The following is a 144,179-nucleotide window of genomic DNA, read 5'->3' on the forward strand; positions in this document are numbered from 1 at the left end:
AATTATTAATACAATTAAACATCTTGATTTGTAATTAGAGTAGTAATTAATGTAACCTTTTTTGTTAATATTTTAGAGCATGTAGTCAGTGGTGACCAAGTGGAACATGATCCGGGTACACAACATCAGGAACGTGATGTTCCCCAATCAGGTAAAAAGGACCACTATTATTCCTTTAAACAAATATAATTACAATTAGTGTTCACCATTAATGTAACCTTTAGTATTTCAACTCCAAATGATCTAGAGGGTGTTCACAATGTTGAGGTTGAGGCTAGACAAAATGATGTGGCCACATCAGGTAAAGAGCGCAACAATTATGTTCTCTAAATTAATGAAATACTTGTAACAATAATTGAAAATATTTTGAATTTAACCCATTTCTTTGTTATTGCAGAGGACACCCCTTCGCTTCAGTGTCCTCATCCTCAGTATAGGAGTAGGCATACATCAAGATCACGAGCAGAGGGTAGAAAAATTGAAGAGGGGGGAAATGATGAAGAAAACGATGTTCCACTTAGTCTTTTCATAGCTTCAAAAAAAAAAAAGAAGAAATGATTGTACTCTACCTTATTTGATAATGACTAATTTTTATGTATTAATGAATGCAATTATGTGCTAATGAATGGTTATGAATGATACGTGTTAATTAATATTGATGAATATTACATGTTAATCAATGTTATGTGTTAATGAACGTTATGTGATATTAATGAATGAATGTTATATTTTATTAATTGTAGAAAGAATGAATGAATTAATGTTAGATGTTAATGAGGAATTTAGAGTGATGTTGGGGGAGGGGGAGGAGGAGGGGCCAAATGAGCTTCCACCTTCATGTGGTTGGCCCTGTTAAGTAGAGAATATTAAACTATTCTCGAAACCAAGCGAAGCTCAATAAAATAACACACTATTCAATATTTCATTATGTTTCACAGTTAATATTATTGAATCTTAATTGTAGGATCCAACAGAGCCAACACGAACAACAACACCACAAGTTGTTGGTTATAATGAACTCCCATATTGTCTTGTATGTACACTAATAATATGAATTGCTTCTAGTGTTGATATCCATGGCAGGACTGCAAAAGTTATGAATATGCCTCATCCTTGTAAGTTTTTTTATTACTTCTTTAGCATTTTGTTACTTCATGAATGAGATGTTTTCAGATGTCTATTCCATGAATACCTCTCTCTTATATGCTTCATGATCGCTGTGTCTTCAACATGTCCACTCCATGAGAACCTTTCTCATATATGCTTGTACCTTATGTGTATTTATGTATTACTTCATGGTTTACATTTATGATTCATGCCTTGCATGTATTCATATATATGGTTTGTGCTTTACATAGCTCCTCCATGCCTTATGAGCACTAGTTCATGCCTTGCAGTCTTCTCAAAATATTGCAAAATCATTCAACAAGAAAAAGAGTAGTAGAGGCTACATACCAAAATAAATTAGATCTCCCTCTTTATTTCCTCGATTTCTTCCCTATTTTCTTCCTCCCTTCTCTATCACTTCCCTTTTTCTAGAGCCTGGAAGGGACTTGGAACCCAAAACCTATAGGTTTTGGTTCTAGGTCCACTTCCACTCCCAACTCCCCAACCTATAGTTACTTCCCAAGCCTTGGGCCTCACTTGGAATCAAAAGCATATTTTTGAAATTGAGTTTGGGCACCAAAATAAACATATAGTTTTTCTCCCAACTATCGCCATGCATGTAGAAGGTCTCCCAACTAGCTGAATTCAATGCTCAACCCGTTATTTGATCTAAGATGCCCTTTTTGGTTGAGATTATCCCTTGCCCTTAGATTTGGCACTACTACAGTACCATGGGTTAGGTTCCATGCTCAACATTGACTAAGTAATGTTTTGGAATCCATTTTGGAAGAGGTTAGTTTAGCTATGGTCTCTAAACACCAAAGAAATCACAAGGCAGCCATAGACTCCACATGCAATTTCTTGAAAGATTACAAACCTGTGGAATCAAAGAAGAGTAGTATTGTAGAATATCTCCATGGAATTAGGTGTATATTCAAGAAGATTTATTGGCCATAACCAAGCATTTTCCCATGTCACATTTGTTGGCATGAGTGTAAGATTGGGTCAAATGAATGTAACAACATTCTAAGAACAATGCAAGTATTGTAATGATCCTCTCATTTTATATATTAACATATGCAATTAAATGGATTACTAGGTATGTTTTGCTACAAAATTTCATGATCTTAGTTGTGTGCAAAATTGCAAATATATAGCTCCACCTTTTATTCCAATTTGTTTGTTTCACAATGCATTGTGACTCTGTTGCCTAATGAATAAGCAATGATCTAAGACCATACACCAATCTCACATTATTCAAAACATAAATAAATAGTTTGGTAATAAGTTGGTCCTTCTTGTGCATCCATGACTATTGATATGACCAAGTAATTGTTCTTAAGTGAGGATTTAGTAGATATATTTTATGTGTGTTATGCTCACCCAACTATATCAGTTATATAGGGGTTTTATGCAGCCAGTCTTCCTTCAACTAGGGACAATATTTGGGGTCAAGAGTGCAGTTAGGTTTGGGTATAACCCACTCTTATAGAGTTGACCTTTAACCCTCCATGTTTTGTTGATGAGCCAGTTTCACTTGCATGATGACAACCCTAGCCTTGTGAGTGGAATTTCACTCTAGGATGTGGAGCAACAGTTTTGGGACCAAAGTCCCTTCTTTATCACCCGAGCTCTAGAAAAGAAAAGTCCCTTCTTTATCACATACCAAAATAAATTATATAATCTTGTTGATAGTTTGGTGGCTCTGAACAATGGCTCCTTTGAAGAAGCCCGCTCCTTGTAATTTTGGCCTTCCATGATGTGAAAAGAGGTTACGTTATGAATAATGGTCCAAATGATTTAGTTATTTCTTATTATGTTGAGTATGAGTAAATTTGGGCTTCCTTGGCCATGGTCACTATTTTCTACTAACTATTGTGATTTAGTGTGACTTGAGAATGGACTTCAAGTAATCAAGAGGGTGGAAACAATCTTCAAGTGTTAGGGGGTACGCGGTCTTGATCAAGGGATGAAAGTATCAGAAAAGTACAAGTGATTCATGTGTAGATCAATGTATCATTCACCTATTAATTCCTAGCAACATTCTCAAATAAACAAGCAAAGAGGTATGTTGAGTGCATATATACATTTTATGTTGCCATGATATAAGTAAGATATCAAACATGTAACTTAGATTGATTTGCAATTTCATTCATAAATATTAGATCTTCCTTTTGGATTTTTGAATGCATAATGTCTCGTTGATTTTAATATCTTTATTGCAAGTACTCTTTTCAACATGAAACTCCACTCATTGAGGTCTCTTACTAAATGCAAGTCAGTTATCCTATCAATGATGATACATTTTGCATGCATTTTATGGGGAAATCTTATTAATAGCTATGGTTGGGTTGTTCATTGTTTTGTGAAAATATATACAACTAGATTGGGACATTAGAGTTATAAACATTGTAAATTGTGTTTGAGATCATTGTCCTAATTGTAACAGTCAATCACCATTGGCCCAAGGCCACACCAACACTATTGTGACACCAAGGTTTGTGCATACTGGTGTAAGGGCTACTCTTAGGACATTTCATTACCATTACATATCCACACCTGGGGTTTCCAAACACAACGTGTTTGAGTAGGCAGTATCACTGGTAAAATTGTGATTGTAACAATTGGTACCCTTAGGACAATCATTAATATTTGGTCTATGACACTTTTTAATGGCTTCTAAATGCTTCTATGGGGTGTGTAGGGGTCCCACACATCTCTTCCAACATTCCATCCAAGGCACTTCACTCTCACCTATCTTATATTCCACTTTCTCTATGATGCTATCCCAGAGGTCCGGTACATGATGAATATCAGACCAATCAATCAAATTTAGCATGTGTCTCAGAGGTTTTGGAGACGTGAAAGAAAGAGAAATGAAAATATATATTTACAAGAGAATTTCCAACCAGTGGTGTGAGTTTTTAATGGTGAAAAGGCCAAAAATACATTTTTTCCCCACTCATTGGAAACCCTAGTGAGGGTATTGATAGTTTTTGGAAAAATAGTGATATCTTCTTCAAATTTCAATGGATCTCAATGCTACAAAAGATGAAATGAAGGTAATTCACTTCTCTACCATATCCAATCGACTTCTAATGAAAATATGATGAATTTCACAATTAGAAATAATGAGAATATACCCTTGTAAATATCCATATACCCTTGTCAATATCTTCCCACTAATTATAGTGATAATGGGGCAAAGATCTAGACAATGGAGTGTAGGCCATGGTTCAATAGTCGGGCAAAATTTGTCACTTTTGTCTACCCATTGATAGAAACCCCTTACAAGGGTTCCTTAGGTACAAATTCATTCTGCATAGATTGATTATATGTAGAAACCCTAGAATTGGCAAGCGATCGTGTTTGTCACATGATCCTTGTACTCATGTTAGCATGCTCACTGATATATAAAAATTGAGATAAACTAATAGAGCTAACAAATAGAAATTGAAGATAGTTGAGAGACATGATAGACAAAGAAAATAACTTTCAAGATATTATTGTAAGTTTATAAGTATGATAGTAGTTCTTTATAAATTTAATGTTCTTCCACTATTTTGTTAATTGTTATTTAATTTTAATCTACCTGTAGTATTGTTGGTGTGTAGATATGTCTCACTCTAATACTTGATCAAGCACAATCATCTTGTGATTATGAGAACTAAGTATAAGATCTTCAATAGGTTCTTTGCATTCACTTTTCTAGGGAGAAGCAAAATAAACAAATATGCTTAAGAAGATATAGAAATGAACTTAATATAAGGAAATGGCCAAAAGGTCATTCATTGGATAACAATAATCAACAAATGCATAACATAAGAATTCACAAATAAAAAATTCACAAGTGTTTCAATTCACAATGACAATGGTTTCATATCCCATCCTTTATGGGTACCCTTGGACACACCTATTGGCCACTAGACTTTCATCACCCTTTCAAGGCTTGATCCAACATTACAAGGCAATATAAACATCATGGTAAACTAGTCTTGGGCTTGTGACATCATAACAAGTGCAAATTAGTGGATCTCAACAATGCCACACATACTATCATTGATGGTTACTAGTCCTTTGCAATTAGGACTATCAACATTGATGGCCAAAGGTCAAATAAACATATCCATGCCTTTAAAAAGAACCCCTTGAAACTAACTTGTAGAACCTACACAAGAACTAGGACCAGTCTCTTGGACTTCCAACCTCCCAAACCCTCCAACAAGACTTTGTTTTGCAACAATGACACTAGTAATTTAAATTTGTCCCAGTTTGTCCTTCTAGGATAGTCAATAGTGCTTGTGTTCTTCCTTTACAACATGATGTCCAACCTTGTTGATTGGATGCATAGAGCCCCCACACATCTCTCTATCACCAAACACAAGGTGAATTAATCTCTATTCATTTAACATGGTGTAAGTATACCTTAAAGAAGTAACCTCTTACATTTCTAGAAAATATCATATATGAAAAAACTTATTGTAAAGTGTTTTGTGAAGGTGTTGACATCTATTTGGAATTTAGGAGGTGTTGGATATGAACAATTGGTCTATGAATAAGCTCTCGATTCTAGTGAATGTGAACCTCTATGTGACTGGTGCTATCAAATTTTTACGGTACTAGATTTTTTATAGAATATGAAAAATGATCATTCGAGCTAGATACCAAACTTGGGGAGAATATGTTGAAGGCAAATGGATTTTTCTACTAAGATAGAGTTGTACCATTCCCATTAGGTTGATAACCTAAAATGAAAACCCGATGGGGGGCAATGTTGAAAACATGCAAAGGAGTCAAAGGCTACAATCTTAAGAAAAACATCCAAAGTAGGTTTCAAGTAGATAAAGTCATTGCAAACCAAATGTGACTCATACAACTAACTTATGAAAAGAACAAAGAAGAACAAGAACAACTAACTTAGATAAAATAGATAAAGTCATTTCATCTCCCTAATTGGGTTGCTCTTCTTCCATTGGTTTTGTCCCTTCCTTTTCAATGATGGTGCACCTCATAGTAGCTTGAAACCACTACCCCTCATATTAGCTTGAAACCTATGCCCCCTATTGGTAGTTGATGGGGATAGAATACCATTCATTGTACATATCAATGAGGTGTGCTTCATGTCTAGATAAGGAGAACCAGTCACAATATGGAATAATCAATTTTATTTTTTTAACAAAATAAATTAACGTCGGATTTCCGACGGGAACTAAACTTTGCACCGATGACCAAACCATCAGACCAACAACATTCTTGTCGGTGCAAAGTTTTTGCTATCCGTCAGATGTTTGACGCCAACTAAAGAAACATCCGACGAGGATGTTGTATGTATGGAGACACTTCCTTGTCGGACGGTCGTTGATGCATAGTAGTGGGGGTGCATCGGCATTCTGACATCCATTCGATGACATTTTTGGTTAGAGGAGCGATCATGGCCGCCGTCGGAAGAGTTCAAGGTGTAATCGGAATGCTAACCTTCAATAGCATCATTGGGGAGTCCGATGACAAGTTTTCGATGACTTTATTTGTCGGTAGTCCGATGAAAAGTGGTTGGAATTTTGACAATAGGTCATCAGAAATTTGCACCGAATGTACTAGTGTTTGTATCTAGCTTTCAAACCCATAGGTTAGCTCAAGGTTCCTCATACACTTCTCCCTCCTTTGATGCATTCACAAAGATGTTGATACTTAAGCAATCTAAGTTGACCAGGATGGGGATCCTCAAATCTTCAAAGTCACAAGCTTTGGTTTCTAATAAAGGGAATCAAAGCAATCAAGGGAAAGGCAAGAACCAAAAGCAACCTACATCTAAACCACAACAAGATGGAGCACAATGCTCCTTTCCACAATAAGGTGATACTACATCCTCACCTAAGAGGAAATCTAAGGACAATCATTTTTGTGCATATTGTAAGAAGTCGGGACATGATGAGCAACATTGTTACAAGAAGGATATTGATGAATTGAAACATCTTCTTGAGAAGAACAAAATCAACCCACCTTCTAGAATGTCTACAATGACTTCTTCTTCTAAGGAAAAGGATAAAGGAAAGGATCACTCTTTTGGGATAGATAAAGGAAAGGGACAAGCTCTTTGTGCTACTACAAGTCATGATTTAGGGAGATGGCTTCTAGATTCAGGGGCTTCTCATCATATGACATCTTCGCGGTCTATGTTCTCTACATTTGAGCATTTCACCATGCCACAGATTTTGATGGGCAATTATACATACATGGATGTGATTGGGAAAGGATCTATTGTCATTGGGGATAACTCCTTCAATGATGTGTTGTGTGTACCCTATTTGACAAACAATCTTCTTTCCATCTATCAAATCATGCATGGGGCAACTAAGAAAATTATGGAGTTCACACCTAATTCAGTTATCATTAGAGACTTGGAGACTAGAGCTATCATTGCAACTAGGGTGGTTGATCATGCATCTTGGTTGTACTCCTTTTCACACTTTGGTCCTATTGATGAGGTTGATTCTTCACATCATGATTCTAATTTTGAGGAGAACTTTGGATACTTTAACTTGGGGATTATCACATGTGACCTCATTCTTGAGCCTTGCATTTCATCTCCTCCCATTGATATCACATCACCTATTGCACCTAATGATACAGCTAGTGCGACAATTTTGCCTTCTTGTAATTCAGTGCAACAAGATATTTCTTGTCTTCTAGCTTTAGTTCATTGGGATGACTACTTGACAGACATTGCAGGTTTGTTTGTGGAGTCCTACATTGCAGATTTGGGAGAGATCATTGATGGCATTCATCTTCTCTTTGATGAAGATGATCCTTCTTTGATTGTTGTGAGGGAACACTCTGACCCTCTTGTGCATTCTCTACATGATCATTCTTTTGAGGTTGACATGATTGTGGATACTTTTCTACAACAGTTGGAGGAGGTCACTTTATCTTTAGAGGAGATATATGAGTCTTTGGATATTGTTCTACATTCATCTCCACTAGATCTCAGAGTGCCTTTTTCAATATTGTGGATCAGTTCACCACCTTTGGAGGGGGTAACTTTCAACATCAACATGGGGACACTTGAGCAGTTTTCAGAGATTCCATTCATCATGAGTTTTTTTCCTACATCTTCCCTTCATGATTGGGGAGACTTCATGGATACACCTTTGGTTTTGTTTCTTCCTAAGGGGAGGAATGTTGTTCGACGTTCACGGAGTAGTTTCTTCATTCATCTTTGAGCTTCTACCATTGGTGCAGATTCTACATTGAGGGGGGGCTACCTAGTCTCTCTTCTTCTCTCTAATGGGGGGGGACATTTTCCTCACATGGGGTTTTGTCCTTCTCATGCTTCTTTGAGAATTCCTTTGTATATAGTTTTTATCTCTCTTTTGGGGGAGGTTTTTTTCTCATTGGGTTTTTCTCTCTTTCCCTGCTTTATGAGAGATTGCATTGGTTTGAGTGCATTTGCATTTATACATGGGTACCTACACGGCCTTGTAGTCGGGACCCATCTTGCATTGCTTAGTTGCATTGTAGACTTAAGTGCATTCCCCCAAGTTGCACTTAACGGGGGGTGTTGGTGTATTATTTATTCATGCTGGATATTATTACACCTTACTTAAGTTTACTTAGGTACATGCATATCATAGTAGTTTGCATATGAGACACTTAGGGAGATGTTCTACATTGGGAGTGTGTATGTAGGAGAGTTTCCAGCTTTTATGGTGTGATCTTGTTGTTACATTATCATAATCCCATCTTCGGTGGGTGATCCACCTCATGTAGAATATTTTACTATTTCTCCTACTACCCCTACCTACCCTTGCATCTCATTGAGCCACATGTCATCATTGTGTGCTCTCTTGTCTCTTAGCCTTGCCTTTATAAGTAGGGTCATCTACATTGTATGTAACTTTTGATGATCCAGTTGATCAGTATTTTCTCTTGATAGAATAGAGTTTATTCCTATCAATATTTTTTCTCTCTATTTGGTACTTTTCATTGAGCTCTCGATCTTGGCAAAATATCACAATCTTGTATGTGTCATATTCTAGCCTTGTGTTCATAGAATCGAACGTGCTTTGAATGATACCAATTATTTAATTACATATGATATAGTTATTAGAGGTAACCAAGATGTAGAAGTAGTGGTAGATAATTTCTATCTTCATATTATGCTTCTATAAAATAGCATATAGATGTTTGATGAATTTTCATTTGGTGATATACCTAAATGTGGATAGAGTAAGATAACTAGTTTAATTTACATTATGATTAATATACATGTCCTTCCAATGTGTATCACATACCTTCATATATTAATTTACTATTGCCTTCCATGGTTTATTAATGATTATTTTTAGTGGATACCATTAAATTTTCCATACATTTTTATTTAATACACCATATTTTTTATGGAGAGCCTCCTTTGGATTAGTTCATGATTTCATGGCCAATATCTTTGAGTTCTTGGGGAATAAATTCTCATACATCCTATTTGCACATAATTTATAAATGGACAAGGTTGAAGAAGAACATGACGTACATATTTCACATCCTCCACCATTGTTAAATATGACATGTGAATGCATGCATGTATGAGCATGAGACATGCTAATCATGATATTTCACATTATTCAACAATCATCTCATCAATAGTATTTGATGTTATGGAACCATATTCTAATTCTAAACACATAAAGATTTCAAGCACAATATGACAGTACCAAAATATTCCCAATCCTTTGGCATGCAAATTTTTGACTTATTCTTCACCAAATACATTTGTAGCTCACTTTTTTTATAGTGTGATGGTAGAGGTGATCTATTATGACTTTCAAAACCTCCTTGAGTAATTTTATTCTCTCAATTTTATGAGTATTAATTTCTCACTTTAGGTGATCTCATCAAGCTTGAATGGTCATACACTCAAATGGTTTTATTCTTTCAATGGACATAGATTCTTTTTACAATATCAATCCTAATTTACATCTATTAAACTCAAAGTTATTTCATGCAAACAAAAGTAACACGTAGGACAATTAATGATTATAAATTTTATGATTACAATATTTGGCTACTAATATGAGGTATCTATTATGGGATATTAAGGTTAAATGCATATAAATATGGATGATTTGTTTCCATCTTTGAGAGTTGTATATTGTTGCAAGGTGTGCACCCTTGGTCTCCTTGTGTTTTGCAACGTGGTGCTTGGTTTGTGACATGGCTCAATCGCCTCCTTTGGATTCATTAAATCTTTCAATTGTATCAAGCATTAATAGGTTGATCTTTTGGTGCAACAATAACCATGTTTCTAACAAGTGGCATAGGAGCCTAGGTAATGGGTTCAAACCCCTCGCTTGCACTAGGGGGGATTGTTGCAAGGTGTGTGTCCTTGGTCTCCTTGTGTTGTGCAACACAGTGCTCAGGTTTGTGACATGGTTAACCTCCTCCCATGGATTCATTAAATCTCGTGATTGTATCGAGCATTAACATGTCGATCTTTTGGTGCAACAACAACCATGTTTCTAACATACATCACATCTTGTGATTACTCATGATTTTGATATTATTAATCATTATATATAAGCATGACCATGCCTTGTTTGAATATACATACAAGTCTAATAGTTTTTTAATGTAAATTAGTGAATATTATTAAATTTATAACGAGTCTAGATTAGTGAATACCTCATTGTACCTTACCCTTAAACATGAACATTATATTACAAGTCTACTTGGTTCAATTAAATTTTACATTAAAATTAAATTATGATGGTTCTACATATACCTTTTTATGCACGCATGTATGAAATCATAAATCTACTTTCTATTTACATGTGAACACTTAGATATAGATTAGGAATTAATATCTTGTTGATTCCACGTGATTAAATTCCAAGCTTATATTAAATAGTACATCCAAATTTATAAATTTGCAATTATTTGACTTGAATCTTAAATTAATATATTGACACTAACATGAAATTTACCTGACATAGGTGTTCGACATAAAACATGAATAACTATAGAATATATGAGCTCGATCTGTACAAAATATAAACATAAATGTATGTATAACACTTTGCATGCCACATGAAAATGATCTCTCTCAAATATAAAGCAGATATACAATCTTTGTTTCACTAAAACATAAACATAGACATAATAAAAACCCATGTGACATGATGTATCAAGATCAAACATATATTATAGTTGCATGTCAATCCAAACTTGTGTAAAACATAAGTTAAGAATAAATATACATAAATGTATGCAGATGTCCACATGCATGATGAAATATAAATGAAAGATAAATGTATACATAAACATGCAAATGTCCACAACCAAGGCCTAAAAGCTAGAGGTTCTCTATTTGTATAATGGTAATAAGCTTTATCACACACCCTACCACGCCCCTACCTGAAATAAGGTGGTAAATCACAATAGTTCATATCGAGGCCTAAATAAACCTCATCATATAATTATTGTGTAAAATATAATAAAATTTGGTCATTATTTGGATAACAACCATGTGCAACAACAAATCAGGGGTATATCAATGGGGCCATCCTACAACATACACATCTAGTGACCCAATATGCCCTCACCTAATATCTATCACCATATTGTGGAAGATATTATGTTTTGATAATTTCTCTTAAAACACAATACTAACTGTACTAAGAAAAACATCACTAGTGATCTCTTACTTCATCTATACAAGAATTGCAACTAAAGGCTCACCATAATAGGCATGGACACCCCCTAGTGTACGTCTGATGTGATCTAAACTACTTGAAATACTCTCACTTAACCCTATGCATCTCTATGGTCAAAGGGTAAGATAAAATCAATCTCAATCTCTAAATCTATGCATATTTACATTGTCAAAGACTAGATGCCATATTGACCTAAGTTGTGCACAAAAATAAATTGTCTTAATTTTAAAATACTGGACATTCTTAGTGTGAACATATAATGTTAGATTTAATACGTAAATCAATGTGCATACATGAAATTTTTAAAAAATTTATATTAAAAGAAAAATAAGAGCACAAGGGTGAACATTGTCCTACATCCTAAGTTTGTTTGCAAAATCATATCAAAATATTTCTTTTGATATAATAATAATATACATATACAAATTCCTTTTTAATATCACTTAGAAAATTCAAATGAATAAAGATTAGTTCATTACTATTGCAAATTAAAATAAATGAACTCAATTTGTTCAAATAAATTTATCAATTTACACATGTGAACATGTATGATTTGAAAGGATCCAACACAAGAGCAATACTTCGATATATAAATTTAACACATACATGGAATAGTGAATACATTCAATACACACATGCACATCAGGTATAAGTTTCGGAATGAAAATTCAAGGTTTGTGATCTAAAGAGAATTTGTAGTTAATTAATAATCTCTATTAAGATAAATTTGAATGAAAATGATATTTATGAAGGTTTCGATTGTTTTTTTGATGATAAATATCAATTTTCTACTTAGTAGATCTAATAATGATACATGGGTGATACTTGTTAGGCCAATACTACAAATGAGTTTTACAAAAGGTTAATTGCTGGAACATATAAGCTAAATTTGGAAAGGAATAAAAACAATCTTCTCCTTGAATTTTTGAATACCTCATCACCATTCATGATACATCATTCTTAGAAAGGAATTTTGACCCTCCTCTTGAACATTTGAGATTATTATAAATGTAATAAAGTCACACATAGAAATGGGATGTCATTACAACTTTGATTAAGATGTGATCCACTTCTAACAATGAATTATTTAAGTGGATTTGTGGTATGGTTTTGAAATATAATTTCAAATATTTCCATGATTATTAGAGTATTATTGAGGATCATCCATTGTAGTCACCTATTATAGATGGGGGGATACTCCTTAAAATCATACTCTTAACACCATTTTAATAGAACTTTGACATCCTAATTCTAGTAGGCTCTTGCTCATTATTGCATTAGATTATTTGTATGTAGTTGATGTTAGCTATATCCATACATGTGTATGCATTGACTAGAGATTGTGTATCCCTACTTCATGCTTTGCTTGGAAAATATATATGTATAGCATGTGACTAATATATATGTGAGTGCTTGGTTTTTTTATCATACATGAGTGTTGTTTGCTTGTTATGTTAATAAAATCCTAGTTCATATGGGTGGGCCTGAGGGTATCACATGTTTCAATGTTTTTATCATCATTGGTGGAGCTAGAAAAGCCCTTGGGGATACTCATTAGAGGTTGATATTGTTGGATTTCTATGAAATCTTTGATAGTTTTAACTTTTTATTTTTGGTTTCTTTGAAATGTTGTAATATGGGATCTTGTGATCCTAGAATTAAGTGTCTAATATAAACGTTATTGAACTTTACTATCTGGACATTTGACCATACATTTTTTAGATCAAGGCCCTTATATTGTACTAGGCATGTAATGTGGTTATTTAAATTGATTTCGCACCTCATATTTCTAGGAATCTATCTAAATTTCCTTTAGCTTACTTATGTATACATATACATTTCTAATTTTGATTTGTTCTCATGTTTATGGCTTTTGATCCTTCAGTGGAATCAATGCTCTCATATCTAAATCCTAGGAAATTTGGCTTAAGAAGCATGAAATTTAAAATTTAAAATAGGACTATACTTTGGGCACAATCCTATCTAAAGGCACATGATAGTGGATCCATGCCCTAATCTAGGGAGGGGGAATGTTACAAAAATAGAAGGTTCATGTTTTTAGTTGATGAATAAGACAAATTTAAGGATAGGCTAAGAGTTAGGGTTAACTATTTCACCAAAGTTTATTTAAATGCGAAGATCATGAATTTATGACATCCACACAAAGTAGTGTAAACAACGTAGAGAAAAAATACACCCCATATAAATTAAATATGATTAATTTATGTAAATAAGTAAATATTTAATTATGATAAATGTATAAGATAAATTTACTAATATAAAAATAGACATGGTAAAAATAAAAATGAGATAGATTAGGGAAGCATTTTTTGATTAGAAGGTAAAATTTGACCAATGTCACACAACAATTAAAGAATTATAATTAAAATCTAAAACTATATTCTATATCATAGAGCAAAGATGACTAAAATCCAAAAAAATGATTTTTTAGATGCAATCATGTAGCAATGATATTTTTAAGAGATGTGATTCCATCTTGAGAAAAATTGGACCTTTGATATGCGTGCAAAAACTATTTAAAAAATATATACCTAAAGTATTGATAACTTAGATTTGATATTGAATTTATATTATAAGGCTATGTTGGCTACATTCTAAGAATTTTAATGTTTGGGATAGAATCATATTAGTGATTATGTCTTCTTAGTGGCATGATCTCATCCAACTTGTGTGGTACCACCCTTTATAGAAATAGTTTTTCGGTACTTGCAAGATCTATTTACTTATCATTATTTAAGGTAGGAAAATTGTGGTGGTCTTAAGGAGTGCTATGAGAATTGAATGCAAGGGTTGAAGTTTAGGACTTATTTTTGTCATAGTCAACCATCAAGACTAAATTAATATTAAAAGTACAAAGATAATGGGCTAGCAAAGAATTTTGATGTGTGTATGGCAATGAATGTTGTTGAGTCAATCCCTAACTATAGATTATTTATATGAGTCAATTAATGCTTGTATTATTAGTAAGTTCACTTTGGATATGCATTGATAATGAATTTTAATTGTTGCTAGTGTTGATGCTTAACATATTCTTTAACTAATTTCCCTACAAAAAGAGTAGATATATTTTAATAAAGTTCTTGTTGTCTCATTTTACATTTTATGTTAGAAATTTTCATACATTGAAGCAATTGTATAAGGGTTTTATATTACTCATATGAAGCAATTGTATGACTAATCAAAAGATCAAATTTAGCATGTTATAAACTAGGAAAAGAGAATTATGAAGTAGTTGTATGGATAATCAAAAGAGCATTAAGCATATTACAAAGAGAACAATAAGACAAACTGGGAAATGAACTAGGGTTTGAGAAAAATAGACCGACTAGGTGTTGCATAGGTTTGCTTGAAGACACGTGGTAGGCATAGAAATTTCACATGAAGACACATGGCATGGCAATTTAGTTGTCCCTAGTGTGCAATACCAATTTCCTCTACTCTCTACTCACTTTTGTAGGCCAAAAATGACAATATAAATATCATTTTAGCCTTTTTTTAATAATAAAATAATACCTTCGAGTGAAGGTAACCTTTATTTGAAGGTAATATTTTATTTAAAAAAATTCGAGCCTTCATTTGAAGGTAACGTGTGAATCATCTTTGAATCAAGGTGATTGCAAGACCTTCATTCAAAGGTAAAGCTTCAAACAAAGTTGTTTGCAAAAATTCTCCACTTCCACGCCCCCTCCCCCCTCCCCACTTGATTGAAATATTTTGTGGCCTAGGTTTGTAACCCATTATTGTGGGAACATCCTTAGGACACCTATCAACTCTAACTTAATGTCTGCATAACACAAAAGTGATTTACATGTAGATGTACACAAATTAGGATAATGTTGTCCTTAATTAGACCCCTAGTCAACCATGTTTATGATTCTAACTGAATGGTAGAAGACAACAAGAAAGAATGTTGATAAAGAGGATATGAGTAACTAGACCATGCTACAAATATCATTTGTTGCTTGACAATCCTTACAATAGGATCATCATCACATTTTTACCACCCACATGTAAAACCAAAATTCCTAACTCACCTTTAATATTTAATATTACTTTAAAATTTACATTCTACATTAAAAATTATATTATATATTTCACAATTAACTACATATTCTACATTTTAAATTAAATTTTATTTTCTATATACTTTATTTATTATAAAATTTATACACTTTTGAGTTATGTTTTTTTTTTTTTTGAGATCGGTAAAAGTTTTTCTATTTTAATAAGAGTAGTTTTTTTGCTTGGCTCAAACCAAGTGGGGCTACAACCATGGAGCCCCCCCCCCCCCCCCCCCAAGTTACAAGGCACCAAAGTGCATAGACCCATCAATAGGTCATCAAATCAATTCTTTTGCAAAAACTCCACTCTTGTCATGTGAGCAAGGCAACATATTGAACAAACTTTCCTTCATTGCTCGCTTGAACCTCTTCCCCTGCACCTCTATCAACCCTCCCCCTTGCTCAGAATCACTCTGAGTCTCCTTAGTAAAATCACTAGATGAAACCCCTTTCCCCCCCACCTTACTATGTGAACCAACATGGCTACCATCTTTATCCACCACAATATTGCATCCAACCTATACATCATCCTTGCACATTGACACCAACCACTTAGTCACTTTTGAAATTGAAGAGTGTAAGCATTGCATGTCCTTCGTTGTTTCCTTGCTTGCAACATCCAAACCCCGCTTTGCCTTCTCAATTTTATCAACTTTCTTGTCATTCCCCTCTTTCTACATGAAAGCATCTTCCTTCTCCACTGTGAGGGGATACCTCCCTCCACCAGGTAGCCTATTCTTTTGGATCTTTCTTAACACATTTAGCAACCATATGCCTTGTTTGATAGCATCTTTTGCATCTAAAGGGGATGCTTCTGTATTCGACTAGTTGCACCCAGATCCCCTTCCCTAAATTCAAAGATAAATTGACAGGAGGAGCTTTTGACATGTCCATCTCAACAAAGATGCATGCATAAGTAGTATGCAAATAACCTAAGGATCCCTCATTGATCCCCAAAAATTTCCCTAAAGTATATCCTATAGCTTTGAAGCTAGATTCAAACCAGAACTGTAACAATCAGCTTGATAGTCTCACCCATATTGAGATTTTTTCAAAAGACTCAATGATTGGGTTGAAAGTTGGATACCATGGTTCCAATAAAAGCATGTTCTTCTCCTCCCAGCTCCAGAGATACTCATAAAGGATTCTCTTCTTGTCCTACACATTATCAAACACCACCACAAAAAAACCACTATCACCAAGGTAGATTTGCACATCCCCCTCTAAAATGGGGCTCCAATACTCAATGATCCACTTGTGTAGATTTGCTAGACTCGACCAAAAACCTTGAAACCTCTCAATAAAATCCATCTCAACAAAATATAATTCATTCTCCTTCACTTCATCAACAATCTCAACATCAAAACACATTGTTGGCCTATCATTCCCAGGTTCACCCCCAAAAAGGGCAAAGTTGCACCTTCAAAGCCCCCACTCCACAGACCCCCACACCTAGGTTACCCATTTTAGCCTCTTCCCCTTATATCTTTTGTACACCTTGTCGATCCACTTTCCTTTAAACAAAGTTGTTGCCGTTGTGGACGGAAGAGGCGCCATAGTTGATGCTGCCTCCTTGAAAAGACCCACCACCGATAGGATTAGAACTAGCTGCAAAGTGAGAACATGAACCATGCCCATAACTATGTGAGGAGTCATGGGCATGAGCCAAAAATCTAGAAGGATGTCACCATTTTTTAGAGGCATCTCTACAATTGCAAACACCTATGGAAACCCTAGGGGTCAAAAGGAAACATAGCGATGACATCACAAAGACCAACATTATGAATTATGTCATATTTTATTCATATTAAATTATTTATTTTATGTGAATTTTTTATATTTTTAATTATACTCTATATTTTACATTAAATATATTGAAAAAAAAAGTTTAGCACACACATAAACTATACATTACATATTTTTTTAATACGAGTATATGTAAACTAGTATACCTTTTTTTTTGAGAAATATAGGTAAAGTACATTGAAATTTATCATATTTGTTCATTATTCCACTTGAATTGTAATTATATGATTAAATTTAATAATATTGTATCTAATATTAAAATATTATTATATTATGATACTATAATCAATATTAAATTATTATTAAGATATTACTATTTTTTTACTTTTTTATATTTTTATATTTTTATTTTTTTACTTTTTTATATTTTTATATTTTTAATTATACTCTATATTTTACATTAAATATATTGAAAAAATAAGTTTAGCACACACATAAACTATACATTACATATTTTTTAATACAAGTATATGTAAACTAATATAAGTAAAGTACACTGAAATTTATCATATTTGTTCATTGTTCCACTTAAATTGTAATTATATAATTAAATTTAATATTAAAATATTATTATATTATGATATTATAATCAATATTAAATTATTATTAAGATATTACTATTTTTTTACTTTTTAATATTTTAATATTTATATTTTTTTTACTTTTTAATATTTTAATATTTTTAAATATACTCTATATTTTACATTAAATATATTGAAAAATAAGTTTAGCACACACATAAACTATACATTACATATTTTTTAATAAGAGCATATGTAAACTAATATACCTTTTTTTTGAGAAATATAGGTAAAGTACACTGAAATTTAAAGCAAAACAATCTATTAAGACTAATTATTATTATTTTATTGCATCTTTTATATTTTTATTGAACTCTTCACCAAAGCAAAACAATGTATTAAGACTAATTATTAGTACCTGTTGTTAGGCAATAGTATTGTAATGAAAATTCATTTGTTGTGCTTATATGGTTATTAAAAAAAATTATTTAGACCAATGAAAAGTAATTATTTTTCTTTCTTTAAATTTTTTTAATTTATTTTATAGTATAGATGCACATTTGTTAACATTATAATTTACAAAAATTATTTTTGTTGCAAATGATTGGCTAATATCGTTTTGCCTCTTACAAGCAGGTTTCTCGGAACAATGCATAATCTCAGGTTTTTCAGAATCACCACACATTTTAAAATTATTTACATGTAATATAAGTTATAAAAAATTTAATGACATTTTTTGATTTATTAATTAAAAAAATTAAATCAGTTTATTTTTTAATTTTTTTTCAAACAAATCAATTATTCAAAAGTTTATTTTTACAACTTAAAAAATAAAATAAAAACATTATATTATTTTAATAATATAAATTATTAATAATAATCAAAATCTTATATATTAACCAAAAGGAAAAAGTCATATTGTAATGAAAATTTATTTGTCTTGTTTAAATGGTTATTAAATAAAATTATTTAGACCAATGACAACAAAATATTTTCTTTTGTTTTATATTTTTCAACTTTTTTCTATTATATAGATGCATGTTTTTTAACTTTATAATTTACAAAAATTGTTTAACTTGTAAATGATTGGCTAATATTAGTTACAATAAATAAATATTTCTAATAATTATAACAAATATTATTATTAAACTAAAAATTATTAAGGCAAGTACTCGCCACTATGTGGCACTTGTTATTATTTTATCGTATCTTTATATTATTAAATATTAGATTGACATAATTACGAAGTTAATGTTGATATGATGGAGATAAACAAAATTCCGAGCCAAATTTAATGATTCTAGTTTTTGTTAATGTCAATGTTTTATATTTTAAGTTTAAGATTTTATATTGGACTTTTCATTTTTATTTTATATTAAATCTATGTTTTATAATTTATGTGTTTTAAATTTTATGCCATTTTTCTTTAAAATAATCATTAATTATAATTTTTTTTCATCATTATGAAAATTTAATTTTTTAAAACTAAAATACTCTTTTTTGTATTTGACATAAATCTTAAATTTTACATTTTACATTATATATCATATTTTATGTTTTTGCATTTTAAAATAATATTTTAAATGAACTTGAATGTTTAATATTTATATTAAATTTTATATTTTATTTCATATATATATATATATATTTGCTCGGTAATAATCGTTATTTTATTACTAAAAAAAAGAGGTACAATATTCATATCTTTCAACACCTCCCCCCCAATACATCAAAATTGCTTACATAATAGACTACCCATTCACCCTTACCTCCAAAAAAGAACATTTGCAGATATAACTGGTTTACTAAAAAAACTTAACACATCGATAATAAAATAAAGCGGATTTTACTGCGATGATTAATAGGCACAATGTCCATCATAAAAAAACACATACTACATCTTTAAAAAAGGGAATTCAAAAGGACGTTGCCAATCGAATCAACCTCTGCGAGATGAACTCGCCTTGCCACCCGGGCCAGAACCAGTCTTTGCCCTTCGCAGACGAAGTGTTCGCCTTCTTGCTTCCGCCTCCTCTGCCTTCGCTTGTTCAATAACCGCTTCCAACTCCTTAATCTGGATTAGCAGCTTCAGGGCCTCCCACCCCCGCCGGGCCTCCAACCTATGGTGGGACTTGCATTGTCCTGGAGCCCATCTTAGAAATGGTATTATGGCCTTCTTAATCCCATCACCTTCATGATTAACACCTTCACCAACATAAAAACCCACATTTGGGATTGTCCATTCAAGCAATGAATCCAATTCCCCTAGGTAGTCGTTGGGGACTAGAGCCTCCATCGCACTTCTCACCATTTCCATGTCTTCGCCACTTTCCAATCCCCAAGCCATCACAAGCGAGTACACATCCATTTTGGTCTTGTAGCGATGTTTAATTCCTTCGAAAGCTCTACCGACAATCAAGTAGATGCAGGTTACCAAATACTCATCCCAAAACCTGAAAAAACTCTTCACCCTTCAAACATTTAATTCCCCATGAAATGAACACAATTGTTTCTGTGTCTTGAGAGTAAAGTTTGCCTCCATCTCTGCCCTTGCTCAAAACCAACCACCACCCCTGCTTTGCAAAAACACCTTAGTGCTTAACAAGCTTAATAAAACCCATTATAGCCGATATCCGCTCTATTTTTGCTTTGATTAAAAAACAAAGGATAATAATAAATCTTATACCTTCATAATGACTTTGAGCTTCATTAATGCAATGCTGCCAACCTTACAATCCATCAACCTTATAAGTACTCATCCATTACTCCACATCCTCAAGACCATAGTCAACTTACATCATCCCCTTACCAAGAAATTAATCATCAAAACTTAAATATCTCATGTCTTCAAATCTAAATTCTCCCATTTCATTGAAAGTTAAAGCCCATTTTGATAAAACATCAACTTCCTTGTTGCCCGTCCACTTAACATGAACAATTTTATAGTCATTAAACTTATTCAACTCTTCTACAATATTTATTATTGCATGATCACCATCAAATCCCTTTCTAAGTGAAGCTTACTCACCCCTGCTTGCCTACAAAATCTAATTGCCATTAAAGGCGTAGATACTTCCGCAATATTCTTGGGTTACCCTGTGAAGCACCATCAAAATTTACTTTCATCCAACCCTCCGAAGGCTTTTCCCAAACTACCTCTTGTTGCAAAGAGGAACTCAATTGAACCCAACCAAGCCCATTACCGAACTTTTATATTTCATATTTTAAATGAATAAACAATATGCAAGATAATTTAAAATAAGCATATTAAATTATTTTAAAAACTATTATACCTATTTTTAGAGAAATATTGGTAAAGTACACCAAAAGTTGTTTATTGTTCCACTTTAAAATAATTATATTATTATATTATAATTAATATTATTTTATTATTATATTATGATATTGTAATCAATATCATATTATTATTAAAATATTACTATAAATATTACTATATTTTAATATTTTAATATTTCTATTAAACTCTTCATATTGTTTTGACGAAGTTAACTATTAGTATGATGGAGATAGATAAACTCAGAGTGAGTGGTAGTTGAAAGAAAAAAAAGAATAAAATATTTTTTTGAGTTTTTCATGCATTTATTTTAATTTAGGTTATTTAAAGTTATTTAAATTATTTTTATTTAAATAATATTAAAACTAAATGTAACTATGACGGGTGTCAATTTTAATCATAGAAATTTTTTAATCACGCATATCTATCTATCAATCCATTATATGAATATTAATACTTGGATATAATTAATATTAAATCAAATTTTACATTAGACATATTAATTTATACAAATCATAAAATATACATCATTTCTCATATAATCACAATCCTATTAAATAAAAAAATTAAAACATTAATACGAAATGTTTAATTCCACTGCAATTTTTTATTTTATAAAACGTTCTATAACGTTGATTGCACATAATTTTTTTTTTTTTTTTTTTCAAAAACCCGGTTGTTGTATTCCCCCGTCAATTTCTCCACTACCGGAAATTTGATATCAGAGATTTTGCGGAAGTAGGTATCCAACAGGGCGATAATCAACGGAAGTTAAAATGGTAATAGTCGAATCGCAAATGTTAAGGCAAACTGCATTATTCATGGTGGGGTATGATCTATGGATAGGTGCTGGACAGCCGATTCCCTTTTGCTGTACAAGAAGTAAACGGGAAAGTTGGTCTTTTTCCTTTTTCTTTTTATTCGAAATTAAAAAAATACTCATTTTATACGCGACAAAACACATGATTGCCAGCTCAATTTAAATCCAAATAGTAATAGAAATTTAGATCTGCAAATTTTAAAAATATTTCACGCGGTTTTCCTAGAGCGATTGAAAACACTCTCGTCCCTCCTTTCCGAATTTTGTCAACCAAATCGGTTGCAATTTTAGAAGGTAGAGCTTCTGATCTGCACTTAAGTCTGCATTTTTACATAATAATTCATATCAGATCCGCAAAGGAAGAGATCCATTTTAGTAGGTACTTTTGCTTCTTCATTATCTGTTTTAGATTAGTGAAATTATCTTAACAATTTATATTGGCAATGTTTAAATCGAAAATGTGCTGGCGAAACTGTGAATTTTGCACCGGTTGCAGTGTTATTTTTTTTTGGAAACAAAGGAATTAAAAATTATTCAATCGAAGCCAAAACATCAATATAGAAAAACAACCAAACTCCAGCCCCTCCAGGGCCCAGAACAACAATCCAACCAGACACCAGAAACAGAGAGAGAAACACCTCCAATAAGCCAAACTACCGCAACCACTAGTCATGCATATCCTCTCTAAGCAACTCCTTCAACTTTTGGGAACATTTCAGAGGAAGTCTATCTAGGATTTGCCTACCAGCCACAAAGCCTCCCCGTTCTTCTGAAATAACTCTATTCAGCCAAGGGTGAAGTCTTTATGCAGTAAGCTTAGAGATGACCTTATAGGCCACATTACAAAGAGCAATTGGCCTAAAGAGATCCAACAAGTTAGCTCCCTCTCTTGTAGGGATAAGAGCTAGAAAAGTCAAATTCATTGCTTTTAACATTTGTGTGATTCTTGAACAACCTCCAATAAATCAAATTTGATGATCTCCCAAAATTCTTGAATTTTTCTTTACCATGAATCCATCAGGTCCAGGGACTTTCCCTTTCTTCATTTGAAAAACAATCTCTTCCAATTCTCCTAAAGAGATGGGGCCAATAAGCATGTCATTCATATTACTAGAGATTAAGGAAGGAATACATTCTAGAATGAGACTTTCTTCATCCCTCACAGGAGTAGAATCCTCCTTGGATAAAGAAGAGTAAAATTTGATAGCCTCCTTTGAAATATCATGAAAAGAAGTTAATTGGTCACCATGGTAAGAAACAATAAACGAGATTAAATTCCCATGTCTTCTAGCCTTGACAGAATTGAAAAACATGGCAATATTTTATACCCCTCCCGAAGCCAATCAATCTTGGACTTTTGTTTCCAAATAATATCTTCACACAATTCCCATCCAGAAAATTCCTTCCAATCCTCTGATTCCTCTCTAATGGATCCCTTTGTAGGATCATGATCTCTATTTCACTTGGTGATAACATCCAGCCAGTTTTGAGCGACCAATTTAGCTATAGATATGTTCCCAAAACATTGCCCATTCCACTTCTTGAGCTGAAATTTCACATGCTGTAATCTCTTCACAGAAGAATACATAGTAGTGCCAAAGGAAGGCTTACCTTTGCTCCATCAGTCAAACATAAGGTTTTGTATTGAAGGCTCCCACAACCACATAAACTGGAACTTTAAGGACGGATTTTTAGTGGCACCACACAAAGAAGTTGACAATTTGATAGGCTAGTGATTCAATCCCCTCCACTCTAAAATCTTAGAGCAGATAGCCCCATTGCTGCCAACCCAAAAACTCAAAACCAATATCCTGTCCAACCTCTCTGAAATAGAATCTTTACCATCTCTTCTGTTACTCCAAGTAAACATTCCATTTCCCGGCTTACTATCAACTAGGTTTAGGGGGTGATTATTATCCTTGAAGACTTGAGAGGAGGGCTCTAACCTACCCACCCCTCCCCTCTTTTCCTCAAGAGTAATGATAGAGTTAAAATCCCCAACCAAGATCCAAGTGTAATAGTGAGCTTGGGACCACACGCACCGAAGATGAGTCCAAAGCCAGGACTTACCATGAAGATCAATAGGAGCATACACACTGGATAAAAGTAAAACTTCTCCAGAACTAAAGCTAGAAGCAACAACTGACATAGAATACCTGCTATAAATCCACCATATGGGAGAAATCTTACACAGGTCCCACAAACAACAACGCCTCTTAGTATTGCACTGCACCCCAATACATTGATGTTGACCTCTATACCATAACTTAAAGGCAATGTTAGACATACCCTCCATAGGCAGCTTAGACTCGTGAATAAACACATCTAGAGAAATGCACTCTAATCAACTCCTGAACAACCTTTTGTCTAGGGATGTTGTTCAACCCCCTTGCATTCCATGAGATCACAATCATTTCTAAAGATTAGAGAAGTGTGAGTCGATAGTCTTCACTATCTTGGACTCCCCCATCAATTTTATTTTATCTTGGTCTTTCTTCCTCCCCACCTTAGGAGGCTTCTTTGATCTACCCTTTTTGAGGTTCTTTTGTTGCAGCCCAAGGGAGGGAATAACTCTATTGCCTTTGCTTGGATCTTGACCCTCCAACACCTACGGAAGAGCAAGAACATCTAGGGTCGATAATGGTGTTAATTCATTACCACCAACTACTTCCTGCTCACCCCCAACCTCAAGAGCCTGATTAGTGTCCATTTGTGATGCAAGAGTTTCTTCTAGCACAACTTCTGAGATTACAACCTCCCTATAAGTAACTTGATCTCTCTCCAAAAGACCACCTCTTGATTGGAGTCCTGCACGCCCCACCTCAAGCTGATCCAAGTCATCCAAGACTTCAAAATGGTTAAAAGTCCTCTCAGTTTGTCTATCTTTAAGAGTTCTCTTCTACCCTCTACCCTTGTTTCGAGACTTCACATGAACAAAGCCCTCCTTGTCAACATCTCCTTCTGTCATAGGAGCCTTTCCTTTATTAGCCTTCAAAGCCTAACGGGGAGGTGAATTGGAAGAGTTCCCTGCAGAATTAAATTTCGGGCATTTCTTCTGCAAATTCCCATACTCATGACAGAGCTAGCAATGGAATGAAAGGGCTTCAAGTTGTTGAAACCCTGAAGAGGATCCCAACCGAATTTCCACCGAATCAGGTAAGGGATTACTCAAGTCAATTTCAATGCAAACTCAGGCATAAGTAATTACCTTATCCATTGTTTGCCGAGAGGGCCCAATCGGCTTTTCAAGCAACATAGAAATCATGTGCAGAATATCATTCCTCCAAAACTCCAGCGGAGCCAATGGAGCCGATCCCAAACAAGAACCCTTGATGACAACTTCTCCGTCGGATTAAAACCTACATGCCATGGCTTGATGAATAGACCAACTTGATTGTAGAAATAAGGACCTCTCTCAAAAGCCTTATTTCGGTCCACCATTCAAGAAAACACCATCATGAAAAAATTGTTAGCCGCCACATGATCTCCATATCACCTTCTGGATTCCAAGTCCACTAAGCCCACGATTCAAGGAGAGGGAGTGAGACCCAAACACCCATAAATTTACAAATTAACACATGATTTGACATATAGCTGACATCGTCTGCAATTGAATTTGGTTGAGTCACTAAAGTTGGACAGGCTTGGCTCCACTTTAAGCACCCATTCACCTTTAGAGCATGAGTTCCCCCAAATTGAGTTGAGGACTCACCATTCCAAGCACTATGTAAAAGATCAATCACATTTGCATGCTTGGTCGGGGAAGAATACCTCTCGAAAAGAGGATTTTTGAATACCACCTAATCCTCTTGCCAGGTCAATCATTTAGAGACAAAACCACAAAAGGGAAATGCAATCCCCAAAAACCCCACATTACCCTTGAAGCCAAGCCTAATGCACCAACTAAAACCACTACTAGCAACACAGAGCAAAAGAAATAAAATCTCAGACCCTTACACACCATAGAACCCCACTTCGTAATAGTAGAGCCACCTGAAAAGACCCACGCCCTAACTGTATCCCACCTTCATAGCTGCACGCAAGAACGAGCAAAGAAGAAAAAGTCAACACAACTAGGGCCTACAAGCCCTAGCGTGTGGCCTTAGACCTCTCTAACACACCATCATCCACTTCCTTGCACTAGTTGCAGTGTTAGGGTTTTCAAACACCTTGTATTTTTAAATCTACATTTTATAAACCCTCAATTTTTTGGGCATGCTTATGCTTAATTTTTTCTTAAATTTCACTCCATTTTTTGACACTATTATGTTTGTGGTAAATTATCATAATGATGTCAAATGGAAATTGAAATTGAAATTCAGAGATATGGACAATTATTATTATATCACATACTCTTTTGATTTTGTAATTTTTTGTTACGTGTTGACCTTTGGCCCATATGCCACCCAAAGGAGGATTTTCCTCTTCCATCATGTTTGTCTTGTCTTTTGGGGAGTATTGGGTTAAGCCACAATCAGCTAGTTGAATATGGTATTTGCACCTAATTTTACCACTATCATATCTTCTAGAGATTTAAACACGAGTCTTACCTTTGAAAGTCTAGTGGTTTCGCTATTTGAGCTCATCCCATGTTCTTTTATTGGAAACTGCTATAAGGTGAATTATCAGTCAAACAGAGGTTAAAATTATTACCCATTGTCTAAGGTATAAGTTGTAATGGTTATGTGGGGGCACTCTTTAAGAGTGTGACCTAGGTTCAAAACTCGTCCATCACAATAAGGCAGCCCATTGACCTTGTTGACATGTTGTGAGGTTGTGATGTAATTATTACATCATAGCTTCAAGCATGGATTAAATTTAATGATCTTATGAATAAAATGTCACTTACTTCATTTGAAGCTGGTCTCTAATCTTTTCCAACTTTACCAAGAAAACTAAATTATTATATTGCTAATGCTTGTAATTTGTTCGGAGAGTTGAATAGGGTGTATTCTGTTGCAATTGGAAAAGAAGGATGTTTTCCCAAATTTTTATGAGCGGATGATTCTTGAATTCTCTAAATTTATAGGTGAAGTTTTGCAGTGGTGTGGGGTGTGTAGTCAATTCACAGACTGTTGTGTAATGGTAATTTTTAGCTCAAAATTTCAGTCCAAGGAGCTGGGTAAAGCTCATTATTGTCATTTTTTACAGCCTATTTATGTAGAGAATTTTTTTTGTAGTGGTGCTGGATGAGTAGAGTCAATTCTCTCAGACTATTGTGTTAAGGTTGTTTTTTAGCTCAAAATTTCAGTGCAATGGGCAGGGTAAAACTTATTACCATTCATTTTAGAGACTAGCTATGTTGACGATGGATTCTCACGGTGGAAGCATTGGGAGCATGGGTTCAATTATGACAATGTTGTGTGAGGGTGAACTTTTATACCAAATTTTTAGTCCAAGGGGTAAGATAAAACTAATTAATAATTACATTGTAAATCCCAGTAAATTGACTTGGAGATGAATGTGATGCAGTTTGTTATGTCAGGAAAAATTGCTCACTCTTTTTAAGATCCATAGCACAAGTATGAGGTCAGATGGCAGGGATTATACATGGTAGGCAGATCTATTTATGGGATGTTTTACTGTAATATAAACATGAATTTTAGGCAACTAGACTGCATTACATCCATATGCCAATACGTGATTGAAGGGATCCTGTGAAATTTGTATGTTCTGTATACCTATGATAGAAGTAAAATAAAATTCTCATTTATGCACATGAGACCAACATAATTTATTGGATCACTTGGAATTGCAACATTCTGATTCAGGCTTACAAGAGTGAGTGTTTCCAAATAGTGTATGCAAATAATTATACAAGGGCTGATTTGAGATGTTTTTTTTTTTGAAGGGTAGATCTTCTATATCTAATTTTGGTAAAAAATCCCTGTCTTTACTTATGTACCTTTCAAAGAGAGCAGGTAACAGCTCAAACCTTAAGATGTAAGTAGTAGTACACCTTGCTGGAGTGCTTCTATAAGCTGAGCTTTCCACATTATGATGCCTTTCTGTTTCCAGTACTGAGGTAAAAAGCAAACATTTTTATTCTTCTCATTCTTCCTTAGATGCTGCCCATTCACTGATCTCACATTTGAATTGATGTGAATCACCCCTCTTTGGCTGTCAGCACCTTTCTCTTTCGTCTACTTGATTTACAATCCTATATAAGATTCCTAATGGTGCTCAAAAGTAGAATTGAATCCACTGATGTTGTGATTCTTTTTCTTCTACTGAGTTTTTCTGTCTACATGGTAAGTCTGAATTTCTCTCATACATGCTTTTTGATTTTCTGTTAATGTTTGTGTATTTGTGCAAGGCTCTAAGTTAACATCCCACTTGTCCAATTTTCGCTCTATCCCATCATTAAATGTGAGGTTGTGAACATACTGAATTGAAAAAATTCTGTCAGTAGGCCTATTGTTTGCTATAGTGAGAATATCGGGAATTTACCAATGCCCAGGGCTATGACAATTCCCCCGGGATTGTAATGTCCCCTTTTGGGATTTCCCTAAATCTTGCCTTAGATTACTATTCTCAATTGATAAGGGAGGGTTAGAGAGAGGGTTCCTTTATCTTCTTAAAGGGAAAGCAGTTTGCCGGTCCCTTTATTGTTTTCTGTTCTGCTAAAATATTCTCCCTTTTGATTCTTTTTTCATTTAGATCAGAGTGTAGATCGAACTTCTGTATATATCTGCATATTAATCTATTTGTATGTGTTTTCTATCCGCATATTAATCTATTTGTATGTGTTTTCTATCTGCATAAGGAATTCACTGGTAATCATACCCAGATGCTGTTATAAGCAATCAGTCAATTTCGGTGTGGCTTTCTGAAGGTATCTTTAAGTTTGATCTGCCTGTGATGTTGATGTAATTCTGAGTGCAGTCTATTTCTTTCCAACTGATTCATGTATTATGGATTAAGTATGAATGTCATACATATTGCAGTCTATATTTATATTATTACTGAATTCTGCATAAGAACATTATCAGGCTTCATATATTAAGCATACATATTAAGCACATCCCCAACCAAGAACAAAGATGTTACTGCCCATAACTTAATAACAGTTCTGATTTGATCTGATCGATGATGATCTCCTTAGATGCTTGGATTCCTTTCCTTCATATCTCTCAATGTGAGGGAGGGGTCACACCTCTTCACCATGTATGCCCTTTGGCAAGAGGCACACCCTTTCACCATCAGCACCCTTTGAAAGAGTGCAACTCTTAATTATTTCTGCCTTTTTGAAAGGGACACAACCTTTCACAATCAGATCTGCACTTTTATTTAAATTAGATCTGCACCTCTGATTCCCAAATTATCCCCCTCAAATGAGGTTCTCTTCTCCCTTTTATATCACCTGTTTGAGGGAGTCAACTTTTCATTTCATGTCTTTGACCATTCATTAACTTAATTAAAATTTAATTATATACTTTTATATTTTAATTTTAATTTTACTATTATCATTTACCATTAAATTGTATTTCAAAGTGGGCACATTACAGGGATTATGTATAGACTCTGTTTCAACATGATCTCTTGCCTCAAGTGGTGTGTCATGAGCCCAGCTATTGTTGGCTACATTTATACAAACCCTAGGTTGGAAACATCACAATCGTAAATATTTTTGAATCAGATATAATGTCTTAACAGCTCTGAATGGTTCCATGGAACTGAAAACAACCAAAAATTGCAAAAAATCAAATTTGAAATGTATTTCTGAAATTACATAAAATGGTTTATAAACTCTGGTTCAATAAGATCTCTTTCCTCAGTGTGAACCTAAATGTAGTTGGATGCATTTCTGCTAGGTAGAAACCCTAGGTCTGAAATAAACAAAATTATAGCTTTGACAACTCTTGAATTATTGTGTCTGGGATCTGCAAATCTAAAATGGAAACTTGAAATCAAATTGATTTGAATATGCTGTAACATCTGACAACAGAGAAAGATATCCTCACTGAAAAAAAACTCGCAAAAACTTTAGTATGATTTTAATTTATAGAATAGCTGGAAAGAGAATAAAACTTTAATCCTTTTGAAAGTACATCGACAATTAAAAAAAGAAAAATGACTATCCTTAGAGATTGTGGATGTGAACTTGGGGCTAACCCAGGGTAGTTTGGAGTCTTGGACACTGCCTTGGTCAAACACATTCTTCAGATTTGTAAACAAGAGCTTCTTTCCTCCAAGATGTAACATGTCCTCCTTAACTATCTAGGAGTTTATTTAAAACATTTTCCCCATTGAAGCTTTTTGCACTTGCATGTAGGATAGTTTCTAATATAAGTTGTTCGTTCTGGTATGGATCTTGGTTCAGGTTTGTGGATCTGGCTAAATTTTTTTAGGGTTGGGTTCATTCGTAAAAAAAACATGTATATATAATATAAAATAAAATAAATGATTAATTCAATAAATATTTATATAATAATATAAATATAAATATTACAATATTATAATTTACAAATATTAATAATATAAATATAAATTATAATAATATAAATATAATATTATGATATATAAATAATAAATATTAATATTATAATATAAATATAATAATATTATATTAATATAAATATAAATATTGATATGGATGCCCTTAGTATGGCTGCTATTGTTGATGTCCTAACCATAGATTTATTCATTGTAGACAGTTGAATCCTTATTCATACTAGGACAAGCATTGATGTATTTATCATTTTTTCACTGTGCTTTGTGAGCTGCTCTAGGATGCAGCTTCCACGGATGATAGCAGGTGATGCCATTACAAAACTGATCCTTCAGAAAAAGACCTAACCCTTTAGAACAGCTGACAATTTTTTTTTGTCTTCAGAATGGATCCCTGTCGCACCAAACCAAATCTCAAATCCTGTTCGAACGGGACCTGGATTTGGTGGCTTGGCAAATGGATCGGTAACATAGTTTTTAATGAATCCACGAAATTGGTGTCAATGAACTAACTTTTATTTTTCTTATAATCTATCTAACACTCTCTTAATGATTAAACTAGATAAACAAATTTATCTTGGCTGAGGGGTTTAGTTATTGTGTTAGCAGTTTGCTTCTCTATAGGACAATGATAAACACATATTTCATCACTATTAACCAACCTTGAATGAATTCTGATGAACTTGAGTATGCTTGGTTCTTGTATGATAGGCTGAGTTCTTTTCCATCTTGAGCACACCTTGATTATCATAGAAAAGTGAGCTTGGTTTTGTTTGGTCAACTTGAAGATGGCCCAATGTCCTTCACAACCATTTTGCCACACAACCTTTATTGATAATTACCTTATAGTCTGCTTTTGTGGAAGATAAAACAACTGCAATGTTGTTTTGATGAGAAATTATTTTGGATCCAAGAGTAAACACATAACCTTGTTTTAGACTTTTTAGTATCAACTGCTCCAGCCCAATCAGAATTTATATAGCTCAATAACATGGAATTTGTAGATCTTTGGTATTAAGTGCCAAAGTCAAGGGCTTTGTCGACATGTCAAAACACTTGTTTTGTAGCTTGGTAATGTTCTTCTCTTTGGACATGAATTGAGAAGGACAACTCATTTTAAAATATAGATTTGCACCCTTGTCGTAGACAACCGATAAATAGGGATAAATAAACTTGAGATAATTTTATCAAAAAATAATCTACAGTATTGGCAAAATCTACCTAACAACATTGATAGGAGTAAATGGAATAGCATGCATATACAAGATTACATGAGACTCAAATGTTTACACAGGAGACCCTTATATGAGATAACCCACCACCAAAAGACAATCACCATTATATTATTTAAAATTGAGGATTCCATACAAGAAGTCTTTAACAAAGTTTCAATCTACAACATACTCTTTTGCAATTGCTTTAACTTCTCACATCAACAATGTTCTATTCAATGGTAATTTAAAAAAAATTAAATCGGTGTCAATGGATCCACAGTATACACTTAAAGAAAGATTATAATGGCCCACATTGACTGAAGTGTATAATTTTGAATATCATAAGTTCATAACAATTACAAATATGGTTCATAACGTGATGCATATGCCTGTTGAATATCTTCTTCTCAACCAAGTTTAAACTTGGCATCCTTTCAAGTGTGGGTTAATGTTTGATTCCCAAGACTTCATGTCAGAATTGAGAAAAAGACATCTCCAATTTAATTTTTCAAATTTTATGGAACAAGGTACCCAGCATTGAAAAACAAGACTTTGTTGATGTTTCAGACACTATTTCCATTCATTCTGGTGCGTGGAGTTGTTGCCCTTGTATATTGTTTCTATCTTATCTGTATTTTGAAGTTTTACTTTTGTCTGTAACTGATCAACATCTTATTTATTGAGTGCAGTCTTTGCATGTGCAGTAAATTTTTTATAAAAAGGCTGAAAGGTACCGGGGTTATCTGCTTCAGAGCAGTGTGCTCTTATGTATAACAGAAGAAGTTCCGATCATCATTTGCAAAGTTGAAAAGCAAGGACAAAAATGGGTGATTTCAATTTGGCTTTGATTGTAGTAGCAGCAGTAGTGTGTGTCCTTGTTTTTCTTTTCAATATCTACCTGCTTATAAATTTTCAACATCCTGATGACCTTAATCAAGCATATTTTCCAAAGCTAGTGGTAGTTCTTGGCCTTTCAGTCGCCGAAATCTCCATTCTGATGTTGCCAGCAGACGTAGCAAATCAACATGCTTGCAGCCATGCAATATACAATGGGGCATGCAAATTAACACTTCCTATGAAGGATCTGTGGTTGGCAATATATATTCTAGATGCTGTATTGGTGTTCTTTGTCATACCGTTTGCCATGTTTTACTATGAAGGAGATCAAGAAAAGTGAGTCTCTCTCTCTCTCTCTCTCTCTCTCTCTCTCTCTCTCTCTCTCTCTCTCTCTCTCTCTCTGAGACAGTTATTCCTATGGTGTTAATATTATATTATATAGTAAAAAAATGAGACAACTTAGCCTGCCAGGAGAGTACTGAAAATTTTACTATATTGTGAAATTCATTTACAAATATGACACATAAGTTGTATTTTTGGCATTTGACAGGAGCATTGGAAAAAGGGTACTTAGTGCTTTGATGTGGGTCATTATGACAGCTGTTGTTGTTGGGCTTGTGCTTGGAATTCTTTATGGTGAGGATCAAACTAGAGCTTTTTTAGACTATCTTTCTTTTTTAAAGTTGACCTAAGAAACAAGTACAAATATAGATCCAGTAAGGTGATTGGAACAAATGTATCAAAGTATAATACGGTATGAATTCAATGGCATAGAGCTAATGCAGTAGTATAAAGTTTATATATATCTTGTATGGCTTTGTTCTTTTTGATGGCTATTTTATTAAAGGATCTATCTTTTTGATGGAAATAAGTGCAGGATGGTGATGATAGAACATTCCATGGTATTATAAAGTCTTTGATTACCATTAGTAATTGGAGGCATTGTGTCGAGTTACTAGACATATCTCCTTGCCAATTTTTGTAATTACGATTCAATAGATCACCGCTTTCTAGAATTGTCTAGGATTCAGACATTTTGATATGGCCTTGATGTTGTTAATAGATAATTTTTAGGTTATTGAATAGTTTGGCCTCAGATGAAAGGGTTTGCATCTGATGAAAAATGATCTTTCAAGACCTTGAACTTGTTGGCTGTTCTATCTCCAACCTTAAATGGTATTGCAATGTTTTTATGTAAAACTACTTAGTGGACCACATGGGTCCTAGGTAATTGAGTGAGCACATGGTGGAAAATTTCTTTAGTATTATACTTATCACCTTGTTTATGGTCCAAGCTGATCCTTACCACTATACAATGTTTTAAACTTTGTTCTTTGTTGAACTAATTCAAATGTATGCTACTTCTTATATCTTAGTTGGAGAATCTCTTTTGGATTGCCCAATAAACTATCCATATCATTATGTATGTGCATACCAATTCTATTCATTATTTATGTAGATACCTGTTGTGATGTATTCACACATCGCCCCATTGCAAATGGGGACCCCTACCTTTTGCTTTCTGGGGTTTGTTTTTCTAGGTCTTTTAGGGTTTTGTCTATTAGCCTTTGCATGCCGAGTGTTGCCAGAGGGATCACTAAGATAGCAGGCTCTGTTTTAGCTAAAGGTGAGACAATGGATGCTCTGGGTTAGGGTCATCTTTGAAAGTCTTCCTTAGGACAAACTTTTGCTCTTGTTTCTAATTGTGTCTTGTTTGAGTTTGAGGAGGTCAATGAAGCTTGGTGAGTGAATATCATCTTTGAAGGTCCGAGTTAAGTCAAATTGGTGAGTGATGAAGTCTGGAATGTCATCCTGATCCTTAAATGTCCTGAAATTTGGCTTAGTTTGGAATGTCATCCTGATCCTTAAATGTCCTCAAATTTGGCTAAGTCTGGAATGCCATCTTGATCCTAAAATTTGACTGTCTGGAAAATTGAAGAATCCTCCAAAAACTAGATTTTGCATTATAACTCCTGGAGGTCCGAAACCACTCTCAAACATCCTGATATTATATATATACTTAAATGTTATATTCCATATATGGATCCTGACAGAGAGACTAAAGACAAATTTCGCTCCTGACCCTCTCAAAGGGTCCAGAGCGAATTTCAATTTCGCTCCTGACCCTTCCAAAGGGTCTAGAGCGAATTTCCTAATATCTCCCTTCATGGTCTTAATTTGCCTCATAAACCTTGTCTTTATGGCGTAGTTGAGAGAGTATTGAGGTGTGAAACAAAGTGAAGTGATGAAAAGTAAGGAATTTGAGCAAGAATGCAAATTTCCCTCTTGACCCTCTCAAAGGGTCCAGAGCAAAATTTTTTCAAGCTCTTGACCCTTCCAAAGGGTCTAGAGCGAAATTCCCCAAAATACCTATTTCTTCACTAAGGACATCAAACAATGGACATACATGCCAAGGAAAGGGATCAAGGGTTGAGCCTAAGGCAAAGCCAAGTGGAAGAGAAGTCATTTTGAGCCTAGAAGAGCAATTTCGCTCCTGACCCTTCCAAAGGGTCCAGAGCGAAATTTCCATATCCTCTATTTTGCTTCTTGTTATGACCAAATTTGTTGACTTCTAGGACATGGTTGGAAGGGCTTTGATGCATGTTTTCCTTTGAAAGGAGGTTTGAGGCGATGAAATGGTGAAAATCAGCCTAGAATGAGAATTTCGCTCCTGACCCTTCCAAAGGGTCCAGAGCGAAATCCTCAAGTTGACCCCTATTTTGCCTAAGACGTTGAAAAGACCTTGTTTTGAGCTAAGTGGATGGCAAATGGACTTGATTGTGGTGAAGAGAGGTGAGTTTGATCAAATTTGAAGGTAAATTGAATGGAAGAAGTGTGAAATCAACCTAAATCTTGAATTTCGCTCCTGACCCTTCCAAAGGGTCCAGAGCGAAATTCCTAGAAAACACTATTTTCTTCCTTGTTTAGGCTAAAATCCTTGTTCCTTGGACATAGTGGGGGTGGATTGACATGATTTTGCCTTTTGAAGTGATTGAAAGCGAAGGAGATGAAGGATTTTGTCTAAGATCTTGAATTTCGCTCCTAACCCTTCCAAAGGGTCCAGAGTGAAATCCCTCAAACCACTTATTTTCTCCTTGTGTGAAGTCAAAACATTGGTTCTTATGGCGTGGTTGAGGGTGGAGTGATGTATTTTTGCCTTGCAAGATGAATTGAAGTTAAGGAAATGAAGGATCAAGCCTAAATCTTGAATTTCGCTCCTGACCCTTCCAAAAGGTCCAGAGCGAAATTCCCAAAATCTCTCTTTTCCTTCCATTTTGTGTCAAGTCAAACCTTGATCAAGATGAAATGGGCTTGGAGAGACCCCTAGGCATGCCTTTGAATGGCTTGTGGCCACCAATGATCAAGATTTTGAGCTAGAACATGGATTTCACTCCTGACCCTTCCAAAGGGTCCAGAGCGAAATCCTAAAAAGGTCATGTCCTTGGCCATGATTTTTAGTGAAATTCTCCTTTCAGGTCATTTTGAGGTCAAGCAAGTGTTGTCTTCGTGAGAGGGGGATCCAAAAGGGAGAGTCAAAGGAAAACAAGATGTCAAGAATGAAGCTAAGTGAGAGAAATCAAGCAAATTAAGAATTTTGCTCTTGACCCTTCCAAAGGGTCCAAAGCGAAATTCTCAATTTCACCTAATTTGCTCATGACGAAGGTCAAGTTGTGAATTCCTAAGCCTTGGTGGAGAGAAGACTAGCATGTGCTTGTCTTGGGAGGCATTTTAGAGTGGAGAATGATGGGATTTGAGCTTAATCAAGAATTTTGCTCTTGACCCTTCCAAAGGGTCTAGAGCGAAATCCTTAAAACCTCTATTTTTTCCCCAATTTTGCATCAAACCTAGTGTTGATTGAGATTAAAGGCATCTTTAGGCATGCATTTGAGCAGGTTGTGGTCACAAAATGTGGATATTTTGTCCTAGAATGCAAATTTCGTTCCTGACCCTTCCAAAGGGTCCAGAGCGAAATTCCTTATAGGTCCTGTCCTTGGCCTAGGTCCAAAGCGAAATCCTCTTTTTGGGGGTCAAATCAATGATGTCTTCAAGAGAAAGCGATTCAAGGGTCAAAGTGAAGTGCAAGGCTAAAGGAATGTGATTTGAGCCAAGAATGCAAATTTTGCTCCTGACCCTTCCAAAGGGTCCAGAGTGAAATTATTATAGGGCCTGTCCTTGGAGAAGATCTTGAACGAATTTCACTCTAATGCCTTCTTGTTGATGACTTAGGGTAGGAAATGCTATGTTGGAATGAATTTATTATGTGTCCTTAATCACCTTTTGGTTTGTTTTGCAGATGGAAGAAGATCAAGACAAGGACGACCTATTCCAGTCCATCATCATCAAGGACATTCCAAGGGCATGGAGGAGGACTCAAGGTGCTTCTAAAGCATTGGAAGACTTCAAGTGTTGCAAGCTAGCCTCAAGACCTCATTCTACCACATGAAGAAACCACTTAATAACAGAGAAGAATGACCTTACCAACATTTCAAGGCGAAATATGTTGCTAGAGGAGAAATGACTTGATCGTGAGGAGGCCTCATCAAACACAGGAGGGTCAAGGAAAGGTGCGCCACTCATCAAGTGCATCAAGGACAAAGGAGGATCGATCAAGGTCATCACAGAGCAGACGTCAGACAAGGTGGCATCCTAATCACTGCTCCTCTAGTCGGATTGGTCCACCTCAGCATGTCCAGATTCAATGTACCCGACTCATCGGAGACGGCACAAACTTCGGTGTACCTACCCCTGCTTCCTATTGGTCCTTACTCCTTGAATGTAATTTTCTCATTGGCTAGGGAAGTTTGTTATTACAAACCTGTTGTGACCATTTCACACATCGCCCCATTAGAATGGGGACACCCTCTTTTTGCTTTTGTTTTGCCTTTTTTCTGTTTGTTCTTCTCTCTGTTTTAGGGTTTTGAGTGAGTGAGTGATGATCCTGGGCTAGGGCTAAACCTTAAGGGGTTCTTTTTTGGTATCATTCAGGCTAAGCCTAGTCAAATTTTGGGAAATCGTTAAGTGTCCTCCCGAAGAATTGAGATTGTTGAAATGAGGTAAGCCTTTCAGGGGAGTCAAGTAGGTCTCAGGTTAGGTCCTGATTGAAAGAAGGGTTTTTTTTTTTTTTAGAGTCAAGTCCAGTTGGCTTCCAAGTCTGAGTCGGTTAGGCAAGGTCAGTGAAGAAAGTGAGTCTAGTGGGCTAAGTTAAACAGGGAATGAAATAGATCAAGAGCCTGATAATGTCAAATTCGCTCCTGACCCTTGTTGAGGGTCCAAGGCCAAATTCCTTGTAAACTGGATTCCCTTCACAATTTTGACTAAGTGTTAGCATTTTTGAAGGAGAAATTGTGTGTTCTTGCCTGGGGAAGTTTTGATCAATTTTTGGAAAGTGAGATGATGCCTGAAACAGAGAATTCGCTCCTGACCCTTGCTGAGGGTCCAGGGCGAACTTTATCCTAAGTACAATTTCTTGTTTTTGATGGACTTGCTAACTGGTTCCTGGCCTTGAAAGTGACCAAACTTTGCCTGGTGAAGTGGTTTGAGACCCAAATGTTGAGCAGTTTAGCCTAAAAGGGTAAAATCGCTCTTGACCCTTGCTAAGGGTCCAGGGCGAAAATGTTGTTTAGGCATATTTGTCACTGACTTTTCTAAATTGTTTTGTGCAGGGTCTCCCGGAGGGATGATTGGACGTCACTTAAGGCAATTGATGTTTTGAAGACAAGAAAAGTGATGATTTTTTGGAGACTAAAGGGAAAATCGCCCCTGACCCTTGCTGAGGGTCCAGGGCGAAATTTTGATTTCCCTCATTTTGTAGTGGAAAGAGACCAAGTTTTGAGCATGAATGGAAAATGAATGACTTTCCCCACCTGCTTGAGAGAGTTTTACTTGAAATGATGAAAGATCTTGTTGGAATCATCAAAAATCGCTCCTGACCCTCTCTAAAGGTCCAGGGCGAAAAATCTTATGGGGGTCATTTCTAGCCTTGTTTGGTTGATTTGAGATGTCAAAGGCATGATGAAGGATGAAATGAGCATGATAAAGTATCCAGACTTGATTGGAGATGATGAGATGAAGGAGTTTTGCCCAGGAAAGGTAAAATCGCTCCTGACCCTTGTTGAGGGTCCAGAGCGAAATTCTTTGCAAGCACTTTTTTGACCTTTCTTGGACATGAAAACCTATTCATAGCATGAAACAAAATGACATCTTCCTTAGCAAAGAGGTTTTAAGATGAAAAATGAAGTATTTTGGTCACAACTATAAAAATCGCTCCTGACCCTCTCTAAAGGCCCAAAGTGAAATTTTCAAAAGAGCATTTTTCTTGCAAGGTCAAAGTGGTTTTTATAATTGGAATGGATGAAAGGAAGCATGTCTTACCCATTGAATATAACTTTGATGATCAACAAAGGAGGCAATCAAGCCAAAATTGAAAAATCGCTCTTGACCCTTGCTAAGGGCCCAGGGCGAAAAACCTAATATTCAACCTTTTCCTCCAAGTTTGAACAAATCTGAGCCTAGGCACGAGCTTGAAATGATGTTTTAATAGCCTTGAAGTGAAAAGAGATTGTTGAGAGTCAGGATTTTGAAGGCAATTATAAAAATCGCTCCTGACCCTTGCTGAGGGCCCAGGGCGAATTTCCAAAATTCTCTCCTTTATTTGAAGAATTAAGGGAAAATCTTGCTTAGATAGGAAGAGGACATGATGTTTTATGCCTTAGTGGCGATTTGAAGTCTAAAAGATGAAGAAGTATGCCTAAAACCTAAAAGTCGCTCCTGACCCTTGGAGAGGGTCCAGGGCGAAAATCACAAAAACTGCATGTTTTCTTCAAAATTTTGCTAAGGCAAAGATAGGCTAAGATGAAAAGACCTCCAAAAGCATGATGAAGGATGATTTGCCTTTGAAACTTGATGATCTTGGGCTAAAAATGAAAAATCGCGCCTGACCCTTGCTGAGGGTCCAGGGCGAAAATGTTGAAAACTCTCATTTTACCTTGCAATAACGAAGCAAATTTGGATGAAGAGGATAAAGGAAGGATATTGCCTAGTGGTGAATAAAGTTTCAATAAAAAATGATGGAGAATTAAGCCCAATTTGCAAAAATTGCGCCTGACCCTTGCTGAGGGTCTAGGGCGAAAAACTTGAAAAGGCAAAATCTTGCTTAGTTTGGAGGCATTAACATGATCTAGCTTGGTGAGAAAGTGTTTTGATAAGGGAATAAGGATTTTTAGTCAAAATTGAAAAAATCGCTCCTAACCCTTGCTGAGGGTCTAGGGCGAAAAACATCAAAATTGCACTTTTTCTTCCAAGTTGGATAGAGCAAAGTCTGGAAGTTAGTGAGAAAACTTATTTGAAATGTCCGGGAAAGATTTTGAATGTTGAAAAATGCTAATCTTGAGCAAAATTAGGAAAATCGCTTCTGACCCTTGCTGAGGGTCCAGGGTGAAATTTCCTCTAAGGCATTATTTCCTTCAAAATTGTTGATAAATTAACTTGGTAATGTAAGGAAATGGATCTTTGGGAGTGGCCTAGAGGGTTCAATAATCAAGCCAAGGTGGATTATAACTTAAAATTGAAAAATCGCTCCTGACCCTCAGAGAGGGTCCAGGGTGAAATTGACATTTCCACCTATTTTCCTCATGCAAAATAACAAATTTTGAAATGCAACACCTTAACTGGATATCAATTTACCCTCCAGGAGATTTTGGAGTCAAGAGGCGAAATATTCAAGGCTAAAATTGCAAAATCGCTCCTGACCCTCAGAGAGGGTCCAGGGCAAAATCATCATGGAGTTTCATTAAGCCTTGTTTTAAAAATTAATATTCTCCAATTTGCATTAGATCGCCAAAATTGCTACTTTTGAGGCATTTGGAAAATTAAAATTAAATTAGCATTAAATTGAAAGCATTTTGGCATTTAATAAATTAATTTTAAGCCTTGAGAAAATCGAAATTTTACTTTGGAGGCATTTAAAATTAATTTTTATTAAATTAAAATTCAATTAATAAGCGCTCAAGGCATTATTTTGCTTTTATTTTACAAAGTCCGCCCCCTTTTTTTTTTTGAGATTTTATTTATTTTTACCTTCTTTTTGCCAAGTCAGCCTAGGGGAAGCAAGGGGTGAGCGCTCTATATATTGGAGGAGTTTTGTTTCATATTTCAAATCATTCAATCATTTCCTTAAGTGCGAAATTGGAGAGCTAATTGGGTGCGAAATCTAGCTGGATTGGAGCGAATTTCTTCTAGGTGTTGAAGGCCAAAGAGGGTGGAGTTTATTCTTTTGAAGCTAGAGGAGGCACAATTCATCCAAGAGAGGGCTTTGATCTAAACTTTGCCTAGCGAAATCCATTTTTTCTTGCATCATTTCTTAGAGTTTAGTACTCAAAAGGAGGTATGGCGAAATCATCTTAACATCCTTGGTCAAGACTTGATTTTTTGGACATTTTTTTAGAAAAGTCTTAGTGTTGCATGGTTAATTAGGAAATGATAACTCTAAATTTATCATGAAGTTTCCTAATTAATATCTTAAATCTTCCTTTTGAGTCTTAATTTCTACACTTCAAGATATAATGCTTAAGAACTAATTTTGAAATGTTGTGTAGGTGTCAAGATGGTGACTCCAAAGGCAGGAGCATCTACTAGTCGCCCGGCTCTCATCAAAGAAGATCAGAAGAATGACGAATTGGAGACCAGGATCATGTCCAAATGGAGTAATATTGGAGATACCAATTTAGGAAACTTCAATGTGAAGAAGTTTTGAGAGGTCCCCTACATTGGCAAGCCATCGCCTGTTGCGAAGAAGATAATTGAAAGTGGCATCATCAAGGCGGCAAGTTTCCCTCCAGCAGTCAAGTGTCATGAGTTGATGATCGAGTGTGCCCGCCACTATGACTCACAATCAAGGTCGATCGTATCCAAGGAAGGGAACACCTTAGCTTACCTTTCAAAGGAGGCTATAAGTGAAGCTCTTCATCTTCCAGAGCATAAAGATATGATTTACAAAAGCTTAGAAGGAGCCAAGTCAATGTATGAAGATGATCCCCACAACTGTCTGAACCTCATCAACAAGAATTGGTTGCTCAAAAGTTGGCCTCGCCTGAACAAGATTCCCAACACCCTGCATAGGATCGACTTCCAAGAGGAGTATAGAGATTTGATAACTTTGCTCAATCGAGTTACAGGGGCTCCTCAAGCCTTCTACTTCGAAAAGTGGATGTTCTTCTTCATTCAAGTGATAGTCCAAGGAAAAGGAATGCTTCATTGGGCCAGAATTATTAGCAATAGTCTGGATGTGCAGTTGAGAAGACTAAGGCCTACCAAATCATTCCATATGAGCTCATATGTTATATATGCCTTGATCAGGAGTTTCGAGTATGCAGGGCTACCTCACAGAGGAGTGATTGGAAGAGGACCTGGAGAGGTGAGAGCTTGTGACTCTTATGTTCATCTGCATCATCCGCCCAGAGGTGACTACAAGTTAGTCAATGATACCTTCACGATGAACATCACTAGGATATTGCAAGGTGGAATTCATAATCGACTATCTCTGGATGCATAGGAACTTGTGAAGAAGTATGGTGCATGGTTCATCCAGTTTCAAAAGTTTACATACATCAGAGTTCATGGGTGTCCTTCACCTCCCTACATGTTGCTAAGGTATCCGACAGACAGAATAGTGTTACTTGAGGTAACTAGACAGTTGGCAGCTTACGCAAAGGTATCCAGACACAAGCATGGAAATGGAATTCCCGTGCCCATCATATTGGGGAATTTAGTTGAAGTATGTCCTAACACTCAAGCCTCGAAGATGCAGAGAAGGAATTATCCTTGTATTCATTCACATTCTTTGCCTCGCGGGAGAATGTTGATCCTCATGGTTATATGGAGGAGACAGTTGGTAAGAAGTACAAACATGAGTTTCAGGTGGAGGACTTTTGGATGAATCTCTCAAGTGATTTAGAAGTTAAAAGAAAGATGCATTCCAGGTTACCTGTAGATTTCATCAGGAAATGCAAAGTTTATAGAGTAGCTGATCAAGTCCAAGACAATGTTAGGCACCTCCAGTCGTCCTATGACAAGGAAGATAAAAGAGTAAAGATAGATTGGAACGAGCCCGAGGTTTTAGACTTGAGAGCTTTGATGACCCCTGTTTTATCATGTACTCACAGATGGGTGGATGTACAACATTAGAAGTTGAGAGAGCAGAACGTATCGATGACTTTTACTTTGGAGGCAAGACCAGAAGAAGGAGAAGCAAGCCTGAGTGAGGACACTTCTCATCCTAGAGGCGCAAAGAGGAAAGAAAGACCTGAGAAAAGAGAATCTTCCAAGAAGAAGCAAGAGGCCAATCGAGATCGCCCATCAAGCACATCTTCTCAACATGAAAAGAAGGCAAGTCAAGCTGAAGGTCAAGAGAAGATGGTACCTAAAGTTGATGAATCTATGGAATCCATGGTGCAAAATGATAAGCCGGAGAAGGGACAGACACCTCAACATTCATCAAGTCAATCTCCCCGAATTGATGAGCTATAGGAAGATCAGAGAAATGACGATGAAGCGACATCTCCTCTCCGAGAAGATGAACCACTGCCTAAAGAAATACAAGTTAGAGAAACAAGATCCGCCATCCTGGATTGGTTGAAAGAGAGACTGACAAGGGTGATTGTGATTGAAGAGGAAGAAGATGTATTTGATTTAGAAAGCCCTATAGGAAATTCTCAGGAGGTAACGGAAAAGAAGAAGGCCACAAAGATGTCCAAGGTGATAAGGGATGAGACAGGATCCAGGAAATTGCAAATAGCTACACCAGTAGTGGACAAGTATGAAGGTGAAATTCTTGCAGATGAGTATGACTTAGAAACATTTGAGCTTGGTCCACTCACTACTGAACAGGCAATGGAAGAGGCAACCGATTCGTTTGAAGCACTTAAAGACAAACTTAAGGAAGAAATGGAGAAGAATAGGAAGCTTGAGAGAGAGGTCGGTGCTTGGAGAGGCTACTTTAGTCATCTCAAGCAGCCCTTGAGACGTCAGGATCCAACAGTATCTCCTTTACAGGCACTTCCTCTTGAATTGGTTGGCGAAGCAGAAAGGGTCAAAAGCTTGGATCAACTTATGAGCTCTTGGATTGATAAATCCCACACGGTAGCCGTTGAATTTGCAACAAGGATGATGAAGACATATCATCGAGCTATCCAGGTCCTTGAAATTATCCATAATCTATTGATAATTGTAGCCGCTTTCGCTCACACTCGAGATGTTACCATTCCTGTCCTTCAAGTAATTAGACAAACACCAAGACGGATCCTAGCACAAGAAAAGATAATGGATGGAGGAACTCATAACCTCCTATAGTGGTCAGCTTTGCTCCAGATGAAAGAGGTCCTTTCTGAAGACATCAACACCAAATGCAGTCAAGTTGAAGGTATCATCCATCCAATTCAGGATAAGCTGTTTGAAGTATTGTGTACCATTCTTGGCAGGCGGATCGAGATTGAGACAGATGTGGACATCCAAGAGTTGGAGGATAGAGTCAAGGTCATCTTTTGCAAAGAGGAAAATGTCATCACAGATGAGCAACGAGACCTGATGTTCACTACCATGCTCCTGATTGAGAAGATCAAAGAACTTGAACCTGGATGGGAGACAGCTCTTCTCACTGCTTTTGATCAGGTCATTCACCTGGAGGAACGAATGAAGAATCTTCTTGAGGTTCCTATTGCTGAGATTGAAGGAATTGTGTCCAGATTCGTTGGATATGCTAAGAAAGAGCATAGGAAAGGGAACAAGGTTCTAGAAGAAAGGTTGTTATAGGATGATGTGGCATCTTAATTATCATTGTTCTATGTTTCCTCGACTTTTGTGCCAATTAAATATTTGGCTATGTATTTAATAATGTTCATCTAAAAGGGGAACTTTTTGTAACAAACCCTAATTAGGGTTTAGGTGTCAAAATCTCAGCTATTGATCTTCTTTCGATTTGGGCCGTTCATTGTAATTGAGGATGCTATATATACCCTCACTCATTTTCATTTTGTCATTAGATGATTAGATATTAGAGAGAGAGATTAGAAGAGCTTAGAGAGAAAGTTATTGTGTAGCAAGATTGAGTAGCGAAGAAAGAATTTTGAACAATTGTTGTCCATTTGGCTTTGAGATCAATAAAATATTGAAGTTATGGTGTTTTATTGCAATACTTGTGGCTATCTTCATGGTTGTTTATCTTCTTGAATCATTCTCAGTCGAAGTAGTATTTAAGTTTGAAGGACTAAGTGTTGTGCTTGATCTTTGGTGAGATTCATATCCAAACTGCTAGCTTCTTACTGATTGTAAGGACGCCTTGTGTGGTCAACTGGAGATATTGAGATTGCTTGAACATTCAATCATTATTGAAATATTGATATGTATCTTTATGGCAGTATCTATAATTCTTGATGATTTGAAAATCACTAATCACCTTAGAAGATCGCATCAATTCCAGTAGAGTTGTAATTCCTTGGCAATACTGAAATTGGTAGAATCTTACCAAGTCTAGCCTACATTGAGTCATTCTTAGGATTAGATTAGAGTTCATCTCTTGAAACCCCTATCTTTTGATCTTTTTTGAGAATTTGTTAGTATTAGAAAAATCTTGTTCCTACAGTCGAGTGAGAGCAACACGGACCAGCTTTCTTAGAAAGTTCGTAAGACCCCTTGAAGAAATAGCATTTACAACGACCACTGGTGCTTATCCACACGTAGAGATCCTAGAAGAACCTTGAAGTCACCCTGATTGATACTTTTCGCGATATCTTCAGCATTCAGAGGCTTTATTCAAGAGAGGATAAGGTACCATTTGAGTATTTTATTCTGTGTTTGATAGTGTACAAAATACACGTCAACAAAACCCTAATTAGGGTTTCTATCTTGTAATCCTAGCCATTGATTTTAAGTCAATCAGAGCCATCAATTTGTAAAGGGCTCTCTATATAAAGCCCTGGCTCCTCATTTGTAAAGGTTAATAGTTAATAGCTAGCTAATAGTGAATAGTTAGAGAGTAGGAAATAGTTAGAGTAGAGTAGAAAGAGAAGGCAAAGATTGTTGCCAAGATATTGTTGCAAAAGACTTGTAAACTTAATTGAAGAAATGGTGAATTCTATGGGTCGATTCAACAATTTGCATGGTCTCTATACTTCTCAAATTTGATTTCATGTTATTAGGTGAATGGAACAAATTTGTATGACCAACGGTGAAATTCGTATATCCATATTACTAGCAGTTTGTTGATTGCAGACTTGCCTTGCGTAGTCAACTGGAATCATTCAGCTTAAGCTTAGCTTCAATTATCGCTTCTTCATTGATATGCATCAACCTGATGGTGTCCATGTTTGTAGTGGTGATCTAAACATCATAAAGCTTTCCTCAGAAGATCGCACTAATCTTGTGGAGATGATCCTAGGATGTCAAAGCAAGACTTAAGTAGAATTTCATCAAAGGTCATTCATTGCTCTTACGTTCTTAGCGTTAGAAATAGATCCCGTTCCAACCCTTATCCTTTTTTCCTTTTTTCAAAATCAAGGGTCAGTGAAATTCCACGTTCCAGTTGTTAATGCACTAGTAGCTTTTGCAAGATAAGACTCTCCTAACCCTCTACTCTGTTATTAGTTTACTCATTCATGCTTTATGTTTATCAGACTATAACATTGATCATAATTATTGATATTGGATAATGATGGATTAGATTGACGATCTACTTAACTATGTTAAGCGTCAATCTAAATGCTATTGGGCTACTAACTCGATAGCATATAATACTAACTGTAATTGTTATTGTTTACTTTATATTGATCCATTATTTACTGCAGGTTAGGAAGATGAGCATGTATCGATTTCAATGTCATCTCCTTTGGTTTGAATGATGTATAAGTAGTAGGATGGCCACGGTCGAGTGGCACCTTGATGGGACATGTCTTTTAGACATGTCCGACCAAGATGTCACTTGGTCGTGACCCTTACTAACATTAACCGATCCATAACTAATCGGTGTTACAAACATACCTCTTAATGTATCGGTATCATTGATAATGATAACAGTGCTTGTTGACATACTCGATAATGAATCGGTATCATTGTTAATGGTTACAATGCTTATGAACATACCCGATAGTGAATCGGTATCAAAGCATATAATAATGGATCAATATAAAGTAAACAATAACAATTACGGTTAGTATTATATGGGCATTAATATAGCATATTAATGCCCATATAATACTAACCGTAATTGTTATTGTTTACTTTATATTGATCCATTATTATATGCTTTGATACCGATTCACTATCGGGTATGTTCATAAGCATTGTAATGCCCATATAATACTAACCGTAATTGTTATTGTTTACTTTATATTGATCCATTATTATATGCTTTGATACCGATTCACTATCGGGTATGTTCATAAGCATTGTAACCATTAACAATGATACCGATTCATTATCGGGTATGTCAACAAGCACTGTTATCATTATCAATGATACCGATACATTAACAGGTATGTTTGTAACACCGATTAGTTATGGATCGGTTAATGTTAGTAAGGGTCACGACCAAGTGACATCTTGGTCGGACATGTCTAAAAGACATGTCCCATCAAGGTGCCACTCGATTGTGGCCATCCTACTACTTATACATCATTCAAACCAAAGGAGATGACATTGAAATCGATACATGTTCATCTTCCTAACCTGTAGTAAAAGAAAGATAGCAATATTAGTGTCATAGTAAGGGTCACGACCAAGTGACATCTTGGTCGGACATGTCTAAAAGACATGTCCCATCAAGGTGCCACTCGATCGTGGCCATCCTACTACTTATACATCATTCAAACCAAAGGAGATGACATTGAAATCGATACATGTTCATCTTCCTAACCTGTAGTAAAAGAAAGATAGCAATATTAGTGTCATAGTCATAATATCAAAATTAAAATACACCATCCTGCATATAACCTGTTCATTAAATTGGAAATTACAATACTTTTACATGGTATCAGAGCCAAGTTGATCGAACTTGAGGCTATTTAATTTCGTGAAACAAATTTAAGAACAAGTTTATATACTACATCACATTTCTTCAAATGGCCAGTGCTATCAGATTCGAAGACAGACTCGGAGGTGGCGATGATTTTTCAGCCTGGAAATTCAGAATTCAAATGATCTTAAAGGAGAACAAAGTGGATTTGTTTGTTCAAACTAAAAATGATCAACCCGAAAATGAACCTGACAAAACAGCATGGATTGAGGGAAATGAAAAGGCAATAAAAATAATAGTTGATGGGGTGAGAAACAACATAATGCCCATCATAAGAAAACATCAGACAACCTATAAAATGTTCAAAGCTCTTGAAAGCACATTTGAGATATCAAATGCAAGTCGAACTCTAGCATTAAAACGAGAAATAAATCACATCACCATGAACAAAGGGGAGACAATCAACGCCTACTTTATGCGGATATCAGTTCTAAAAGATGAACTTGCAACTCTGGACTACGAGATCCAAAGCAAAGAGTTAACACTCATTGCTTTAGATGGATTGCCTAGTGGATGGAGCACATATGTCCAAGGCATCAGTGCAAGGTCCAAATATCCCAAGTTTGAAAGATTAAGGGATGACTGTCTCCAAGAAGAATCAAGACTGAACAAGATGGGAATAAAACACAAGAATATAGATGAAGACCTAGAAGTTCTAAACACCAACTCCACCAAGCATAACAAGAAAAGGCAGTTTAGAAAGAGAAAAGGTCGTCAAGGCAAGAATACTTCAAAGGAGGACTTATCTCACATTCAATGTTACAGATGTGATTAGTTCGGACACTTAGTTGCAAAAGGCTCGGAAAGAACAAAGAAACATGCTACATTTGTTAAAGCAGGAAAGACTAAAGGGGAAGATGACTCCGGGAAATACGTATTCTACTCAGCACTCACAAGTCAAGCTTCTAACAAAATCAACTCATCGGTGATTGACAGTGGTTCATCCAGGCACATCACTGGGTTTAGAGAAGTACTTGATTCCATGACAGAGGAGAGTGATGAGGATGTAACCATCAGAGATGACTCCACACATCTAGTCAGAGGAGTAGGAACTTGCACCATCAAATTGAAGACAGGCATAACCCTGTGGCTTGAAGGAGTACTATATGTCCCTGGCATCAAAAGAAATCTAGTCTCTATATCGACACTAGAAGATAACGGATACAGAGTGACATTCATGGACAACAGAGTATTGGCTTGGCCAAAGAACTCCTCCATCAAGAAGGCAAAGACCATTGGACAGAGACGGGCCTATTTGTATGAACTGTGCACAGAACCTAATCTAGCCCTAATCCATGAAGCCACTAATGCAAATGAAGTTTGGCATAGAAGATTAGGTCATCTGAATTTTAGGGCTTTATCTTCAATGGGAAACCTTGTCACAGGTCTACCCAAGTTAAAGCAAGATCATTCAGGGGCATGCAAAGGATGTGCTCTAGGTAAGAATACCAAAGGTGCATTCCAAAATAGTACTGGAAAACTAGCAAAATTCTAAAATTAATTCATTCTGATGTATGCGGACATACGTCCGTATCCTCACTAGGGGGATTCTTGTATTATGTAATATTTGTTGATGACTACTCTAGGAAGACTTGGATCTACTTTCTGAAAAGTAAAGAATCAGAAGAGATCCTCTCTAGATTTAAAGAATTTAAATCACTAACTGAAAACCACTCAGGAAACAAAGTTAAAACCCTAAGAACCGACAATGGGGGAGAATACACATTAGATTTATTTAAAGAATTTTGTAGAGATAATGGGATTAAGAGGGAGCTTACTATACCTTATAACCCCCAACAAAATGGGGTAGCGGAAAGGAAAAATAGGACCATAGTTGAAGCTGCCAAGGCCATGATCCTAGATCAAAACCTTAACACAAATCTCTGGGCTGAAGCATCCAGCACCGCTGTATATATACAGAATAGGTGCCCTCACTCCCATCTTGAGGACAAAACTCCTGAAGAAGTATTCACTAAGATTAAGCCTGATATTAGCCACCTTAGGATATTTGGATGCCCTGTCTATATCCCTATACCTAAAGAAAAGAGACTAAAACTAGAGCCTTTTGGAAAAAGAGGATTACTTGTAGGATATAGTGAAACCTCCAAAGCCTACAGAATCTATGTACCTGGTCAAAGAAATATTGAACTAAGTAGAGATGTAATATTTGAAGAGGACCTAGATTTCAAAAGAGCTCAGAACTTCATAGAACCTGAAATCCATGTACCTACCTCTAACTTAGATGAAAATCCTGCTCCTGAGTTTCAGAGGGAGAATCTAGATGAAACTGAAAATGAAAATGAAAACTCACCTAGAAATCTCAAGAAAAGACCACTATGGGTCACCAAAATAGTAGAAGAAGCTCAGAAGTTTGCTGCTCCTTCTGGAACCTGTAGAGAAAGCGAAAGACCTAATAAATTTACTAGCTATGTTGCTCTTATGAATGATCTATCTAAAAAGGAACCTGACAATGTGACAGATGCCCTTAAACATCAAGTATGGAAGGATGCTATGTCTGAAGAGTATCAATCCATAATGAAAAATGATGTATGGGAAATTGTTCCTAGGCCAACTAAGAAGTCTGTTGTTTCTTCTAAATGGTTTTTCAAGATCAAACATGCAACAGATGGCAGCATTGAAAAATATAAGGCAAGATTTGTAGCCAGAGGATTTTCTCAAAAGGAAGGAATAGACTATGAAGAAACATTTGCTCCTGTAGCTAGATATACCTCAGTCAGGGCTGTACTAGCCATTGCAGCAACAAAGGGATGGAAGGTACATCAAATGGATGTAAAGACAACTTTTCTTAATGGAGAGATATCTGAAGAAGTATACCTAGAGCAACCTGAAGGTTTTGAGATCCATCATGCAGAATCTCATGTGTGCAGACTCAAGAAAGCTCTATATGGGCTCAAACAGGCTCCTAGGGTCTGGTATGAAAGAATTGACACATATCTATTAAAACTAGGCTTCTCTAAAAATGATGCAGATCCTAATCTCTACTACAAACAGAATAAAGGTGATATGCTAATAATAATTTTATATGTTGATGATTTATTAATCTCTGGAGAAGATCACCTTATAGATCAATGCAAGAAAGAGCTATCCAAAGAATTTGATATGAAGGACTTGAGATTCCTTCATTATTTCCTAGGGTTGGAAATATGGCAGAATCCTGATAACATTGTTCTAAACCAAGGCAAGTATACATTAGACATCCTGAAGAGATTTGGAATGCTCAACTGCAGACCTATGACCTCTCCAATGGAAACCAATCTTCATAAACTCAAAGAAGCAGCAGCAGAATCACCTTCTACTGACCCCACTCTATACAGGCAAATGATTGGGTCTCTTATGTATCTGGTAAATACAAGACCAGATATCTGCTATGCAGTAAATGTCTTGAGTCAGTTTATGTGTGAGCCAAAGGAGATACACCTTGTAGCAGTAAAACACATTATGAGATATCTACAAGGCACCTTAAACCTTGGTCTCAAGTATAAGAAAATTGATCTTAATCTACACAGATTCTCAGATTTAGATTGGGCTGGAAGTGTGATTGATCGGAAAAGCACCTTTGGGTGCTGCTTCAGTTTGGGATCAGCCATGATATCTTGGATCAGCAGAAAGCAGTCTTCTGTAGCGCAAAGTTCCACCGATGCCGAATACATTGCAGCCTCCATGGCTGCCCGAGAAGTGGTGTGGCTTAGAAAGTTGCTTGTGGGATTGTTTGGTAATCCGATGAAACCTACTATCATCCATTGCGACAATCAAAGTTGCATAAAACTTTCAGTGAATCCAGTATTCCATGATAGATCCAAACATATTGAGATCCCATACCATTATGTACGAGATATGGTAGACAAAAATGTGATCAAATTAGAATATGTTAGTACGGGAGATCAGACTGCAGATATTCTGACCAAACCACTTTCCAGAGTGAAGGTTGATCACTTCAGAAAAGGTTTAGGTATGATAGAAAGGTAATCTGCTTTGTAAATAAGATGTTGAAAATGTAAAACTTCTTTTGTCATGTTGAGACATTATGGGTTTACCCCCTGTGTTCATATCTAAGAGGTGACGATTTCTCAGATTATGAACACTTGTATGCAGACATCATAAGGTGACGATCTTATGATTCTCAAACCAGTTATCATGTTGGATCTTTGGTATGTCATGGATGTGCCATGATGGTGTTGTGATAAAACATTTGAATAAAATGTTTGTGCACATATCACAATATGGATAAGATGAGAATTTAACCATCCTCATATGTTTATCCTCAGTGTTGCGTGTTTAGGCAATACTAATATCACATGTCTAAGTGATATTTTGTTATAATAAAATGATGAATTCTTTATATCACATGATTGGGGGATACATACTTAGAGTAATGTCTTATATTTGTATCCTATGTCCTGATGATACGTCATATCATATGTATAGATGATATATATTCTTGGAGACTGACATTATGAAAAGAAATGTGATGCAGGTTACTTTATCTATCTTCCAAAAGCTAAGAGGGAGTGTTAATGCACTAGTAGCTTCTGCAAGATAAGACTCTCCTAACCCTCTACTCTGTTATTAGTTTACTCATTCATGCTTTATGTTTATCAGACTATAACATTGATCATAATTATTGATATTGGATAATGATGGATTAGATTGATGATCTACTTAACTATGTTAAGCGTCAATCTAAATGCTATCAGGCTACTAACCCGATAGCATATTAATGTCGATTCATATATGAATCGGCATTAATATGCTATCGGGGTATTAACTCGATAGCATATAATACTAACCGTAATTGTTATTGTTTACTTTATATTGATCCATTATTATATGCTTTGATACCGATTCACTATCGGGTATGTTCATAAGCATTGTTACCATTAACAATGATACCGATTCATTATTGGGTATGTCAACAAGCACTGTTATCATTATCAATGATACCGATACATTAACAGGTATGTTTGTAGCACCGATTAGTTATGGATCGGTTAATGTTAGTAAGGGTCACGACCAAGTGACATCTTGGTCGGACATGTCTAAAAGACATGTCCGATCAAGGTGCCACTCGATCGTGGCCATCCTACTACTTATACATCATTCAAACCAAAGGAGATGACATTGAAATCGATACATGTTCATCTTCCTAACCTGCAGTAAAAGAAAGATAGCAATATTAGTGTCATAGTCATAATATCAAAATTAAAATACACCATCCTGCAGATAACCTGTTCATTAAATTGGAAATTACAATACTTTTACACCAGTAATATCCAAAGCAAATCAGACGTTCAGGTCATTGAAAGTAAGTCCCCTTGTGATTCCAGCAAAATCACATCATACCGCAAGAGCTTATCCACACGTAGAGAACCTACAATCAGAACCTTGGAGCTACTTCGATTGATCCTTCTGTGAGATCTTCAGCATTCGGGGAAGCTTTATTCAAGAGAGGATAAGGTACCTTTAGGTATTTTATTCTGTGTTTGGTCGTGTACAAAAGACACATCAACAATACCTAAAATGCATTCCTGCACTTTTGCCAGCATCACACTGGATCCACCTTGCATACTTGCTTCCAACGTTAATTAAATAAACACTCTTATTGAATTAATCAATTTGAGCATTCTTCTAACGTTAATTAAATAGATCCTGAATTTTTAATTAATAAGTTTAAGTAATTTTCTAACATTTATCAAATTAATTACCTTTATTTATTTAGTTAATTTAACCAATATAGCCTTTTTGCTAATGTTCCCACCTTAATTGAATAAAATCACATTTATGTAATTAATTCAATCATTCCCCCAACATTCTCCCATATATTAAATAAATACATAATATTTAATTAATTTATCTTAAATCCTGTTTATCATTAGTTGAATAAACAAATCAGGTTTAGTCAACTAATTAATCATTTGCACATTCCTTTGCCACTTTGTTTAAAATAAACAAAACCAATCTTGCTCAAGGCTCCAAATGCACAAAGCTCTAATATGATTTTTTTTCAATCCTCACCCTCCATCAAAGTTTAGAAAATTTCCACCCTTCATTGCTTCCAATCTTTGCCCTAATCACATGCACCAATCACAAGATGCCACTTGTAAGTTTCTCATCCTCTATTGCAAATGGATCAACCCCATCTTTCCATTGCACAAGATTTTATCCTATCCATTTATCATCCTCATTGAAAATCTATAAGTCAACCATTCCTCAAGCCATTTCTAAGCATAGAAATTGGATGCAAGTCAAGGTTATGCTGTTGATATGAGCAAATAAATCTCCTTTCAACTGCAATCAACCATCCTCGGCATATTGCATGGTCAACAATGTTTGTCTTGGTGAGAAGTTTTTGTCGTTTTCATCACTTGTTTACTTACCATAGCTCAATATAAGGTGTAACTAGGTGTAGAATAGAAATTTTAGTTTATGCATTGTTTCTATTGTTTTGTTACATATTTTGGTAAACACAATGTTATTCACTCATGGAATGTTATCATGGATATACATATCAGTCCTATTCTTTCCTTTTGTGATTCAGGGATCAGTATCTCTAAGTTTGCAAACACACATGGTTTCAGTATCTAAAGATGACAGTTTGCATATTCATTTATTTTTATCATTTATGGTTGAATTTGGAATTAATTTTGTGTTTATGCATTCTTACTTTAGATTTCATGATTTATGAACTTAGGTCTTGTTGGTAAAGTTGATTTCACCGTACGACATCTTTCATCTGCAACAAATACATTTCCAAGCAGTTGGTCTGATCTTTCAAGCAACCGTCCTTGTATACAAGGAACAAATGGCAGTAGTTTACAGGTATTAGTTTCTTAAATTCTCCAGTCATTGATGAGTCACTTAAATTTCAGTGTGTCCTAAGCCCAAGTTTCTTGTTAGAGATGAGATGGAAGGAAGGAATTTAAGTTTTTGCATGCATCTAGTGATTTTTTGTTCATTTACAAAATTAGACACAAATCATGCCTTCAATTTTATCATAAATTTCCAATACTTTCTTTGGTTTTATGCAGTGTGCTGCTTACACAGCTCGTTCATCATCAGAGAGTACTTGGACCATGCGGACGACCTTTCCGGAATATGTTGTAGCTCTTGCTACAATTGTTGGATCAGTACTATTTTCAGTATGTTTTGTTTTATATGTTTATTCATTGTCTCTCATGTATTAGAATTTAGAGTAGAGGTAATTGTGGAATCACTTAGTCAAGGATTTTAATTTCTTAACTTTAGCACTTGTATAACATCATTTAATTTGTATGGGCCTGAATGTCCTAATTACACAAACACCGTGACTTCTGACTGCAAGCCACTAAAATGTTTTTGATAAATGTCAGTAATAAAGATGTGACAAGCAATGCATTGTTTTGTATCATATAAACATAAAGATATGACAAGCAATATATAGTTTTGTATTGTTATATTTCCCCTCATTTATTAGCTGTCCTACTTTCAAAGGAGAAAAAACAAATACTTTTTTCAGGGCATTAATGAACCATCAAGGAACAATGTTACAAGATATAAAGTATTTCAAAACTTTCCCTATTGTATTTTCAAAACTTTCCCTCTTGTATTTATGCTTGTGAGAAGGGACTCTCTATATATATTTTTTAATTTTTGTTTAACATCATTTTGGTAGGGAACAATTTTGCTGTTCAGCAATATTGCATTTATTTCAGAAAGATGATACGTAAATTAGTTATTAACAGGTTATGGTTTGGTTGTTCTTTGTATGATCAAATAACTTTTGTGAGATCAATTACTAACTTGATGTTTTTATGCTTATTATATAGATATTTGGTGGAGTAGGAATTGCTTGTTTGCCTTTGGGTCTTATATTTTCTTTCCTTCGCCGACCAAAAGCGGTTATTACTCGTGCACAATATATCAAGGTTGGTTTGAACTTTAGATCACAGGTCCCTATCAGCTTGTTGAATTGGTGATTTTTAATATTTAATTTTACAGATAATCATGAGGGATTATAACCGCAATGTAGCAAGAGTATAATATAGTTTTCTTTTTATAGGAGGCGACTGAATTAGGGAAGCGGGCAAGAGATATAAAAGAAGCAGCTGCGGCACTTCAAAGAGAGGAGAGAAGTGGTAATAAAGGAAGGAAATGGCGCAAGAATGTTAAGGCAGTTGAGAAGGTAATATTTATATTTTTAACAGTTTTATATTCAACTATTATTTTGCTTTCAGTTTGATTACATTGGGCTATAGTTACTACTGGAAGTCAAGGGGTTGACAAGCTCTGGGAATTGCCTAGAATGTGCAATGACTATCCATAGGGTTCATTCTTTTAACATTCTTTGTGTTCCATACTTTTACACTTTTTTGGTCCATATCTGCACTGGCATATAGTGACTAGCCTCTAAAAGTTGTTCAATTTTAAAAGAAGACAAATGTAATAACACAAAGAGCTGCATAGAAATAGAATGCCACAAAGAGATTTTTAGTAATGCAATACTTGTTTACCTCGTGGGGTGTGTTATTAATATTGCATATCAATAGTCAGATGATAACCATAGGATAGAATAGTAACCAAAAACTCAGAGCAATGCTTTCATTAATGCCAAAATGTCTAGTACAATAATCATTCTTTGCATCAGTGTATCCAACAACAAGTACAAGAGCATATATAAAGACACGGTCGAGGGTTGTGGTTACCACTCGTGGGGAACCATTGTGCAACGGACAACTACCCTCGACGACACTAACATACTTAACCAACATAGCTTAACAAGTAGTACAAAGCCCATTTTACGACCAACATCATCCCCCCCCTAAGAAAAGTCATCTCCGGACGACAAGTACAAAAATCCGGGACTAACACAACAAAATGGGGATGAAGTACACTGTATACAATAAGAAAATCACTGAGAAGAAGGGGCTAAGGGGGCATCCCTAAAGGAGATAGTTGCACCGCCGATGAAGAAGATGCATGAACTGCTCACGCCAGTCAAGCCCGGAACTCATACACCTACTGCGTCCTCGCCTGAAAACCCTTTTCTGCTACCATCCAATGCTCAAGTGTGGATTTCACCATTATTGCTTCCGCAAGGAGTTCTTTTTTTCCTTGACATCACGGTCCTCCCGTGCCTAAACCAAACTTGTCTGCAAAATATGCTTTTCAGTCTCAGCCTCCACCAACTGCTACTCAAATGATATTGTCTCCCTAGCCAATTTGTCCTCGATAGCTACCCGTGCTGCCCTCTCGACATCCAACTCTTGGGTACGCTGAGCTAAGTCTCATGCTACTACAACCTCCAACCTAGTGGTCAGCTCCTCCCGAGCCCTCTGTGCATCCACCAAGGCAACCTCACGTCCAGCCAAGACATACTTCGAGTTCCTCAAAGCGTACCATTCATGCCTGGAAGTGGCCACAACACTCTGGCACAAAGGCTAGGAGATGCCTCAAATCCTCCATCACACGCCCCAAAGGCTGATAACTGAACTGAATAACTCCCTGGTGCCGTACGACTTCGCGTGCTTGCAATGCCTTCCCTCAAACTCTGTTTGTTCGCAACCTCCAAATCCGTCTCCCTCTACGGCTTATGGCTTCCCCGCCAATGCTTAGCTTCAGGCTTCTTTCTCACAGTACGGAACAACCCCAACACTTACCGTGACTTCTCTGATGCCCTTCGCCCAACTCAAAAGTGTATTGTAGCTCAAAAGTAAACTGGGGGTCTAGGGGTAGTGCCCCCAGCGGGGTCGAGGGGCAGCGCCAATGACCGGAAATCCTTGTTGGTGGATTGGATGCCAATGAGGCAAATATGTTATCTGATACTTGGTTATTGTTTCTAAATGCTTGTTCTATAAAGCCTATGGCTGTGAGTGTATAAATTTGGCTGCTAGAATTAGCTGCCCTAATTGGGTGCTTGATTCGTGAGCAGACCACACAACATTTGTTACATGCTCCAGGCTGTGATACTCCAGTACCATCAACTTCCCTTGGGTTTCTATAAAGCTGGGTGAGAAAAGCCATTCAAAAACCTTCAACAATATCCTCTCTTGTTGCAAGTTCCCAAAAGCTCCTCTAAATTGTGTTAGCCATGTGTTATGCTTTAGATTATGTTTTTTCATAACTTCTGGGGTTTTTGCCAATGGAAGGTGTTTTCTATTGATATTAGTTTGCACTAGTGATATATGATTGTTATAGGTGCTTTTGGTCTAGTTAGTTATATTAAGATGGTTTTGATATCGAATTTAATATTTATGAATCACATTCATAGGGATCGATATCTTTTGTGATTGAGTTTCTGTAATGTCCCTTTTGAAAAATTGATTGCTCGAATAAGTGAATTACTTTATTCATCTATAGAGCCATTTAAATAGGCGATTACAAGAGGTAATGTTTCTAAAAAGAAACAACTGCTTCTAAAAATAGAAGCTAAAAATAGAAAACTAAATAAAGCAAAAATTACACTAATGACCATTAAAATACTAATTAAATAATAATTAAATATTTTAATACCCTCCCTTAATGGTCATTCTATCAACAAACTACCCTACAAAAGACATTGCAGGTCTTTCGATCACAAACGCAAAGAACACTGTGCTGTGGCGGAGACCCTCCTTGGATTTGCAAAGTGTTAATGACAAAGAATACCAGAATCCATCCAACTTGATGTTGGGTAACCAAACTGAAACCATGAATTTGAGGAAAAATCAGCAAACCCTTTTGCAGAAGAGTTCTGAGCACTGATTGCTCCAGCAACTCCTAAACATACTGCAAGATACCACGGTTGCAGATATTCGCCTTGACAATGCGACCCAAAACTGACTGCAACAAAGCACGATTTTTGAGGAGAAAAATCGATCAAAACCAGAGAACTTCGCGAATTACAAATCCCATGCGAACTTCGCGTATTACAGATGATTTTTGAGGAAAAATCGTAAAAATCAACAAACAATTTTTGAAGAAAAAATGGTGAAAACTTGGAAATCCCAAGCAAGCTTTGCGGATTATAGATGATAATTTTTAAGGAAAAAATTCTAAACCTTGCGAACAATTTTTGAGGAAAAAATTGTGAAAACCCTAAAAATGTCGTGTGGTAAAATACCAGACATCACGTGGCAAAAGCCTGATTTTTAAGGAAAAAATCAAGCAAAACCCTCCCATGATTTTTTGTGGAAAAAATTAGAAAACCGAACTGACAATTTTTCAAGGAAAAATTTTGAAAACCTTGGGACCTGTAGGGGACGAGAGGCCTTGTCCAAAAAAAAAAAAAAATTTTGTGGAAAAAATTAAGAAAACCTAGAATAATTTTTTAAAGGGGCAAAATTAATAAAACCCCCAATTTTTTTTTTAAGGCCAAAAAAAATTAATAAAAACCAAAATATTTTTTCTATGGGAAAAATATTAAAAACCCCAAAATAATTTTTTTAGGACAAAAATTAATAAAAACCAAGAAGCCATAGCTGCCGAAGGAAACACAGACAAAAAACCTTCACAAAATTGCGCACTGGAATAAAACATGAATTCGCGTGCAGAAGAAATCTGCCAAAATTGCCCATAACCACAAACTTCCGTGGCCAAAAACCCTTTGCCGCCACCGTAGTAGGTTGCAGAAAAAAACACAGAGAATTGTAGCAAAAAAGAAGAGATTTTTTTTTCCGTAGTAAACCCGACGAAAATCGCGCTGTCGCCAAAAAAAGCACATCTGCAAAAATCCCGAGCTGTTAAAAATCGTGAAAGTAGCGTTGCACAGGAAAGGGAAAAAGAATCGCACAGAAAACCCTAGCAGCAGGCCCGGAAAAATTGTGATAAGTGCAGACGAAGGATGCCTGAAAATAAACGCGATGCAGACCAAATAAATCCCGCGAGCCCTGCAAGAAAAACCACGAATAACCACGATCTGAAGAAATCCAAACCAGACCTGCAAAAAGGAACTCAAAAAACTTCGAAACAGACGCCCGCAAACTGCCAATGTTTTTTTTTTTAAAAAAGAATAAAAAAGTCTGCAAAAAGAATTCCAGAATAGGTTCTGCAAATTTTTCCTAAAAAATTTGCCAAATGCTAAAAAATCCCATCGACCCATTTTGATACCATGAAAAATTGATTGCTCGAATAAGCGAATTACTTTATTAGAGCCGTTTAAATAGGCGATTACAAGAGGTAATGTTTCTAAAAAGAAACAACCGCTTCTAAAAATAGAAGCTAAAAATAGAAAACTGAATAAAGCAAAAATTACACTAATGACCATAAAAATACTAATGAAATATTCTAATACCTTTTTGGGAGTGCCCAGCTTGCCCTAGTTTACTATTCTTAGTCAATAAGGGAGGGTTAGAGGGGGAGTACCTTTATCACTATAAAAGGGAAAACCTTCAAGCAAGTTAGAAAATAACCTACAAATTATATAACTAACTATGATGATGCATAAAGTAAACAATGAATAATAATGATGAAACATAAAGCAATTTACAATTGCAAACAACTATCGATGTAGAGATCAGAATTATAAGTCATAACTAAAGGAATCCCATCATGGCAAGCTAGGATGGGTAACTTGATAGGGTGTCTTAACAACCGTTCTCCCTATTGTAAGTCATATTGATAGGGTGCCTTATCAGCCGTTCTCCCTATTCAAGCCATATTGATAGGGTGCCTTACCAGCTGTTCTCCCTATTCAATCCGTTATAACCACGGTTGATTTCAATAATCAGATATAACACATATACATATTACATCATATTGACCATAATAGGTTACACAGTATGAGCCAGAAATAATAAGATAACATGCAGTGAATAGTCATAAAGATGATCTGCTATCACTAATAGTATGCAGAGAATATTAACAGAATTATGCACAGAATTTCATACCAGAATATCATATAAACTTAACAGCAGCTGCAGGTTCAATCTATTTATTCTGTTCTCTTTCCTCAAGGACTGTTCGATCCAATATTATTTTCTTATTTCCCCCATAATGGGATGGCAGATTGGATGAAAGCTTTAAAGGAATCCAACACTTTGTAATTAACAAAGCTTGCTGATTACTCATGATATCTCTGCAGTGAGATTTCTTTTCTTGTTTGATTGTCTTCCTATTGTCTTCTGTTCGATGCCCCTTGGATAATGCTTTTCTAAGTCTTAAATATCCCTCAATCTTGTTGTAGGGTTGTGACCCTTAGGCAATTCCCTTTCTCTTCGAGGAATGATATCTCTTCCATGTGCCTCTTCATTTATATAATTGCTGCACTCTTTAAAAATCGCTGCCTTAAATCAGTTGCTCATTCTTAATGAATTCTTATCATCATTGCCATCCTAGGATCGCTATTTTATCTTAATGCTATCCTTGAACATTGCATTGACAAGTCACTAATCTTCCAAAGTGAATCGCTACTTTATTCCAAGCTGTCATACTTCTTCTACATTGATAGAGGGTGACATGGCATCAAGATTGGGACATGACAGCCCCCACGCATACCACCAAGAACAAGGGTGTTACTGCCTGTAACTTAATAACAGTTCTGATCTGATCTGATTGATGGTGACATCACTGGATGCTTTTGATTCCTTTCCTTTATATCTCTCAATGTGAGGGAGAGGTCACACCTCTTCATCATGTATGCCCTTTGGCAAGAGACATGGCCTTTCCACCATTAGCACCTTTTGAAAGAGTGCAACTCTTCATTATATCTGCCCTTTGAAAGGGATACAACCTTTCATGATCAGATCTGCACTTCTTATTTAAATCAGATCTGCACTTCTGATTCCCAAATCATTCCCCTCCTTCAAATGAGTTCTCTTCTCCCTTGTATACCTCATATTTGAGGGAGACACAACTTTTCATTCCATGTCTTTTGACCATTCATTTAACTTTAATCGAATTTTAATCATATTTTATTATATTTTAATTTAATTCTAATTTTTATTCTTTTGTATTTTAATTTTATTATTATTATTTATTATTAAATCATATTTCAAAGTGGGGACATTACAGTCCACCCTTCCCAAAATTGCTTGTCCTCAAGCAATGACAAATTTTAACCCAATCTTTCCAAATATGAGGGTTAGAAGCATGACACACATTTATGACCTTAAATGCAATGTTCTTTCCTAAACAAGTTCATATCCCTTTGATTCCCTCTCATTATTCTCATATTCGAAATTAACCAAAAATAGAAATCTCATGATGATAGGGATATGTTTATAGTAATCATATTAGGTATGAGCCAAACATGGGGTATACACATAAAAACACAGAACATACACACAGATATATGCAAACACGGAGAAAACACGCGAATACACATTATTAGATTATGTCTTATTGACTAGATTAATTCATCTTTACCCTGCAGGATGGCAGGATCATTCTCTGACACCTCTTGTAATGTCCCTTTTTGGGAGTGCCCTAGTTTACTATTCTTAGTCAATAAGGGAGGGTTAAAGGGGGAGTACCTTTATCTCTTTAAAAGGGAAAACCTGCAAGCAAGTTAGAAAATAACCTACAAATCATATAACAACTAACTATGATGATGCATAAAGTAAACAATGACTAATAATGATGAAACATAAGGCAATTTACAATTGCAAGCAACTGTCAATGTAGAGATCAGAATCATAAGTCATAACTAAAGGAATCCCATCATGGCAAGCTAGGATGGGTAACCTGATAGGTTGTCTTAACAACCGTTCTCCCTCAATAGAGCAACACTTGATAGGGTGTCTTATTAACTGTTCTCCCTATTGCAAGTCATATTGATAGGGTGCCTTGTCAGCCGTTCTCCCTATTGTAAGTCATATTGATAGCGTGCCTTATCAGCCGTTCTCCCTATTCAAGCCATATTGATAGGGTGCCTTATCAGCCGTTCTCCCTATTCAAGCCATATTGATAGGGTGCCGTATCAGTCGTTCTCCCTATTCAATCCTTTATAACCACAGTTGATTTCAATAATCAGATGTAACACATATACATATTACATCATATTAACCATAATAGGTTACACAGTATGAGCCGGAAAGAAGAAGATAACATGCAGTGAACAGTCATAAAGATGATCTGCTATCACTAATAGTATGCAGAGAATATTAACAGAATTATGCACAAAACTTCATACTGGAATATCGTCTTAACTTAACAGTAGTTGCAGATTCATTCTCTTTATTCTGTTCTTTTTCCTCAAGGACTGTTTGATCTGATATTATTTTCTTAATCCCCCCATAATGGGATGGCAGATTGGATGAAAGCTTTATAGGAATCCAACAGTTTGTAATTAACAAAGCTGGCTGATTACTCATGCTATCTCTGTAGTGAGATTTCTTTTCTTATTTGATTGTCTTCTTATTGTCTGCTATTCGATGCCCCTTGGATGATGCTTTTCTAACTCTTAAATATCCCTCAATCTTGTTGGAGGGTTGTGAAAAATTGATTGCTCAAAATAATCGGATGATCTATTCAACGATATACAACCGTATATAAAGAGTTTACAAGATGACGTTCTAAATTAAGAACTAGTCGTTTAAGTGAAAACTAAAAAGCTAAAAAGCTTAAAATACTAAATAAAGCTTAAAAAGCTAAATAATAAAAAGCTAACTATGCGTCTTTAATAAAGAAGCAATAGTTTCACTTAACGAACTAAAAAAGCTAAATAAGTCAACTAAAAAGCTAAATAAGTCGACGACTAAGATGACCACTAAGAATAGAAGATGACCATCGTAGAATAGATATTAATATTATTTTAATATTGTGACCCTTAGGCAATTCCATTTCTCTTCAAGGAATGATATCTCTTCCATGCGCCTCTTCATTTATTTAATTGCTGTACTCTTTAAAAATTGCTACCTTAAATCAGTTGCTAATTCTTAATTAATTCTCATCATCATCGCCATCTTAGGATCGCTATTTTATTTTAATGCCATCCCTGAACATTGCATTGACAAGTCACTAATCTTCCAAAGTGAATTGCTACTTTATTCCAAGCTGTCATACTTCTTCTACATTGATAGAGGGTGACATGGCATCAAGACTGGGACATGACAGCCCCCATACATACCACCAAGAACAAGGGCGTTACTGCCTGTAACTTAATAACTGTTCTGATCTGATCTGATCTGATCCATGGTGATGTCACTGGATGCTTTTGATTCCTTTCCTTTATATCTCTCAATGTGAGGGAGAGGTCACACCTTTTCATCATGTATGCCCTTTGGCAAGAGACATGCCCTTCCCACCATTAGCACCCTTTGAAAGAGTGCAACTCTTCATTATATCTGCCCTCTGAAAGGGACACAAGCTTTCATGATCAGATCTGCACTTCTGATTCCCAAATTATCCCCCCCTTCAAATGAGTTCTCTTCTCCCTTTTATACCTCATATTTGAGGGAGTCACAACTTTTCATTCCATGTCTTTTGACCATTCATTAACTTTTATTTTATATTTTAATTTTTATTCTTTTTGTATTTTAATTTTATTATTATTATTAATTATTAAATCATATTTCAAAGTGGGGACATTATAGTTTCTATTGTTGTATGTGCTCATGAATTGAAAGTGCATTTGGCCTTATTACATGTGACTGGAATCCCGTTACAATCCAAAGAGTTCCAATCTTCGAATTTCATGTAAAACCTAAGATGCATGCACATGTTCTATAGGACTGGTATCAATTATAGCATATTAAGGAATGGTACGGGAGAACTCATCAATGGATCAGTGTTTCCCACAAATAGGATAATGAGATTAACAAAAGAAATCTAATGGCATATCATCAGATTGACATGCTTTCTTCTAAGAGACTGACAATAGCTCAAGCTTTGAATTTTTTTCTTCTTATGGTCAGAGTATCAAATTGTTGATTATCCACAACTGACCATGAGGAACTTTTCAGTAATTACATCTGTGAGATGCCCTAATCTATCTTTAAATAATTATGTTGATGTAATTTGACGTAGATAAACTGCATGAAAACTAGTGATAATGATAATAAGTAATGACAAGGGTAATGATTAGTGCTGATACGAGTTTATACTAAGCTTAATTAGGAATTTTCTAACAACAACTAATTCCAGTATAATTGATGCTTTTAAAGGCTAAAAAGCAAATATATTCATAGGTCGCATTGTATTATATTATGGAAAGAATTTAAGGTACACCGGTAAATATTGAATGGGCAGGAAAGGTACAACATCCTACTCCCATTCCCATCCATCATATAGGGTTGGTATGCTATGTATTCTGTCATCCAATATGTGAGCATGATGGTGATTTGCTCTTTTATATTATCTTCGATGTTCAGATTAGCATCTTATCTGTATCTTTAGTATTTTTTACTTTGTAATATTTGATGATTAAGTTTTCGGTTTTCCAATTAATTCTTTTCTACTTCTAATTATTGATGACCGACATTAGAAAGGCACTTCAAAATTATATGCTAGGGTCCATTCGTGTTGTCTTTAAGCTCTGGTACATTGTTTCCTAGGTTCAATTGTTTGGTTTCATGATAATACTTATTAAATTTCCAGGAGCTTCTTTTTCTAGAAGAAGATGTTAAAGGTTTAGAGGAGATTTATCCCCAGGGAGAAAAGGTAACTAACAAAAGTATAAATTTCATGTTTTGTTAGTACTTTATTTGTCCAGAATGCCTGATTTTTTGAATACGGTGTATAAGTATTTCTCACTGAGATTGTTGTTATTATTGCTTCTCCAGGCAGAAGTATCCTGGGCCTTAACTGTTCTTACCTATATAGGAAGAATGATACTCGGAATTATTGGGTAAGAAGATGAAAGGATTGTTTATTTTCTTGTTTATAATCATAATATCAATATATTTATGCAGTAGTTTACTCAATTCTGGAAGAGATTTTCAAATTTAAACTCATTTATCCATATATCAAACTGTTAAATGAGCATATTGATTAACATTATAGTGAATATCTATTTATTTTCCATGTATTTTAGCATTTTCTTGAGCTGGGATACCTTTTAAGATTACAATGTTTGAGTTTAATTTGTTGCACCTATTTTTTCCTACCAACTTCCAGTTAACTTTGAGAAACAAATAGATACAAAATAGGTATACAAGTGAAAAAAAAATTTCACACAACATGGTCACATTTAACAAATTTACTTGCAAGACATGCTAGTTCTAAACTATACCGTGAAAAAATTTAAATAATATCCTCTATGATGCAAGTACAATGTTTTTTAAGATAAAAATTTAAAATATGCAACAGGGCGTCTAACGATGGCAAACTTCACATTCACACTGCTCTAGTAAGTGTAGGACAATGTAGTAGTGTCTGTCAACAAAAACGCTGGTGACTGCATCAATATTGTATCAGAATATTTGAGTGCCCCCTATGTGGATGGATTAGTTGGGTTTCTGCTTCAAGAAAACGAGGGAAGATGTTTTAGAGCTCACAATAGCTGCCAACAAAATTGAATGAAAAATTACCTAAGTTACTAAATTGTTGGAAAATAAAGTCGATTTTGGGTACGAAACATCCTAGAATCGAGGTTCATTATTTTTGTCACTAAGTTTTGCCAACATCTTGACCTTTGAAAATCCCTAAATAGAAAATCCTTTACTCCCAAAAATAACCCTAGATGTAACCTAGGTTTGTTTCAGGTGAAACTATGACGGGAAGCAAAATAAGCAACGTCGAATAAGAATGTCTGAAACTATGATGAGAAGAAAATAAGTGACATCAAATAAGAGTGAAACAATCACGGGAAGCAAAATAAGTGATGCTGAATAAGAATAATAGTCACCTAGCAGCAATCCATGGATTCTGACGCAAATAAGAATAACAGGGACTTTAATAGGATAAGGAGCGTGAGCAACAATCCATGGTTTCCAACGTAAATAAGAATAATATGCACTTCGACGGGGGTAGGAGCCAACCTCTATTGTTAATAATTAAATATATAAATTAGTTTCAAAATTTAAGCTATTATACATTATATTTTTATATTGCTCTTTAAAATATATTAATGATTATATACTGAAAGTGCAAATGAGAAATAATATAAAATTTATAATGTATATATTTTATTTTTAATATATAATTAATATATAATTATTATATTTAAATATTAATATATAATTAATATATTCAATTTATAATTTATAATTAATATATATATTTATGATTTTTATATGTTTTTTGTATGGACATATTCAGTCCTCCAATTTTTTTTTGCCGCATCACCGTGCCATACCCATGTATCATTGTATCCAATTCTGATTTTGATTTGAGAACTTAGAAAATAACAATTGTAGACATGCCTGTTGTAGATGTCAAGCTTCATTATACAAGTTTATGGAGAAAGGTCTTTCCTGCTGATTCATGTAGTTCTCGCCTTACCCAAAAATTGTTAAGAGAGTAGATTGCAACAAATGGAAGGAAGTGTGTGGTTTATACTTGGAGCTAGTGGATGTTATACATGGATCAGCCAATAGACTATGAAAGCATCTCTTTTAAGTGCTTTAATTGCCATGGCCCATGATCATTAAAGTGAAGAAATAAAGAGGTGGGAAAATTTGGACCAAGACAATCTAGCAGGAATGGTCAAGATCAAGCCATCTTTAAAAACTTTTTTTAAAATGTATCTTCTATTGGAACATTTGAGGTTTACATCTACCTTTTAGAGGAGAACTTTTCTTGTCTGCAGCGGAAAATAGAGAGTTCTCTAGTGGAAACCTCACTTCAATGTGGAGCAAATTGTAGCTATGTTAGCGGGTTTAGCAAAATAGGACAACTATTTCTTGGGTTAGGTTTGGGTTTGGGTATAAGGCTAAGACTTGGGTTTGCCGAGGGCCTTGCTTGGGCACCTTGAGTTCCCTGAGGGTATGTTTAACCCAAGGTCCTATTCGAGCACCTTGGGCTCCTTGTGGGTATGTTGAACCTAGGGTCCTGCTCGGGCACCTTTGGTTCCCTGAGAATACTTCCCCCGTGTGTATGTCAAACCCAAGGTACTGCCCGGGCACCTTGGATCCCCTACAAGTATGTCAGGGCCATACTTGTAGGGTTTCGAGGTGCCTAGGCCTAGTAGGCTTTGCCATATGATCATTGTGGAGGCTAGACCTTTGCTAGCTCCACACAACTATGTTTTACTTGGTTGAGGAAAACACCATACCAATTGACACCACAAGGACATTTGATCATTTCATGCTAAGGATATTGCTATTGTAAACTGATATAAATCCTTGCATTGACAAATAAAAGTCTTATGCTATACCACAGACTGGTGAATTGCATCGATATGATCAATATTCAAAGAAGCTAAAACATCCATTGAGAGGAAGAGAGGAAGACTACAACAGTAGAGTTTGTAAAGTGTATATAGTATTTACTCTCAATTCCATTTCCTGTGGCTGTTAGGATTTTCATTTATGTATGAATAGAAATGTCACAATTTTGTGATCAATGTTCAAAATCTAAAAACGTAATATTAAAATGCAAGGTAATTTTAATGCAATACAATTCTTTTCAAAACTATAGTAAAAATGCATCATGTTTTGAATATTTCAATTTGATCATATATTAATATAATTTTTTTCTTTTTCATATGTAACATTTATAATGACAACCAATAATATAGTCTTCTTTTGGCTGAAGGAAATTATATATCCACTTGGTTAAGAACAATCAGCTCGCTTTAAAAATAGCAGAGGAGTTGGCCTATGTGAATTGCAACTTGTGTCTCGTCACATAAGAAAGCTGTTTACAAGGAAGGGGTGACAAGGAATTTGGATGTAACCCTTGAATGTGCCAACTTAAAGGCTTTTTTTGCATAGCTTGCCTTGGTGTCTTTAGATGAGGTAGAATCTATACGACATGGCTAGTAGGAGTGGTACTGCAGTTGCTTGTGGTTCAAATGAACAAAATGTTGACTTTGATGTTATTGATGAAGATCAATATGAAGATTATTGATTGTAAATTTTTATTAATTTGACATTTGACATTGAATCAATGAACTGTGAGTATTTTGTTATATATATATAGTCTTGGCGAACTCAAACCTGAACTGGCAACTTAGAACTGTAGTAAAGAAAATTTGAACAATGGACATTGAAGAACACATAACTTGGAAGATTGGGAGGTGCTTCAATTTAATAGGATGTGACTAAGTTAAGTCTGTCGATGCAGTTATTTGTCATATTGTTTTGATTCATGTATATTTTCTATCTACATTCCATTCCATTATATTCTAATAGTCCATAACTAGCAGGGAAAAATTGTAAATAAGTTTTTAAGGACCCCATCAAAGTGAATAGATTATACAATTTGCGCAAATCCTCGTTGCAAAATTTTATCTTGCAGTTGTGTTTGTTGATGCGAACTTTCAATATCTTTGGACTCTTCCCAACCCAGTGCCTATCAGATTAATGTAGCCTTGTCATAATAGCATCTGCAATGTTTAGATATTGTTACCATTGTAGAGATGTCTATATCTAGCTTGTTATGCATGTGCTAATATTAATACATTGTTGTATGTAGAGGTCTATTTGCTACCAGATTGTTCTTCATTTCTAGAAGTAGCTCATTTTCTCAAGCTTGTTTAACAAGCCTTTGTTCAAATTATGTTCAACGGCTCATGTGGTAAAATTTACACTCAAAATGGGGGTGAAGACATATTGAGATTCATTGTATTTGATGCAAAATGTTGTACAATTTTTTAACTTCTATTATTTACATCATGATAAACTGCAACTTCTTTTACTTTTTTTTCAAATATTAATTTTTATATTATAGTTTAATTGCTGTCCCCTTGCTGCCCACAAAATTTGAAAAAATCACTACTTCAAACTCATCCCCTTCTTCCGGCTTCCTGGAAACTTGTTCAAATACTGATTTCAAGCTACAATGCCAGCGAATGGTAATTCCAACCAAATTGCATTCATTTTAATTACGAAGAAGCTAAGACCCTTTCTGCTAGAGCTTGCAGAGAACATGGTTGTCTGATAATGTTAATTTTTAGGTACTTGGCTTGTTGTATGTGCACTGATAAGAAGTTAAAGAAAACTGAGAAATGCTAGATTTTCTATCCTCTGTATCTGCTAATTTAGTTGACTTTGTTCTTGACCTTAAGTGAATCTTTTTTATGCTGGATAGTAGTTTTTTTGATATTCACATCAGTCAGGTGTATAAACCTGACGGTTTGTGTTTGTGTCCTTTCAAGGTTATTATGATGGAACACTTGCATTTTATTAAAGGCTCACTCAACATTGAGAAGATGTGTACAAATTATGAAAGCAAATGTATCAATAAGTGGAACAATGAACAGATATTTGATGTTTGAGGGATGCTAATGTAATTTAGTGAAGGAAGTTTGTTTTTGTTTATTTCTCCCGTTTTAAGCTCTATATGATGATATTATGTTGACATTTGCACTTAGGAAAATTTGAATACTCTCACTAATGGATACAGTTGTCTTTGATGGAACTTGGTTAGATGTTTCTGACTTCGTGGTTTGACAATAGAACATTATGATTATGTCAATATGAATTGGCTCATTTGACCGTACTTTATTTACTTCTATTTTGATAATGAGCTATTATCCATTTAGTTTGTGAGTTAATAAATTCGCTCTCCTCTTTTCAGGTTTGTTGTTTCTGTTGCATGGGTTGCTCATATTGTGATATACATGTTGATCAACCCTCCTATTTCACCATTCCTTAATGTGGTGTTCATCAAGTTAGATGATGTCTGGGGTATGTAAACAAGCGGCTTTTATTTTGTATGTTGATGAAGACTACTTTTGATTGATCTGTTTGCATCTCATCTAATGGATTGTGCTTATGCTATTTTCCACAGGTCTTCTTGGAACTGTGGCATTTGCATTCTTTTGCTTCTATCTTCTCCTGGCAGTAATAGCTGGGGCAATGGTTCTTGGTTTGAGGCTTGTTTTTATAACAATTCATCCAATGAAGTAATGTTAATCTCTTTGTTCCCGCTGTCTAATTCCTACAAAATCTAACATATCTGTCTTCTATATTCCCGTCTTCAATGATTCTTAGACAGTTGTAGTTGGATGACACAGGTGGGGTGGAACATTAATGAATTCATTCCTTTTCAATGTGGGACTTATTCTTCTCTCTTCAATCAGGTGGAGTTTATTCTTTATATATCAAATATTTTACTATGAAGTTATTAGAGAAATCAACAGTGGAGATGAATAATTTCTTGAGTTTCAACTTTTATTGCAGTGTTATTCAATTCTGTGCGACAGCTTTTGCTGTTTATGCACAAGCAACTGCTGCTCAGGAAATATTTGGTCACACTCTGGAATCCTTGCGTGGCATCAAGTACCTTTACAAGTATGACTCTCCAACTTTGTGTGTCTGAATTAGACAGTTATAGGCCTGCCAATTAAGCGACATGGTGTTAATCTCTTGATTTTTCCATTGCTTGGGTTAATGTTTTTCATGGATATCAAATCATGTAGGATTCAGAATTTTCAGATATGCAGAGTCACTCTGATCCAGTCCATATATGTTTAATTATATTTCTTTTACCAATTAAAATTTCAGTTCTCACCATACCCATGTTCCAACTGCCTTGTTCTGCTCAGGCAACCATTAAAATTTTACACATGTTCTTGCTATGTCCAGATTTCCAAACTTGCTTACTATGTTTTCTTTGTTTGGGATGATGAACAGTGATCTAACATTGCAGCAAAGTGATTTGTGCGATTTTTTTTTTTCAAGTTAATTATTGCGGGGTATCTATTGGGGCCTCTGCCCATAAAGTATAACGGAAGATCAAAATACAGAATACATATGTATAAAAACAATTACTACAACTGAAGGCGAGAATCAAAACAATGTGGGGAAGATTCCAACAAAATTATGCTACATTAAAATTTCCAAGAGCACCCTTTCTAAATGGGTCTTGGGACCTGCCATTAATTCCTTTGGGCAGCATGACACATGCCCACCAGAGAATGGACCAGCTGCACCCTGTATAGTGAAAGCCAAGTAGCTAACCTATCCCAATCCATTGGCAGAAAGAATAAACAAATTACTGCAACTCAATAATATTGATGTGTTTCTTATGCACATGCGAGCACAAAATAAAATACCCAAAAGTATCTTATCCTCTCTTGAACAAAATCTCTCAAATGTTGAAGATTAGCTTAAGGATCACTTGAGAAGACTCCAAGGTTCATGAATGTAGGGTCGCTACGTGTGGATAAGCTCATTGGTTTGATGTGATTATGGTGGAATCACAAGGGGACTTACATTTGAATGCCTTAATGCTTGATTAGTTGGAACTTAGATCATCTGATGTTACAATATGGTGATGCTTTTGATCCTAAACTAGCTAGAGTTTAAAAAAAAAGGCAAAAGATGAGGGGTTGAGAGAGTCTATTCTATTCCTAAGAATGTAGGAAGATGAGTGAGTGATTAGATGGAATCCTACTGAGCGAGGTCTCACCATCAACTTGAACAATTTGACACAAGCTCAGTGCAATCTTCTAAGGATATTTCAAAGATATTCGAATCAATACCATCAAACATCTATCACCATTTAAGTTAATGCATAAGCAATGAATGTAGAACGATTCGAAATTAAGCTCATATCATTTCAATTGACCACACAAGACATGCTTACAATCAGTAAAAGGCTAGTGGTATGGACTAGGCGGATTCCACATGAATATATTCAACAAATTCCTCCATTCGATCTAATTTATTTATCATCTAATGTGAAGATCCAACAAGAAACCATGGACATTGTAAAGAAACAACACACTTCAGCATAACTTCAATGAAAATGGAGTTCATTCACAACTTAGGCAACAATTTCTGCCTTTTCCTCCTACTCTACTCTAATTGCTATTCTATTCTTCTCCTATTTCTTTGCTACTAACTATCCACTATTAGCTATTAACCAAAGTTACCTCGAGTTTCCGGGACGGGGACGACAGGGACGGCGGGATGCGTTTTTGGGACGGCAAATTTTTTTGCCAAATTTGGGGACGACAAAGGGGATGGCTATATAAAATATAGGAAAAATTTAAAATATATAGGAAAATTTCAAAATTCTAAATGTTCATATGAAAACATGGATAAAGCATGCATACATACATTATATTCATATGAAAACAATAGAACATGGATATAGCATGTGTATGATACTATGAAAAGTTGGAAACATTTTAGAATGTAAATTTTGAACATACAACATTGTTAATACTCAATAGACAATATGCAATTATGCATTCATAAATCAGAATTTCAATTCATTCACATTGTCAATATGCATATCATAATAGATATTATGCGTTGGCTGTTATTTTTCTATTGACTCGCCGAGTTTGGCGATTTTCTAATCTCTGTGTCAAAATGCCCAAAGGCTACATTGCTGTCATATAGTTTCATTGTCAAAATTATGAATTAAATTAATAAATTAAAAATTTAATTAATGTTATCTTTTAATTTTTTTTATTTTTAATAACAATTTGAATTAATAAGGGGCATACTAGAAAATTTAAAAAAAAAATTGAAAATACAACTTTTTTAATTTTTTAATGGCCTTAGATATGGGGGACGTTTGGCTATCCTCAGGACAGATTGGGGACGTCCCAGCTGTTCCTAGCTGTCCTTGGGATGTACGGACGTCCCCTCAAAATGCAGGACAATTTGGGGACGGGGGGAAACGTCCCTTGGCCGTCCCCACGTCCTCGAAACGTCCCCGGGACAGTGTTGACGTGTATTTTGTACACAATCATACACAGAATAAAATACCGACAGGCATCTTATCCTCTCTTGAGAAAATAGTCTCTAACTGCTGAAGATCTGCAAAAAGGATCAGTTAGATGGACTCCAAGGTTCTTTTAGTGGGGTCTCCACGTGTGGACAAGCTTTTTAGTGGTATGATGTGATTTGCTGTTTCCTTCAAGGCTTCTTACGGATTCAATGGTTCGAAGATTTCACTAATCTAAAAAGAACTTTCAAAAAATGGGAAAAGGGACAGGGTTTAAGAGGTCTAATCTAGCCTAACCCTATGAACGACTTAGCATGGATGAGATTTGGCAAGACTCAACCAACTTCAATTTTGCCATAAGATAACAACTTAATTGAAATTAGTGCGATCTTCTAAGGTAATAATGGTATTCAATGCATCAAAGACCAAGGACACTACTACGAAGGTACATATCCTAGATGCGAAAATGCTTGAAGGTTAAGGACTCAAAATGTTTTCCAGTTGACCACGCAAGGCGTTCCTACAATCAGCAAGAAGCTAGTGGTTTGGATTGTGAATCCTACCAAATATCAAATCTCACACTTAGCCTTTCAAATTAACAAACTACTTTGATTGAGCGTGATTCAAGTACATCCAACAACCATGAAGATAACTTAAGAAATTTGCAACAAAACACCATAACTTCAATATTTTATTGATTTCCAAGTATCATATACAACAATTGCTTGAACTCCTCTCTTCAAGACTCAATCTTGCTACAAAATAAAAATTGCTTACAATTCTAATCTCTCTATTTCACTCTTAACTCTATTCTCTATTAACTGATTATTACAAATGAAATGAAAAATGGGGGTATAAATAGCATCCCCAATTACAATGAAAGGTCCAGATCGAAAGTAAATCAACGGACAAGATCATGACACCTAAACCCTAATTAGGGTTTGTTACAAATGACCTCCTTTTTACTGAACAATATTAAATACATAGCCAAATATTAAATTTGGCACAAAAATCTAGGAGGTATCAACCAATGAGAAATAAGATGTCATGTCATCTGTAACAACCTTTCATCTAGAATCTTATTCCCTTTCCAATTTTCCTTCTTAGCATATGCAATGAATTTTGTCACGATTCCTTCGATTTCTGTGATTGGAATCTCGGGAAGATTCTTGATACTCTCTTCTAAGTGGATAACCTGATCAAATGCATCTAGAAGAGCTGCGTCCCAAGTAGGTTCAAGTTCCTTTGTTCTATCAATCAGGAGCATGGTGGCATACATCTGATCATACTGCTCATCTGTAACATCTGCGTCCTTGCGAAAGATGATCGTGATTCTATCCTCAAACTCTTGTAAATCCACATCTGTCTCGACCTCGATCCTTCTGCCAAGAATGGTACGAAGTACCTCAAATACTCTGTCCTGGATCGGATTGATCACCTCCTCAACTTGACCACATCTAACACTGATGTCCTCAAAGAGAACACTCTTTATATGGAGTAAGGTTGACCACTGAAACAAACTGTGAGAATCACCTTCCAAGATCCTCTCTTGTGCTAAAATTCTTTTGGATGTGTGTCTTATAACTTTCAAGACAGGAATGACAACGTCCTTGGTATGGGCAAATGCAGCTACTGTTGCCATCAATCTGTGGATTATCTCAAGGACTTGGATAGCCTGATGGGTGATCTTCGACATCCTTGTAACAAACTCAATGGCCACCGTGTGAGATCTATCCATCCAACCACATGTACGCTGGACCAGGTTCCTGAATCTTTCTGCCTCATTGATTGATTGAAGGGGCAATGCCTGCAATGGTGATCTAACTGGATCCTGACGTCCCAAAGGTTCATTGATGTGACTGAAATACGTCCTCCATGCACCGACCTCTCTCTCAAGCTTTCTATTCTTTTCTACTTCTTCTCTAAACTTATCCTTCAATGCCTCAAATGTGTCGGTGGCATCATCTAGAGTCTGCTCTGCTGTGGATGGTCCTAACTCAATAGTCTGTATATGATAGTCCTCTGCTAGGATCTCACCCTCATATTTGTCTGCCGCCGGTGTAGCTATCTGCAGTTTTCTAGATCCAGTCTCATCTCGAATCATCTTGGACATCTTTGTAGCCTTCTTCTTCTCTGTTGTCGTATGTGAGCGTCCAACAAGGCTCTCTAGATCGATTGCACTGTCCTCGTCCTCAATTACGATCACCTTAGTCAATCTTTCCTTCAACCAATCTGGGATATTTGATCTTGTCTCTTGAACTTGAATTTCTTTGTGTACTACTTCTTCTTGTCTGGGAGGAGATGTTACTTCATTATCATTATCTAAATCATAGTCTTGGAGAGATCCATCGGATGAAACATGCTGTGCCTGTTCTTCCTCCTGTCTGTCATTCTGTACCATCGATTCCATGGATTCTTCCACTCGAACTGTTCTATCTTCTGGCCTGGAAGAAGTACCTGGTGTTTGGTCTTTGTTAGCACCTTGCTTTTTCTTGGAAGGCTCTTTCTTTTCTGATCTTTCCTTTCTCTTTGAACCTCTCGGATGGAGATTGCCCTCACTGGCACATCGAAGGTTACCTTCACCTGAATTCCTAGGATTGGGATTGCCTTCACTCACACTTGCTCCACCTTCGGCTGGTTTTTCTTCCAAAGTAAAAGACATGGCTATGCCTTGTTCTCTCAACTTCTGATGTTGAATGTCTACCCATCTGCGAGTACAAGACAAGACTGGTGCCATCAAATCATCTAAATCCACGGCTTCGGGCTCATTCCAATTCAAACTTATTGTTTTACTTTCTCTATCATATGAAGATTGGATGTGCCTGCCGTTGTCCTGAGCTTGGTCGGCTACTCTGTAAATCTTACATTTCCTGATAAAATCCAAAGGCAATCTAGAATGTATCTTGCGTTTCACTTCGAGATCATCTAGGAGATTCATCATAAAATCTTCAATCTGGTACTCATGTCTAAACCTTCTACCGACTGTCTCCTCTAAATGTCCATGAGGATCAAAACTATTCCTCCAAGCAAAAGATGAAAAAGGATACAAGGCTAACTCCCTCTCTGCGACATCCATGGCTGAGACATTGGGACATACCTCAACTGAATTACCCAATATAATAGGTACCTGAACTCCATTCTGATGTCTGTGTCTGAATGCCTTCACATATGCTGCCAACTGCCTTGTTACTTCAAGTAACACAATTCTATCTGTAGGGTACCTCGGCAACATGTATGGAGGTAAAGGACATCCATACACTCTAATGTAAGTGAACTTGGGAAACTGAATGAACCAAGCACCGTACCTCTTGATTAACTCCTGGGCATCCTGAGATAATCTGTTGTGAATCCCTCCTTGCAAAGTCCTGGTGATGTTCATCGTGAAAGTATCATTGATTAACTTGTAGTTCTTCCCTGGTGGATGATGCAAGTAGGTATAGGATTCACAAACTCTGACCTCGCCGGGTCCTCTTCCAATCACTCCTCTGTGAGGTAGTCCTGCGTACTCAACGCTCCTGATTAAGGCATAGATGATGTATGAACTCATGTGGAAGGACTTAGTAGCCCTGAGTCTTCTCAATTGTACGTCTAAGCAATGGCTAATTATTCTAGCCCAATGTATTGTACCCTTTCCTTGAACAATCACCTGGATGAAATAAAACATCCATTTCTCAAAATAGAAGGCATGAGGTGCTCCTGTAACTTTGTTGAGCATGGTAATCAAATCTCTGTACTCCTCTTGGAAATCAATCCGGTGTGGTGTGTTCGGTACTTTGCTCAGACGGGGACGACTCTTGAGTAACCAGTTCTTGTTGATTATGCTTAAGCAAGCATCTGGATCATCATCGTACACTGATCTGGCTCCTTCAATGCTCTTGTATATCATGTCCCTGTGCTCTGGAAGATGGAAGGCTTCACTTATGGCTTCCTCTGAAAGGTACGCCAAAATGTTTCCCTCATTGGACACAATTGTCCTGGACTGTGGATTGTAATGACGGGCACACTCGATCATCAACTCGTGACACTGAATAGCTGGAGGAAAACCGGCCGCCTTGATAATGCCACTCTCTATTATTCTTCGGGCGACAGGTGATGGCTTGCCAATGTAAGGGACCTCTCGGAACTTCTTCGTGCTGAAGTTTCCCAAGTTTGTATCTCCAATGTTGCTCCACTTGGACACGATCTTGGTCTCCACTTCTTCAGTCTTCTGATCTTCTTTCATGAGAGCCGAGCGACTGGTGGATGCTCCCGCCTTTGGGGTCGCCATACCTACACAACATTTCATTATAAGAAATAGATTTTGCAATAAATAACGTAGATAAGAGAGATAGATTTTAGGAAACCTCATGATAAGTCCCTAGAGTTATCATTTCCTAAAATACAACGATCGAGCTAAGAGATTTAAAATTCAAAATTTGAAATATGACGACGAATGAATAAAACAATAATAATAAAATCGCCATACCTCGATAGAGAGCTAACTCTAGAATGCAAAAACAAAATTTGCCTAGGCAAAATTGAGGTATAAAGATAATCTTCAATATGATCCCCTCAAATTTGATTTCGCCACCTCTGGAGAGAATGTGATCTTCAATTTCGCACAAATAAATATCCAAGTCCTTAGCAAATTCGCCTTAGGCGTGGTCTTGGATGGATCTTCAAATTCGCTCTTGGTGTGGTCTTCAAATTCGCACCACCTTTGATCTTTAATGCAATTCGCACCTCTTCAAACACACTTCGGATGCCTCACACCACCTTGGGAATGTCTACGCCACCTTTGGTTTGAAGTCGCACCACCTTTGGAATGTCTTCGCCACCCTTGGTCTTCAATTGAAATCGCACCACCTTTGGAATGTCTTCGCGCGCCACCCTTGGTCTTCAATGCAATTCGCACCACCTTTGGAGTGTCTTCGCCACCTTGGATAAATGAAACTCGCACTATATTCGCCTCTTGTCAACTCGCATGAAGGAAGGTAAAATAATGATGTAGAAAATGATAATTCTACCCCCCTTATATAGCGCTTGCATCCTTTACCCCTTAGGCCGACTTAATAAAAATAAAACCATTTTTAAATGATTTGCAATGACATAACAAGGCCGACCTCCATATATGAGCGCTCAAATCGATTTTTTATTAATTAAATAATTAATTATTAATGCCTTGCGTTTTTAAATTGCAAATTTCGATTTTTAAATAAGGCAAAAATAATTAATAAATGTTAACGCCATATTAAATGCCAATAAAAAATGGATTTTTAATTTTTAAATTGATTTAGCATTTAAAGTAAATTCGAATTGTTTTAATTTGGCGCCAAAACTGGAAAATAAAGGGACGTACCTCATTGCTCTGGTCCCTTGGAGAGGGACAGGAGCGATTCACCATCTTTGGCATGATTCTTGCGTTTTCGACGTTTAACTCCTTCATTTCCACGTCCCAAATCGATCATCTGGTGGTCTTTCGAACTTGAATTTCTTCCTTGTGCGAGCAAGTGCATCACATGGCCATTATCGCCCTGGTCCCTTGGAGAGGGACAGGAGCGATCTCCATGTTTTCACGTTTACCTTGTATCTTTGACCTTCGAAATATCATTGCTTGTGTCCTTTGCGCTTATTCCCATTCGCTTTCATTATGTGTTTGGATGCATTAAAGGGGCCATCGCCCTTGTCCCTTGGAGAGGGACAGGAGCGATCTATGTTTTCTCCTTAACCTTTGGCAATTTTAGACTTCAATCTTCTTTGCAATGTCTTCCAAACGATGTCCCTTGCCTCGCTCATCCTCGCCTAACTTTGATCGTGAAGGAACGTGAGTGTTTTTAATGATATCGCCCTGGTCCTTGTCCAAAGGACAGGAGCGATGGGAGACTTTTACCTTGATTAGCAATGTTTGGACGTTTAAAACTCTTGCAAATTATCTTCAAACGATGTCCTGGAGCATATGTAACCTTGTGTATCTTTGTCTTTACGTAAATCTTGCATGGATTAATCTAATATATCAATATCGCTCTAGTCCCTTCCTGAGGGACAGGAGCGAAGTTCATCATAACATGCTTGTTCTTGTTTGTACCAACTTGCAATTATCTTCATTGCGTGGAATGATGTCCTTTCGACCCTCTTGGTAACTTAAAACTTGTTTGCCTTTTGAAATTTATGCCATTATGTAGATATCGCTCTGGTCCCTTCCTGAGGGACAGGAGCGATCTAGGTCTTTAGAGTGCAAATCCTTCCATGTGATGACCTTTGCAACGTTGCGCTTGATGGAAATGCCTTGAAATGTCCTCGCCACCCTTCGTCCTAACTTGATCGGCCTTGAACCTTGGAGGGACGACCTTGAACTCTGGAGGGACGCATCATCACCATTGTATCGCCCTGGTCCCTTGGAGAGGGACAGGAGCGATCCTTCCCTTGTGGCTTTCATCTCACTTTGCCATGCGCTAAGTTTATATTCAACGGATTCGTCCTTCTTCCCTTTATCCGCCCATGCCTTGACATTGTTTGTAATTTTGCAAAAAAGGCAATTATATCAAAAATCGCTCTGGTCCCTTCCTGAGGGACAGGAGCGAACTAGGCATTTAACAGTGGTATGGACGTCCCAAAAATCTTCAATTTATATTCAATGTGCTCATCTCATGTTCTTCTTCGTTTTTGAACGTAAACTTGCCTCGACCCTTGTCTGGATTTTGCAAAATGAAGGAAATCGCTCTGGTCCTTGGGAGAGGGACGAGAGCTACAAGGTACCTCGCCCTGGTCCCTTGGAGAGGGACAGGAGCGATATGGTCAATATAGGTCATTCTCCTTCGTTTTTGCATATCAAATTATATTCATTTGGCAAAGTATCTTCCTTCGGACGTCCTCAAATCATTAAGTTCTCAAAATCTTGCGAGGACAAGGCGAAATTTGAATTGTAGCTCCGGTCCTTCACTGAGGGACAGGGGCGATTTTCCTCCTGGAGGCATTTCTGTGCTCATGAAAATCTTCAATTTATATTCAAATGAAAGATCTTGTCGTTCTCTATCATTTCAAACGTAAAATTTGTCTGGACTCTGCAAGGACAATAAGATATTTGAAATTGAGCTCCCGTCCTTTACTGAGGGACAGGAGCGATTTTGCTCCTACAGGCCAAAATAACAAGATTTTTCACATTTTAACACTTCACGAGGCGAAAACAAATCAATTCCAATGCCCAGGATCAAACTTCAAAAAAGTCAAAATTTGGTCAAAATATTCAGTCAGACAAAAATTCACACTGACGGTCATCATTTAGACAAGTTTAAGCTCTGCATGAACATTCCAATTGAAAATTAGACCATTTTAGCGAAATCATTGCATTCAAAATTTGCATTCCAGAAAAGGAAGCTCAAAAGCTCTCAAAAATGACTGGATTTTGGCTTGAAAAGGCAAAATTTAAAACCCTAAGGCTTAGCCCTAAATCCAGACAACTAACGGACTAACAAAACCCTAAAAACAAAAGCGAAAACGAGCGAAAAGAGGGGGTCCCCATTTGCGATGGGGCGATGTGTGAAATGGTCACAACAGACAGGGACGGGGGTTTTCAGGTTGGGGACGCGTCCCCGGGTAACTTTGCTATTAACCTTTACAAATGAGAGAGTTTGAGCTTTATATAGAGAGCTCATTTACAATGAACGACCATGATTGATTCTCCATCAATGGCCAAAATTTTACAATGAAACCCTAATTAGGGTTTGTTACAACAAACTCTCGTTAGCCAATGAGAAAATTACTTTCAATGAGTGTGGACCAATAGATAACAAGGGTATGTGCCTTGGAGTTTGTGCCATCACTAGTGAGTCAGGTTCATTGAATCAAGACAAGCTGATGTGGAACTTCTCTGATTGGTGGAGGTAGTGACTGGGACGATGACTAGGATTCCACCTCAACTCGCACTTTGTAGGCTTGATAGACCATCATCATGAAGATATTTCTTGATACTCAACATTATCCAGCTTGCTTAAAGGGATGATGATGATGAGAAACAAACTTTGATTAACTCTTCTGAAACCATCTACTTCTTCAATCGTGCTTGATGTAGGTCTTGTGATGACTTTGGTTGATCTTTCTTCGTTTCGACATACTTGTGAGTGATGCAACTGGTTAAATGTAGCTCTTCGTCGTATTGACTTTGATTTTTGGATTCTCGAAGGGAATTCAAGATTGTAAAACATCCTTTCATCACGTAAGTTACCCTTTATGCTCTTGTGTTTGTTGATGAAGCTTCTTGAAGAGGTTCTCCTTGTATCTTGCTTTGTTCCCTGCAAAACAAACACGCAAGTATTAAATACACTTGATATATAGATTTAATAAGAGCATAAGAGAGAATTCGCCTTCATGAAGGGACACTTGAAGTTGTTGTTGTTTTTTTGTTTTTGTTTTTTTTATGCTCTTGGAGAGGAGCTCTTGAAGTTTACTTCACCCTTGATATTTATTAAGTTTCCCTCGTCTTGCCTTTGAATTTACTTTCATACTTGAAATTCACTTTTGCAACTCAGAATATGAAGTTCGCTCCCCTCTGTCCGTTCATGAAGTTCACTCTTGCATGTTGAGTTTGTGAAGTTCAATATGAAATTCGCTCATACATGCTAATTCATAAAGTTGAGATTTACTCATGTAGGTTTGAACATGAAGATTGCTCTAGATGGTGTGCACGTGAAGCTTGTTTCAATCACCCTGTTTATTAAGTTCTCTTGTCTTTCTCAACTCTCGAAATTTGCTTGAATGAAATTCGCTTCATCTCTTCAAAACATGAAGTTCGCTCTAGATCCTTCAAACATGAAGTTCACCTTCATAGGGAATTCACTCCATTTTCTCAAATCATGAAATTCGCTCTAATCTTCTAAGTCATGAAGTGCATTTTGTATAAAGTTCACTCCCTTTTATTGATTCATGAAGTTCATTTGAATGGAATTCGCTCCCAATAATCAACTCATGAAGTAGACTTGTATGAACTTCGTTCCAAATGTCCCAAACATGAAATTCGCTCCAAGATGGCAACTCATGAAGTTGCAAAATCTGCTCCAAAGTGGCAATTCATGAAGTTACAAAATCCGCTCCACTTGTTCAACTCATGAAGTAAGGATTTCGCTCCACTTTTGCAACTCATGAAGTTGTGAATTTCGCTCCACTCTTGCAACTCATGAAGTTCATGTTCAAATTTGCTTCATTCCTTTGATTCTCATCTTTACCTACAAAGGCTTGAAGATGTAATTTGCTCCAATCTCTCTATTCATGAATTTCACTCCTAAAGTCCAACTCATGAAGTTCAAGTTCGCTCCAAGGGGTGAAATCATGAAGTTCTCTCCAAAACATGAAGTCATGAAGCTCGCTTGGTATTAAATCCATTCAAGATGATCATCCTTCCTTTCTCATTCAACTTCGCTCATGTAGACTTGCTTGTGTATGCTCACAGGTGAAATTCGCTCCAAGGATGCAAGTCATGAAGTTCAAATTTCGCTCCAAGAAGTGAAATCATGAAGTTCGCTCCAAACTAGAAAGTCATGAAGTTCGCTCCAAAACACAAAGTCATGAAGTTGTAAATTTCGCTCCAAAACATAAATTCATGAAGTTCGGTTGCATCTGCTTGAACATGAAGTGATTGATTCCAAATTACCTTCATCTCCTTTCCTCCATTTCGCTTGTGAAGCCTTGAAGGTGAAATTTGCTCCAATACCCCAACCCATGAAGTTCGCTTGAGATCATCAACTCATGAAGTTAGGAATTCGCTCCAAAAGGTGAAGTCATGAAGTGTGAATTTCGCTCCTCTACATGAAGTCATGAAGTATGAATTTCGCTCCACTTGCTCAAGTCATGAAGTATGAATTTTGATTCAAATGGTAAACTCATGAAGCTTGCTCTTGAGTGTTTGATTATGAAGTAGGCAATTTCCTTCATTCCTCCACTTCCAATATGAAGAAGCTCGCTCCAAATCTCCCAAGCATGAAGTTCACTCCAAAAGTCTCACTCATGAAGTTTGCTCCATATCCTTCAAACATAAAGTTCGCTTCAAAAGTGTGAGTCATGAAGTTAAAACCTAGAGAAGGCCTAGAGATGAGGCGGATTACAAATGAGCTTATTAATCACTTCATTGCACAAGATTTCAATCCTTGGAATAATTCATTCAATTGCTCAAACTCATACTTACACCAATTCTTAAGCAAAAGACTCAAGGGAAAATTAAAACAATTGGAGCTTACCTACAACCTTGAACTCTTGGATTGACGCTATCAGCAATTTTATTCAACTCTTTAGCTAGACTCCTGATTAACCGGCATGACATGCAAACCCTAGAAACTTACTCACTTACTTCACATTTCACACAAGGCTATTCACCCGACGCCTGGCCATTTTAAGCGCCTATGCTTCTCTAATGCAAAGGCTAATAGCAAAAGACTCAAACATAGCCTAGGAAGCAAGAAAAAAGTGGGGGTCCCCATTTGTGATGGGACGATGTGTGAATACCTCACAACACTTAACTTGTAAAAACTTCACACATGACTATTAATGGCGATATCGTGTTCACATGCTCCAGTATATGTCCATGCATGAGAATTAAATCATAGCGCAAGGAAATAATGTACTCCTGCCTTAAAAGCAAATGTCCTGTGGTCATAGAGTAACAGGGAAAATAAAAATTACGGGGGCTGAAATATTAAAAAGGATTTGATTTCTTGTCAAAAAGTGGGTAGATGACTATATAAGGCCGTTAAAGGGTCGTGTTCAACCCTGCAACAAGAAAATCTGCTGCAGAATTTGCTTTCCAATAACACTGCTAATATTTAACCTCAGCAAACTTAGAACCCAAAGCCACCACTTTGTTTGCATATTTGTTTAGCTTCCAATTCGGGCATGCTCCCATATTAATAGCATTAGTGACCAACATTGAGTTGCCTTCCAACTATTAGGTTTTGCACACCTAGAGAAGATGCAGCAACCGTCCGTGCAACGACACCTTCCCACTCTGCTTCCTTGCTCATTCTAACTCCCAGATAAAGAGAGCCATCACAAATAAATTACCTTCTATTAATAAGAAACTTGCTCCTAAATTACCCAGATTTCCCTAGGAGGCAGCATATAAATTCACTTTTACACCATTTTAGGAGGCTTTCATGTTTATCTCATCAGAGGAGAGGAAGCGCTCAGTTTATTGCTCCCAATATGAGTTGCACTTAACCCTTTATTGGGGGTAATTTGACTGAATTATTACTGGGAAATAGTCCAGTGTTCCATGGGGATGCATCCCCCCAAAAAAAACCCGCGTCCTCTATAGGGGGATGTTTCCGACACTTGGGGACTTGGGGAAAATATCCCCCCACAACACCACCACTTCCACCACCTCCAACACCTCTGCTGGGGATGCTGCCAGTTCGCTTGCTGCATGGCACATGCCATTACATGCTGATTGCAACCTTTAACTTTGTGAAAACTAGTTGGCCTTTCATGGGGCGCTCACAAAGATGTTATTTTGCAGATTTTGCCTTGAAGATTTCAATTTACCTCTATTTTTATATCAGCACTGCCCCTCCACCACCGCTCCCCCGCCGTCCCCAAATTTAGGCCCTTGGTCCCCGAGTCCCCGAAACCCGTCCCCGCATCCCCCCACCCCCTCGTCAGGAAACTCTGTGGAACATTGGGAAATACAAAATAGAAAACACATTGTATTTTTGAGCATACGTGAATGTAAAGCACTACTGATTGTCTTTCTTTATCAGGTGACGAGAGATGTCTCAGTTCTAATTTTAATGTGTTGGCAGGTATAATGTCTTCCAAATAGCTTTCATAGTTTTGGCTGCTGTTACTATGGTCTATTATTTGGCATTTGTAAGTATTTGACATTTGCACTGTCCTAGTTATGTTGTGTTGTGCTTTAAGTCTAGCACATTTTGGTTTAATATTTTAATTTTATGTCTCATTTTAGAATTGGTTGTATGGCTAATGCAGGGATGGAAAAAACGAAAACCAAGAGGAAGGCTGCAGCTTGCTAGTTAAAACATGCAGCTCTTGAGATCTTAAGCAAGACCACTGCTAGGTTGTTCTGGAGATATGCGTTCATACTAGAATCTGCTATTGGTTTGAACCGTTGATATCTTAAGCAAGACCATGGTCAGGTTCTTCCAGCGATACACTTCCATGCTAGAATTTGCTATTGGTATTATTGGTTTCAGCTCTTGAGATCTTGAGCAAGATCACAGCTAGGTTATTCTGGAGATACACTTTCATGCTAGCGTTTGATACTGGTGTTAACACTTTATTCTACCCTTGTTGAGGCATCATGTTTACTAATTGTGTATGAGAAGATGTTACAATGTAGATTAGTGTAACAAATGAAATCCTTTTTGGCATTTGCCTAGTATTTATTTTGTAGGGTGATTTTGATGATTGTCTTTTGGCTCATCCCTTGCCAAAACGCAGCAGACTTATATGTTGCTTTGGAGAATATTTGAATGCATGTATATAACATTTTTTTGTAAATGTGATGTGGGTACTGATTATTCTGTTGAAAGCTAATGTATAAAATTAAGTTGGAAAGGAATTCTACGTATTAGACCTCCAAAACTAGACATGATCAAGATTCTACCCAAACTTAAAGCATTTAAAGTATCTCATCCCTATTTGTGGTCAGTGTCAGCAGTTTCAAATTGAAGAGAATCTGTCTTACTTTTCCTGTGTCACTGTCAGCAATTCTGATCACGTTTCATTTGTCATAAATGTATGATTCATAAAGACTGTTTTGAATTTGCTATAGAAGTTCTAGGGATAAAGATAAAATAGTTGTAGTTAATGTATCTTATGTAAGTCATTTGGATTGGAGGCAACTGGTCAAAATATTCTGCAGCTGTCATCAAATGCATCAAGATCCATGTCAGTTTCATTATTCCAGTTTAGGTTAGTAACCTTAAAAACCATTAATATTTTCTTTGGCACATTAACTGACAACCTAAGCTTCTATTTTTTTTGTTTCACCTACTTTGTTCTGTGCCCTTGGCACATAGCTACCATATTTTAAGTGTTGTAACTTTATATGCTGCCTTAAAAGAGTGTGTTCCTGAAGAGTAAGCATATCACCGACTGTATAGTTAAGCTTGTGAGTTGCCTTCCAGAAATGACATTTTTAATGCTTTCTACCAGGCATTTTTTGCAGCTTGAAAACAGAGTGCGATTAATGATCATAATGGGTTCACTTTTTAATTTTGCAAGTGGATCATAAAGATTTAGGCCAATATTAGTAATAGTGGGCACCCCTTAATTAGCACACAGGAGACAAAAATGGCCAAAGCTTGGAATCTAATAGAAAGCATAAACATCTTGTTAATATTACTGGAGAAGTTCAGTTTGCACCATACAACATAGATATTAACCCATGAATTATGTAATAGTGCTGTATGCAAAAGTTATGAGCAGCAGGCACTGTTTAGGCATCTAGTGATACCCCCAAAATTTCAGGATATGATAGAGGGTACTGTCTAGGAAATAGATTGAAACTATATTAAGGTGAAAGTAGTTTTAATGTTCACGGTCAGGAGGATCAATTTGGTCTATGAGACCCCCGTTGTTGAAGCTTAGAAGGCATTTGTTGTTCCATTCACTTCCCATATCATTCAAGTTTTGTAATTTGGGTTTGAATCTCATGACCGACAACTTGATAGTAAATTCGAATTTGCCAATCCAGACACTCCTCCCTTACTTCCCAAGAATAAAGAGGTACAAATTCGAACCCTTTAACAAGCCTACTTACATGGGGCATTTTATCAACACTGCACATATACAGTTTATAATAATATAAAGAATTGGAATTGATTTATGAATAATGGAGGTTGAACTCACTACTTATAAGTTTACATCAACCTGAGTTCTCTAGACGGGTATACTTATAATCAGTACAATGGAAGTTACCAAACTGATGATTTATGATAATCCCACCTTGATAACAGTTGTAAGAGAATGCTTATAAGACATACGCTACACATTGGCTTTTGTTATTAGCAAAGAGGCTAGAAGAGTGATAAGTTCAATGCAGTGATTATAAAAAAGCTTATAAGCCATACACATCAAAAGCTCTGCCATTTAATAAATAGGCTAGAGGGTGAGATGTCCAAAGTGGAATGTGTAGAAAGGCTTGCATGCTATTAGCAGGCATCTCTTTGCTGGCTACCCGTGGGTCCCATAGGTTCTTTGGCTTCGTGGATGTTATTAAAAACATTCATTCATTTGCTGCAACTTTTTGTTTGGCCTCATGCATGTTATTAAAAACATTCATTAATTTTTGCTGAAATTACTGAAATTTCCTCGCACAAAATAGTCATCATGACATTTAGAAGTGCTTGTGTGCTTCGCAGGTCCGTCTGTCTTGTAATTATTGAAAAATTCCTTGTGGAAAATGTTATGTCCCCACTTTGGAATATAATTTAATAATAAATAATAATAATAATATTAAAATAGAAAAAAATAAAAAATAAAATTTAAATTAAAATATAAAATAATATAATTAAATGTAATTAAAATTTAATTAAGTTAATGAATGGTCAAAAGACATGGAAGGAAAAGTTGTGACTCCCTCAACCATGGGATATAAAATGGAGAAGAAAACCTCATTTTGAGAAGGGGATAATTTGGGAATCAGAAGTGCAAATCTGATTTAAATAAGAAGTGCAGATTTGATTTTGAAAGGTTGTGTCCCTTTTAAAGGGCAGAAGTAATGAAGAGTTGCACTCTTTCAAAGGGTGCTAATGGTGAAAGGTTGTCTCTTGCCAAAGGACATCCATAATGAAGAGGTGTGAGCTCTCCCTTACATTGAGAGATATAAAGGAAAGGAGTCAAAAGCATCCAGTGAGAGGATCATCAATCAAATCAGATCAGAACTATTATAAGTTATAGGAATTGGCAGCCTCCTAGTAGGGGACATTACAATGGTATCATAGCAATGATCCTGCCATCCTGCAGGGTAAAGAATCTAAAGATGAATCAATGAATCATCCTAGTTAAGGAAAAATAATCTAACAATATGTGTATTCACATGTATGCTTTGTGTTTGCAGATGTCCATGTGTATGCTTCGTGTTTTCAAGTGTATGCTCTATGTTTGATTCATATTCGATGTGTTTGTTTGCTCCATGAGTGTCTATGATTAATATAGACATATTTATTTTGGAACATTGTATTTGAGGTCATGGATGTGTGTCGTGCTTCTAATCATAAGTTTTTAACATTAAGTGATATCTATGATATTGTGCAAACCATTTAAGAAGTGATGCGAGACAAGGATGAGAGAAAACTTGTCTTAAAATTACATAATTATGAAATGTATATGTAATTCATATTATCATTTGTATGAAGAATACCCTATGATGCATATGTTGAGCAAACTGCCATGGTAGTAATATAAGGAAGTACAAAGAGGGAGAATGGTGATGAGGTCCTCCTCTAGGTAGCCCAGCTCATGGTAGTTGACTGATGGTCCCATGAGGCCAAGGGGGTGTAAGACGGAGTCCATCGCTTTTGGACTTAGAGGGAAAGGACATTCAAGACACCCTATTGTATCTTTCTAAACTCTATCATAATTGATTATTAACAAGGGGATAAGAATGGAAATGATGAAGGGGAATGATGATAGGATACCTCACTAGGTAGCCCACCTCATGGTAGTTTGACCAATGGTCCCATGGCTTTCACTCTGCTCTTGGGCCTAGGATAGAGGGTCTCTTGGACACCTCATCATTCCTCTTACTCCCACTTTCTTATGATTGAGCTCCTATAGGGAGTTGGACCAAACCCTAGTTATAAGGTTAATTTATGCTCAATTATCTTTCTTTAGAGATTTATATTATTAGTTCCGATGGTTTCCTAACCTATTGCAAGATCTCAATTAGGTATGCATCTTGTTTCATTTGTAGTTTTACATAAAATGGTGATTTAGGGCAAGAACTAGCGTTTTTACAAAAAAAAGTAGCAACATGTTTATTCTATGAGTGTTTTGAAAGCCATTTCATATTGGAAATCATTTTGAACATTCCATAATCATTGCTTGAGGACAAGCAATCTTGAGTGGGGCGGACTGTAATGTCCCCACTTTGGAAAAGAATTTAATAATAAATAATAATAATATTAAAATAGAAAAGAATAAAAAATAAAATTTAAATTAAAATATAAAATAATATAATTAAATATAATTAAAATTTAATTAAGTTAATGAATGGTCAAAAGATATGGAAGGAAAAGTTGTGACTCCCTCAACCATGGGATATAAAATGGAGAAGAGAGCTTCATTTTGAGAAGGGAATAATTTGGGAACCAGAAGTGCAAATCTGATTTAAATAAGAAGTGCAGATCCGATTGTGAAAGGTTGTGTCCCTTTCAAAGGGCAGAAGTAATGAAGAGTTGGACTCTTTCAAAGGGTGCTAATGGTGAAAGGTTGTCTCTTGCCAACGGGCATCAAAAAATGAAGAGGTGTGACCTCTCCTTTACATTGAGAGATATAAAGGAAAGGAGTCAAAATCATCCAGTGCAAGGATCATCATTCAAATAAGATCAAAACTATTATAAGTTACAGGAATTGGCAACCTCCTAGTAGGGGACATTACAAAAAATAGTCAACATGACACACTTAAATTACTGGATGCAAATTATTGCTATTGTGGAGCTAGATTGACAATGAACACTACATTTCACTTATTCTGCAAATTTTCTTATTAGTTCTTAACTATGTTTAATTAATTGGTAATAAATGAATCAATAAAAATGTAAGAATTAAAATATTGAAATATTTGATCAAATTTTATAATGTATATATTGTTTTTCAATTTCTTTAAATATCAAAATAAAAAGTTGTAAACAATCTTAGGGTGATGTAAGCTATGATTTTTTCAAAACTTTTTTCATTTGGATTATAAAAAAGTTAATAGTGCAAATTTATTTTCATATCACTTTTTGATTTCATTTATTGTCTTATTTGATAAGTGACATTATTTTTATTAATTTTGTTTTAATTAACAATAAAATCATGGAGCCTCTACAACTTCCTGCTCGATTTTGTTCAAATTCTGAATCTCTCGATCTTTGCACATGGAGCCTGTGGTTGGTGGGGGCCATGCTCCCTTGCCTATGAATCCTCCTCCAGACGTCGCTAAAGTGCCTGTAGACGGTCCCACTTTGGCAGATTCTGCTTCTCTGCCTGTGAATTCTGTTGCCTCCAAACCGAACAGTAATGATAGTGTTGTTGCCTCCAAACCAGACGGTAATGATAGTGTTGATAACTCCAACAACTTGGAGATGACGAATTCAAAGGGTGTGAATCCACAGGGAAACACACGTCCCAATGGATGGAAGAATGCGCTTGTTGGAGAGGTGCATAGTCAAGTGGACATCAATATAATCCCAAAATGCTTATAGACTGAGGACGGTCTTGCTATTGTGTTAACAGATTTAGTGGTGGACCGAGCTATTTCTTCAATGAAGGGCACTCTAGTTGGAAAATTCTTCTCTTTCAGGCCCACTATTGAGATGGTAAGGAGTTGGGTATCCCTAAAATGGAAGTTGAAGGGTAGTGTTACTGTTAGTGCCATGCTTGGCGCTCTCTTCTTATTCAAATTTACAACGGAGGAGGAATTAGTGATAGTCCTTTCTGGTGCCTATGAGAAACACCATTTCTCTCTTTGTAGATGGAAACCTGGTTTTGATCGTGCAACAGATTTGAACAAGTTAGCCCCGGTATGGGTTTGTTTGCTAGGGCTCTCGCTTGAGTTCTCGGATGAACAAAATTTTCAGTGGATTGGCAACACTTTTGGACACTTTGTGTCTACTGACGAGGTGACAAGGCTAAGGTCTAAGTTAGTGTTTGCTCGTTTCTGTGTGTTGGTTACTGGTAAAAAGAATCTCCCCAATTTTATTACTTTGCAATCTAAGTGGGGAAGTTGGACTCAGGCAATTGTTTATGAGAATACCATTGTTTATTGTCAAAGATGTTCTAAGCTAGGACATCTAATCTTTGACTATAAGGGCCCCCTGAAAATACCTCTTAAATGGAAGGAAATTGTTATTGAGACGGAGGTGGTGAACAATCCTTTGCATGGGGTTTTTGGGGAAGATGTCAGTGAGGGTTATCCTTTTAGCGAAGGGCTACTCAAGATGATGGAAACCCCCAACAAGTCCCCCGAGGGGGGCCAAAAATGTTCCACTACCAGAGTAGTTCCCAGTTGGAGGTTGAGATTCACGTGCCCTCTGCTGATTTGGCTTCGACGGGTGCGTTGGCTGGTGCGGGGGCTCACAGACCCCTTGAGGAAGGGGAGATTCCCCACAACTACCCCTCTCACTTGCTCCCTTGTTGCTGACGCCTTAGTGACTTTAGGGACATGTAAGTCCAATGGGAACATGGCCTCTACTGCCCCCCCTTGTTAGTTCTCCCCCCGCTTCAATTGTGGTGTAGACCTTCTCCTCTCTTAGTACGTCCTCTAGCGGTGGTACTCGGGTGGCGATGATGGGTGGGTGACCCAGAAAACGAAGATGGGGAACAAGAAGATTGACGTCAAACTGGAAGTGAAGTCGGGTCGTCCATAACAGAGAATGTCTAGACATAAAGAAGTGGCAAGGGAAATTGCCAATGGTAGGCAAAAGACCCTGGATTCTTCAACCAAAATTAAAAAATGAAATTCCTTTCATGGAACATGCGGGGCTTAAATAGCTCCCAAAAACAGTTGGCCCTTAGGGATTGCATTCTTGAGAGACATTGATATTTTGCTCCTTTAAAAAGTTAAGATGATAGATAGTTCTTTTAGTAATATTGCTAGGAGTATCTGGTCTGGTTCCTCATTTCTTATTAGTAATGCGAATGGTGTCTCAGGGGGTGTGGGATCCTTTGAAATTGGATGACACTTTATATCTTCCTCAGCTAGTTTTTTGACTATGAAGTTCACTCTCCAATTTAATTCTTGGTATTTGGTTAATGTTTATGCGCCCAACACCAGGATGGGTTGTATGGTTCTTTGGGATGAAATTTCCAATTTGATATGTTAGGACCTAGATTCCCACTGGATGGTGGCTGGTGACTTCAACCCCCCTCTGTTTCCCTCTGAGAAATGTGGAGGCTTGATGGATTCTTCGAATAGTATGACTGACCTTGCAAGCTTCATCTGTAAGAACAGGTTGATGGATGTTGACTTGAGGTGGCAGCCGTTCACTTGGTCCAATCATTGGAAGAGGATACACCTTATCCAGGTTCGAGTAGACAAATTTTTCGTCTCAGCTAATTGGGATATTGGATTCAATGCCTCCCTTCATGCTCTCCCTTGGGCGGTTTCTGACCACAGCTAGTTTAACAGACCTGTCAGTGGTTGAATCACTTTCCGCTATGAAATCATGTGGACAACACACCTCGAGTTCATGGATTACATGTTAGAAGGTTTTTCATTGATCTCAAGTTTTTCCAAGGTTTATTTGAGGTGCCTAGATGTGAGCTTGAGATGCTTGAGGTACCTAATTGGTTGCTTGAGGTGGTTGCTTGTCTGGTTGAGCTAGTTGTTTGCTAGCTTGAGGTGTTGGAGCTGTGTGTATGTCTTCTTAAGCTACTCGTGTGTCTGCATCAACAGTCTGTGTGCTTACATGTCATCCATCAGTTCCTACATCGGTTTTTCACCATATCAACCTTGACTTTTCAAAGGAATCTTTATAATATGTATCGAATACCTTAAGTTAAGTAACTCATTTATTGTGGGGGTTTAATTTAAAATGAATTTGACGTATCCTTCCCATTTCTCCCTTTTTGGAGACAATTTTAGTATTTTATTTAAAAGCTAGGTAGTGTTTAAGATGAATATGGCAAATATTATCGTGTTTCTAGAACACGAACCGAGGAAGATGTTATTTTGTTAAAAAAGGATGTGTTTCTTTTTTAGTATGCCAACTACTTATTATATGCGTTCAACACATATTGTCTATTTCAAGCTATTCGTGGTATATGGGAAATTAATTCCAGTCAGACATGAGATTTAAAAAAATTAGATTCAATGTTTGAAGTATCGATTTAAATGGCACATTCGATTTGAACTAATTTTTTTTGGGTAATAACTTGTGCAAAAAAAAAAAAGGTTTTAGCGCCACAAAGACTTCTGCTACGTGGGTCTGTCTTCGTCGGGAAGAACAAAATCATGGGCCTCTTTTTTTTAAGAAATGCTCTTGAGAAATATTTTTGGTGCCATGATAGTATCGTAGGTGTGATGAGATGATTATCGTGAAGCCTTTGTATTCTGGTTTTGCCAGAAATGGCCATATGATGGTTGTCGGGAGACATGGCATATCCAAAATGCTAGCTGGCGCCTTTTTTTTTTTAAAGGAAGTTCGAATTGAGTGTGGAGGTAGATGTTTTTCTTTGACCCAAGTTACCAGATTCTTCTGTGCAACTGCTGGGTCTTGGTTCGATTCGCCCAAAATTCTGGTTTGTTGGAAATTCACCCAAAATTCATCTAGGGTTCATATTTTGCCCTGTGGATTTGATCAACAAGACCCAAGGAGAATTTTGACAAATTTTCAGAGAATTTTGACCTCAACAATAGAGCCCGAGGAGAATTTAGGCGATTTGACACATTTTTTAATTTTTTTAAAAGTTTTCTTTTTGATTCTTCTAATTCAAAAGAGTGTATTTTTCAAAGGGAAAAGAATAGTGATATCACTTACCCTATACTAGGTGCATGGATAGCAAATTTGACTCAGATTTTGAACTGTTTATAATTTAAATGTATCATAGTTGTGTTTCTTGTGTGTTTAATTCATTACTGTAATGGGGTGGAAAGTGAATGATGGAGAGATCAAGAGGAAAGATTTTCTTCCCTTTGAGGAGAGATGGAAGTTTCACTACAGATTTCCCTTCAAACACTTTATCCACATTACATTTAAAAGAGGGGGGGAATTCACTAGATCCAACCTCTTAGGAAAGAGATTGAATACTAAATGAATTGATAATGGTGTGAAGATGACAAGGTAACCCCTCTTTTAGAATAAGTAATGGTTGAATTATGTGTTTTGAGACTAAGTGTAAAGGTAGCAAAGAACTGATTATAACTTGAAATAGAAGCGTGAGATGATGTTGTGCACCTGGATCTGGCTATAATATGTTGAGACGAAGCTGCCCTATGATCAGGCTTGAGGATTCAATTCGCCGACGTGAAGACCCTAATGTGGTAAAAAATTGCAAGTGCCGCAATTTTATGACACTACAATTACGAACAACTGTTCATTGTCATGCCATTTTCTCTTTAAACTGGGTGTGTGGTTATGCAAGGTCTAATGGGTTAGGTCAATTAAAAGAAATCCTATGGTTATTACACTATTATTAGAGACAACAAACCCACTAGCCTTTTGAGTGTGTTGTGTATGTAGCTAAGCATGGGCCTTGGAAAGAAGCTAGAAGATGAGAGTCACGATAGTTAGGGTTTGGAATTGAAGGTAGGGGTAAGAAAATAGTGGAGTGGGATGAGGATTGGAGAGCCTGCATGCAAATACAACAAATAACACACAACTAGGAACAAATGGCAAAACAACAAGAGCAAACACATAAATTCTTCTTCAAATGTTGTAAAACATGAACAATTCTAACAATTCCACCAAATCTACACAAAATATGGAGTAGAAGGTAGTAACTCAAATATAATTGTGGACCTACATAGCCTATATTCTTTCCTAGAGTTGAGTTGACACAAGAAGATGAAGAGTTGAATCCAATAGAAAATGTTTTCAATGCTTGCATAGATTTATATTCAAAACTTGATCTAGATGTTAGATGTCAAATCCCATTTGTATATATTTGTTGCTGCATATATGTATATATTTTTATATGTTTTTGTATGGATGAACCCAAAGCGAACCCAAACCCACCCCCCCCAAAAATGAATGAATTTGTGAACCCGAATCTCGAACCAGAATCTGATTCCGAACCGGGACTGACAACTTAGTTTATGACCATATTCGTGATCTTTATACTAGGCAAAGAGTGGAATAAATACAGTTTTATTAAAATCACGGGTTTGGCATCTTATGGAATGTTTGTGCTGGTGATATATGTCAGATTTTTTAATATGTGTGGGATGTTATGCATGTTATGGGTGGATCAAGCTTCAAAACAGTGAGTTGCTATTTTTTTTAGTGATATATAAAAAAAATGTCCTTTCATTTGGTGTTGTGTGGTGCGATTCTGTGTATTATCTATTCTTCAAGAAGCAACGACGTGTGGAGTCAATTTCACAAAGATACGAGGTTGTTCTTCAACATGTGTTAGTGGAATCGGTATATACATAGTGCTAAATGTTTATGTGGGTACAAATATATTATTAAATTTTTCTAGTTCATCAAATGGTTGAGACAAGGATTGTTTTTACTGAAGATGATTTTTGAGTTATGGATTGCTGCTTAGATTTTGTATTCAGTAGTTTGGTTCAACAGTAAAGATTGGAGTTGGTGCTTCATCCGAACTGAGAGTTGGAGTTTTCTTTCAGGTTAGTGCTTTAGTTGTTCTCAGTTGGTGTTGAGAAGAGAGTTGGCGCTCTCCTTGATGGTTGATTCTATGTAATCTGGGTTGGTGCTATTTTCAAGCGAATTAAAAGTATTTTGGTGTCGTGTTTTTTTACCCGAAAGGGGTTTCCAAGAGAAATTTTGTGTTCTTGTGCTATTGATCTTTCTATGTATCTTATGTATCATTCTAAAAATCTACGTTAAATGTTTGAAACACTGATTCACCCCCCCTTTCAGTGTTTGTTGTGTTCTTATCAATTGGTATCAAAGCAAGTACCTTCTATTAAGACTTAAAAGTTTGAAGGTTGATCCTATTGGAACTCGAAAATGAATGCTTTGGAAGGTATTGCAACAAATAGAGCCCTTCTATTTGATGGTTCTAATTATGCCTTTTGGCGTGTCAGGATGAGAGAATAACCGATGTCTCTTGGATTCAATGTCTGGAACAATGCTGTGTTGGGCTACGCACCTCCTCAAAATCCTCCATCTATTGTTGATGAAAAATGAGCTTTTCAATGCAACACAAAGGCTATGAACGCTATTTTGTGTGGATTGTTAGACTTAGAATTTGTGAAAGTTATGCATCGTGACAATGCTCAAGCAATGTGGGATAAGCTTAAAAATGCCTATGAAGGAGATGAAAAAGTGAAAAAGGCCAAGATTTAGACTCATCGAATGCAATTTGAAAGTCCGAAAATGAAGGAGGAAGAAAATGTTGCAGCATATTTTCTAAGGGTCGATGAAGTGGTTAACTCTCTTAAAGGCTTAGGAGAGATTATTGATGACAAAGTTGTTATACAAAAAAATTTAAGGTCTCTACCTTTAAGGTTTGATGCAAAGATTTATGCAGTTGAAGAGATGGATGATCTTGATTAGACGACAATTGACAAGCTCCATGGTATATTGACTGCATATGAAATGAGGACCAACATAGAATCTTCAAAAAACAAAGACTTCTTTAAAAGCTTCAAAGAAAGGCAAACAAAAGGAACAAGTTTCTAGTAGCGATTTAGATGACGATTCAGACTTAAAAGAAGTGTTTTTTAGTAGAGAGTCAAAGAAGGACTTTAGCAAAAACATGAAGAAGACCTCTCTTAGATGCTTTAACTGGACATTTTGTAGCCAAATGTCCATACGAGGATAATGATGACAACAATATTGAAAAGAAGCCAAAACTAAACAAAAAGAAGTATAGAGGTAAAGACAAGAAGACTTGGAAATCCAAAAAGAGTCTATATTCAAGGAAGGAAAGTGATTCTTCTGAAGGAAGTGATGAAGAATCTCTGAGTGAAGAGATTTTGTTTATGGCTCTAGAAGAATCTCACGCTGAAAATAAAAAAGATGAAGATGTCTTTGATGAAGAAGATGGAGAAGTGGACCTTGAACAAGAGTTGTTAAGCGCACTTAGTGTAATTAAAAGTCTTAAGAAGAAAAATCTAAATTTGAAGCTTTTGCTCAAAGAAGAGACTGAATGAAAAGTTAGAAAGTCACAAGCTCTTAAGGATGCATAGAAACAAATTAATGATCTGAAAATTTAGATTGTTGAGGCTAAGAAACTTGAAGAGGAATTGAAAAATCCGATTAAGGCAAAGGCTGAAAGCTGTGAGAAACTTGAAGTGGAGATTGCTTCTCTTAGGAAAATAGAGAAATTATCTACACTACTGAACTAAGAAGAGATAAATAAAAAAGGTTCACTTTCATTGGACAATTTATTAGCTTCTCAAAAACAGTCCTCATACAAGGGTGGAGTTGGCCTTAAAGAAGGTCAAAGCTCCAAGGTAGAACAACAAACTTCTAATTGTGAGAGCTCAAGGATTTCATCTTCAAAAACCAGAAATAATGTTTTCAAGCAACCTTTCAGTGCTAGACAAGCACACTTAACTAGGTTTAATTATTCATTCTTTCATGGTTATTGTATTTCTTGTAACTATTTTGGACACAAGGCAACACATTGTAGGGTGTCTTTTAGAAATGATTTCAGGTTTGTGAATCAGAACTCTTTTGCCCCTTTGAGAAGTTATAATTATGTTTGTTACAAATGCAATAACATTGGACATAGTGCAAAGCTTTGTAAGAATGATAGGGTAGATTTCTCAAGCAAAGAAGTTAAGAACAATGCTAAAGAATCCAAAGTATGGATGAAGAAAGAGAAAGAAGTTGAAACAAAGTCTCTGATTGTGTAAACAACTCTTCTTGCACAAAGTGAAAAAGACATTTGGTATGTGGATAGTGGTTGTTCTAGACACATGACCGGAGATGAGAGTACATTTTTAACTCTCAAGAAATCAAATGGTGGTAAGGTAAGATTTGGTGGAAAATCATTTGCTAAGGTTGCTGGTAAAGGTACTATCACGTTGAGTGATGGAAAGACTAAAGTTAAGAATGTGCTATTTGTAGAAGGCTTGAAGCATAATTTGCTTAGTGTAAGTCAATTGTGTGATCAAGGTCATAGTTTAAATTTCAGTTCTGATTGTTGCAAGATTAGTAAAGATGCTATTCATATTGCTGAAGCTAGTAGGGAAACAAATAATTTATACATTCTTGATGATGCTAAAAGTGAAACTTGTTGTTTGAGTCTACTTGATGAATCTTGGTTGTGACACATGAGACTTGGTTATATAAATTTTGACAGCCTAGTTTAGATCAACAAGGAGGTGGTAAGAGACTTGTCAAAACTCACTAAACCATTTGACACATTGTGTAAAGAGTGCCAATTGGGTAAAAAAACTCGTAGGGTTTTTACAGCAAAGGAGTACTCAAGAACAATGCCTCTAGAGCCGGTTCATACTGATTTGTGTGGACCAACAAGGGTTGCAAACTTGCAAAGTAAGATATACTTTATGTTATTAATTGATGACTACTCACGTATGACTTGGGTGGATTTTTTGAAGGAAAAATTAAAAGCCTTGGAGAAGTTCAAAGCTTTCAAAGCTTTGGTTGAAAATGAGAAGGGAGTGGAAATCAAATGCTTGCGATAAGATAATGGAGGTGATTTTACCTCTAATGAGTTTGTGACTTTTTGTGAAAAATATGGTATTAAGAGACAATTTTTAGCTACTAAGACACCTCAACAGAATGGGGTGGTTGAGAGGACAAATAGGCTAGTTCAGAAGATGGCTAGAAGCATGATGAATGAATCTAGGGTAAGTGATTGCTTTTGGAAAGAAGCAGTTCATACAACAATTTATATTTAGAATAGAATTTTGGTTAGGACAAAGCTCAACAAGTCACCGTATAAATTATGGAATGGTAAGGCAACAACTGTTAAGTATTTTAAGATCTTTGGCAGCCCTTGTTATATTAGGAGAGATGAGGATAATTTAGGCAAATTTGATCCTAGATCAGATGAGGGTATTTTTGTAGGATATTCCTCAAAAAGTAAAGCCTATAAATGTTTTAATAAGAGGTTTCACAAGATAGTTGAAAGAACTAATGTGAAAATTTATAAGATTTTCAATTCTTCTGAGAAATTACAAAGTTGTGATGATAGCTTGCAAGGTGATGAAGCTGAAAATGTTGTCAACAAATTTCTATCGGTCGACAAGTTGGGATATCAACAATGTTGGAAACACTTATAATAACAATCAATATAAAGGAGTGGATGCATATTTAGAGGCCGAGACAACAAATAATCATGTTGATACAACAAATGTTAGGGGTAAATAACATATGTTAGTAAGAATAATATTTATAAGTGTGTTATGTTGTGTTTATGTTTATGTTGTCGCCTAGAGGTTCTCGTCGGGTAGTTGGGAGTTGGTGACGGTTGGCAACTTGACCAACCGTCAGGTCTTTATATGGTTTGGTTGGAACCTCGACAGGGGAGATTATGTATGGACATTCTGGACACTGGAATAAAGATATAACTCTTCTGGTCTAACTAGTATCATTGTCATTGATGCTGTGATGTATGACTGTTCTGTTACATGAATATTGGTACGTGTGGAAAAAACTGTGTTATCTATTCATTCACCAACAATACATTTAGGACTAAACATTTTGGCGTCATTGCTTGAACGAACATGGAGATAACTATGGTGGGAGGTGGAAGCAATTAATGGGCCAACCATTTAACGAACAATTAATTGTCATGGACAATGACACACACGAAGAGAGTACCGCAGAAGAGGAACGAGAGGAGCAGTTGACGACATACTTGGTGGAGTTGTGGGACGTGTCGGTCACGCAATACGTGCAGCGAGAGGCTCAGGAGAGAGCCGTCTCAGAAGGCACGATACGGGGTGAACTCACCGTCAGCACCCCCATCTTTGACCTGCTCAGAAGTATTCCAAGGTTACTCGCTAGAAATCTGATCGCACTCCAAGACCGAAGGGAGGAGACGACAAAGGAACTTTGGCAGCAACAAGTCCTCCGACAGTACGAGGAGTGGAGTCATAGGGAGGAAGAGGAGAGGGAGGCTAGTCGGCACTGTACCTCTGGCACTTGATGCCCCTACGGCCAAACAAAGACAAACATACCACTACCATCGAAGGAGTAAACGAGGGAACTGTACAGAGATCTCTTCGCATAAAAGAATAAGCCGAAAGGAGATGACGACTAAGGGAGGTTGCCGACTTGAAGAGTTCGAAGAAACATATCAGAAGTCGGAGTCGTAGTTGGGAGAGGTAAAAAACTGTGTACGTGGAAGGAGTTGGCTGAGGTCTCCAGGAACCTGCCACTTCCAGACATAGCAGAGGAAGATCTTGCCGACCAGGCCCCACACTTGACGTCAAGTGAAGAGGACTCCGGAGCCGAGTCGCAAAACACCCCATCGAAATATTCTGAACAAGGAGAGGAGGCAGTACGAGACCTGCACGAGGAAATCACCACTATTTTTGAAGCAACGTTATCTGGCATTAAAAGTTTGTCCTTGTTAGAGGGAATCAAAATAGGAGGGTCAGATCTGGAAACCCTAGGAAGGAGGGACTATAGAAGCGAAGGTGACCAAAGCCTGGCTGACAGGGGTCCAACCAGACTAGGAGCGTACGGTACCTCCCGGACACATAATACCTTCTCGACATATAGCCATTTCCAAGCACTGCATAAAACCATCCAGAAAAGAACAATGGCACACACCCCGAAGAAGCTAAAACTCCCAAAATTCATGGGTGACGGGTCAGAGGACCCCGTACGACATTGTAAGGCAAGCGTGACCATCTGGGAAGCAAATGGCCAGGATGACCAGGACTACTGGTTGAAGACATTCCTAGCCCCTCTACGAGGAATAGCCATTGATTGGTATATGGACCTCAATGCCCAACATAAAACATCCTGGAGCAATCAGAAGAAGGCCTTTGAGGAAGAGTTCAAACTCCTACGGGATGACAACCAAATTGTGGCAAATATTTACAACACCAAACAAGGAAAAAATGAAAGTGTACGCGCATATAACAGAAGGCTCAGGGAACTGCTCAATAAAATGGAGAACCAGTCGACTGATGGTCTCAAGAAAAGACGGTTCATTGAAGGATTGGTACCATCCCTCAGACGGAAGATGAAGGTGGTCCCTCCGCCCTCATATGATGAGGCGTACAACCGTGCGATGGATATTGAAAGAAAAAAAAGACATCCCGAGGGAAGCGCCAGGTGAGCGATGGTGATAGTACGGATGAAGACAGTGATGGGGAGCCCAAAACCGTGCAAGCACTCCGAAGGGATATGATGAGAATGATGAAAGAACTAAAGGAGGATAAAGAAGGTGGCAGGGAAGGAAAGGAGCTATGGTGCACTGACTGCAAGACAGAAGGACACACTAAGGGGAGTTGTCCCCGCAAAGCCTTCTGTGACATCTGCCAAGTAATGGGACATTCCATTAAGGAATGCCCGTACAACTTGAAAACACGGAGCACACAAGTGCTCTACGCCCAACCTGACCAAGTTACACTGCCAGTGACACCTCTAAAGCCGAGAACAAACTCTGACGCCTCTCCTGGAGGGTACAGGAACAATCGGCGAGGTAACAACATGTCCAATAATAACACACCAAGGAGTAGAATTCAATATGACGCGAAGGGACGACCCATGATTCAATGTAGAAAGTGCAACAAATGGGGTCACTTTGCGCGGGAATGTCAAAACGGGGGTGACGCAAGAAGTTTTCTATGTAAATGGTGCGGCCAGGGAATCATGAGGACATAGACTGTCCAAGGCAAAAAGAGGTGAATATGCTGGAGGTGGAAGGACCGAGGGAAGGTGTATTGGCAATCACAAGATTGCAAATAAAAAATCCATGTACCCCGATCCTTGCATAGAGAAGGAAAGACTACAGGAAGCCAGGGCGGATATCAACCGGGCAATGACAAAAGAGCGAAGGGCCTCGCACGCGGCTGCTAGTACACCACTTTGGTCAGGACCGGAGAAAACTATCATTAAGCAAATGTTACAGACCACAATACTCGTATGGGTATCCAACCTTCTACAAACCATGCCACAGTTGAGGATGGCCCTGACAAATGCAATTGGTGACACCACCGTCGACTAGGAACACCGGATGATGACATAACCACATAGTACGACTTCGGTGAAGGAACATGGTACAGACGCCATGGACCCTATGCTACTCACTGTAAGCATTGGACAAAAACCTGTCATGGTGGAGATGGACATAATGGGACAAAATCTCGCAAACACCATTGTGGATGGCGGGTCTGGAGTCAACGTACTATCGGAGGAAACATGGAGAAGCCTTGGCAAGCCTACTCTCTGACCACCAACATTCCATCTCGTTGGTGTAGACCAACACATTATCAAACCTCTCGGTACACTCATGGAACAAAAGGTAGTGATCGGGACACAACAATTCATTCTGGATTTTGTAGTCATTCCACTGGAAAGAAAAGCGTACGACACCCTCCTGGGAAGGGGGTGGTTGATCATGGCTAGAGCCAATCATAACTAGAAGAAGAATACACTCTCAATCGAAAGTGAAGGCCATAAGTATGTGATTGACCCGAGGAATCAGTTAGTCAATGAAGAGCTCACGTCATTTGAGTTTGACTCGGATGACTCAAATAGATGGGAGTGGGGTTCCTAAGGAGATAGAGGAGGGAAGGAACCCAACAAAGGAGTGTTGGAATTGGATGGATGCTCTGAAGATGGAACTAGTTCGCTGACTAGACTCTTCCATTGGTAGATGGAGGACTATGAGGTCTTCCACCAGGAGTGCCACATGTTGCAAATTTTCGAGATTGGGGAATCAAGTGGCGGTATGGAAGAGAAGTCATTTCCCTCGGAGTATGGTAGGTACCAGGAGGGAATGGCATGAGTGGTTGACACACTAGCCCACCAATTTGAACGAGACAAACCCATCAAGTACGAGGAAAGGGATGTGAAAAAAATCAATCTAGGCAAGGATGAGGACCCACAGGTGATACTCATAGGGGATGACAGGAACCCCGTACTGGATCACTTGTACGACGTATGGTCGACAAAAAAGGGAGAATGGGAGTGTTTGAGTTATCTGTATGGCGTACAGTCGACAAAGAAGGGAGATTGGCATAGCCTGTATGGTGTATGACTTGCAAGGGGAGGAATACCGTATGAAGGAACATTGCACCCATAGGAAACTAAGTTGTACGATCTTGTACAACTACCAGCGGATAAAGGAGAAAGACTGAACGGTCAGAAAATAGACATACCATACATGTAGGATCCATACAATCCCCTCTTTTGTGACGTTCGTACACACAGGGAGAAGTTGTATAAAAAGTTTGAGGGTATTTATGCAGAGATTTGTGCCATCCATGTGGAGCTGAGTGAAGAGTTGGCACAGGTTGAAGAGACTGTACCACCAGTGAGCGGAAGTGCATGAGTTAATCTGTACAATGTAGAGGCAACAGTTGGTCCAGTGGTCCGTACCAATATGGCAGACTAGACAATGGCAGAGGAGGCCGCACCAGGGAAAAATGAGGTCCCCGTACAGGGAATTGGTACTAGTATGACATGTTCAAGTATTGGTACGATGAGCACTAGTACCGTATTGACATGTATTGGTACGGTTCCAATAGGAACTAGTATGATTCCAACAAGAACTGGTATGGTACTAGCAGGTACTGGTACACTAGGTGCTAGTACGATAGGTTCAGGTACTGGTACGACGATCACTGGTACTAGGCCAGAAGGACAACTTCTAGCAAAACAAATTCATGTTTTTTTCAAGCTGGAACACAAGACATTCTACATGTTCCATCATGCTATCATCCTATTCCTAGACGCCATACACCTGCAAGTACCACCAAAAATGTGGGGAACCTTCGAACCGCGCGGGTGGGTGGAACCGAATAAACCTACCATGTACTACTATACTCACTTGGCCACACTAGGTGACACCGCACAACTAGCCAAAAGGAGAAAAAAGTTGGACACGTCCGTAGAGGGCGAAGATGCCACCAGTGCAGAGTATTCTGAGGAGGTAGAAGAGATCGAGGAGCAGGAAAGTGGTGATGAGGGGTTTCATATGGCACCTCACACAGTTGTGAAGGATGAAGGGGAAGCAGAGTTGCAACAACAGGAAGAGGAGGAAGAGGAGGATCAACACGAAAGGTTACTAGCACAATGGAAGAGTACGAGGGTAAAGTTCACACCTTCCAAATTATCTTCGGCACACTTGGTACCACAAGAGGCACTTACGGTGGCTAGCCCTATGGGGGACGTACGACCAGTAGGGGTGTTGTTCTAAAAAATCAATGAAGGAGAACCACCAGTGCAACGATGGGTATCATTACCATAGAAACCAATACTTGCATTAGAAACCATGAAGGGTACCAGTACGGTAGACCAGACAGTGGTAGGGGAGGCCGTACCAAGAAAAGACACAATGGTTGAGCAAGGAAATGGTATGACATATCCAGGTTCGAGTACGGAAGACATTGGCACGGTACCAATAGGTACTGGTACAACATCAATAGGTACTGGTACACGGAAGACATTGGCACGATACCAATAGGTACTGGTACACCATCAATAGGTACTGGTACAATGTCAGTAGGTACTGGTACGGTTCCAATAGGTAATGGTACAACTTCAACATGTACTAGTACGACTCCAACATGTACTGGTATGACTCCGCCAGGTATTGGTACAACATCAACAGGTACTAGTACATCTCCAGTAGGTACTGGTACGGTTCTAATAGGAACTAGTACAACTCCAACGGGTACTGGTATAGTACCAGTAGGAACTGGTACAACAAGAACTGGTACGATATTGGAAGGTACCGGTGTGGCTCCAATAGGTGCTGGTACGACTCCAACAAGTACTGGTACAGTACCAACAGGAATTGGTACAACAAGAATTGGTATGGTACTGACATGTGTTGGTACGATGCCAACATGAACTGGTCCTATGCCAACATGAACTGGTACGGTGCAAGCAAGAATTGGTATGATGCCAATAGGTGTTGGTACGGTGCCAACATGTACTGCTACGGTGCCAACAAGAATTGGTATGGTGCTAGCAGGAACTGATACTGTGCCAGCAGGAACTGGTATGGTACCAGTAGGAACTGGTATGGTAACAACAGGAACTGGTACAGTACCAGAAAGAACTAGTACGATACCAACATGTACTGGTACGCTAGGTGCCAGTACTGTATTAGCAGATAAAGATGAGGCAGGGGATGTGAGGTGCCAGTACGGTACCTCACAGATGGAGCAAAAATATAAGAAATTGTTGGAAGCTACCCACATGGTAAAGAAGGCATTGGAATGACAGCTGCTAGCAGAAAAGAACCTAAGATTTCACACCGGAAAACAACTTTCTTCTCCGACCACTACAGGGACGCCTCCTCCCTCTTCTTGGTCCTAGTTTAAGTTTTATATTTTAGCTCTTATTGTCTTAGTCGACTGGAAGATAACTACTTTTTTTGGGGGGCTAATGTTAGGGGTAAATAACATATGTTAGTAAGAATAATATTTATAAGTGTGTTATGTTGTGTTTATGTTTATGTTGTCGCCGAGAGGTTCCAGTCGGGTAGATGGGAGTTGGTGACGGTTAGCAATTGATAGTTCTAATACTTAAAGATAAGTACAAATGCCAAGCTAATAAGATGAGAGGGGGGGGGGGTGAATCATACAAACTTAATCTTCCATCAAAACATCAGATTCAACCTCGGTAACATATACTTTAGTAATATAACCAAAACTACTAAACATGCAAACTCAAAAGCATATAAACATCATAACACTCATAACACCAGATTTAACGTGGAAACCCAAATAGGGAAAAAGCACTATGGGATTTCAGACCCACTAAGAAATATACTCTTCTAGAGTATGCTCGGTTAAAAGAAAATCCTGTTAAAGATTACAAACACATTGCTAGATGTGACCAAGTTAAGGGATTTCCCTCAAATCTGTTAGGATCTTCACCTTGTTAGAAGTGACCTTGTTAAAGGATTTCAAACACTCAATCAGAATGTCACCTTGCTAGAGGGTTTTACAAATAAGAATGTTAAGTCCACTCGGTTAAGAGATTTTCTGTCACTTCACAAAATAACAGTAATAAAAATCTATTTGCAACTTCACATCTAAAACGCTAAAGCAGATTCTTATTTGCTCAATACAATATAGACATAGAACTAATCTTGTCCATCTACTGGGCTCTATACTCTGTTATTCAAAATAGGTCTTCAAGCTTTTGTGCTCGGTAATCATTATGTAGCATCCCTGTTCATACACTTGTCCACATACATTGTTTATCAACAGTTCCCTATTTATAAAGAATTCGCCAACCACTTAATCTCCTTGATCAGATTTCCCATGATCAATCATAGCCATTAGATCTTCAAACTTTGACCAGGTTCAATGTATCCTTAGATCTGAAAATGTTTTACCCCGCCTTGGAACTTGCATATATTTCTTGGAACTTGTGCTAGGGTATTGCGGTTCAATATGAGCTGTAGATCTTCCTGCCAATTTTCCTTTGCCATAGATTCTTTAACAAACTTCATTCACGACATACCAATCATTTAATCATAGCTAGCTCATCAACTTCCTTCATTAAATAATGCTTTTATTCATTCAATGCATTCTGTTATTACTCGGTTGCAACTCGGTAAATACTAAACTTCACTCGGTAGGCATTCTGCCTTCATTAACCGATAGCGATAACCTTAGGGTTTACCGACTAGGTTCTTTGCTCGGTAACATAGTATAGTATTAACCTTTCAATCAATAATATATGTAGGATATCAAAACAATCTAATCATCATGATCTCATCATTGTCTAACTCGGTAATAGTTGCCCATTGAATAACTTATTTCTCCCCTTATCCATCGTATTCTTTCTATGTCTTTTCCTGACATCTTTATACTCATCAAATCATACTTCTCAAGATATATACTGAATTAGAAAATCAATTTCTTGACATCAATGACAAAATAATAATATTAAGACAGTAAAACATCCTTGATTATTTTTATCCATAATCGTCAACAACCTTCTCAATATCCTTATTGAAATGCCAACAATCTCTCCTTGTCTGTTATAATGCCAAATGCCAACAACAACTTGACCAACTGTCAAGTCTTTATATTGTTTGGTTGGAACCGTAGTCTTGGTCAAAGCATTTTGTCTTCAATTCCTATTCCCTGTATTATTTCTTGTATTGTTTCCTGCATTGTTTCTTGCACACCTTTAGAAAACATCCTAAAGTGTGGAAATCAACATCAACTCCTAAAAGATATTCTGTAGAGTCATTGAATTGATGCTTTCACCAAACTCGATCAGTGAGTAGATAATAGGGGTAGGACCCCTAACTTACTTCTGAGATACTCAAAAGTGTCCCTTCGTAGTGCCTTGGTGAAGATATCTGCTATTTGTTCCTTTATGCTAACATACTCCAACACCACTTTCTTCTCTAAGATAATGATATTTGATAGAGATGTGCTTTGTCTTAGAGTGCATAACATGATTCTTTGAAATGTTAATGGCACTAGTATTGTCACATAATATAGTTACTGGCTCGGTAACTTTCTCATTAATACCTTCCAACAGTTGTTTGATCCATGCTATGTTGGTACAATTCAATGCTGTAGCAACGTATTCAGCTTCTGCTGTTGACTGTGAAACGCATTCTTGTTTCTTGCTAAGCCAACTCACTAGTCTTTTTCCTAAAAAGAAAACTCCTCCACTTGTGCTTTTTCTGTCATCAATGTTGCCTGCCCAATCAGCATCAGTATAAACTTTTAAATCAAAATCATTTCTTTTCTGATATACTAAGCCATAATCCTCAGTGCCTTTTAAGTATTTGAAAATTCTCTTGATTGCTGTCATGTGTGTTTCCTTAGGATCTGTAGAGAATCTTGCAACTATACCTACTGCATGTGCTATGTCTGGCCTGCTTTGAACAACATATTGCAACTTTCTAATCATGGATCGGTAAAGTGTCTCATCAATAGATGCAGATTCATCATTCTTTGATAGTTTACAGTTGGTAGTCATAGGAGTACTTACTGGTTTTGAATCCTCCATTCCAAATTTCTTCAGGATTTCCTTTATGTACTTGGATTGAGTAATGAAAATCTCATCTTTCATTTGCAGTATCTGTAAACCTATAAAATACTTTATCTCATTGATTAATGACATCTCAAATTCTTTGCTCATTTCATTTCCAAAGTTCTTACATAGAGATTCATTCCCACAAAATATAATGTCATCAACAAATATGGCTGAGATCAGTATTCCATTTTCATCATTCTTCATGTAAATATTGCTGTTTTCATTTGTTCTTATAAAACCAATCTTGATTAAATAAGAGTGCAATCTTTCATACCATGCTCTAGGTGCTTGTTTCAGACCATATAAAGCTTTGTTCAATTTACATACCTAATCTTTATTATTGTCTTTAGCAAATCCTTCAGGTTGTTCAATAAAAACTTCTTCTTCTAATATACCATTCAGAAATGCAGATTTGACATCCATTTGATATACCTTGAAATTCTTGTAAGCAACATATGCCAACAATGTTCTTACTCCTTCAAGTCTTGCTACAGGTGCAAAAGTCTCACCATAATCAATTCCTTCTTCTTGGGCATAACCTTTGCAAACTACTCTTGCTTTATTTCGAATGACCTCTCCTTTTTCATTCAGCTTGTTTCTGAAAATCCATTTTGTACCGATTACATTTTTGTCCTTCGGTCTTGGGACCAGTGTCCATGTGTCATTCTTCTTGATTTGATCAATCTCTTATGTCATAGCATTTATCCAATCTTCACTATTAAATGCCTCTTTCACTATTCTCGATTCAAATTCAGATATCAGACATGTGTTCTGTCTCAGTTTGTTCCTTGTCATCACTAGATCATCCTTATCTCCTATAATCTAACTTGGTGCATGATGTCTTCTGACATATTTGGCTAATATAGGCTTAGTAGGCTCTATATGATCTTCTTCATCACTTGGTAATTGGATAGTCTCCTCATTTCCTTCTGCAGTTTTCTCGGTAGGACTTGTCGGTTGAACATAGACAAATTCATCATAATCTTCTGGTTCCTTGGAATTTCCTTCATCATTTCTTTCTGCAAATTCATCAATTTTCACATTTGCACTTTCTCCTATTTTGTTAGATGATTTGATCAAATATTTAAATGCTTTACTTCTAGAAGAATAACCAAGAAATGTTCCTTCTTCACTTTTTTGATTAAACTTGCCATTTCTATCATCCTTGTGTACATAGCATCTACTTCCAAAGATTTTAAAATAACTTACATTAGGTTTCTTGTCATACTAGATTTCATATGGTGTCTTCAAAGTACCTTTCTTCAGTTGTACTCGATTTAGGGTGTAAACTGCTGTGCTTATTGCTTCTCTCCAAAATGTTTGTGACACTTTCTTTTCAATCATCAGGGTTCTGGCACAATCCACAATAGATCTGTTTCTTCTCTTAGCTATTCCATTTTACTGTGGAGTTCTGGGTATAGAGACTTGTCTTTTAATACCATGATCATTGCAGAATAAGTTGAACTCATCAGATGTGAACTCTTCTCCTCTATCTGATCTAAGACATTTCAGTTGTCTTCCTGTTTCATTTTCAACTCTCACCTTGTACCATTTAAACATTTGAAAAGCTTCTGATTTTTCTTTTAAAAATATTACTGACATCATCCTTGAGTAATCATCCATAAATAATATGGAATATTTATCACCATAATAACTTTGAACTTTCATAGGACCACAAAGATCAGTGTGCACAAGATCTAAAATTCCCTTAGAAGTGTAAGACTTACTTGTAAAGCTTGATCTTGTCATTTTACCTATCTGGCATCCTCGACACATAGCATTCTCAGGTTTTTCAAGACTCGGTAGACCTCTTACTCGGTGCTTCTTGCTTATTTTGATTAGATTATCAAAATTTACATGACAAAACATTTTATGCCATAACCAAGTATCATCTATCTTTGCATACAAACATTTATTCCAAGTTGAGTCAAGGTGAAATGTGTTACCTTTTGTTTGTGTCTCGGTAGCAGCTAACTTTCCATGCTTGTCATGAACTTTGACAATTCCTTTCTGAAATTCTATTCGGTATCCTGTATTGTTTAGCTGTGCTACACTCAACAAATTGTATTTCAAACCTTCAACCCAATAAACATCATTGCATCTTGCATTGTCAAGAAGTGTTATAGATCCTTTACCTTTTACCGGACATGGGGCATCATTACTAAATATTACATAGCCTCCATCATAGTCTTCTAACAAAACAAACTTGTGTTTATCACCTGCCATGTGATGTGAGCATCCACTATCTATGATCCAAGAATCATTAGTATTTATGTGAGATATTAGGGCTTTTTATTCATACCTTTCTTCATCTGATCCATCTTTGATAGCCACATAAACTACTTCCTCTATATCAGTTTCATCTAATTTATCATCATTGGATTTCTCATCGGCTATTAAGCATGACTTTCTATATCTTCTTCTGAAGTCTTGATGTCCTCTGTAATAATTATCTTTCTGTCTATCATCTCGGTAATCTCTCTTTTTAGTAGAATCTTTGTTAGGACAGTTAGAAGCCATATGTCCTATCTTATCACAATCGAAACATTTCAAAGGTAGTTTTCCTTTATACTTACCTTTGCCTCTCGGCAACCTTCTGGCTAATAGTGCTTCAAACTCTTCTTGCTTTCTGATTTCCTCATACAGTTTGTGTACTTCCTCCATGTTCTTGCAAAATCTTTCACTTGCTCCATTGTGATCCCCTTTAGTGTACTTACTCATTCTATCATTGTAATCATTAGATTCACCAATATGAAAAGAAATAAATGCAGATTCAACTTTATTTACCGATGATCCACTGTTATCAAAGTTACTTAACTCAAATGCATGTAGCTTACCAATAGTAGCATCTAAAGAAACTGACATATTAGGTACAAACCTCAATTCATTGATTGCAGAGACTCCGATTGCATAAGCCGGTAGAAGGGATCTTAACAACTTACTTGTTATATCTTTTTCTTCAATAGTTCCACTTGCTCCTTTGATTTGATTGACAATCTCCTTTAGTCTTGTATTGTACTGGGTTATGTTCTCACCTTCATTCATCCTCATAGATTCAAGTTGTACTCTTAGACTATCCACTTTTTCTCTTTGAACATGTTCATCTCCACCATACATAGATATGAGCTTGTCCCATATTGCCTTTGCATCATTGCAACCTTCTAGATCATTAAACTCTGAATTGGTCAATGCAGACTATATTTCAATCATTGCTTGGATATGTTCTTGCTTTGCCTTTATCTCTTCCATTGTCAATGGATAGGTGCTCGGTGTGATGAAATCATTCTCCAGATAATATACAGCATATTCTCCAACTCCTGATAGGTGCAACTTCATCCTTTTTTGCCATGTAGAGAAACTTGACTTGTTCAGCTTCGGTGCATCCCTCTTATACATCTTTGGATCTTTTCCTCAAGTACCTTTAAACTTTTCCTTCCCAAGTCCAAAGCTCTGATACCAATTGATAGTTCTGATATTTAAAGATAAGTACAAATGTCAAGCTAATAAGATGAGAGGGGTGGGGGTGAATCATACAAGCTTAATATTCCATCAAAACATCAGATTCAACCTCGGTAACATATACTTAAGTAATATAACCAAAACTGCTAAACATGCAAATTCAAAAACATATAAACATCATAACACTCATAACACCAGATTTAACATGGAAACCCAAATAGGGAAAAACCACTGTGGGATTTTGGACCCACTAAGAAATATACTCTTCTAGAGTATGCTTGGTTAAAAGAAAATCTTGTTAAAGATTACATACACATTGCTAGATGTGACCCGGTTAAGAGATTTCCCTCAGATCTGTTAGGATCTTCACCTTGTTAGAAGTGACCTTGTTAAAGGATTTCAAACACTAAATCAGAATGTCACCTTGCTAGAGGGTTTTACAAATAAGACTGTTAAGTCCACTCGGTTAAGAGATTTTCTGTCACTTCACAAAATAACAATAATAAAAATCTGTCTGCAACTTCACATCTAAAATGCTAAAGCAGATTCTTATTTGCTCAATTCAATATAGACATAGAACTAATCTTGTCCATCTGTTGGGCTCTATACTCTGTTATTCAAAAGAGGTCTTCAAGCTTCTGTGCTCGGTAATCATTATGTAGCATCCCTGTTCATACACTTGTCCGCATACATTGTTTATCAACAGTTTCCTATTTATAAAGAATTCGCCAACTGCTTAATCTCCTTGATCACATTTCCCATGATCAATCATAGCCATCAGATCTTCAAACTTTGACCAGGTTCAATGTATCCTTAGATTTGAAAATGTTTTACCCTGCCTTGGAACTTGCATATATTTCTTAGAACTTGTGTTAGGGTATTGCGGTTCAATCTGAGTTGTAGATCTTCCTGTCGATTTTCCTTTGCCATAGATTCTTTAACAAACTTCATTCACGACATACCAATCATTTAATCATAGCCAACTCATCAGCTTCCTTCATTAAATAATGCTTTTATTCATTCAATGCATTCTATTATTACTCGGTTGCAACTCAGTAAATACTAAACTTCACTCGGTAGACATTCTGCCTTCATTAACCGATAGCGATAACCTTAGGGTTTACTGACTAGGTTCCTTAGGGTTTACCGACTAGGTTCTTTGCCTGGTAACATAGTATAGTATTAACCTTTCAATCAATAACATATGTAGGATATCAAAACAATCTAATCATCATGATCTCATCATTGTCTAACTCGGTAATAGTTGCCCATTGAATAACTTATTTCTCCCCTTATCCATCATATTCTTTCTATGTCTTTTCCCGACATCTTTATACTCATCAAATCATACTTCTTAAGATATATACTGAATTAGAAAATCAATTTCTTGACATCAATGACAAAATAATAATATTAAGATAGTAAAACATCCTTGATTAGTTTTATCCAAAATCATCAACAACCTTCTCAATATCCTTATTGAAATGCCAACAATCTCTCCTTGTCTATTATAATGCCAAATGCCAACAGCAACTTGACCAACTGTCAAGTCTTTATATTGTTTGGTTGGAACCTTGGCAGGGGAGATTATGTATGGACATTCTGGACACTGGAATAAAGATATAACTCTTATGGTCTAACTAGTATCATTGTCATTGATGCTGTGATGTATGACTGTTCTGTTACATGAATATTGGTATGTGTGGAAAACATTGTGTTATCTGTTCATTCACCAACCATACATTTAGGACTAAACAAAAGATAGATCAACATTTCAAATAACTTCCTATGATAGAAATAAAACATATACTAGAACCTCTCTCAAGACTACATCTAGATTTGTTGAAAAGAATCATCCTATCCATCAGATCATGCATGAGGATAGACCTAGAACATCAAGGAATGCTAATTACTATGAAGATAATGAAATTTCATTGTTGTCCATGATTGAACCACTGATTTTTGAAGAGGCGGCAAAAGATAAATCTTGGGATGCATACATGAAAGAAGAACATATCAGATCCAAAAGAGTGAAACTTGGGAACTTGTCCCAAGGCCTAAGGATAAGAATGTGATTGGCACTAAGTGGGTCTTCAGGAACAAGTCGAGTGAGGATGGTGAAGTTGTGAGAAACAAAGCAAGGTTAGTGTGTAAGGGTTATGCTTAGATTGGAGGTATAAATTTTGATGAAACGTTTGCACCAGTTACTAGATTAGAGGCAGTTAAAGTGTTCTTAGCTTTTGCCTCTTTAAAAGGTTTTAAAGTTTTTCAAATGAATGTTAAATCTGCCTTTTTGAATGATGATTTAAATGAAGAGGTGTATGCAGAACAACCTGATGGGTTTATTTTGTCAGAGAATCAAGATTATGTGTGCAAGTTGAAGAAGACACTTTATGGCCTCAAACAAGCACCCCATGCTTGGTATGACAAACTGAATAGTTATTTGCTTCACCAAGGGTTTATAAGAGGCATTGCTGACAACAACCTTTATATCAAAGAGGGAGGTAAACATATGCTGATTGTGGTTTTATATGTCGATGATTTAATTTTTGGGAGTGATTGTGTGTACATGTGTGAAGTTTTTGCAACTAATATGAAGATGGAGTTTGAAATGTCAATGTTGGGAGAGCTATCATTCTTCCTTGGGTTGCAAATTCATCAATCTAAGGAAGGCATATTTATTTCCTAGACTAAATATATTAGCTAGAGATGTTGAAGAGGCTCAAAATGGAAGATTGTACTTCTATTAGTACTCCTATGGTGACTGGTTGTAAACTCAGTAAGGATGGTGAATCATCAGATGATAATGAAACTCTTTACAGGTCTGTGATAGGTAGTTTGTTGTATGTTATAACTACTAGACCTAATATAATGCAGGTTATAGGATATGTTGCAATATTTTAGGATGCCCCTAAGGAGACACATGTTCATGCAGTCAAAAGAATTTTCAAGTACCTCAAGGGTACTTCTAGACCTGATATATGCAGGTTATAGGATATGTTGCAATATTTCAGGATGCCCCTAAGGAGACACATGTTCATGCAGTCAAAATAATTTTCAAGTACCTCAAGGGTACTATGGAGCATGGCCTTTGGTATTCTAGTGGAAATGATTTCTCACTTACAACCTATATAGATGCAGATTGGGGTGGCTCTATTGATGACAAGAAGAGCACAAGTGGAGGTGATTTCTTGCTTGAGAAGTGTTTGGTTTGGATAGGCATAGGGTTGGATAAGTCGTACGCGTTAAAAAATGTTGAAATTATGTGGCACATTTGCAAGGAAGGGAGAATTAATGGTTATCTTGAACAAATGAAAGGGTTTGATGAAGAATTGTCAATTCAATTTGCTACTTCTTGGGTGAACAAGAGGGTCACTATGGGTGGTATCTCATTTGAGGTTAGTGAGGAAGTGATCATGCAGGTGAATGACCTCTCCATGGAAGGTAGGAAGTGGAAGATAATGAATCATGTTGCAAATAATGAAAGTCTAAACTGGTTTTGTTGTGGGAAAGAAGCCCTTGTGAAGTTGAAGGGTAGTTATGCAATAGAAGAACTCCCTAATCATTGGAAAACTATATGATTAATGACAATAAAATATTTCACACTCAAAGGTCATCATAAAGTCTATTATTTTTACCATATGCCGCTCTTGAACCAGTTTAGGAACCATGACACCATTTCTTTCCCTTTCTACCTATTCCACTCTACGAAGCACTCTATTAAAGAAGCCATTGATCCAAAAAAACAAGACAAAAAGATGGTTCCCTTGAACTAGGGTCTGATTTATAGGCTTTATTCGTTCCATCTTGCCCTTTGTTCATTGAGAAACATTGTTGTTATGGGAACCCCTACCACAAGTGCTTCCTCCTTGCTAATTGGCACACCTAGTGCCTAGATCAAGCACTGCATTCCCCATTCAACGGTTTCTTTTATGGCTTCCCCTAGAATCCCTTCCACTTTTGTGGTTATAACATAAATTGATATGCCCAAAACCCGAAAGGCCTCGACTAGAAAAAAGAAAGGGAAGCTCTTGAGCTGCAAAAAGATTATAATTGTTGATGAGTCAAGTAAGGAGGAAGATGAGGAAAGGGAGAGTAGTCAAAATGAAGGCAGAAGATAGTTGCACAACCTTGCCTTTTGTGAGTTTGGGAAGGGTAAGGGGTTAAAGTTGGTGGATTATGGCTCTAAAGAGGAGGAAGGGGAGCAAGACAAAGATTATGCAAAAAAAGGGGATGGTGGGAATATTGATGATGGTGGGAATATTGATGGTGATATATTGATTTTTTATTTTGTATAATTGTAAAAATGTTGGCTATCTTTCTTCACATCTAATCTAATGCATTGAATTTATTAAATCAAATTTCAAGTTTCTTAATGATTCTATACATCACATGAGTACTATTATATACATCATATTAGTCATTTTTTATGTGGGTATATATTAATATGAAAATGAATTTTTATTTTGATAAATATTAATTTTGTTTTCTTAAATAATATTTCCAACATTACTCAATTTCTTAGACAACAAAATTCATTGCACTAATTTTATTAACTGGTAACAAATCAACCAATGAGATGTTGGGTTTTTTTTTTCAAGTTTTTTTTTTAAACATCGAAATTAATATCATTCCCTTGAATAAAAGCTTGAGTAAGGTATGCTATCTTTAAACTTTTTTGATTTTGATGATTAAAAAGTTAATAATAGTGCAACTATATTTTCAAGTTATTATTTAATTTTATTTATTGTATTATTTGATGAATGATATTATTTTTTATTAAAAAATTGAAGGTCAAAGAATATAATTTATTTTATCATATTTGAGTCAATTTTAATTTATTGAAAAGGTGAAATAGAGAAAATATGAGAGATTGTGATTAAAGTATTAACAATAAAATAATTAAAATTTATATCAATTAGTTCAAAACATTTTTAAAATTAACAATAAGAGCAACAATATTTAATAGTGTTAATGAATAACTAAATATTTATATTTTATTTTTTTATCTATTTTTAATCTACTATTGCATCTAATGCATTCAATTTATTTTATTAGTTTAGCCAATGAATATATAGAATTAAAAAAATTGAACAACAATCTTATATTCTACATTTAAATTTTATTTAAACTAATTGTAAAAATACCATTTATCTTTCTTCCTATTGATTCACGTTGGAAGAATTAGTATAAAAATAATCTTTTTAATCTTCTTTTTTAAATTACACATCTAATCCAATGCATTTAATTTATTAAATAAAATTTTAATTCTATTAAGGTTCTAATTGTATGTGTAGACACCTAAAATTGTCATGTCTAAATAAATAAATATTTTATTTATTTAATTATCTAAGCCTAATTCTTCTATTAATTAAATAAATATTTATTTATTTATTTAATTAATTTATCCTCTTCTAGCCTTATTTCTCATTTAAATAAATACATTTATTTATTTAAATTCTCGTTTTCCTAAATTAAATAAATATTTTATTTATTTAATTGATCCCACTTCCTCTATTAATTAAATAAATCTTTATTTATTTAATTAATTCATTAACCTTTTCTACCTATGACACATGTCATTCATCTCTTAATTCCTACATTACCTACCCCTTTCATTATTTTATTATTTCTCTTACCTACCCTCTAATCATAGCCGACCTCCTTTTACAACTCTCAATCTTAACCCTCCATTTCTTATTGTGTCTTCTATATAAGGAGATGCTTCCTTCATTATCAAACCCTAATCAATGATTCTAATCAATCATCTTAATGACTTGACTACACTACGATCCTACTTGCAACCACATTCTGTTCTTTGTTGAGCTCTTGTGCACATAAAATCTGAGAGCAAATATATCAAGCAAGATCAATGGAGATAGGAAAAATGGAGATTCAAACCCTATTGGACATGTGATGGTATAATCTTTGTGATTTCGTTTGATTTGCATTGTCTTAGGTAATCTTCATATGTTATGGTGGATCTTTGTTGTTGTTAGGCTAGGGTTTTGTGGTTGAATTCATTTAGCCTTTCAATATCGTTATTATTGTTATCCATTTTCACCATATACAGTATGAGCACTATTATATACATCATAATTTTTATGTGACAAGGTAAGTTAATATGAAAATAAACTTTTGCCTTATTAAAATTAACTTAAAATTCATTTTGTTTTTCTTATTAAGATACAATGTGTCTTTATTATGTGTATCCAATGATTGTGAGTTGAACATATTTATATCTAGTCCTTAAGTAATTTAAGAAATGTCTGCATGGTTGTGATTTTTTCAAGGGGAAGAAGATTGGTAATTTTAATATTTTCAAAAGGGAGAATAACATTTTGGTGTTTTGTTGTATGATTTGAGTCTTATTGGAGAAGATGGAAGTGTAAAGCATCAATAATGGATATACACCGAATAAACTTAAAGAATTGACTCATATTTAATATGGATCTGGGAGTAAAAATTGAAAAAGTTGATGAAACAGTAGTTATAATTAGCATATATTGTAAGTATTCTTATTCGAAAAAATTGGGATATTTCAATTTTGAGTAATTTTATTTATTTCAAAATTAGTTTGTTTTCTTATTTATCTTAAATAATCTAGTATTGACATCTCTAACATCTTTTAGATAAATGCATTAAAAATAGTTATATTAATTTCTTCTATATTTATTTAATTGTCTTTTCATTTGTTTTGATTTTTTAAAGCACACATTTTGTATATTTAATATTGAGAGGTATTCCACAATTACAAGGAATGATGTGTAGGAATTAACAAAATCTTACATTTTACGTTAAATTTATTTTCACTTAAATCTAAAATTTTAATTATTTTTTAATTTAATATTTATATATTTAAATGACCTATATATATATTTAAAAAATTTAAATTCAAATAAATTATTTAAGCATAATTATATATTATTTTAGAAGTATTATTTATCATATTATTTTCTTAAATAATAATGATTGTATTAAAATTATTTAATTACTATCATATTATTTACTTAAATAATAATTAGAATGTTATCCAACTTCTATTTGCTATCATTAAGAATGATCACTAAATTTCCTCCATTAGATGAGAGATTCCACTTGACTAACCAAAGATAAGTTCAAAATAAATACCTGCATTTCATTCTCATTATTTATTTTTATATTAGCTTCTTTGACACCACCTTGATCATCTTTTCCTTTAAATTCTCCTTTAAATTCTCAATGACCCAATTGTACCTAAAAACCCTAAATTTCCCCTAGAAGTCCTATTAAAATTAAGTTTAAAATTTCAAGTCAAATGATGGAGTCATTTAACTATTAATCTAATTTTCATTTGATATTGAAGTTTTGAAGGTCCATAAATAAAGGGAAGTCCTAGCAAATGAAACACTTTTTTTTGGTGATTAGTAGAGAACCTTGGTCATTAGAGTTTGTAAATAGTCACACCCAACTTAATGAGAACCTTTTTTAAAAACTCAAAGACTTGTCCAACAATATTTGCCTGTTCCTATCTTATTAGAGGTGCTAGAATATGAGTAATGGAACAATCATCCATAAGCATGATCTTTTTTAATTTTATATTGTTTTTTGAAACCTTATAAATGAAGGGAAGTCATGGATGTCTTTGATTTTATATTTTTGATTTATTCAAATAAAATAAACATTTTTTTGAGTGACTAGTAAAAAAGCTTGATCATTATAATTTTTGAAATAGCCACATTCATCTAGATAAAACTTAAAAAAAAATCTAATACTTGTTTAACAACACTTGCCTATTCTTTTCTTTTTAGAAGTGTGAGCATATGAGTAACGAAGCAGTCACCCATAAACTTATTTTAAATTTTTTTTTTTGGAAATAAGGTTACGGTTAAGCCGACAAGTTTTTGTAGCAAGACATTAAAAAAGAATACCAAATCAATTGAAATGGGTGCGCAATTAAATCCATATATTATGACAAAAGAATAGTTAATAAAAAAAAAATCAATTATTTATTCAAAATTATTCTATAAAACATATTTAAAAAAAAGAAAAACCACAAAACACATCTCTCATTACAATTTCATTACAATTCTGTTATGTAGAGATAGCCATGCAAAGGGACACAAGCTTTGTTCTAGTAAAATGAAATTGTCAATTTAGTTGAATATGAGCTAGTTTTAGCACATGTGCATCTAATGATATCCTCACTCCCGATATATAATTTTTTATTAGAATCCAATTCCTCTTTGAGCAACAATCTCTTTCCAATCTCACAATAGCAAGAAGTAGTCATTTATTGCCCATTCCAAAGATTGTCTCTCTCAAGTCCATTCTTGCTACATGGGGGGAAACATTCCATGAGTTTGACCAAAAGTTGGCCTCTTCCTCATTGTAGAGGATTTCCCATTTAACGTGTTAAGTAAGAATGTGTGGACAATGATCTTTAAAGAGGATTGGTGATGCTGATCTATTTTTGGGGTCACTCTTGATATATTGCACACCATTTTTCCTTTGAGTGAAAAAAGGGCCTCACATACTTAGCCCCCAAAGCCATGTTTTTGCAACACCCTGAAAAGTGTCTTTTTTATATTTTAAATCTTGATTTTTTCTATAGTTTACTACCTTCATTGGGGCACATAATACTAATGTTAAGTATATTAGAATGATAGTTAACAATAATTTAATAAATATATTAGAATAATAGTTAAAAATAATTTAATAAAAACATATTTGTGATCAAAATAAAGCAATTCTTTTTTTTTAATTTAAAAGGTTTAATAAAAGGATTTTTTTTGAATTTCTCTGGAAGGATAATTTGCTTATGCTTATCAATAGAGGAAATATTAAATATTTTCTTGGGAGAGAGAAAAATTTAAAACCTAAAGATTGTGCAATTCTCCCTTGTAACAATTAACAAAGTGTTAAAGAAAAAGTTTCAAACTCAATTTCACTAATAAACTAACCTAAAGCTTTGTAACTAGTAGGAAGAGAACTTTGATGGCTAGTGCTTCTTTCAAACACGATTCCCTATACAATATTGTGCTATCAACAAATTTTTAATGGGTGAAAGTATCTAACCTTTTATTGACCAATATACCTTATCAAGAAAAAGTGAGCAACCTAAGTAGACTTCCCTAGTGCTTCAACCTGAAGTATGAATATGAAAGGTGATAAAAGATTCCCTTGTCTCAAAGAAAATGATGCCTCAAAGAAGCCAATTGGATTATTGTTGAATGAACCAAAAAATGCAAGATTTAGATACAACTAAAGACCCAATGTTGCCAATCTTTACAAATACCAAATTATTCTAGAGTATTGATTAGGAAGTGCTAGTTGACCTTGTCATAATTCTTAGCTTACATAGGTACAAAAATGAGTGGTAAGGTACAAAAGGCTACACATATCTAACAAAGGTCAATTAATTTTGATCAATGACAAATCTATCATAAGATTTACTTATATCTAGTGACATTAGTGAGGAAAGCGAGACCTTGAGTTAAAAGGCTGTGTGTGTGTGTGTGTGTGTGTGTGTGTATCTGTCTCTATCTATCTCTCTGTCTCTCTGTCTGTCTGTCTGTCTATCTCGTACACACACACAAATATATATACACACACATACATACATGCATGTGTGTGTGTGTGTGTATGTATGTATGCATGCATGCATGTATGCATGTATATATATGTATATGTATATGTGTGTGTGTATGCATGCATGCATGTATGTATATATACATACATACATGCATGCATACACACACACATATAAATATACATATACATATACATATACATATACATATACATACACACACACACACACATGTACATATATATATATATGTATCTATATATATATATATATCTATATATATATATATATATATATATATATATATATATACATATATGTGCATATATGTACATATATGTGCATACATACATACATACATACATACATACATACATATATATATATATAATACATATATGTATATGTATATGTATACACACACACACACACACACATATATATGTATACACACACACACACACATATATATATATATATATGCATATATGTATATATATATGCATATATGTATATATATATGCATATATGTATATATATATGTATACATATATACATATATACACATGTACACTATATACATACACACACACACACTTGTGTATGTGTGTGTGTGTGTGTGTGTATACATATATGTATGTATGTATATATACATATATATACATACACATACATATACATACATATACATATATATGTATATATATCTACATATACATGTATATGTATATATATATACATATATATGTATATATATCTACATATACATGTAGATATATATATATATATACATATACATGTAGATGTATATATATATATATACATATACATGTATATGTATATATATATACATATATATATATATATATGTGTGTGTGTGTGTGTGTGTGTGTGTGTGTGTGTGTACATATATACATATATACACATGTACACTATTTACATACATATGCACACACACACACACACACACCTGTGTATATGTGTGTGTGTGTGTGTGTCTGTATACATATACACATATATACATATACATATACATATACATATACATATACATATACATATACATATACATATACATATACATATACATATACATATATGTATGTTATATATATACATACGTACATACATACATATACATATACATATATGTATGTTATATATATACATATGCACATACATACATATACATATACATATACATATACATATACATATACATATACATATACATACACATATACATACACACACATATAGGGAGAAGACAAAGGGAGAGAAATGAATGGAGAGGGAGAGGGAGATATAAAGAGATACAAAAGTGGACATATACATAGATAAAGATAGGGAGGGAGAAATAGGAAGTGCGTATGTATATATGAGAGAGAGATATGAAGACAAATTGATAGAGAGGTAGAGAAATAGAAAAAGGAGAGAGGATAAGTAGAGAGAAATAGAAAGTGGGTGCAATTGGAGATAGGGGGAGATAGGGATAGAAAGAGGGAGAGATGTCTAAAAATAGCTAGATAACGTGGGAAAATAGAGGGGAAGAGAAAGTGAGAGATATAGGTAGAGAGGGAGAGAAATAAAGGTAAAGTAAGGGAAAGGGAGAGATATGTAGAGAGGGAGAGAGAAGGAGAGAGGTATATATGTGTGTGTGTGTGTGGAAAGAAAGAGAGAAAATAAAAATCGAGGGAAATAGGCACATACATACATACATAGGGAGAGATGAGAGAGATAGAGGTAGATTAAGTGAAAGGGAGAAAGATAGGTAGGAAGGGAGAGATAGCTAAATATCTAAATATGAAGAGAGGGAGAGATGTATAGAGAGAGGGAAAGATAGAGGGGGAATAAAAAGGGAGAAACATATGTAGAGGGGATAGAAATGAATTGATAGAGAGGGAGAGGTGGAGAGAGAGGATGAGAGAGATAGAGATAGTAAGTGTGTGAAAATGGGGTTCAATAGTTTAATCATGCAAACTAGGAATCAAACCCATTCACAACAATATACATTCGAGAAAAAACCAATAGGCCCAACTTTAGGCTTGAGGTAGAGCTAGGCATGATGATTGATTGTTTCCTTTTTTATTGTTGATGTAATTGGATAAGATAGAATAATCAAATGCGAGAATCAAGGTTAAATATTAAAAAATGAGAGTAATTAGGCATAGATAGAAAGTTTCAGATTCTGATATATAGATTTTGAGTACAAATTTGGAAATGAGAGTCCAAGAGGAACTTGGGTATGAAATTTGAGCCCAAAAGTGCTAGACTATGTAGCTAGGCATCTTAGTCCTCAAGTTTTTAGATGTAGATATCGAAAATAGATTTAGGATTAGGATGTGATTTAGAAAATCCTCCTAAAATCTCATTAGAAAAGTGTCAAACATTGGGTGTACCAACTGTCTAGTTTTTTCACTTCTACAAAGTCTAGTTCTCTTTGTTTTAGTATTTACTTTATAGATCTATATTGGATCTTTAATCCTTTGTTGAGTTATTGAATTGCCTCTATTTTGTACTTTATCCATTAACCTTGTCATTTTCCACATTATTGGTTGAAGTATCAACATATTTTTGCTTTGGGACATACACTTGTTGCAGGGGGTTCTTTAGACAAATGCATATATTTTTGAGGTGGAGACTTCCTTGCAGTACTATTAGATGTTTTATCAACACTACACTCTTTTTTCTTTCCCTTGTTTGACTATGTAATTGGCACATTTGTGACAATTGTTTGTGTAATTAAGGTGTTGTACCTTGGTTTTTCCTCACCTTGGTCATAATTACATGCCACTTAAGCTTATGTAGGGACCACATAGGATATTTTAGGAGAATCTCCACTTTAGGTGGCATTAATATGTTATCATTTCCACTTTATGCGGTGTCTCCACCTTTAGTGATTTTATCACATTATCATATTTGCCTTTTGTTGTTGCACTTTTCCACCTTTGGTAGGTGATCCACCTTTTGTGCTGTTATCACACTATCACTTTTCCAATTCAAGTGGGATGATAGATTCACACTTTGGTTATCATGTCATAAGATTATAATGTTTACTTGTAATAATCTTATGCACTCCTATGTTCTCACATTGGATATATAACCAATGGGTCTCCTATGTAATATTCATTCCAATCTAGTTGATTGATTCTAGTTGCATTACTGATAGGGATACAATTTATTCTTATCATATCATTTCTCTCTTGTTTTTGTGCTTTCCATTAGGCCTCTAAATACTGGGTGAATACCTTCATAGACAAATCTTACATGGTATCAAAGCTGATAGAGTGCCATTGGAGAGTTTTTTGAGAAATTTTAGAGTTTTAGATTGGTGGCTTTTTTTAATGTGGGTCAAACTTAGAGCTTTCGAGGCCACCATTGGATTCAAAAGGTTTGAGAAAGTCAAAATTACCTCTTTTTTTGCCCAAATCCAATTCTGAAGGTCAAATCTAGAGCCATTAAATTGGAGGTGTGATGATGATTTAGGTGTCATAATTACACAGATGATTTTTAAATCATGATATCTTAATCATCCAGACTCCTTTTTTTGAGCAATTTTTTTTTTGATTTGGGGTAGAATTTTATACTCTTCATAATGGAGTAGGATTTTTCTATTTTTTGTACATTGATTTTTTAGAAAATTATTAAATCCCTATTTTTGCAAGTTTTGAGACATTATTTAGGCTCATATGGACTCCTTTTCAATTGCAATTTTTTTCAAAGTGCACAATCATTTTTGTAATTTACAATGGTTCTATCGGTTTGTAGTCAGTATAATAATAAATTTCACTTTCAACACATGGCCTTATTTGGCTTGTTTTTGGCAAATGTAATGTATAGATCATAGTTTGGTCTTTTGCATAACACCCATAGGAGTGCGGGGTAGGCAGATTAATGAACATGTGTGGGGTTGGATGGGAAGCATGGGCCCACACCCACTTTAGCTCCCTAACTATAGTTTCCTCCTCTTTGGGATGGTTCATTAGGAGCCCAAGGCGTGTGGGAGGAGACATGACTTCCCTCCTGTCCTACTACACATATTGCCCCACCTCTACTCTATAAAAAAATTAATACCAAGGAAATGCTATAGCTAGAGTCATTGAAAGGAGAGATTCTCATTTACCTCTACTCCAACCACCTATTTGACATATATTGTAGCATAGGCTTAGTCTAATATAACATAATTATGGCAATCGTAATACAAAAAAATCAAAAGTCCACTTTGCCCTTTTTTTGGCAAGTGGCCATTATAATTGCACTACGTATAAAGTGCCAAATCTTTATGCTTTGGGGGTTCTTTGATTGAGTGAATTGGGGGGGTGTCTTGTGCCTTCATCTCTCTCTTGTTATCTTTTGATTTTTCAGTTATGGGTTCTCCTAAGTTTCCACTTTTAACTCCACACAATTATGTAACATGGAAAGTAAATGCATGGAGTAAACTAATAGAAAAGGGATTAAATCATTATGTTGATGGAACTATTTTAGAACCTTAAGATCCTAAAGATGATCCTAATCTAAAAATGGAATGGCTCATTAAAAATTCTATGGCTCTTGGAACAATGAGAAAGTATATATCACCTAATCTTATCTTTCATATTCAAAAGTATAAGACAACCAAGGAAGCTTGGGACAAACTTGGCCACTTGTATGATCAAGTTGACAAGATTAGAAGACACACACTTGAAAGTGATCTCCTTATTTTGGATCCTAAATTTTTTGATACAATCCAAGATTATGTTGATTAACCTATAAATTGTCCTATTTATTCTATTATTTATGTCACTTCAATCTATTTTGATAATGCCATTCCAATACATTTCTATATTTTATCTTATTTCCATGAAGCATTGATTATGATAAATGATGATTAACAATAATTTGTATGTTTAGTTAGTTGATGAATAAATAATGGTAAATTATTATATGAATGGTGTTTATTTAAAGTAAAGTATTTTGTAAGGATTAAAATTTTGTGAGAGATTTGAGTTGTTTATACAACTAGAAAGAAGAAGAAACAAATTGACAGTTGTCATCATGTAGCTATTGACTGGAAGTGCAAAAAAAGTCAAAACCTAGTTTCAATAAAATAGAGACATGTCCCTCATTTCTTAATGAAATTTAGACTTTCATTTTTTTTTGAAAAGATAAAAAGGAGATGAAAAAACCCATTAAACCATTTGAGGAGATCCAAAATAATAAAGGAGCACCATTCATTAGAAGTTGATTGATACAAAAGTGCCGACATGAAAGGTAATAGAGTTAGTCAAACTTCTTCCATTTATTATATTTCCAGCTTTACCTTGAAAATAGATTGGATATAAATTCAAATCTATTTATGTACACCAATAAATCTCAAATTTTTTAGCTTTGGAATAAAAGAGTCCAAACAAACTCTTTTCCAATCAGTCAGAAGACAAGTTGTGATAGGATTCTACTTCCTAGTCAATGTTTTGTTGCCACTTAGAAGAATAATCCTCTTCCTTGTTTAAAGGAATTAAGGGTAACATATTAGATGGTTGTTAAAGAGTCAATTAACTTATACATTTTAATTTATAATCAAACAAATGGTATCAAAGAGTAGTTAGGATTAGAGAGTCATCATTCTGTAGCAACAAATCTCTAGTAGCAATAAATTTTAATAGAAGCAAAAAATTATATTTTCAATGAAAAAAGTTACTTGTGTATAAAGTTTTGAGAACTTGGCCAAGAGTCTAAATTATCTAAGCAAGGGCTACTTAAGGTATTATGCACATTTGATAGTTATAATACTGGAACCCAAAACAAACTATTGTGTTACTACATGGTTTCATGCAACCACTACTGTACAATTAGATTTATTTTCATCACTATTATGTTTTCAATTTTATTTATTATTGTCAATGAATTTCCTATACACAACTGATATAATAGAATAGAGTCTCTTGTAGTGCACATATAGTGCTGACTCATTTCAAGTACACATCCTTTAGTTGACAAGTAAATGTAGCTTCTAGTCCATATAGGGTTGATCAGATTAAATAACTATTAGACCACCATTGAATCTCAAGTGGATATTGGAGCCTCAATATTTTTGGTGTCATTACTGGGAATGGTTTCAAGATATGAGAGTCTCTAAGTCTTTTAGAAGCTAGTTCTTATTTTTCTATAATAATAGGTTTCATTCAAAGCACTTAGGCTTAGAATGTTCACAAAAGTACCATAAGTAGTAGCAAAAAAAATGGACTTAGGATCCATGGAGCATAAAATCCAAAAGTGTAAGATGGATATTGATGAAGACATTTTATCAAGCATCATCAAAGACTTTTGTTCAAGTATTGATGTGAAATCAGAAATCCCAATTCAAGAAGAGAACCTTGATGCTCTTATGAATCCTTAAGAAAGCTGCCAGAAGTAAAAATTAGTCCTCTTGCATAAAAGTAAAGAAGATATTGAAGAAGACTAATTTTGGGATGATTTAGAGATGCTTTTCTTAACTTTAAATGCTAAACAAATATCTTTTGTAGAGAAAAATCATGAGCAGTATGAAGATGGTGTAAAAATTTCTATGCTTCCATCAAACCAATCACACAAAATGGTGTTTACAAATCAAGAAGAGGACAAAGAGCTAACCCATTAGAAAAAAATTAACAAGGATGGTTATAAGTTTTATCTTTCATGATGATGTCCTATTAGATGTCTAGCTGAGAAGGGGGAAAACAAAGCATCACAAGTTATGTTTGCAACCGAGTATGAAGTTACAATTGAAGATAAGTCAAATTTGTAGTTGTAGCTGAAGGAGAAGGCTTCCAAGTTACTCCTCCACTTCAAAATAGCAATACATATTGTCAACATGAATTGATAAATGAGTTTTTTATATCTTTCAAAATTCATTGCGCTGCTATTTATTAAGTTTCTACTGTTGTTGCAACTCTTTTTAGTTCTTGATAAACATGTGAAGTAGTGTAAGTTTATAAGAAAATTAACATATTTCATAGAACCAATCAATGGTTTAATTTGAAGAAGTCTTGTTTTCTAGTTAGTGTAGGTTAGGATGGGTTAAGAGAGGTTTTTTATTGAATAAGTGGAGTTGCACAATGTTCTTAGATGTCTTTTTCTCAAACAATGAATTATAGTTAGTTAGGTGTGTCTAGCGTAGGTGTTTTCACAATTCTTCTTGTTTAAATGACTATTTTTGGAGGTGTGCATAGTTGATTGGTAATATTTCACAATAATTTGTATTCCAAGGTTGCTAGTATTGTCCTAGCCTGTATTATCAATTTTTTTTGTTAGGTGGTTGTGTCTTTTGCTGAACACTTTCAGATGCTGAGAGAAGAGGGTGAATCATCATATATTAAAACTTAACCAAATTAACAACTCAATTATCATTCATTTCATTTATGACATGTGCTAGAATAAAAAATTAAAAACACAAAATAAATCACACAAGAATACCAAGATTTTACATGGAAACCCAATGGGCAAAAACCATGTTGAGAACTATCCCACTATATGAAGAACATGTTACAATGTTTAGGGTCAAGGCCAAGGAGCTCACTGCCCTTGATGTGAACTTGCAAGACTAAGGTGCACAACCTTAGGGAAAGATACAAAAGAATTGTGGAAACTAAAGATCACTCGTTAAGGAAAAGATACATTACATATAAATGAGATACATAAGTAATATTGAACTGTAGGCAACCCTGTTGCATCTAGTTATATGTTGATTACAGTTCACTGTTTAAACAAATCTGAAACTGCCTTCATTATTTTCTTGATTGAACTTGTGAACCTTTGCACAAATTTACACATACTTCACACAACACATAAAACTCATGCCGCTATCTCATTCCTTTTATACCATTCACAACCAAAACAACATTAATTAGGTTGGCCTAATTAGATGTAACATGTAGGATCAAAACAATTGGCCTAAAACCAATATTCAATGCACTGTAGAAGGAAAAGTGAAATGTGTGAGCCATCACCCCACACTAGCACACATTCTTATCCATCCCAAATCACTGCTTAAAGATCCATACACCACCACACAAACCAAAACATTATAGGTCGGCTCTAAATGATAAAGTGGTTAAGACATACCAAAACAATTTACTCAAGATACAATACAGATCATCAAAAAACACTTGCGTATGGTCAAAATAACATCACCTAATATCTACAAACACAAATAAATGAACTACAACTAAATACCCAAAGTTAGAGGAATGCAACCCAATCCTATACATTGTCACTCTATCATAATGTAGACCTGAACTAAAATCAACACAAACTGAACTGTAGACCAAATGGGCATTTGACAACTAGAATATATCATGCATTTACATTTACCAACATCATATCCAACTACACAAATTGATGAAATATATGCACTGTAATGCTGACCAAAATATGAATGAACTTTGACAGATTGTTCACCAGAACAATCATACTTCATTAACACCAACTGTGGTCTATTGGGATCATCTCCAAAGATTCAAAAAGAATTATATTAGAACTTGATATACCTTTTAAAGTGACAACATTCAGTCACCAACCATCCGCATGACCACTAAAGGGTAAAAGTACAAAGCTATGTCACACTTTTTATAAAAGAAATGACAATTTTGATTGAAATTTTTATATTGAATCGGTATAAAGTGACATATATGTTTTGAAATTTGAAATGATGTAAAATAATAAAAAGTATATTTTTACTGTACTTTATGTTTGTAATTTTTAACAAATAATTAAAATTATTTGAATATAGTTTTTTGTAAAATAAACACTAAAATTTAGTTGTTGATAAAATGCTAAAATTGAAGTTACATGAAACGTCACAATTTATATAGTAAATTTAATCTTTTTTTCTCCATTTTTTTTGTGTGTAGTGACAACTTAAAACTTTATTGCATGGATATGTTTTTTTACTATTTTTATAAATATATATTTTTAAAATAAATTTGAAAATTGGTAATGTACTGAAATATAACTTTCCATTTGATGTCATCTTTTGTCTTAATTATTTATCCAAAATAAAAAATGAGTATATCATTTTGACATATTCTTTTCTCTACTGCATCACTTTTTTCAAAATTTTCAAATAAATTTTAGTATATTTCCTTGAAAATATAATCAACCTTATATTTAGTTCTAATGACCTAATTTCAATAAAAATAAAATCTAAAAACTAATTAAAATATTAAAATATCTATATTTTAGGAAACTTAACTTATATATTTACAAAAGGGTATTTTTATATTTAAAAAATAAATATTTATAAGAGCAGGAGTTGTTGAAACATCGAGTTTATATATATATATATATATTTTGTAAAGGGGAAAAAATAATTTCCCTAGGGTTTCCACCCAAGGAATGAAAACTGCTAGAGATTTCTTTCTTGGGGCCTTTACATTCAAAAGAGGATAGATAACTCACTAGATCTAGTCATGACTCAAATAAAGACTAAATGCTAATTGAATTTGGGATGATGGGGATTTCCTCGTTTGTGAGTTGAAATGCTGAAATTAGGTAACATGTTGAAAAATGGAGGTAAAAAGAATGAAAATAGTGAGCTATAGATACAAGATTTTTGCACACACTTGGATCTGAATAATGCAAGATAAATTGGATTTGCTCCCCGAAACTACTTAAAAATTACCGGGACTATGGTGCATCACAACGGTCCTCTAAAATTTTCACACATCAAAGGGAGATGATTCGTTGCTGTGAATGGAGCCTAATCTAAAGGGTACAAATTTGTACCTATTTCCTGCACACAGAAAGAAAAGGAAATGTGTTGGGAATAGGGGTTTGCCTTAGGTCAGACCCCGATTTTGGAATTAACCATGAAATTGAGATAAATGTAACTGAAACGACTAAAATAAAATGATCTCCTTTTGAGGGAGATGCTAAATTATGACTGAAAATTGAATTATGATACCTCCTTGTGAAGTTTTGCTTGCCTCCACATGGAATTAGGGTTTATGAAGTCTTCAACAAAATAGTTTGAATGTCTCCTTCAATGCTTGAAACTTGACTTTACTGCTGCTCGTAAGCTGATAGAAGATTGGTTGCTCCTTAATTTCTCTTGAATTCTTGAATGCTTGATCTCATGTGTGCTTTCTTGATTATCTGTTGTTCAAATGAGAGGGGAAATCCTCTTTATATACTTTCATGTCAGTGAAATTAGCTAATTTTTCGACATGATCCGACACTAGAGAGGGAAATCCCGCTCAATTTTGAAATAGGACCAAGGGGTCAAATCGGGCCCAATTTAGGGAGGATGATGGCCTGGCACCATGGTCCCAGTGAGGATGATGGTATGGCACCATGTTACTGCCCTAATTTGGGGTAGGCACAAGGTTCTAGGTGAGGTGTAATTTGAGTTAAGATTCCATTTATGATGTGCAAGAGCATAATCAAGTCTTCAATTGGGATTAGGGGTGCAAACACTAAGGTGAAGATCCAAATGCGGTTGAAATTGCAAAGGGTGAAATTATAGGATGCTACATTTAGCCGCCACTTTAGCAGGAGTGTGAAGTAAATCATACTCTTGGTAAAGTACAAAGGGTTTAGATTGAAAAATTTCACTAGGTCATCAAGGAGGAAAGATACATCAAGCCCCCAATGGACTTTAGGATCTTACAATTTTGACAACAAGATTAAAGGGACATCATGAGAGAAAGAGAGAGAGGGAAAGGACCATGACTACAAACTAATAAGGATCTCTTACTATGTCATGAAAAGAAAACTACCAAAAATTACAAAGCAAAAGACAAAGTTCGCTAAGTAACTTAATTATCAAGAGAGAAATCCATTGAGCGAAGTGTATGCCCCCATGTTAAAGAGATTGCACATGCCTTACTGGGAGAAATTTATTTAAGGTAGGATACACCCCAAGAAGATAAGCATGTTATCACAATGATTTAGACCCCAAGAAGGGACAAGTCAAAGGATAAAGATCACAAAACATAAAACACAGGTGGTTTCACTTAACTCTAGGGCCAGTATGCGTGTGTATGATAACCAATGTCTATCATGTGTATATGTATATGCATCAAATTTTCCTCATTTCCCAAAGAAAGGAAACCACCTTGGAAGAAGGGGACACGTGCTCTTTTGAGTCAACATAGGAGAGACCAAAATAGATCTCAACGTTTTGAATCATCCTCAAGTAGGCAACACAAACAACAAATAGAAGAAATGAGATACAAATATAAGAAGGTCACAAACAAGAAAGAGATGTGAGAGAGAGAGAGAATCTACAATGCTAATGAAGCAAATCAAGCACCTTATCTACCTCCCGATCTTGCTTATCATTGTTTTGGGAAGGCAGACAATATGCAAGAGGAGCCACATTAAGCATGGTCAATGGAGCTATCACAAGTTCCAAACAAAGACCATGCTCTAATGATGGATCACTTTGTTTGTTACTAGGAGCTAGGATCAATGCTTGCAAAAATCTCTTAGATAAATAATTGTTAACATCCACATATTCATATTCGTCATCTAAAAGATTAGGTTCAATATTCTCATCAGTAACAACATTCTCACCTATTTCTTCATCAAGATTAACAAAAATAGGAGCTCTAATAGGAATATAACTTGAACCATTAGTTGTCTTAATCATTTTTTGTCTTGGAGATTTAGGTTGAATCTCTGGTTTAGGAGAAGATTGATCAACTAGAATTATAGAAAGGCTTGGTGTCTTGGGAGAAGAAATGATTTGGGAAGAAAGTTAACGAGCTCTCACATGACGTCTCTCTTGGATTTTGCCGCACAATGGTTTTGTTTAGTTTTAGCGGAAGGTTGTGAAGGTGTAGGTTTAATTGGTGTACACTCTTTTTCTTCTTTTAAGGAAGGATAAATGGGTTGAGGTCTTTTAGGTTGAAAAATAGGAGGTGTTGGGAGCTTCTCTTTATAAGTTGTAGGAGGCGGAACTACATCATATAGAGGATGAATAAAAGTTGTAGGAAGGAGACCAGGTCCATCATGATGAGGAGGAATATGTTTACCTTTGGGAGAAGGAATAACTTTGGTTTTTAGAGGTAGAGTATTTATATCCTTTGGAGGAATAATAGTCTCATGAGAAGGGGTTGATTCCTCTTTGGGAAGAAGATTATTTATTTCCTTAAGAGGAAGAACAATCTTATCTTCAAGAAGAGGTATATGATCATCAGTTGGAGGAAGAATAAGTGTTGGATTTCTAGGTTTACTCAAGGATAAAATAATCTCATTGTTCCAATTTTGATATGATTTAAAGACATAAATAGTATTATTATCAATCAAGTCCTGAATATTACTCATTAAAGAATAATTTTTTTAAGTATCATGAAAAGGTTGATGATGATATTGGCAAAAGGCTTTGGAATCAAAGGAAGGTGACAAAGGCTTAGTTGTATCAATTGGTTTAATAGGGGGAAGTTCTAACACATTCCTTTGTATTAATTACATCATAATACTATGCAAAGATTCATTAAGAGGAGTAAATTCTTTTCTGAAATATTTAGATAAAGGATGCACACCTATTGTTGTAGCTGCTACATGATTATTGTTGTTGTTGTCATTGAATTTGATGAATCCCTTATTCGATTTGAACTTCACAAAAGGTTGTTGAGCACTTTCACTTTTATCACTCGGAGAAATTGAAGAGGATAATTGTTCCAATTAACTCACGGTAAGATAATAATTGTGAAGTACCATGCACAACTATGTAAAGGAAGTAAATTTTAAAAATAGAAGTATATCCCTAATATCTTTTTACAAATTACAAATGAAAATTATTTGAATATCATGATTAGGCATAGGAAAAGAAATTTGAGAATACAAATGCTTATATCTATTGGCAATATGTTGGATTTGGTTAAGTAATGTCATTGATGTCAACACTATATCCTGATTGGAGGCTATCTCAGTTGGAGGCTATCCTAGTTGGAGGCTATCCTAGTTGGACCTATCCCTATTAGTCTTGGTGATCATCTTGGTTTTGGCTATGATTCTGAGCTGGTATGATCAGATCTTTGGAATCGGTTTTGGATGGTTTCTCTGGATGATTATATGCTTGCTATATTCTATTGGTTCATAATTTGGTGCTTTGTTTATTATCACCTTTGGTATTTACTATATCGGTTAGCTTCTGGCTTTCTTGGTTAGCTTCTGGCTTTCCTGGTTAGCTTCTGGCTTTCTCGGCTAGCTTCTAGCTTTCCCGGTTAGCTTTATTTGGTGTTTTGGTCAAGTGATTTTGGTCCGAATTATGGAATTAGTTTCTATCATACTAAAGGTACTTCTTGATCATATTATGAGTGTTTGGTGACTTTGCATTGGCTGGCGTGCTATTATGGTGGTCCTATTTGGATCAGGTTAGACTTTCTATGTTACTTCACTAAGCGTTTCTATTGGTTGGTGAAGCGTGTTGGATTTTGGTCTTAACAGAATTTTTAGTGGATGAAATTGTTTGGCTACTTGATTTAGGTCCATGCTATACAATGTAAACCATAATATTGGTCCGGTGATACCGTGTAATATAATTTTTATTATTATGGGTTTAAGGTTTAGCCGACCTTGTCAATAAGGTTGATGATTTGTATTTATAGGTGACTTATTCATGTAATTTGGATATCGATGGATGGGATCGATGGTTATGTCTACATTATCAGAGGAAGGTTTATGTGTGAACAAGTGATATATCATTCAGTGAAGGTTTTTATAATGCAGGGCAGACATCTATGCTTAACCTGAATTGTATCAAGCATTAGTAGATGCTATTTTCACAGTTCATTCTTTTCAGATTGTAGTCTGATATTTTTGTAAGTCAGCGAGACTTATTTTTGTGATGAGAAGTGAGCTCTAGGCTATTGGACTTTCTACAAGTGCAGACCCCATTGTAATTGTATACAATACTACTGGAGAGTATTCATTTGATTGTGGGTAGGGTTTCCCACCGTGGTTTTTCCCTTTATCGGGTTTTCCACGTCAAAATATTGGTGTTGTGTGTACTATGCTTTCATGCTCTATCCTTCATTATGTTGGTTTATTTTTGCTCTGATTTAATGGTTTTGATATGCATTAGTTCTAATTTCTGATGGTAAACTGATTTGCGCCCCCCTCTCAGTTACTCCCGATCTCAAATCTATCTAACAATTAGTATTAGAGAAAGATCCTCTCTACAAAATCTTAACCACTTGAGGAGATCTGATGGAAACTACATCTAGTTCTACATTCAATCCCTATGAGAAGGAGAGTCCTATATTTGATGGTACAAATTACAAAATATGGAAGGAGTGAATGAAGATTCATCTTAGATGTCTTGGAGCTGAAGTTTGAAAGATAGTGGAGAAAGGGTATATACCTAATGATCCTAATTCTGGAACACTGACACCTGCTGATGAATAGAAGAAGGCTAAAAATGATGTTAGAGCAAAAGAAGCATTGTTAAGCACCCTATTTGATGAAAAACTATTGAATGTCATAGAGTTGGAGAATGCAAAGCTAATCTGGATAAATCTTGAAACTCTTTATGAAGGTGGCCAGGCTGTAAAAAATGCAAAACTTGAAGGTTTCCAGGTAAGGTATGAAAATTTGAAGATGGAAGAAGATGAGAAGATAAGTTATTTCATGGATAGAGTGAATGAGATTGTTATGGGAATCAAATACTATGGTGGATCAGTTAGTGAGGATGAGATAGTGTCAAAGGTTCTAATAGTTCTACCTCCGGCTTATAAGATGAAGGCTACTGCAATCAATGAACTCTGGACAATGTCAAGTACCCTTGTTACTAGAGATACATTGCTTGGGAAATTGACTGCTTTTGAGCTTGAGGAAATTGGAGACCAGAGTGCTACTAAAACTGAGACTGCATTTAAAGAATTTGCCTCCAGTAAGCAAGAGATATACTGGATGGAGATGTATGCTAAAGATATGGAGGGCATTGAAAGAGAAGAAACAGAACTCTAAGAGATGGAAGCCCTGATTGCTAGAAGACTTCCTAAAGGACCAACTAGAAGTAAGTATGAAGGAAAAGTCCCTTTTAAATGTTTTTCATGCAATAAGATTGGTCATTTTTCTTCTAGATGCCCTGAAAGAGATGCTAGGAATCATGAAAGATTTGTGAAGAGTTATAAGCCTAATCCAGAATATCAGAATAGACCTAGATTCAAAAGGAATAAGGATAAATCATGCTATTATGCTGGAAATGATGATTTTGATATTACTGATGATGATGATGGTGAAATTGTGAGTGGGACTAGTAATGGAGCTTGCTCCGATAAGGATTGGGTTTTTATTGCTATCAGGGATGATTCTCTGGAACCTATCATTGAAACAACTCATATTGAGGAAAAGGCTTTAGCTGCTAAAATTGAAGCAAAGGATGAAGGGGTGATAGACAGTGGATGCTCACATCACATGATTGGTGACAAGAGAAAATTTCTATCACTACAAGAATTTGATGGCGAATTAGTTAGATTTGGAGACAACAAGGAATGTAGGATCAAAGGCAAGGGAACAATATCATTGGTTGGTAACACTAACACTGATAATGTTTATTATGTTGAAGGCTTAAAGCATAATCTTTTGAGTGTAGGTCAGATGGTGGATAAAGGATTTCATTTACAATTCAAGGATGGGAAATGCAATATCATCAATAGATCTGGATTGGAAATTGCTTCTAGAACTCAGACCAATGGAAACATCTTTCATTTGAACTCCGGTGAGAAAGCTTTCTTGATTGCTCAGGTTGAGGAAAGCTGGTTATGGCATAAGAGGACATGTCATGTAAATTTTGATTGCATAGTGAAGATCAGTTCAACACAATTTGTTAGAGATTTGCCCAAAATTGTCAAACCTCATAATCCAGTATCTAGAGAATGTCAAATGGGTATGCAAGTCAGAACTTGTTTTAGAACCATACATGATAAATCTAATGAATTTTTTGATCTTACTCATACTGATCTATGTGGACCAGAAAGGACTAAAAGTTTTCAAGGTGATAGATACTTTTACTTATTGATGATTATTCTAGAATGATGTGGGTAGCATTTTTGAAAGAAAAATATGAAGCTTTTGAGAAATTCAAAATCTTTAAAGCTATGGTTGAGACTGAGAGAGGACTGAAGATAAAGTGTTTGAGATCAGATCATGGAGGTAGGTTTACATCCGGTGAATTCAACAACTTTTGTGAGATGAATGGAATCAGAAGACAACTTTCTGCACCTAGGACTCCATAGCAGAATGGATTGGTGGAAAGGAAGAACAAAAACATATTGGATGCGACAAGGACTATGATGACATAAGCGAAATTGTCTGATATTTATTTGAGGGAAGCTGTCAATACAACTATATACTTTTTCAGCAAAGTACACATAAAAGGTGATACTGGTAAGACTCCTTATGAATTATGGTTTGGTCATACTCCTACTGTTAGATATTTCATAATTTTTGAAAGTAAATGTTACATTAGAAGAGATAATGCATTGGAAAAATTTGATCCAGGAAGTGATGAAGGAATATTTTTGGGTTATTCTACCAAGAGAAAAACATATAGATGTTATAGGAAAAGATTGAATAGGATAACAAAGAGCATAAATGTCAATGTGGATGAACATGGTAGTAATCAGATCAGATCATATGACTATGGACCAGAAGATGAATTTATCAAACCTAAAATGGTAAAGCATGAAGTTGCTTTGAACAGTGAACTTGTCACTCCGGTAATATCATATAACTCAACTGTGATAGAGGAGCAACAAAAAGAGTCAGTAAATCAAGAAAATTCAAAGACTCCCAGGTATGTGAAGCTAAATCATTCTGAAGATTAGATCTTTGGGGATTGTTGCAAGGTGTGCACCCTTGGTTTCCTTGTGTTGTGCACTGCAGTGCCCAGGTTTGTGACATGGTATGCATCTTTCTTGGGAAGAAGTTGGTTTCATGGTTTAGTAAGAAACACTCATGCAATTGTCTACTGCTGAAGTAGAATATGTAGCAACAACTACAAATTGTACTCAGATTTTATGGATGAAACAAATGCTAAAAGATATTGTTATGATTCCCAAAGATACTGAGAGAGGGGGGTGAATCAGTATCTAATCGGTATAAAAATTTATTTGAATTATAACATGAAAAACATATCAAAACTGCATACTGGTAAACCAAAAATAATGCAATAAATAAGAGCAATAACCACAACATAAGAGACACACCATAACACAATATTTTTAACAAAGAAACCTGGTGTGGGAAAAACCTTGATGGGATTTGCAACCCACAATATTTGCTTACTGGCCAATAAGGGAATATTACTGTTTACAATAGGGGCCTACACATGCAGGAAGGCCAAGTGCCTAGAGCTCACTGCTTAGTTACAAAAGAAGTCTCACTGACTTACAAAAATGGATTATACAAATCCAATGTCTTGTACTACTTCAGATCAACATCTACTATTCTAGATTTAGTATTGGTTTAAGCTCTGCTACATACATAAACCCTTATCCAATATCTACCTTACAATTCACATATTAGGTCTGCATTAATTCTTCCATCTATCACACACTAAATGATCTACAATGATCTCATACATATATGAGTCATATTACAATCCTCTAAGTCGGCTTACAAAATATTTTACAATTAAATACAAAATATATTTAAACAAAATTTCTGTCGGCCATGGTGTTGGTGATCTATGTGCCGGTGTTGAGTCTGCCGGTGCTGGTGCCTGCTGGTATCATAGGATTGCAAGGTTTCCATCAATGAAAATACCTTCAATCACTTAAAATTTCTCATTGGAGTGTGCATTTGCCAACAATCTCCCCCTTTGGCATTGATGGCAGCACTCATGAGAAAAATAAAATAGTGTCCAAAAATGTTGTCAAAAAAGAATTTGCCAAAATTGTCTTACCAAAACTGTGTTGTGAAAAATGTATGCTCCCCCTGAGATGATGATGTCTTTGTTTTGATCATTTTTCTCATTTCCACTACTCCCCCTTTGACATCAATGACAAAGGTTGTCATTCACTATCAGTGGAGTGTGGTTCCTGCCTAGATCCTTGTAAATGGGGGGTTACAATCTGGAAAAGATCTGCCAATACCAAATTTTGATTGTTGCTGAATCTTTTACTATCCTTTAATGCTGCTTCTATTCTCTGAACTATACCAGTTAGTATGTGCATTTTCTCTTCTGGTGTCTTAAGTCTGGGAACTAGAGCCTCATAAATTTCTTTTCTGAAAGAAATGAGGTAATCTAGTTTAGGACCTAGTTTGCATTTTAAGTCCTTTGCGTTAACCTTTTTCTTCTCTTTGTCTTTTTCTAACTTCTCTATTTTCTCTTAAAGATCTGTAATGTTCTTTTCAATTTCCAAAAATGAATCTGATGATCCTATTAAATTGTCAGCAATATTGTTAATTTCTTCTTGAGCTTTGCTAATCTCGGAATCTATGTTCTCTGTCAAAATATTAGTTTTGCAGGTATCTCTGTACAGTTTCTTGAAATCCAAAATTGTTTCTCCTAGTGCTAGTAATAAGGTTTCCATTTTCTCCTTATTATTCTTCACTATTTCCTCAAAGAATTTGTCTTTCTCCTTAATCATTCTCTCTCTGAATGTGTCCTCATTTATCTGATCAACCGTCAAAATGTTATCGGTGATGTATTTAGACAATGAGTCTAGTTGACCTAAAGAATCTTTACTTGCCACAATGCACTTGGGTGCTATCAATTTAAGAATAGGAATAGTGTCATCAATAGCCTTATAGGCTTGTGCATTACACTTTGTGATCTTCTTAATAGAATCCAATAATACTTCTGTTACATTCATTGGTCTGAATTCTATCATTGAAGTACCAAATGTCTGCCCAACTATTTTCACAATGTCCATGCCATCCGTTGTAGTAGTAACTTTGCTTGTTTCGACCTTTGGTAGGTCAATTTGTGTTTGCATTTCTACTAGCAAAGGTTTAGGATTTTTAGCTGTTGCTGGTGGCACTATCTCAGTTTGAACTTGTACCTCAGTCTGTTTCTCAACCCATGCTCTCTACTGCCAGTTTCTCTATGCTCTCTACTTCCAGTTTCTCTAATGAAGTCTCAGTATGCACTTCCAATTTCTCTGTATTTACCTCTGCATTGTCCATTGTCGGTTTCTCTGATTGTTTCTCAGTTTTATCTATCAGTGCTTCTGATGGTTTCCTAGTGGTGTCCTCTGCCAGTTTCTATGTCTGAGTAGGTTTTTCTGTGCTTATATTTTCAGTATCACTAATTCCAATCTCAATATCTGCAGCCGGTGGCTCAGTAGCCATATCTTTCTTTTTGTCCTCAGTGGTCTCTTTGTCCACCACAATGTTTACCTCTTGGGTATCTATATTCATAGTGTACAAAACTTCAGACTTAAGATTTGTATCCTCTCGAGGAGTCTCCATACTCTTTGTAGCTGGTTGATTATCAATGATTTCTACTGGTGGAGTATCAGAAAGAGGTGGGGGTAAGTTATCAGTTATTTTTAGGTTCAGAGGTCCACCTTCCTTACCTTTCCCCTTATCCTTGTCCTTTTGATAGACTCTGATAGTCTTATGTCTTTTAAGTTCTTCATGTTTCTCCTTTTTAACAAAGAACATGTCCCATTGATCTATAGTCTCTTCAGAAATTTCATTCATTCTTCCTGCCATAAGTACAACATGGAGTGACCGGTTGAGAATAGTGTCCAGTTGGCTTCACTGATTAATTGATCTATTTCTTCAGTGGAGTTCACTGGGTGAACTGCAAGTAATTTTTCAATTTTTATCTTTTTATCTAGCTCAACAATAGCTACCCTTGTAGCTTCTAGTCTTCTATATAAATTAGTGGGTATTTCATCAACAATTTCCATCAAAAATTTCTTGTAAATGTCCAAGTGTAAAATTACACTATTTTCTACACTTTCTTTATCATCAGTGGAAAGTGTGTTATATAGTTAGCTAATGTTTTTCAACTTTCCATCCTCTGTTATTTCACTTAAAAGTTTATCCTGTAGAGCAATATCTTGTTTTACCTTCTTCTTCTTTGGAGTTAACTTCTTAACTGGAGGCCTCGCTGCCTATTGCTTTTGTCTTGTTCTCCTAGGTGTAGGTGAGGGTGCCGGTGAGGGTTTTCTTTTCCTTTCTACCCTTTTGAATACCGCCAGTATATCACTTTCAGAATAAGTTGCAATCGGTGAAAGATGAGTTTTTGGTTGAAGTCCTTCCAACTCACTTTCCTTAATACCAGTTTGCTTCAATACATCTTCCTTAATTGCTTTAGCTTGTCTGGTTCCCTTCCTCACTATTTGTTCAACTTTCTTAACTCTTTTCTTTGACTGAATACCACTTTCAATTGTTTTTGCATTTCCCAAGACTTTCTCAAATGGTTCCTTTGGTGCTTCAAGGTGGGCTTTTGCATAAGTTTCAATTATGTTATCATCTGTTTCATATCCCATTTTAGTTAACCAGATAGTTCTAGGGACAACTGCCTCCATCCAGATTTCATCTTTCTTGATTACAAAACATATTTCTTTTTGATATTTATCTACAATTGCCCAAGACAGCCTAATTCTTGTCTTCATTCAAGCCTTTAGTGCTTGAAAATGTTCATTTATATTTTTCTCTTTGTTTTCTCCCGTGTTGTTTAATGTATCCAATAGTTGCTTTCCTACCGGTATATCAAAGCCAAAGTTCTTTCAACCAATACCGGGTACTTCCTTAGTAATGTACAACATCAAACATACAAGCAAATTTCCAAATATAAAAGTTCCTTTCTTGTCTCCTTTGATTTTCTTCAAATTGTCTATCAATTCATCTTTAAGCCATTCACAGATGTCAATCTTAGCATTGTTGTTCACTAAGTCATAAGCACAATTAATACACAAGCTAGATACTGAGTTTAACCTATTTGCATGTGTGGATTTATAACCAAGGATTATATTGACAAATCTAACATTTATGTCCTTTACATCATTGACTCTAAGTGATCTCTTGTCAAATCTTGCACCGGTTAGGTCCATTACTGTGTCATTAGAGACCTTTTTAGTTCTGTCAGGCCTGCTACCAGTGGAAGGTAATCCTGTTACTGCCTTAACCGCTTCTTTTGTGATCTTATGAATTGAATCCAATCAAAATAATTCACCATGCACTTTGCTTAGCACAATCCTTATAACATCCTTGGGAAAATCCGGGATACTAAGGATTTTAGTATAACCTAGGGTTTCCACTATCTTATGTACCGGTTTGATATTTCCAGATTCATCACATAAAATAGTCCTATACAAGTTCTTGATTTATTCATCTCCTAATTCCTCTATATGACAATGTATGTATATCCTAGGATCCTCTGCATAACCTACTCCTTTAGGAATTTGAGAAAATGCACCTAGGGTATCATCTTTCTTCGCTATTTTGGGAACAAGTTTGAATACGGGTCTAGGGCGCTTGATAACTTCAATCATAGTAGGGTTTTCAATAAATTCAAGAGTGGATGAGGAAGCCATAGTTATAAATACCTCAATCTGCCTTAAGGATGAGTGCTTGGATGAACTGCTTCACTTTTTCGCTAAGGATGCCTTCGCTCAGGAATTTTCATGCTCTTGAAGATTTGAATGCTCGGTGAATGAAAAAGAGCCAAAACACTTACTTTATAATGTTATTTTCTCCAACTACCATATTAATGCTTGCCGGTTAAGTCACAACTTAACTCATCTACCGGTAAAGAAGTAATTCAACTTCTCAGCATCAACCGAGGGTATATTAGCATGTTTTTCAGTTTGTTGCTAAACCCTCAAAAGATTTTCCTTTAGTTAGATGAAGAGTCTCTTGCCGGTGGAGTGTTACTCTGTTCTACCGATGAAGGAGTATTCCCATCAACATTCTAATCTTACTTTCTAATCCATTGTTTTGAGAATTCTTTCTTTACCTCTTCAACCTTTTCTTTACCTTTCAAGCTGGGTCCTTTGTTATTTGTCGGTGATGTCTTGCTTCTACAAAATTTTGCAATATGTCTAATTTTGTTACAAGCATAACAAGTTACATTATTTTTTTGAATAGCTTTCCCATATCCTATGCTGGTTTGTGTTCTGCATTGATTAGATAGATGTCCAAATCTTCCACAAACATAACATCTTACATTCATTCTGCAATTTTCTGAATTGTGACCAACTTTGTTACATTTAGAATATTGACCGGTGGGTGTATTAGTGTTCTGATAATTTATAGATCTACATTGATTTTCTCTATGACCATACTTGTTATAGTTAAAGCATTTCCTAGTAAATTTGTAAGCATTAGGTTGTCTTACTGGTTTGATGTGATCAATTGTTTGCAGTACCAGAGATTTCACCAACTTCAAAACCAAGGCCATTGGCATCACCATTTGGTTTCTGATTCTTTAGTATGTCATCAAGTTCTTCTGAACTTTTCTTGAATTTTTCCTTGTGTTGATTTGTAGCAGCCAGTTCACTCTCCAAGATTCCTTTCTATCTCATGAGTTCAGTTCTATCATTTTGTGTATGAATCAAATCTATCTTTAACATATCATTTTCATGACTAAGTCTTGTGTTTTCATTTCCAGCATCATTCAGTCTT

General features: G+C 35.8%; 1 protein-coding gene across 14 annotated transcripts; it reads left to right on the forward strand.

Annotated features, from left to right (window-relative positions):
• Positions 1-22,172: 22,172 nt before the first annotated feature.
• Positions 22,173-86,142, forward strand: LOC131037020 (LIMR family protein At5g01460). Of its 14 annotated transcripts, none has more exons than XM_057969053.1 (16): positions 22,271-22,411; positions 32,530-32,590; positions 32,707-33,175; positions 33,390-33,475; positions 54,610-54,737; positions 54,947-55,057; positions 55,724-55,822; positions 55,957-56,079; positions 65,409-65,471; positions 65,594-65,658; positions 70,494-70,603; positions 70,707-70,821; positions 70,933-70,998; positions 71,099-71,209; positions 85,364-85,430; positions 85,551-86,142. In XM_057969053.1, exons 3-16 carry the CDS (start codon positions 32,826-32,828, stop codon positions 85,596-85,598), a joined length of 1,542 nt encoding a protein of 513 aa, XP_057825036.1. In that variant the 5' UTR covers positions 22,271-22,411; positions 32,530-32,590; positions 32,707-32,825; the 3' UTR covers positions 85,599-86,142. The 14 variants fall into 14 exon arrangements, with proteins under 14 accessions (XP_057825039.1, XP_057825034.1, XP_057825029.1 ...); XM_057969050.1 differs by lacking the exon at positions 32,530-32,590 and adding an exon at positions 29,104-29,172 and having other exon boundaries at positions 22,302-22,411; positions 32,692-33,175; XM_057969055.2 differs by lacking the exons at positions 22,271-22,411; positions 32,530-32,590 and adding exons at positions 22,496-22,631; positions 29,104-29,172.
• The last annotated feature ends 58,037 nt before the right edge of the window (positions 86,143-144,179 follow it).

This window comes from Cryptomeria japonica, chromosome 8 (genome assembly GCF_030272615.1).
Source record: "Cryptomeria japonica chromosome 8, Sugi_1.0, whole genome shotgun sequence".
NCBI classification, from domain to species: Eukaryota; Viridiplantae; Streptophyta; class Pinopsida; order Cupressales; family Cupressaceae; genus Cryptomeria; species Cryptomeria japonica.

Bases quoted from the DNA above. Each gene is read 5' to 3' on its own strand.
- LOC131037020 (XM_057969056.2), top strand. From the start codon at position 32,826: ATGGGTGATTTCAATTTGGCTTTGATTGTAGTAGCAGCAGTAGTGTGT. The intron at 55,823-55,956 runs GTTGGTTTGAAC...TTCTTTTTATAG, and splicing joins CTCGTGCACAATATATCAAG to GAGGCGACTGAATTAGGGAA. The intron at 85,431-85,550 runs GTAAGTATTTGA...TGGCTAATGCAG, and splicing joins TGGTCTATTATTTGGCATTT to GGATGGAAAAAACGAAAACC.